This window comes from Aedes aegypti, chromosome 3 (genome assembly GCF_002204515.2).
Source record: "Aedes aegypti strain LVP_AGWG chromosome 3, AaegL5.0 Primary Assembly, whole genome shotgun sequence".
Classification (NCBI taxonomy): domain Eukaryota; kingdom Metazoa; phylum Arthropoda; class Insecta; order Diptera; family Culicidae; genus Aedes; species Aedes aegypti.
In genome coordinates, this window is record NC_035109.1 from 134,448,180 (window position 1) to 134,592,358 (window position 144,179).

General features: G+C 38.0%; 1 protein-coding gene across 1 annotated transcript; it reads left to right on the plus strand.

The window, feature by feature from the left end:
* Positions 1–18,133: 18,133 nt before the first annotated feature.
* LOC5569636 (helix-loop-helix protein delilah) lies at positions 18,134–118,315 on the plus strand. The gene is made up of 2 exons (XM_001658613.2): positions 18,134–18,204; positions 116,630–118,315. Exon 2 carries the CDS (start codon positions 116,703–116,705, stop codon positions 117,768–117,770), a length of 1,068 nt encoding a protein of 355 aa, XP_001658663.1. The 5' UTR covers positions 18,134–18,204; positions 116,630–116,702; the 3' UTR covers positions 117,771–118,315.
* The last annotated feature ends 25,864 nt before the right edge of the window (positions 118,316–144,179 follow it).

Sequence of the window (144,179 nt, forward strand, 5' to 3'; positions counted from 1 at the left end):
AAAAACTACAAAATCGATTTGTTTCACCTGTAAAACTTTACAAAATTGGCTCAATTTTGGACAGATAACTTTGTTTTGATAGTGCGGCCCAGATAGTCGTAGCGGTAAACGCGCAGTTATTCAGCATGAGGGTCGTGGGTTCGAATCCCGCTGGTCGAGGATCTTTTCGTTAAGGAAATTTTCTCGATTCCCAGGGCATAAAGTATCTTCGTACCTGCCCACGATATACACATGCTAAAATGGTCAATCGGCAAAGAAAGCTCTCAGTTAATAACTGTGGAAGTGCTCATAAGAACACTAATCTGAGAAGCAGGCTTTGTCCCAGTTGGGACGTAACGCCAGAAAGAAGAAGAACTTGTTTTGATAAATTAGTTCGGAATTTGATGTGGCAAGGGTACCTTAGAAAAAGTGAACAGGTCTAATGTAATGTTTAACTTTATAACAAATCAATATTCTGTTATTTCGAATGCTTGGAGTACGTTTCCCCAGAATCATCAATAAAACACGTGGTCCTGCCTATCCGAACACCAAGCATATACGACCCCGTAGATCTGGACGAGATTGAAGCAAAAATGATTATAATTCCTCCATCTCAGACCACCAACATACTAGAAAAACGCCACAGCATTATCGAAATAATTGGTGATCATCGCTTTGCCACTGGCTCCGCATCGCGCCCAAATAATCCGATTCGCGTGTTCATAAACCGAGGCGACAATTAGCGGGACCATCCGCTGCCATCATAGAACATGGGTAACACTGGGCGGCTCTGTCTAATTTGCTTGGGTCACGCTCTCTCTTCGGTCTGGAGTAGGGGGATAGGGGGGTGATTTGGCCAAAGGGGGCCGCTCTTGATTTGAGCGATCGGCGTGTTTCGGATCGCATGTAAAATAAACCAGCGGTATTTATTTATACTTTTATGTCTTTTTCTTAGGAAATTCGAAAAAATATGTTAAATTTGTCCTTTAAAAGCTAATTGACGAAACTAAACTTCAAGTAGCTCGTGGGGCAAAACGACTAATCGCCTGCAAATTGGAACCTTACAATTGCGCATTTTTCGTATCGGTATGTATACTAATATTGAACAATATGCAAGCATGAATATGTACTCAAAAGGAGCTTTTTCAAATTAGTTTGCATGTTTTCAAAATTAATTTACTGACTCCAGAAAAAATTAAATGGATGTCTGCTTCTACTATTTGATGGAAAACGTGATTATCTGTCAGATTAAAGTTAAAAAAGGGCATATACTAATGTTTTTCAAATCAAAAATCGTGTTTTTCCTTAATATTGGTAAACTACCCCAGGTTCCTCAGTACAGCAGTACAGCAGCCATCGCATCACCCTCAGTAGGACCACGTGTGCGTCGAAGTCGTTCAACCATGACGGAGGAAACCCATTTGCCATGGGTGATAATGGTTATTGGTTTATTAGAGTCGACACCGATCGCCATCAGCAACTGTTGGCGTGGAACGAAAGCGATCCGAAAAGAATCCATCTAATTTCGGTAGAAGCTGTACTGTTTCGAATGGATCGGTATAATACTGTGGTCTAGGGTGATTCAAAATGATCCAACTACAAAAAATCTATCATTTGGGCCCCCTGAAGCTAATGTGAAAGTTTGAGCAGAATTGGTCAACGATCTTGAAAATTGTATGATTTATATGTTCGTTTTTTATTTCTCATATAAATATGGGCCACCTTAATGTGGCCTGGCCTATTAAGCCTCCAGCCTATCGCTCATCGATGATCGCTGATGGACGAATAATCGGATGGCTGCAGGAGATTGTCCATCGCCGCTTAGAGAGTGAGTGATTTTTTAATTTTTTTTTTTTTGCGGTGGACAAAAACTGAAACTATTTAGTCATATTTTTTTCATTATGGTCAACGTGTTTGAAAACTGCGGATCGCCTGGAGGTGAGATGCTTAATTCATTGATGATTAGTGTTTTTATGTATATGCCAGGAGGTTTGCTTCGACCACAAAGTGGCAATTTATGGCAAAATGAACGGGGGGTCCGAAGAAAGGTTGAAATGGAAGCGGAGGAAAAAAAATCAAATCTTTTTAATGGACACATAAAGTTGCTCCGCAGGCAAAAAAGTGGGATTGGGGGGCGATGAGGAGAGAAATCAAACATAGGCAAAAACTGAAGGCAAACTCGAAAATGATGGTTTTAGAGTCGACTCACAAATAGATAATCATTATTTTCCATTCGATTCGAGCCTGAACGGGGTGAGACCAGAAAAAAAGGAGTGGGATTTGTGGGATGTGTGTTATTATCTGTTGTGGCCGTTCAGCAAACACTAATTAAGAATGGATTATGATGATTGAGTCCGAAGAATTTAAATGCAGATTTGATGAGGAACCGGTGATGGGGATGGCGACGATGGCATGGAATAACATCGTTTTGTTTGCCGTTCCGAAGTCAGCTGCTTAAGTTAATGGATAAGGCTTTCAAATTGAGATGTTAGCGAGATAGTCAATGATGTTCGAATATTTCAAAGGAAGAATACAGTCAAATGGGAAGATGTTTAACCTTCAACGGTCACCTTAACTGAGTAACAGAAATCTTATTATTTCGTTTAGTGTGTTGTGGGTACCGTACATTATCGAAGATACCCCGTTTTACAGTACTTTTCAGCAAATATCCCTTTGAAGAACAAGTTTCCAGAGTTTATTAATCCTGAAGCTGTCGTCATATTGTGGCAGACCCTAAATTACCTCTTTCAATTAGCGATGGCATTGAGTTGTAGCATTGCTGTCGTTCATTCAGCATGAACATCTGGGGCATCTGGACACTGTCGTCCCGTCGCAAACCCAGAAAGCTCGAAGATTAATGGTTGCCATTTACCCTTGGAAGGTCATCTCCGTATGCATTGGCAATTTCCAGCAGTATCATGTAAACCTGATCACCCATCGATAGCATGCAACCGAACGGGGAAGTCGGCGGCAATGCATTATCCCTTTCGAAAAAAAAAGGCTCTTGTCCCATAAAAGTAACAGTTCCCTTCGATCGATCCCGTCCAACCGCAAAACAAGAAAACGGTCTCAAAATCAAAGCACCTGTTTTCGCGACTCACCCATCGACCGGCAGAAAGACAGACAGCCCGTTAGAGTAAGGTGGGGCAAAAGCTTCATTTCAAGATTTCTAGCTCAGTCAAAAATAAATGTCGAAGTGGTTCGAATGTTTTCCAAATAAGACACTTCCACGCCGAAAATGATAGAAACTGTATACCAAAAAATTGGATAATGTTTTTATACAAGTTTGTTCTGCAAAATTTGTTAAAGGTCCATTGTGTAATTTATTCCGTTTCGACTGTTTCAGTTTATCTGAAAATATATATCATTCCACTAAGGTCGAACTTTAGGGGGCCTCCTTAGCCGAGTGATTAGAGCCCACGGCTACAAAGCAAAGCCATGCTGAAGGTGTCTGGGTTCGATTCCCGGTCGCACCTCGAACTTTTCGTAATGGAAATTTCCTTGACTTCCCTGGGCAAAGAGTATCATCATACCTGCCACACGATATAGGAATGCGAAAATGGCATGTTTTGCAAAGAAAGCTTTCAGTTAATAACTGTGGAAGTGCTCAGAAGAACACTAAGCTGAGAAGCAGGCTTTCTCGTAGTGGGGACGTTATGCCAAGAAAAATAAGTTTATCTGAAAATATTGATTATTACACTAACGTCGAACTTTTGCCCCTAATTCCTATACAGCCCCTCGAAGGGACTCCACACCGCAAAAGTACATATTGGCATACGTGTGCGACATGTTAACAAGTTCAACAGACCAAACAGAAACACCGCCATGGCGCAGAGCCGATATCCATTGCCGGACCGCGGTAAGAGATCCATTAAAACGAGAAGAGGCGATCCTTGGGAGGCGGCAGAAGAACGCAGTTCCAAAAAGTGATCCAAAGTTGAGAAAAAGGCAAAAAAAGAAGTGGTCGCCATATAATATCGTTTGTCGGTGCGGCAGTAACGGGCCTGGCCACCTTCACTTGCATGATCGTCATAGATCAATTCGTATACGAATGAAGGGATGTCTCGAAAGGAAAGGCTCGCGGTTGCACTCTCGATGCACAGTGGTTCAAATCGGAAACTGTATTATTAGACTGGCCCAGCCCAGTATGGAAGAAAAATAAAGTTGTTTGATTCCACGGGGCACCCCCCAGGATTATTCCTTAGGGTTAGAGGAAGACTTATTGAAAAATTCAGCTTATTTGGACCTTCCATGAGCTGGCGCATTTGATTTGAAGTTAATATGGGATTTTCAGCTCAAACATATGTGAAATAGCACATCATCTACTGCTTGGTTCAGGAAAATTGTTGATCGCGTTCAATTGAACCCAGAATGTTACCTACCAGAACCCAGAATGAACCCAAAAACACTGCTTGATACCATAGCGAACAATATTGTAGAAGGTTGTATCATGATTAAAATTGAAAAAGTTGGTGTTTTAACTATCTGAAGTAGATTTGTTAAGCACATGCAATACTGCTTTGAATATCTTGATGGTAGCCACTAAGCGCATCATAGCCACCTATGACGCTGAGCGAGCTGCTGCACATGGCGCATGCATGTAAGTGACTGTACGGGAGTGCTGATCTATTCCTAACATTCAATAGCTGAAAGCGTAATGAAAATGAGCTTAAATCCTGATACAACCTTCTGCAATTATGTTTATTAGGGCATCAACTAGTGTATTTGTCATTCTGGGCTCAATTGAAAGCGATCAACTAGTATACGGAACGAAATAGTGACATAGGGTCAATTTTCAATATATTTGAAAAGAATATCGCATACAAACTTCAAACTGAATGCGCCAGCTGGTGGAGCAGCCAATTGAGTTGAAATTTTGAGAGAGCTTTTTTCTTACCCTAAGGTTCATATCTAGGGGGTGCCCCGTTGAGTTTTACAACTTTTTTGTTTAAGGGCCAGTCTACTGTATTATCTCATATGAGCTTCAAAACTACTGGATTTAGCACGCATGCTATAGGTACACGAATTCTTTCTGTAGACGGAAGCTTTTTTTAATAATCTAAAGCAATAAAACAGTACTTCTTAGTGCTACAAAAACAGTAGGAATATGTACTAATTCCCATCGTATGAAGTTTTGATCAGTAAGAACCTGCAACTTTCGCTATAATGTAGTGAATGATGCTGATTTAAATCGATGCCAAACAATTCTTTCCCAAGGCGGTTTCCCATTGTTCCATGAGATTTTGATAAATCTTGATCGGTTACACAGCGTAACAAAAATGACATGTTTGCGTGTCTCAAGAACCAAATTATGTGTCTCTAGTAGATTTGGGGCTGCTGAATCTGATGCCGTTCTTAGAAATGTTCCAGCACGTCACAATTTTTAGCTACAGGTCGCCAAACTTGTACAAAACACTGCTTTTATTAATGTTTACATGAAATTTAAAGTACAATTTATCATACTTTTTTGTAAACTAATCTACCAAACATGCAAAATAGAACTTGAACTTTCATTTCAGACATAATTTGATTGAAATTGCGCGATTAAATTTCGATTAAGCCGATTTTTTCAACATGCTTGCAGTCTCCATACAAAATTCTTCGTTTCTTCTATACGGCAAAATACAACAATTCTCTAAACCATCAAAAAATAACTTTTCCGTATCGAAAATAATACAAAGTTTAATGATAAGTATTGTTATACACATAAAGTTTGAATTCAGTGGCAAATTAAGCCAATATATTACCTTACAAGCTGGGAAACTTGCATGCAAGTTGGCTGAAATAGTCATTTTTTGCATTTTCAACAGTCAATATCTCAAAAACTGGACGTGCTATGATATTTCTGAAAACGGCAATGGATTCAGCAACCCTTAATTAAGTGAATATCGGTATTTTGGTGCTAGAGACAAAAACGTGTTCTGCAGTGTTATTGGAAATATTGCAATGAATTTATTATTTACCGTTGTCTATATTCGTCGTATCCGTTTTTATTTCGGTCGCAGTAAATTTTGATTTGTCTCACAACTAACGGTTCACTGTGATATAGTGAGTGGTTAAAATACAACAGTTCAACGTTGTAATAAAATATGTTACTAGACTATCTAGATCTACGAGCATCTCCCTCCTTTCCTTCAGCATGATGATATATATGTATCTACTTTGAAATACAATGGCGCCATCAAAGACCTGTCCGAGCGTATAAGCGCAATTCCTTTTGACCGAAAAATCATGACAGCTGCTCACAGTGTAGCGAAAACATCACAATCAAAGAAGCCATTTTCTACGCCGAACATCACGCACACATGGATGCGTATTTTTTCCCATTCTGGACTAATGAAAAACTTTGTTTGCGTTCTCAATGATATTCGATCGTTGAAGAAATTTCCTAAAATTTCGTTTTAGACGTTTTACGGCGTGGGATTCGAGTGAAATCCTTCAGTGAACATGTACGAAGGTTTTCCATAAGTGTCCGGTGAATTAAGTCACACAGAAGAGCGGGAAGAATCAGGCATCGTAATGTGGCGTGTCTCAGTCAATCGCTAATCAGATTTCACTCGGTTCGTCTTCGTCCATGATATTTTAGTGAAAATTTGCAAGTGTAAAGTGAATTGTTGAACTGAAGATGTTTATCGAAATAACGTGAAATCTCCACGAGTCAATGTTCTATGACTCGATATCAAATCATGATTACTATGATGGTCCCTTGAAACAGATTTCGAAAGGATTGCTGTTCCATGACTCGATATTTCCATTAGTCGATAATCCCTTCAATATCGACTCATGGAGGTTTCACTGTAGTTGAATAAACCGTATCATCTTTCACAAAACTACACTTGGAAAATGAATCTATATTGTAGGTAAATTCGAATATTCGCCGTAGTGGAACATTTTTTGTTTGCCACGACGAATATAGTGCTTGCGACGAAGTAAATTGAAAACCTACGCATGATGCTGCGAGTACACATTATTGCGATTCCGCATCTCTGATCAGATACTTCTGATATCACGTCTGCCGCAGTCAAGGTTAAGTTCAAATTTACTTACAAAATTGTAACTGGATTGTAGTTCGGTAGTGAGTCCTCTTTTTTTTAATTGGAATACTCGTTCTCCAAGAAAAGAGGATAAGATGTTTCATTTTTTAACGTTTGAAAAAATACATATGCTATTTTTACGGAAAACTAAAACATGTATCAAACGTTAAAAGAGATCCTTACTTTCCCATTTAAGGGAATGGATAAAACATGTGATTAAGTTTTGTGTAGTTTTAAGACGTATATTACATCGAACTTGTTTTTCATTGAAAACCAAAGCTTTTGAAACTTTGGGAGTTTTCGTTACAACACTGCCTGGTCAGTTGCCTTTTTGTGTTAGCATTTTAGTCTTTTTGAAGCATTGGACAAGAGTTCATCTGCTTCGAACTGACTCACAACAAGTCTGATTGTTTTGTCATTGGAGACTTTAATGCCGAACATCTTACCATTGGATTGTTTAGTGAAGAAAAAATCATAATTTTTGTAGCTTGATCGAAAGAGCACATTTGTCTAAGTATAACACGATTTTATTGCGTTTCAACATCTTAATGTGGATATTATAAATGATTGGAAAAGGTTTCAATCCGTCGACTTAATGAATTTACATAATGACAGCTCGTCCCGAAGTGGAATATACCAAGGGGTGATTCAAAAGAGATTCCCATACTAATTTCAAACGTGTTTAAAAATAGTTCCAGGTCACGGAAAATTGCGAAACTTTGGATTCTAGTTTAATTTTTAACGTAAGTTCAGAATATGTAAGAAGCTAGACACCCCTAAACAAGCCAATTCCAACAATAGGATTTTTTGATGAGCCCTCTTTAAGGTATTTCTCAATTCAAAATCCTTGGAGTCAATCTTTTTTTTCCTCTTCTATCAATTTAACACTCGATTTTGACAACTACTGAAAGCTAACCATTACATATATTTTGCAATTAGATTACATGGACAAATTGATGTGAACATTTGCGAAAAAGTTACACGTTTTCTCAGTGAGAATCGAACTCACGACTCCCTGATCTCTAGTTAGGGCGCGTTACCCCTACACCATGAGAGGACTCATGAACGCAGAAGTTAACCTGAATTGGATTTCAGCTCAACGGGAAGCCCACACAATAGAAACCTCAGCCAGCGCAGTTGCTGGCTAGTGTAGTGTGCTATTTCCATACCTAAAAAATAATGCGCTCTCGGGCTAGGCATTGGCATAGAACTTTTTCTTTTGTTCTGCAGATATTTCAAGATCCTGACCATTGAGAAGGATGGCATTTTCCCAAAGTTGTTCAGTAAGTTAAGGACTATCATTGTTCGAGCTAGTTGTCACCAGGCGGCGCTAGTGAGCATGAAACTTTTGTTTTGCTGATACTTCAGGATCCTGACCTTAATATCTTCGACAAAGAAGCTCAAGGACCATTATTATTTTAGCTAATCTCAAACTTCAAGGATTGAACAAAGAAAGGATTTGAGCTACTGAACAACTTGGTCGGAGATGCCATCTTTCTAAGTAGTCAGTATTCGCAAACTCAAGCGTGTTGTACAAAGTACAACGTGCGACTACTTGCGTTTTTGCGTCTTTTTACCCATCGTCAGGCCATTTCTGATTACATATTGATCGTTTTGTATCGTTTTTGGATGTTTATGACCATCGTTTGAACTGCCAGTTCTTGCCCATTGCCTTTTTTTACCGTTTTTTAGCATTTCGGACCATTTTTGATAAATTTTGATTGATTTTTATCCTCGTTTGATAATTTTCGGATTTTTGGCCATCATTTTATCGTTTTTTTATGGACAACTGTTGGCAGTTTTTGATCATTGTATTCGATCACATATTGGGAGTTTTCAATCGTTTTTGAACTCTTTCAATTGTTTCCAATTCTCTCTGATCGTTTTTGGCAGTTTTTGATCATCGTCAGGCCGATCATAATCATATATTGATCGATTAGGGTAGTTTTTGATCATTTTTTTATGTGTATGACCGTCGTTTGATAGTTTTTGAATATTTTCACCAACGTTTGATAGTTGTAGGATGTTTCATCATCGTTTGATCATTTTGGATTAGTTCTTCGTCTTTAGCAATGTTTTATCATATTCAGGCCGTTTTTCATCGCATTCCGAACGTTTGGGACAAGTTTTGATCATTTTTCTGTCGCCTTTGATTGCTTTCAATCATTTTCTTATCATTTTTGGTCATGTTTGACTGTCATCAATCGTGTTTTATCCTTTCTGATCAGGTTTTCTTCGTTTTTATTGTTTTTGATAATTTATTTTCGTTTCCGAACGTTTTTGAATGTTACTGATCGTTTCGATTGTTATTGATCGTTTTGGTTCTTGTCAGGCCATTCATGATCATATATCAATCGTTTGTGGATGTCTATAACCGTCAGTTGCAAGGTTTTTCTCAGTTTTTGACTATTCCCAAACCGTTTTTGATCTTTTGGTAGTTTTTGACCATTTTTAACTATTTTAGACCGTTTTTGATCTACTTTGATTGCCATCGTTTGATAGTTTTTTTTTATGTTCCGACCATCGTTTGACAGTTTTTGTAAGGTTGATCATCGTTTCATAGGTTTTCATCAATTATTGTTTGCAGTTTTGATTATCGTTAGCCCTTTTTTGATCACATTTTAACCGTTTTCAATTCGAGTTCTGTTTGATCTTTTGACCTTGACGCTTGCTTCTGCGGGAGCGAGTGACGAGGGCAGGATCAAACATGTCGCGCGTTGGTCGAGTGAAGTGAAAAAGTGCAGCGATCGGTTAGTTCTGTTTGATCTTTTGACCTTGACGCTTGCTCCTTGGCAGTGCGTCAAGAAAGCCCGAGCAGTCGTCAGTTGTTTTCCCTCTCGGGTCGTGCGCCTATTTTCTCTGAGTGCTTTTATATAGCCGAGTAAACGAGTTAATCTGAAAGTGGATTGTTGCTGCTAAGTCAAAGATGACGGATCAGTTGGTGAGCTCGTTTAATGCTTCTATTTCTAATCTATAAAATATGTATGACTGCACATTTAATCGATACAACGGTAGGACGTAAATATGATTTTTCAACAAACTAAGAATGGTTCGTCACTGTGAGTGTCGACATAAACTCTTATTCATGAATTATTTATGTTTAACATTTTTTGTTTTCAAAACACTTTCTTTTTATCTTTATTTTTGTAATCAAAAAACTTTGAATGGTTCAACACTACAAGTGTAGACTTGCGAAAGGTTCACTTTATTCAACAAACTTTGGATGGTTCGCCACTGTAAGTGTCGGCATAAGAATAGGAGTGTTCTATGAGGTTCCAGCCAATCGAGTTTTGTTGTTTCTTTTCAAATAAGTTAAATATAATACCACATCCTTTCGTCCTGACAGCTGTAGGAATGTTACATTTAGGTATTTGTTCAACAAACTTTGAATGGCTCGTCACCTCAAGTGTCGGCATAATTTTCCTCTACATAAAAATTGTTCATATCAAATGAAAATACTATATTTTCATAAAAGCATATTTATATTTGACAAATAACTATCTATCATAGTCTAATCACTTATCAAAGTGAATCCTTTGACCCAACGATCATCGCCCCATTAACAAACATCCCTCTCAGTAACCTTTGTGGAGATGCAGAGGCAAACACGGTCTCCAAACAGCAAAGGTTACACACCAACATTCCTTCCCTCAATCCCACCTGACTGCAAGGACGTGGCCGGCGCCGTTATTGATCTTGTATAAATAGAGGCACTGAATTATGCACACTGAAGAAGATTATGGCCAATCCCAGCCGAACTTCTAGTTGATTCATTGTGCATTTTCACTGACTTCGGTCAATCACGGAATAGCAACCATTGATAAGTGTAGTCAGTCTAAGCAAAACTAAGCTAAGTACATTTTAACCGTTTTCAATTCTTTCTGATAGTTGTTGGCAGTTTTTGACAATTATCAGGCCGATTATGATCTTATATTAGTTTAGTTTTGATCATCGTTTGATCGTTTTGACTAATTCACTTTTTGAGCACATTCCGATCGTTTTGGACAATTTTTGATCATTTAGCATCGTCCTTGATCGTTATTGATTGGTTTTTTATTTCTGATCGCGTTTGATTGTTTTGATCGTTTAAGAACAGTTATTCGTCGTTTTTTTATTTACTTTTGATCGTTTCTGATTCTTATGACCGGTTTTAATCGTTTTTGGATCTATTTGAGTATCGTCAGGCCGTTTATGATTATACATGAATTGTTTTGGTTATTTATGACCGTCGTAGGATTAGTATTTGATATTTTGACTTTCGTTTGATAGTTTTTTTTGTTTTTGACCACAAATTTTGAAAGCTTTTGGATGTTTTTGATTGTTGTTTGATAGTTTTTGATAATTTTTTTCGATGGTTTTGATAGTTTTCGACTATCTTTAGACCGTTTTTGATCTGTATGGACCGTATTTGATTGCGTTAGATCATTTTCACATAGTTTTAATTGTTTTTGATTATTTTTATTGTTCTTAGATGTTTTTGATCGTCGTTTGATAATTTCTTATCATATTTACATCGGCCGCTTTTGACCATCATCAAGCCATTTTTGATCACATTTCAATGATATTAGCACGTTTTTTATCATTATGGATTGTTTTCGATAGTTTTTTTTATCATTTTTCGATGTTTTTGACCATAGTTATATTTTTTTTTTTTTGCAGTTTTGGATCGTTGCCAGGCTGAGTTTGTTCGTATTTTGACTGTTTTGGGTAGTTTTGACCGTCGTTTGATAGTTATTGGTTGTTTTTATAATCGTTTTATCGTTTTTGATCACTTTTTATCGTCCTTGATCTTTATTGATCGGTTTTGATTGTTTTTGATCATTTTTGATCATTTTTTATTGTTTGAATGTTTCGGAGCGTTGCCAATTGTTTTTGATTGTCATTAACCGTTTTAATATTTTTGGATCTCTTTACCCTTTTCAAGCCTTTTATAAGCATTTATCGATTGTTTTGATTGTTTTGTGGACCAAATATTAATGGTTTTGACCGTTGTTTGATAGTTTTGATCAACGTTTCATAGTTTTTGAATGTTTTTAATGGTCATTTGATAGTTTTCGATAATATTTTCATGGGTTTTGGCAGTTCTCAATCATCGTCAGAACGTTTTTGATCCCATTTTGATCGTTTCGGACCGTGTTTGATAGTTTTCGATCATTTTTTATCGTTTTTAATCGTTTTTTGATTAATTGTTATTGTTTTATGATGTTATAGACCTTCTTGTGATCTTTTTTTTATCTTATTTGCATCGTTTTGGCACCTTTTAGCCATTGCAAGGCCGGTTTTGATCACATTTCATCGTCGAACAGCAAAAAATAATAAAAAAAAAGATCGTAAATAATCAATATAGATCAAAACGATTAAAAATCATTAATCGTTTTGATCTATATTGATTATTTACGATCTTTTTTTTTATTATTTTTTGCTGTTCGACGATCAAGTTTGATAGTTTTTGGGCAGTTTTCGATCATCGACAGGCCGTTTTTTGTCACATTTTGAAAGTTTTTATGTTTATGACTTTTATTGATTGTTTTCGATCGCGTTTTTTTTAATCAATGTTGTTTATTTTGTCAGTCGTTTGATCGTTTTTTGTCAGTTTTTAATAATCGAAAGGCCGTTTTTGGATAGTATTGATCATTTTTTATATTTATGATCTTTTTGTATCGTTTTTGACAGTCGTTTGACAGTTTTTGAATGTATTGACCAGCGTTGAATGGTTTGATCATTATTTTATCATTTTTGATTAATTTGTCTTCGTTTTTGGTAGGTTAAACGGCCTCATCATTTTTAACACATTTCTCAAAAATTAAATTAAAAAATCACATATCGGTCGTTTTTAATCCATTCTCAACTGTTTTGATCATTTTTTATTGCAACTTTTGTCCATATTTTCAGGTCAGGGTCAAAAGTTTGTCACGAAATCGATCGTTTTGAGTAGTTTTTGGATGTTAATGATCGTCGTTTGGTGGATCTTGGCAATATTTTTCAATTTCCTAGCCGTTGGTCTTTTGGGCAGTCTTATAAGAGCATCCTTTTGCTCCAAGATTCAAACAAGCATGCTTTGAATTCATCTCAATGAGCGGGATCGTTTTGAATCTTGATTTTTCAAATCTCAGCATGCGTGATTTGTGCACGGATTGAATCCCTGTCATTGAGCTCATGAGCAATCAATCGAATGATTATAAAATCCTCCCCGTCTTGAATGTGAAAGTTAGACAGTTCATATGGGATTAGATCAAATCGGGAGGCGGTGTAGAAGGAATGCAATGAAATTATATCGGTCATTAGAAACGTTTAAATAGAATCACATATCTGAAAATTAGTCCTACTGGTGGTCATCGCCAAAATCGGTAAAAATTGCTAAGTCCAGGGTTTGTTCGTTCCAACCATTTCTTTATTTCTGCTTGACATACTTTAGCAACCTAACCGACTAATAAAATCTTATGTATACTCTCTGTTTGGAAGCAAGGAGTTCCGTCTACATGACAGTTGCGTTGCATTTGTGCAGATCGGAAGGCAAATAGATATTAACGGTAGTCTGCAGGTCATATTCCAGATATAGGTTAAGTGGACCAGTTATGGCCATAGTGGTTCCCTATTTGGACATACGGGATAACTTGAATATCTTCACATTTTGAAAGGTTTTGTATGTTTTAGCAGTAAGATATAAGATAGGGTTTCAATGCTAGTAATGGACCCCTTAGTAGCTGAAATTCATTCTAGACGCTTTTCCGCAATGATATCTCAGACGCATAAACGTTTTGTGGAGTCTAACAACAAATTCAATGTCTTTACTTCATAGTACGTCTATGAAACATACAAAATCATTCGATTTTTCCAGCGAAATATGCATTTGAAAAACTGTTGTCCGATTGCCTATTATGGAACCTCCCGGGGTTCATAATGGGATTGTTTACAAATTTGACGTTGTGTATTATGGACCCTCCATTTGATTTCCATGTAATTCGGCTCGCTGCCGACGAGCCTATTATGGACCCACCTGGAAATGCGTATTATGGGCCCTCTTGTGTGGTTTCATTTACAAAACTGTTCAAATATCTGTATTTATGCGTCTCAAACCAAATATTTTGCCTGAAACTGCTGACTAACAATGTAATCGAAGTTCTCCCGGTGGATTTTCGTAGGAATAAAGTTGCTTTGAGTGTTAATTTTATGTTTTTCTGTAGGGGGTCCATAATACGCAAAGGGTCCATAACCGGCATCGACTCCCTATATCTTGATGTTGAAACATTCAAAAATATTAAACATGTAAAGGTTATCGAAATTTCACATATGACCAAATAGGAAACCACTATGGCCATAACTGGTACACTTTCCCTAGCTCACTAGAACCAACTGATCATGTTAATATCTTTCACATTCCAAGTGTTTTGTCAGGCAGAAATTCCCAATTGAAACTGACGGAAATATCAATGCCGACTAGATATTTTCGCCAGCAAACAATCGATCAAGGATTGAATCCTGGGATTCAATCCTCAAAAACACGTGGCATAATTCATTGCATGCCTGGATTTGATAAAAAATGCGCGCGGATTAAATCCTGCTCTGGTGATTTTGAATCTCAGCAGCTCGAGATTTTTTGAAGACTGCTTTTGGGTATTTTTTATTTTGTCCCATTCTTGACAAAGTTCGATTGATATTAACCATCGGTTGATAATTTTTGGATGTTTCTGATTGTTATTGTCAAACGAAAAATTCTTCACTGGTCCACTGGTCGTTCCGTGTGTCCGTTGTCTAATGTTAGTTATGATCAGTCTGTGCAGCCCATGGCTGAAGACGATGTAAATTGTCTTTTTTTTCAATCATTTATCCATCGTCTTTAATCGTTTGATAGTTTTTGACAGTCGTTTGATAATGTTTGTTCATATTTACATCGTTTTCGGCAGCTATTGACCAATGTCGGGCCGTTTTTGATCACATTTAAATAATAATGGACCATGTTTGATTGTTATTGATTGTTTTGATAATTTGATCGTTTTGGGTAGCTTTTGATATTTATGATCGTCGTTTGATGGTTTTTGTCAGCTTCTGATCACTGCCCGGCCGTTTTCGATCATATTTTGATCGTATTGGGTAGTCTCTGATCGGTTTGGATTGTTTTATGGTCCTTTGTATATTTGGATGTTTTGATTAACGTTTGGTGATTATTTTTTATTGTTTTTGGCAGTTTTTGATCTTATTTCGTTCGTTTGTGACACTTCTTGATAATTTTTCTACCGTCTTTGATCTTCACTGGTTGGTTTTGGTCGTTTTTGTTAACTTTTGATGAAGTCATTATCGTTTTCAATTGTGATTTCTCTAATATGTTTTTTTTTTAATTAGTTTTTTATTATTTATGATAGTTTTGATCATTTGTTTTATCGTTTTGAGCGGTTTTATGTATCTGATCGTTTTGCTTGTTATTGATAGGTTTTAATCGTTTTTGGATGTTTTTACCCATCATCATATATCGATCGTTTTGTGTCGTTCTTGGATGTTTATGACCGTTTTTGAATGTTTTTAATTATCATTTGATATATATTTTTTTAAATATTGTTATTATTTTCGGCAGTTTTCGACCATTCACCAGGCCCTTTTCGATCACATATTGATCGTTTTGAACCGTGTTGGATTGTTTTGCTAATTTTTAATCGTTTCGATTGCTTTTGAATGTTTTTGGATGACTTTGACCGTCGTTTGATCATTTTTGGTAATATTTTTATCGTTTTGGCTGCTTTAAAACATCGTTATGTCGTTTTCATTCATATCTCAATTATTTAAGATCGTATACGATCGTTTTTGACCATTTTAGAACGTTTTTTATTGTTTTAGATTATGTGTTTTTATTTTTTGACCGTTGTTTGATCGTTTTTGATGATAATGATGATTCTACTTTCATGGCTATTTTTGATCATAGCGTCATCATACTTTCATGGCTATTTTTGATCATATTTCTAACAAAAAATGTTATAATTTTGGCTAGTTAGTAGTTAAAATAACGAAAAATATAACACAATTTGCTCTACACTAAACAAAGTTTAATCAAAATATGTTATAATGTAAACAACAATGTTACTCATTATGTCACAAACTAAACAAATGTGTAACCCATTTTTCTATGTTTCATAACTTGTCGTTTGATGGTTTTTGATAATATTTTCATCATTTTTGACAGTTTTCGACCATTTGACAAGGCCGTTTTTGAACACATATTGATCATTTTAAACCGTGTTTGATGGTTTTCTATCATTTTTAAACTTAACAGGACTTCAATCACTGAACGTATCCTTAGGTAAATTCTTGAATGACAGTTCTAAAGGACATCCTGAGAAGTCAGTGGCGGCATTCCTAAAGAAACCACTGCTAAAGATCTTAAACATGCCCTTTACTGAAATTTTGGAACAGATTTTCGCGAAATTGATGAAAGAATTAAGAGACTTTGAGATATTTTTATCCTTAATCCTTAATCCTTATTGAAACTATGAACAAGATCATTTTACAGATTCCGGTGCATTTTGGGATTTGTTAAAATTGCACCGGAATCCGCATTGGTACCTGATAAATTTTCAAAAGAACTCTTAGAAATACCCCAAAAGCTGACTAACAGGATTCTCTCAAAAATCATCATAAATACTATGATTTCTGTTTCATGCATGGTTTTTTTTTGTTGTTTTTATGGTTCCAGCATGGTCTCTTTTTTATTCTTTGGTCATTTTTTTTTTCATTCATGAGGTATCTAGAGTAGGGGCCTTCCTAAGCCGAGTGGAGTCCACGGCTGCAAAACAAAGTCATACTAAAGGTGTCTGGGTTCGATTCCCGGTCGGTCCAGGATCTTTTCGTAATGGGAATGTCCTTGACTTCCCTGGGCATAAAGTAGCATCGTACTTGCCACACGATATACGAATGCTAAAATGGCAACTTTGGAAAAGCAAGCTCTTAGTTAATAACTGTGAAAGTGCTCATAAGAACACTTAGCTAAGAAGCAGGCTCTGTCCTAGTGAGGACGTAATGTCAAGAAGAAAAAGAAGAAGAAGTATCTTATGTTTTAATTTTTGAGACACTCAGTCGGAAGAAAACAACATTTTTTGTTTGGCAAAAACAATTACTCTAATCTCTTTTTCTCCGATAAGTATAGAACCAGAACCACTGTGTCGTTTCGGCCAGTCGTCTCGAGATAAATATTGACATAAAAGGGGCCAAAACAAGCTTTCCATCAAGTTTACACGTGATAAGACAATAAAATCATTTTGGCCTTCGTTTTTTCGGTGTGTGTTCTTCAACTGCGATCCACTTTATGACCCTGACAGACGCAAGGCGTTCCCTTCCACAAGGTCTCCCTACGCTCGCCCAACAAGCGGACAGATTCATTTCACACCCATTCTGACGTGTGGTTGAAAAAAGTTAAGAAAAAAAAACAACCCATAGGAAACAAATAATAAATTTTAAATTTAAATGTAACTCCTCGGCTGGTAACGCCTTCGTGCACGTAAGGTCCCTGTCAGGAAAACCAACCAACCGAAAGAAAAAATAAAATAAAGCATGGCTCAGTTTGGGGCTGCCAATTCAAACAAAAACGCAAAAATCGTCTGGGCAAATGAAGAGGCGTTCGGTAATCGCGCGGCTTGCTGATCACTATTGACGAACAGATGGTCAAAATTCGAAATAATAGTTGTTCTGCTTCTGCTGCGAAAAAAATAGCTGTTTGCTGCGAAAACAATGATATTGAAAACAAATCATCAAATTTGTATCACAAAACTCATAAATGCTACATAAATCGTAGACATTATTTTAGGCTGCCATCTTATATGGTATCTGCCCATAGTGCGATACGGTGGATCCAGCTTAAATTATGCGCTGCAGTCGTTTTTCGATGATTTAGGACCCTGACTTGTGGCTGCTTGCGTAAGACGTCTGCAAAGGACGATGTGACGTGGAGATGGGCCCTTCCTTTCTTTATGGGCCGTTAATGAGAGTGGCCTTCTCAAAATAAAATGGAAATCCATTACTGGCGGTTTCTCTCCCTTTTTTTTTTCTTCTGAATTTATTTTGCAGTTTGAATGTGTCGTCTTTCGATTGAAAATGTCTGATTTGTGTTGTTTCTCATTTTTGTTTCTTCACAGGTCCCTACTTTCAACCGGGCCTACGTAGTATCAGAGTGTCAGCTGATAGCAGCCAGTGCAGCCGAGTCATTATGGTGAGTGCTGAGTAGCTATCGATGAGTGGGATTAGTGAATGGTTATGTGGGTAGTAAAATGCAGACTAGCTAGCCATCCTATGCTATGCTTCCACGATAAAGAACAACCGCATGGATTTTGTCATGATCACTGGATACTCATCCTTGATGATAAGACCTAAGCTGCCGTTATACGCATAATTGTCCCATGTTACTTTTTGTGCATTTTGACTTTTTGTCATCAAACAGTTTATTTTTACCTATAGTTTTAGAAAACACTTACCAAAAATTAACTTTGTTCGGAAACTCAATGAAAAGCAAGCCAAGTCAATTTGTCCCATTGATGAATTTCCACGCATAACTGTCCCACTACTGTATTTCTACGCATAACTGTCACACTATACAATTCGCTGCGCTAATCTTGAACAAAATATTCAGTTGTCAGTTTTGAATTTTGGGAAAATCGTTTTGAACATCTTCTTACGTTGGCTTTACATTCCATGTGGAACACAACCTGTTTAATGTGTTTGTATTATCGGGATGCATTTATCATTCATGCGAGTCTGACGTCAAATTTAATTTAAATTTTCAATATTAAAATATTACTTTCCATCCGATTTTCAATGCATTTCAGTTGAATTTTCAGGGTCAATCACAAAAATTTTCATTTTGTTTTTGTACCGCCGTCATCGATTAGAAATTCGCCGTAATTTTGGATTCATCACGAGGAGTACTGAAATAATCCCACTTGAAGAATCAGTAACTACTTTAATTTCGAGTCCATGGCTTGCTACAAATAAACTTCATGATTTAGCAAACCAAGTCCAAATAAAAATAGTTCGACCGTTATTGGATGACTTGGCCACATGCTGAGTTGGTCCGAATACTGGTTCACTAGTGGAAGTGGCCATTATACTGGCAAATCTGAAACCTGGCTTGCGACATATCAATTTTCATGAATTTGCAAATCAAGTCTACAGGTGGTTCAAATGTATTTGAATGACTTGACCACATGTCGGATTGTTCTGAATTCCCGGTTCCCTGAGGGAAATGGACTCTTAACTGTCGGTTCCGAAATCTAGCTGGCAACATTAAACTTCATAAATTTCCAAATCAAGGCTAAAGAAGGGTAATTCAAAGGTTCTTGGATGACTGATAACATGCCAGGTTGTTTTGGATACCCTGCTTCCCAGGAAGTGGTTATTGTATTGGCGGTCTTGAGAACTATCTTGCGAAATATCAAACTTGATGAAGTCAAGAAGAAGTCAAAGTCAAGTCAAAAGAAGAATAGGATGACCTGGCCACATACTGGGTTATTCCGCATAGTTGGCTCTTCGGTGCAAGTGGCAAATATGTTGGTGGTTCTAAAACTTATTTTGCGATGTATCAAACATCATGATATTGCAAACAAAGTCCAAAAAAATGTCAAATGGTGTGAAGATTTGTGTCATGAATTTTGAGTTAAATATTTACTCCGCAGAATAACCTTGCATTGCAGGTGAGTTTCTGTCAAACCTGCAGCTGGATGAGTCGATTTAGGAATTTATAACATCTTATAAACACTCTATCTTACTCATCCACTATTTCTTTCACTAACTCATATATTTTTTCATTATCACACGTACAGAAAATTTGCTTTCCATCCCAAACTTTAAAATCATGTTTCTTCACTTCCCCACACGTGGCTCCGTTTGGCACATGTCACGTGAGCCTTCATTAGGTGTCTTACCATAGTCTTGAGGATATACGTCCTCTACATTCGATACAATCTATACTTAAGAACGGTCATCTACAGCAATATGCTTAGCACAAAATTGGTCTCTACTCTCAGTGGGACTGTTATGCGTAGAAATTCACCAAAAACCCCGTATTTCTAGGCATAACAGTCCCACTTTGAATTTCGTAGCTAAATTTACTTTATTCCCATAGTACAAACTCTTGACTCTAATAAACACGCTATTCTTTATACTATTGTGAATATTTTAAGTTAATTTACCACACACCTGGTCAATACGAGACCTAAATGTGTTAAAATCTTTAAACGCGTTTTTCTCGATTGCATATTTTGGAACATGGGACAATTATGCCTATAACGGCAGTAAGATTCACGTTGCAAAACATTCTGGATGATCAGTAGAATACTCTTATTTCACTTGCTTGAAATCAAACTTCCGAATGATGTCCAGTGAAGGTTAATGGATTCACTTTGGCTACCGTTTCACGGGTCAAACCCTCAGTTAAAAACTCAATTTATGTCCGAATGAATAGCAACGTCACCTACCACCCTGCACCTTCATCGAAAAATCGAAAATAAGCCTACATCCGTTTCGTGCCAAAAACAGTTGTAAATCTAGTCACGTCCAATTCCGAGCAAATTTATTCAGCAGCATTCCGAGATCGTGCGAAATTGATAACGTCCAGGTACGATGCGCAGCTTCACTTGTCGCCGCCACACCTTTTACCCCGTTTCGAACATGCCCATCCCTCTCCCAACTGCTTCTGTGCCCTTGGTCCTCCTGGTTGTATTATTTTATCAGTTTCCACAAGTGCTGTCCACTTTGGGCTTGACAGGTCGTTTTCTCTCGGTTTTCGTTGCTTGCCTTTACACAATTGCTCATAAAATGTTAACACATTTCTCGAGTTGGTACTCTGACAGCCCCACGGAGCTTCAGCAGCAGAGGTTGGGGATGCTGTTTTTTTTCTGTTCGTCTGTTTAAAACGCTTAATTACCATAATTTCAGAGTCATAAATCGAATGACAATTGCAGGAATGTCAGGTCCTTGACGTGCGTCTCCGTCTGAAGCAGCGCAAATTAACGCTTTTAACCGAAGAGACGCGTTCTTATCAGGGACGGCGCATCTCCTAACTGTCTCGGGCCTGGAGTATTTCGTCGCACTATCAACATGTGGGCAGAATGTAGTAAAATTCCAGCGGGGAATGGGCTGTTGAGGGTATGCGACATTTCGAAAGATGCATAGAAATGGAATTCCATGAAATCCATTGAGGTGACATTTCAATTTTGTTTCATTTCGTAGAATTGAAACTATTTTGGCATGACTTTTTAGCAATTCACGAAACAAAACGTGATTCGCGAAACTTCAATGATAATACCAAAGCATAAATTCAAAACACTTATTCTACTCTTCTTATTCAAACTTAATATTTAAATATTTTTTCGGCAAGTTCCATATAATAATGTGCATGAATCTGAAGTCCTTGAAAGTATGAAGAAGATTTGAAGCAAAGTGACAAGATTTCAAAGTAAGTAAATGTTGTTCCAAAAACTAGCAACTGGGGATTTTTTTTTTTATTTCCGTACAAAGTGGGCCGAAGGGCCTCAGATTTTCATGAAACTTTTTCAATGAATCAATAAATGAACAAAAAAAAATTGAGAACAATTCAGGGTCGCCTTTTTTCCCGGAAAACTCAGTTGGATTTTTTTTTGTTTTCTCCTGACACTACTTACTTTGAAAAATCATAACTCAAGAACGAAGCATCGTAGAAGCAAAGTTTTTTTTTAATGAAAATGAAAGCAAATTTTCTCTGGAATAAAAACAAAATATTAACTGGAAAAAGTTTTCCACAAAATTTTCCACCGTTGAGAAAATTCGTGAAGAAAAGCCGGGAAAACTATGTTCCAATAATTGGAAAACTTTCAAAAATATATTTTTGAGAAGGTAATTTCATAAGCTTTAATCGCTGAAATTTTTGAAATGTACTTTTTTTCGTTTTTGAGTTATGGCCAATTTTGAAAACCCACATTTCAATCGAAGCATCGGAAAAAAAACTCTCTACTGCAAAGTTGTTTATTGAGGCATTTTTGACATTTCTTCCCAAGACACTTGCACTCTATCACTGACGTAGATGCCGATGTATGACAATTTAATATAAAACAGTCAAAAATCGATTTTGACCATTTTTTCGTACAAAAAAGTTGTTAAAAAATATTTTGTCTTCAAGTCTTAGAAGTTTAACTATAACAGAGTAAATTTACATCATTTACTAGATAAATTTTCAGATATAATTATGTTTTTAGAAAAAATAGTGTTATACAAAATCCTGGATAACCCATGAAGCGGTAGATGGCGGCAGCTAATTTTTTGTATACGACTTGTCAAGAACATTAGTTTCATTGTTTCGAAGAAAGAAAAGTGGAGTCACGTGGGGCTTTTTTGTTGTGACGGTTTGAAAATTTGATGAAAATATGTTAAAAAATGCTTATTTTTGATAAATTTTACATGAATTTATATTTTTCAAATTTATATCATAAACATATTGCATGTTGACAAAGTGTTACGAAGAAGTCTTCTCTAAAATGGTGTTCTATTAAACATCTAAACGGAATTTAATATAATTTGTACCATAAGTATGTGTATCTACCTATCTATCTATCCTTCGATTTTTATAAGAGTAAAAGTATTGTGTTTAATAAAAGCCATATTGTACGATGCAAATAAATGAAATACGTCTGAATCTTCAGAAGTTAATTTAGTTTTTTTTTCTTCTAAATGTGATTATTCTCTAGATATGAAAGCAGAATAAATGACATAAATCCCCTTTTAAATCACAAACTGATAACTGTTTTTTTTTCGATCCCAAAATTATTCCACCAAAAAAGCCCCACTCGATCTCACTTTGTCTTTTTTTTTCACGGCAACTTATGTTCTTGACTAGTCTTGACAAAAAATTGCTCATGAGTTATCCAGCATTTTGTAAAACACTAGTTTAGGACTGATTTTAATAAAAGTATCATAAAATCTGATAATTTTGGTAGTAAACGTTGTTATATTACTTTTTTATTGTTAAGCTTTGCAAACTCGATGACAAAACATTTTTTTCCATTTTTTATATGAAAAAATTGTCAAAAACAATTTCTTGACTATTTTTACTAAAGTGCAGTGCCGTGGATCGCAAGGCAGTTCCATCTGTATTTTTGTCAAAATTGAGTTGAGTTCAGTTTTCAACATATCTTTCAATGCCCTTTCAGCTACACCTATGATCAGGTATGGGAAAAGTCATTCATTCACGTTCTTCTTTATGAATCCGTTCAGTGTGTTGTCAGGCTCCAACTGTTCATTCGCAGTCGCATAATTCCTCTCCCAATGGAACACTCCGACTCTAAATATAGATGAACTACCGAAAGAATGAGAACAGCGAATGACTAACGCAAAAAGAAATGAATCAAAGCGATCGTAGTTCGCTTGTTTGTTTTGGATCTCAGGATTGTCGCTCAAACATTCACAAGTGATTCAATTCTTGGTTCGCAACTGAATGCGAAATTGCATTCATTCTTTCGATCCATAGCATTGTTGTTTGATTCCGCAAGTTGTGCAGCTGATGATGTTTTACATACATAGGTAGTAGAGATGGACGGGTTCGGGTTTAAAATTTTATTTTGTTCACTTTTGGGAGCGGGTCGGATTTGAAAGGCTAAAAAATAAATATCGGGTAATGGTCGAATTCGGGCTTGAAAAATATAGGATTGGTTTCGGGTTTGGTAAGCATTAAAAACCGATCTGCAATCGGAATGCGTCCTTATTCATCAGAAATCGATTTCTATAAGGCTGCTTCTTCCAAAAACAAATTGGGTCATGACTGATTGTAGAGCATCTTCTTCTTCTTTCTGGCGTTACGTCCCAACTGGGACAAAGCCTGCTTCTCAGCTTAGTGTTCTTATGAGCACTTCCACAGTTATTAACTGAGAGCTTTCTATACCAATTGACCATTTTTGCATGTGTATATCGTGTGGCAGGTACGAAGATACTCTATGCCCTGGGAAGTCGAGAAAATTTCCAACCCGAAAAGATCCTCGACCGGTGGGATTCGAACCCACGACCCTCAGCTTGGTCTTGCTGAATAGCTGCGCGTTTACCGCTACGGCTATCTGGGCCCCATAATTGATTGTAGAGCATATGTTGGTTGTTAAAAGAACCAAGGACACAACATTTATCTTGCAAATAAAACCAAAACGTGAGTGGCCGCCCCTAGAATCCAAAGTAGCCCCGTCTGGGGGTATTATTCAGATTTTTAAGATTCATTATTTACAAAAATTTATGTAATATTTGGAAAGAATGTTGATGTGTAAAAATATGATCGATGACGGTTACACACTTTCATATCGCGACTGCATTTTAAATCCGGAATCAATTCTTCTGAGTTTAACTCAACGCCTGGCATAGAGTGCTAGACTGCGAAGCTGGGTGTGCTACAAAGCGCACCCTATTCGATCTAGCTTCGATGCATGGATTTCGAGAAAATCCGTTTTTCGCGAGCGAAAAACTCAAAATTTAAAAGTATCGCAGTTGGCCAATTTGCTTATTTTGTTTTTCTTTTTGTTATTTTCAAACCCCTATCCCCCCTGCTTGATAATTTCATAACGCTCACTAAAGGATACCCTACTTCGTTTTGCAAATTTATTTTAAAAGGATGCGTGCAAGGTGCATGTTTTTTCTTAGATTCAAACAATATAACTTCCTCTCGTCTGCCAAGCCAACTTTTTATCGTTGTAGAAGTTTATATTACCAGTTGTGTAAATTGCTTACGAAACGCTGACCCTTCTTGTAACAGAAGTAACGAAAAAATTACCCCCTTTATACGTTACGTAATTTGTGTACAATGCCTTGTTAATTGTCCACCCCCATCCAGTAACTAGAAACTGGACATATTCAATACGAAGAGTTGTTTTAATTTATTTTGTTTGCTTCGGTCAGATGCCGGCACAAAGCACGACCAACAAACGTTCGCGGCAAACAATCCTACAAACGTTCCCGAAAGAATCACGGAGAATGAAAGATTGCATTCACTTGTGATTGTTTTGAGATACATGCACAGCGTGACTCATATTGATGCGAATGAATCAACAAATGAACACACACATCAGAGAGTGTTGGTTAATTTTTCTTGTCTGCATTTTATCTCTCTCTTCGGGATGAACGCGCGACACTTTCTATGTAGTGTTGCTGTGATCGGGCTTCACAGGTAAAACACGTTGGCTCAGGAGTGCAAAATGAATGTAACGTGAACTGATTTTCCCATGCCTGCTTATAATATAATATAATTTGTTCGAAAAAGTTAAAAAAAAACAGCTAGTCAAATTGTCCCATAATGAAAAGTAACCGCATATCAGTCACACTACTGAACTTTCCACCGAGTAACACAAAAATAAACTGTGTTCCTATTTTCCTTATATTTTGCTCGGATAGATATCATAGTGAAACTCAAATTGTGAAAGTTTCATTAAGATTGGAACATGTTTAAATTTTCAAGATTTTTTGAATATTCGTATGGGAAACGAATTTGTGAACTTCAAAGTGCATTGTGCAAACGTGCATATCAATATCAGTAACTAACGCTTACACATACTTAGAACAATAAAATACAAGAAAAAAATGAGTGATTTTACTTTAATATTGTGCCCCACTATATAAATAGCAGTTAAAGGCTTCGGCTGTTTTCAGTTCCGGACGAACAGTGATTGTGATTAATTTTGTTAATAAGAAAGTGTGTACAAACGAAAAAATATAGAAGAAAAATGAATACACATTACAAAAAGTATATAAAGTCTACAGAAAGAGGAATGAAGTAAAATAACCTTGGATTACGGTAATGCAGTCGAAATCACAAAGAAAAACAAACTCAGGTAACTAAAATCAAGCTAAGAAAAATGATTGGCGCTCTTTTTTATTTTACAGGTTCAAAAACTAAGAGATAGAGGTTAAAAGTGTAAGATTTTTCGGGTTTTGATTAAAAAAAATCTTATAAATGTGCTAATAATATAGGTGTCCGGATTTTGATTCCAGCATGTCCGGTTACACAGCGTAACAAAAATGACATGTTTGCGTGTCTCAAGGATCAAATTATGTGTCTTTAGTAGATTCGGGGTTGCTGAATCTGGTGCCATTCTCAGAAATGTTCCAGCACGTCACAATTTTTAGCTACAGGTCGCATGAAAGTTGTATAAAACACTGATTTTATACATGTTTACATGAAATTTAAAGTACAATTTATCATACTTTTTTGTAATCTAATCCACCAAACATGCAAAATAGAACATGAACTTTCATTTCAGACATAATTTGATTGAAACTGCGCGAATAAATTTCGATTAAACCGATTTTTTCAACATGCTTGCAGTCTCCATACAAAATTCTTCGTTTCTTCTATATGGCAAAATACAACAATTCTCTAAACCATCAAAAAATAACTTTTCCGTATCGAAAGTAATACAAACTTTGATGATAAGTATTGTTATACACATAAAGTATGAATTCTGTGGCAAATTAAGCGAATTACCTTACAAGCTGGCAAACTTGCATGCAAGTTGGCTGAAATAGTCATGTTTTGCATTTTCAACAGTCAATATCTCAAAAACTAGACGTGCTATGATATTTCTGAAAACGGCAATGGATTCAGCAACCCTTAATTAATGAATAGCGGTATTTTGGTGTTGGAGACAAAAACGTGTTCCGCAGTGTTATTGAACCCATGGTGGAAAATCTGTTTGAATTTAAGAACACGACGAGCAATATAAATCCAACGGTTTAGGTGAATAAAACGAAATTAATACTTCAAAACATGTTATATTCATCAAAATTATATATGAATTTGTTGGTTTCAAAGTAACACTTTTGAGGAACTAAACTAGATCATGTTGCAAATAGTGTTTCAATATATGGCTCACCTTAAGCGTCCGGATATTGATGCATCACGGTACATTTTTATTGTGCCCACGATGAACCTTTCCTTCCATTCTGACGTTTCTATAGGAGTGAGACGTCGAAGTTGTGCCATGCCTAATAGATCGTTTGATGTCCGATCCGATGGTGCATTCTCGGAGTTCTTTCAACAGACTTTTCATTGTCAGCCATCATAACAGGGTTGGAAGACAAGATCTATGACAATGTTCATTCAGTACCACACAGTATCATTGTCTGACAATTCTAGAAGATTCAGTCTATGAATTGTATAACAGTTACCTTTCAACCCATTATTGTATACAACAATACACTTCTGGAAAATTCTATTCAAGTTAATAGGGAAGAGCGGAATATACATTTGACCCCATTAGCCGTAGAAATCAGTCTGAAATAAAACTTGTACTAGAACGTATCGCTCTGTTGGTATTTAATTACCCTACCGGATCGTATCCGCGGGAACGCCATATATTATTTTAAATTTTGGCGGAATATGTCTGATCGTGTGAAATTGGTCTAATTGAACTACTTATAGCTATGTTACAATTATCTCAACAGAACAATCAAAAAAGCATACTTTTTTCACCACGTATACAATTTAAACATTAAAAAAAAAACAGAAAAGACACTTATTTCAAACTACACGTAATATAATAACCAGGTAATATAGGCATGTTAAAATATAAATATCATTCAACTAGAAAATTGCATTCTTTAACGAGGCTTCCATGTATCGTTCATGCGGTGTTTGAATTCACGGTATTTTATTTCTTTTGGCCAAGTAGATGCCTGCAATGCCAAAAGCTTCATGTCCGATTTCAAAACATCTTTGAAAGAAACGTATTCCATTTGGTTGACGTTTTTCCATTTCGGCACAAGCTTGACTACATCATTACAAGCTTGACTACATCATTACAACTTAGTTAATTTAATGTATGTACGTACTTGTTTTATCCAATCTGTGCCTTCATATTGACTAAGTAGCCAATCTTCTAATAGGCTTATGGCCTCTTTAACAGGAATGCTAGGGAATAAAGATTTGACATCGAAAGAAACCAAAACTTCATCATCGGCTATTTTTAAATTTTCAATTACTTCTGTAAAATGTTTGGAATTTTTAACTGTTTTACTATGAAACTGTTTTGGAAAACGGTTACACAAGACAAACAATACAACAACTCATCGACAAAAGAACACGAGAACAATACAAACGTTCACTTACTACTCTGACACAAGAACAACCAACACTCAAACATATAGCCGTCAATTACAACGATGAAACAAAAAAACTACGCCCAATCCTACGAAAGTTTGGTTTCGAGTTAGTTTTTACCAGTAGAAACAACCAACTCCGAACTCTCCTAGGTTCAACAAAAGACCCAATTGACAGTTTATATAAATCAGGCGTTTACCAAATTACATGCGACCACTGCAATAAAATTTACATAGGACAAACAAAACGGACTCTCAATACACGTTTTAAAGAACGCGTAGCAGAAGTTACTAAAGCACACAAAGACACAGAAAAAGGACATGTACACCATTTCAAATCAAAAGTTGCAGAACATATTTACAATGAACAACATTTCCTTAACACAAAAAATATCAAACTCTTACGACATATTTCAAATCCTTGGAAGCTTGACGTAGCGGAAAGCATAGAAATTTTCAAACAAAACCACAATAAATTACTAAACAAAGATCAAGGAAATGGGTACTCTTGGCTGTTTAGACTTATACCTAACCTTCACACACACAATACATAAACACATTGATTGACCACCTGCCAAAACAAGCAGGAATTTTTAATTTTGACAATCCTTTCATTTGATTAGGTACACAATTAAAAAATGACCTCCTGTATACGATTACAGGTAGAATCTAGTTCTAACATACCCACACACTTTTTCTAGTATAAATAATAGATCCATGCGATGTTCTCTTCAAGTCGAGCACTCGACACTGAAGAAGTCTGTAAGTCGCAGACGAAATAGGCCTATCTGTCAAGATAAGCAACACATATTAGAGTTTAAAGGTATTTGCTCTCCTTAGTGATTTTAGTATTTTATTTTGCAAAAAGTGAAGTGTTAAAGTTCATTTGTAGTTTTAAACATACTCTAATAATCCCTCCCAAAGTTTAATATAAAAAAGTGTAGTTGTTTGTATTATTATGCAGACGTAAGTTAATGGCTGGTTTAAAATATTTCTGTCATAAAAATATCCAAATTTTGTGTTTCTGCCAGATTTGAACTCTTGCCCCACCGGTGGGGTATAAGTTCATTCCAGACCATCAATTTTATAACTCTAATAACTAAAAATATTTTCAAATTTCATTTCGTTTCGTTACAATAGATCATGAGCAATACTAGAAATTCCGCGTATGGTTTCATATCGACCTGAAGAAAATGCACATGATATACCCCTAAGGACTGCGACGACGATCGTGCTATGCTGTTGTACAAGGTTTGCTGAATAGGGACATAAATTCTAAGCAAATGTCAACCGCTTATCTGGGAGCAGTAATTTGCTGGAATCATTACATTGTCGATTACATGTCCAGTAGTCGGGTCGCTTCAATCGGGGAATCAGCCGGAAGATGAAGACATTCAACGTCATCGATCGGCAGTTCCACATCAGGCCAGGAATGAATGACACATGCCATCCGTCGTCTCGTTGACAGTTGATTGGGGTTTCGAGAAAACGGGTAGCGTCGCAACTCTGCGTGACTCTTGTTGATTGGAAGCCAATTGGTCATGGCCCAGGGGATTAGGAACTTACTTAGCGGATCGTTCATCTCGCTTTGAGCACGTGCGCTGTGGTGCAAGCTCCCTCCCGGTACCAGACACGTGTGAGAGGCATTTTTCCTCGAAATTGAGCTAATAGCCGCGGTGTTATGACTGGTGATTGACTTGTTCGGATTGGGACCAATAGATCAGGCCGCGCAGGTTGTCGGCTTGTACCGACAGAGTGTGAAATCAATTTTATCGAGTGAGACCGATTATTACGGATTTGGGTGATAATGAAGTCGACCTAGCTTTGGGCCGGCAAGTCGTTACGCCTCGCGTACATGCGTGTAATATATCGTTGAGTTAATTGTAGCTCGGTGTTTATGGGCAGGAGGTGAGGTTACGCAGGTCGCCATTTAAGATTCCAGTTCAAGCGGTTTGCTCATTAAATCATGAGCAGTTGAGAGGGCAATCAAATGATTATGTCGGTGGGCAAATAGCGAGGCGGTGCTTGTTCATCAAATCGGTGGACAAGGTGCAGACAGTTTTTTTTTGCAATGAACGTTAAAAATGTTTTTCTTGAAATAGCACTTTTATAGCCCAGCATAAACTGCTTGCTTTGAGAGATTTCCTCCTAATTGGCAGTCCGTTTTCTAGTTTAAGATCCTTTCTCTGAAATTCATTTTTTCAGGAAGCAAGTTATTTGGGCAAATAATATTATGTTTTAAAAGTATTTTGGGTAACTGCATTCGAGGAAACAGTATTCTATTAGTAAAATGTGGCACAGTTTGGATCGAGGTTTCGAATAAGTTTCAGTAATAATTGCTATATGTATGTTTTAAGCTGTTAAACAGCTCGTCCTCTTTACCATTCAAAGAATGAGCATTCTTGTTTAAAATATGTAAAATATTATTTTGATTCATTAGAGAAAAGTAATCCAATAACACCGTTAGCTTTCACTAACGAGTCTATCGAAAAATCGAAGACACGGGTCCAAACAAGGACCGAAAAAGTATCAAAAGTAGAGTAAATAAAATAGAGCTGAAAAGTACTGTTTTTTTAAGGTTAAAAAAAACTTCCAAGAGCAGAGAGAATTTGTGTACGCACAGCACGAAGGTACCATGCGCACTTGCTCGAGCAACAATAATAATTTACAGCTCACTTTGCCCGTGTCGGTATGAAACGGATACGCATCACTTCACTTTACAGCAATCAACAGCTAATTAATTATACATCTATAAAACAAAACAGCGCTTTCCCCTCTCATCAGAGAAGATAATCTACCCCACATCTGACAGATTCTTTTCTCGCGCCTGTGTCCGTCCGTTCATCTCACATTCCTCATCATTATGATAGTCGTAAAAACACGCTACGAACGGAATGAAAGGAGCAGAAGGCGTTTTCAAAGGTTAAAATAATATCTTTAATCACTCCTCCGCAGATCCTTCACCGCACCACCGCTTTCGTTCAATCATTCCACCATAGAGTGCACTTGTCTTCTGTTATTGCTTATGGCCTCCTTACTAGCGATCAACACGCAAAGTGATGAGTGTGTGCTGCAAGTTAAACACTTAAATCAGGACATCGAAGCTGGGGTCTTGCCATGGGCGTTGCTAGAAGGTTGAAATCTATCAAGGATTTTATTTTTTGAGAATTTCACATTTTTCCTCAGGAATTCGCATGGGATTCCATTTTCTTCTTCTTCTTGGCATTACGTCCTCCTCACTGGGACAGAGCCTGCTTCTAAGCTTACTGTTCTTATGAGCACTTCCACAGTTATTAACTGAGAGCAAAAAGCTGGGAAGTTTTCAATTAATTATGGGTATAGTTTTTCTGCATATGTTGTATATAGTTATAAAGCATTCCCTTTTGAATACAATAGGGGTTTTAATGGAATGCAACGGAAGATACTGTTTGGATACAGATGAAACCTATGAAACTTGCAACTGATAATAATATAGTATGACCCAGAGAGGTTTTATATTCATTCATTTGCAGCTGATGTCACTGATCGCCAGTTTTCGATTAAACTTAAGGGTGGTCCTTTCTGTTTTCTCAAATTAGTGGACCCCTCATACGCCAGCTAGCTGAACTGTTTGCGAGAAAGCCCATTTTTTGAGAAATCTTCGGTATTTCTTCACGTGATATGTCTCATATTTCGCTTGGAACACATAGCAATCTTAAAGGCATCGTATAGAGAAAGGATATAGCATTCATTTGAACTTGAAAAAAATTTGGCGGCCATTTTGAATTTTGTTAGAAAAATCGTTTTTTGATCATAAGCGCACCGCTCGTTTTGAATTCTGAGGTCACCATCGGAAAGCTGAGGAAAAATTGCGTAAGATAGGCTACAAAAACTAGGTGAGCAAAAGTATTAACCCTATGATATGAACGATTTTCTAGATCATGTTATACGATTTTGACGTATATGGCAAGTGCAATCAATGCATCATTTTTTGAACAACAAAGAAACAAGTTTTCAATCGTGAGTGTATTATTTGAGATAGATGAAGAATAGGATTATTATTTTGAGTGAAAAAATCTGGCGGCCATCTTGGATTTTGACGCCATCTTGGTTTTAAGTAGTAGAATGAGTTTTCACCTTGTTAGCAATCAACATGTTGAATTTTAATGCTATCGTTACACTTATTCTTCTTTTTGTTCTTCTTTTTCCTGACGTTACGTCCGTACTGGAACAGAGCCAGCCCCATCGGCTTAACTAGCTTTGAAAACAAATTATCAAATATGATTTTTTAACGCTTATTCGCTACCTGAATGATTCTTCTGCATATCTTCGAGTTGAAAAATAGCATTATTTCTTTCAATTATTTGGTCTACAACCATTGATAGAAATGAACAATCAGTTGAACAGCTGAGATAAGATAAGAAAGATAGAATCTGATTGATTTTTTTTTTCAACGGAGGCCTCATAATTCAACATGATGAGCACTGAGATGGTAAAAAATGTTTTTTTGCTTAAAAATTTAAGATTTCTATTCCAAATTAATGTACTTTTGTTAATGTTTAACGTTTAAACTACAAATATTATCAAAAGACTTACTACACACTTAAAATAAATTACGGATTACGGTGAAATTTCATCAGCTGAAAGTCAGCTGAAACAGCTGAACGTCGCCGAACAATCTGTAAAATCGTTGAACAAAATCATAAAGAAAAACAAGAAAATGGTTCGGCCTAGAATCGAACTCCCGACCTACCGATCAGGAAGCAGGCTTGCTACCGCTAAGCCAGCTTTCACTGCTTGTAAGTGGTGTGCAAAAACTGAAACAAAAGGAAGCTCATGCCTGCCAGAGCGGTTGTCGCACGATTTCACAGAAGTTTGGTGAAAATAATGCTTTTACCGAACTATTCGTTAGCATTTCACAGGGTTACAGTAAAATGGTTTCTTTCACGGATAATTTCCGGTAAAATAGTAGATTTCACCGATTTTATTTCACAGGATACTGCGATTTATTTTAAGTATGTAATGACCCGACGCGCAATCTATAAACTTTATTCAATGAACAGCAATGCATATGGTAAAACATGTTTGTTAAATACAATCAATGCATTTGGACGGTTTTCATTTATTGAATTTATTTATTCATTATAACTGAATTCAAAGATATGTCGAAGAATTATTCTGATGTCAGAAATCGCATTATAAAAAAAAATCCTGTTTAATAACCTGGATTTATAACTAGTAAAGCTGAGTATCAGGCTCGGTTCCAGTAGGGACGTTACGTCAGGAAAATGAATAATAATAATAAGACGAGTATACTTAACCTTTTTTTATTGGTAGCCTCTTAATTCGACATGCTGAGTGCTATCAAGGTGAAAAATTCATTCTTCTACTTAAAATCAAGATGGCGTCAAAATCCAAGATGGCCGCCAGATTTTTTCACTCAAAATAATATTTTTATTCTTTACTCGACTCGAATAAAACACCAAAGGTTGAAAACTTGTTTCTTTGTTGTATGTTGGTAGCCACCATCCTTGCTTGAGTCTTGCTCTGCTTGCGGTTCCACTCAACAGTGAGGTCAAATTTCATTACCAACCTGATTTCAACATACTGCTGTATGAAGGGCCAAAAGGGGGGTGGCGGACCCGTAAGCAGAGACACTTACGCGAAACCCGCGGGAAGTAGAGAATCTCCTTCCAACAGTATGATCCAACAGATTGAGTATTGGAATTTGCAGTACTTGTCGAGCTTTCCACGAGATGGTTTGTTAGAAGAAGGGCGCGTCAAATCGATTACAACTGTTGGAGAGAAAAGTATTACTCGCGAGCGACTAACATTTTTCCTCCTGACTCCGATTGGCACTCCACTTCATTGTCCAGTTGCAACTTCAATGATGCCCTGATGCTCCCTCCCTTCCCAGTATATTACCAATGTTATATAGTATAATATGCAATATAATATATAGTATCAAATGTAATATAATAAAATGAAACATAATATAATATAATGTAATATAATGTAGTATTTGCAATCTCCCGACTTAGTGTCCTGAAAATGGCTAAAGTCATAATTCTACGATATACAGGGCATATTCCACTAATTCCATGTAACAATCCTTTAAAAACAAAGTTCGCGTAACGTTCAGTAACTCCACTTAATTGTCCAGCTGTAACTTCAATGTTGCTCTGATGCTCCGTCCCCTTTGCAGTATATTGTCAATATGGCACACATGTCATATAGTATATAGTATTATTATATGAAAGAATCCAATACAATTGAATGCAATATGATATAGAAAACATTATATATTTTAATAAAATATAATGTAATATTCTGCAAAACGCCAACCCCAGTATCCTGAAAATGACTGTAGCTAGAAAAGTACGCTGAATAACAATACCAATCCTGTAAAAACGAAGTTCGCGTCTCGTTCAGGAACTAGAATTCATTGTAAAGTTGCGACTTTAATCCTCCTCTGATACTTCTTCTTTCCCCACTATATTGTAATATAGTACATATGAAATATAGTACCTATATAGCATAATATGAAATAGTATGCAACAATACAATATAATATAATATAATATAATATGATACAATATAATATAATATAAAACAACATGATATATTTCAATATAATATAATAAAATATAATAAATACAAAACAATACAACAAGATATGATGTAATGAAATATGATATAACATTATATTTTGTAATACGCCGACCATAGTACACTGAAAAAACCTGAAGTAGGAAGTGTACGCTGTACAGGGCATATAGTAAGAATTCCAAATAACAATGATGTAACCACGACGCTTGTATCAAGCTGTGTTGGGACATGAAGCCGGTATGAATACCAGAATGGCGAATACATGTATATCATTGCAAATTAAATGGTATAAATATCATGTTCTTCCGTTGGATTAAAATATATAATAATTAATATAATAACTACGATAGAAAATGTAAGAAATTTTTGATTATCCTCCTTTTTGGTTAATTTTAACCCTAAACACTGAACAAATAATGATTACAAATTATGATCGAGGTGCACAAAAAACTACAAAAATTACATTTTGCGCACAACGGTACCTCCAGATTCATCTTGGTGCCCCAGGAGAAACGGTAGTGATCATCTAAGTACGGAGGTGCATAAAATACATTCCTGAATTTATTTATAATATCTTCTTAATCATTAAATGAAGAATAAATTAGGATGAGGTCAATAATTGGAGTCCTGAAATTAAGCGTGTTTTATTAATATACACATACCAATGGGAGTATTGTAACGAGTTGGTTTGCGAACAATTCATCATATTAAAAACCTAATCTCATTGTTGCCTTCGTCCAGACCTCCGACCTGTTTATGTGACAGAATGATTCATGAAATCCACTGCTAAAGCTGTAAAATATCAAAAGAAACTAAGCATGGACCAAATGGCCACAAACATATCGTTAGACCCCAATTATGGCAGCGACGACGTTTGACGATGAAGGCAATAGAATTTTTGTCGGGGCTGCTAGCTAATATAATATGTTATAAAATAATATAATATGAAATAATAAAATATAAAAATCGTTTAAAATCTTGTTGATAAAGATAAATAAATTATAACATACAGTCGACTCTCCACAACTCGATATTCAAGAGACCATCGACTTTAAGAATTACAGGTCGGACTCGATCCTCCGGAACATCGATTTTTTTCCATCCAGATAATCAAATCATAAAAACAACATTATGAAATCTGCAATAAAAGAACTCAAATATTATTATTTTTCGTTGTTATACACTAAATTATCTCAAATCCATGCATCAAACTAGAAAACAAAAATATATATGAAAAAAAATGCTCCGGATAATTGAGTCTAAAATTTCGGATAATCGAATCCCGGATAATCAAGTCGCCGGATAATCGAGTAAGAACTGTATCGAGTTATAGAATATACCGACATAAAAAATCCCAAAATCGAAGGAACCAAATCATGTATTTCCAATACATATATGAACACTTATGTAGGAAAGCAATTTTGTTTTGCTGGTAATATTTTTTAAACTATGATTTCAAAACTTTTTTTGAAATGCTCGAAAAATCACGTTATTTTCACTGACAATATAATTTTAAATTAATTTTCATGCTCTTTTTTTTTATTCACCTGCAAACAAGTATTAGTCCAAATTTTCCCTTAAAGGAAGGATTTTAAAACCAATATTGAGTTATGAACAAAATTTTACCTCTCACGTGAGATCGACTAGTGGAGATATCGAGTTAAAGAAATATCGACTTATGGAGAGCAGGATTTATGGAAACATATTTCGAATCGAAAAAATCCATCAGGTTGTAGAGTATATCGAGTTATAGAATATCAAGCTATGGAGAGTTGACTGTATTGCAATATAATGAAACGTGTAATATAATACAATATAATATAATATAATATAATTTAATATAATATAATATAATAGAGTATAATATAATGTAACATAATAAAATTTAATATATTTTAATATAATACAACATAATAATATATAATATAATATAACATAATATAATATAATATAGTATAATAAAATATGATAAAACACTATGGAACAAAATCAAATAAAACATAATATAAAAGAATATAATAAAATATAATACAACATTTTATTTGATTGAAACGACAAACACACAGAGAAAAACACGTATTCTTTTTAGATATACACCCTTACAGTCCAGATCCTTTTTTTTTTCTTGTCCTGGATCAAATCCTGTAATATGTATTGCCTGGGATGGCCGAACATTGTCTAAAACCAATGATTTACACAACACAAACCTGTGAATCTACAAAAAAAAAATATATATATATAGCCTGAAAACAAGACTTCACGCATACAGCATAAAAGAGTATCATGATTTTGATGATCACATTCAATCATCCATTGCAGCCAGTCGTCTGTCTACATACCGGAATCCATTGAAAAGCTATTTGATAAAAATATTATACTTTGCCATGATTTATTCCTCCGTTTGAAGGGCCAAAACTGGAACTACGGATCCGCAAGCAAAGATTGTTTGCTCTCACAAAACCTACTGGTAAAGGAGAAGAAAGTTTTTTTTTTCAAAGATCGTCAAATCATATAACATAACATAATCCAGAGAGACTGAATTGAATAGCAAACCTTCTATTTAAACATTTCGGAGGAGATACAGTCAAGCGATACTAAAAATAAGGTTGTGCGTGGTTAAAAAAATGGAATCTAGTGTAATTAGATATATAATATATGGTAAGATCTCACCCAATTCAGTAAAATGTTTGATGACCTCGGATAGATATTGATCTACAAAGACATTCCATTGATACTGTTTCTGATGCACGTTGTGTAGTCACTGTTGGTTCCTTAAAACTTGTTCCAATAAAAAAAAAAAAAAAAAAAAAAAAAAAAAAAAAAAAAAAAAAAAAAAAAAAAAAAAAAAAAAAAAAAAAAAAAAAAAAAAAAAAAAACGGTTGATTCTTCACTGCCCATCGAATGATTACACACACCTCCAAAAGGCGCGCATGAACACACACACGAAATACATTACTTAGTTTACACTGCAACACATTCATACGCCGGCTGAACTCCTCTTCAATGAGACAAAATCACTTTACGCAAACGCGATTTTACTCCACCTACCAAAGACTTAACTAGTCGAACAGTTGGAACGCATCTCAAAACACTTGAAACATCAAGTGCTTATCACAATCTTCCCGCAGCATGATCCAATCTAGTCACCAACGCTCCACATATAGGCAACAATCTGACAAACCGAAACATTTTTCTTTTTCCTCCCTGACGCCGGTTGTTGAAAGTCGGACGCGACTTCACTGCACACATACACTCTTCCCACACTTTTTTTCGGATCTTTTTTAAGTCCTCGTATCTTTGCACTAACACATTCGAAACAAATGGTATTTTTCACTGAATCAATCGAATTTACGCAACATTTTAAATCAATTAATCTTCTTATTAGCAGGTTAATTCGAAACATCTCAAAATGCTTTGCACTCCAACGGCGTTCACTAAACACTCCAATCACCACCGAAAAATGCCACCGAACGCGAATCAAGAAATATTTGCGAAAAAACAGAGCGTTTGCGAGAAAGCGTCTAATGACGACAACGTGTCACACCGAACTGGGTTGAAAACTTGTTTCTTTGTTGTACAAAAAAGATTGTTGTATTGATTGCACTCGCCATATACGTCAAAATCGTATAACATGATCTTCTGTTCATTTTGCTCACCTAGTTTCTGTAGCCCATCTTACGCAATTTTTCCTCAGCTTGGTGCTCTCAGAATTTAAAACGAGCGGTGCGCTTATGGTGAGAAAACAATTTTTCTAAGAAAATTCAAGATGACGGCCAAATTCAAAATGGTCGCCAAATTTTTTTCAAGTTCAAATAAAAGTTATATCCTTTCTTTATATGATGCCACTATCTTTGCTATGTGTTCCAAGCGAAATATGAGACATATCACGTAAAGAAATACCCTAGATTTATCAAAAAATGGGCTTTTTCGCAAACTGTTCAGCTAGCTGGCGTAAGAAATTTAAGAATTTAAGAAAAACGAAAGGACCACCCTTAAGTTTTATTGAAAACTAGCGATCAGTGACATAAAATTGGAATTCTAAAGATGGGTGCCGATGGCGGCCTGGTTTCAGTGAGAATTACTCATTTTGACTATTTACATAATTTCGTAGAGCATTGTAATCATCGAAACAAAAATCAAATCATCAACTCGTCAAAAATCAACAATAATTGTAATCAACGAAAATAAATCGAAAATTAGGAGGTCCTTTTAAATATATCATTGTATTTCGATAGGGTAACCAGAATGTTTGGTATAAGAGTTGGTGTTTTCAGCAAACATGTTGCAATTTGATTGATTTACAAATTTGACAAAGAATTTGAACATCGTCAAATGAATGAGTTAAAATTCGCAGTGCCACCAGTGGCAAGATTCTGAAATAAATGTTCTGGTCACCCGATGTGCCTTTTTTTGTTGAAAAGTTTCATCCAAAGACACCATATCGGTGAAAACTCGTTTTGTCACGCTGCAAAAAATAAGCTCACGATTTTGAGCTTTTAAGATTTTTCAGGGTTTACATTTTCAAGTTGTAAAGTCATTTATCCGTAAATACCTGTAAGAATACTAAAAAAATCGACGGAAATCGTTAAGTTAATTTATGAAAATTTAAGTTCTTGAATTTCACAAATTACTGCAAGAAATATCCACAGAATAAATCAAAGAGTCCTAGATAAATTATTGGTTCAGTTACTGATAATATGTCTGAAACAATTTGAGAAGAAATTCCTTAGGAATCTCCCTTAAGAATTGTAAAATCATTTTTGGAAAAATTTAGGTGGAAATCTTGGGATGAATTTTTAGAGAAATTCTTTGAATTATGTCTATGGGAATTCCAAGAAGAGAAAATGAGTAAATTTTAAATTTGTTGCCACTTCGAGTTCCTTAGTAATTTTTGCAGAAATTTGAATTTGAAGCCTTGTTGGGATTTCTGTGTTCTCGCAGAAGTTTTGGAAGGCTGGATTCATACTGTTATTATAGGGTCCAAACTGGAATCCAAGGATCAACACTGGAAACTCAAAATTGGACTCTCAATATCCACACAAAAATACTCGAATCCACATCGAAAATTCAGGACCCATAGTGATATACTAGGATCTGCACTGGAATTCAAGGATTAAACTCAAAATCCCCACACCCAATTCAAGGTTAAAACTCAAAATCCCCACTGATATCCTATTTGAAATCCTAGGATCCATACCAGAATTCCTAGGTTCCGCATTGGAATCCCAGGATTAACCTTGGAAACCAAGTACCCATCTTCAAATTTCCGGATCACACTGAAATAACGAGATTCATATTGAAATTCCAAGATTCACACTGGGATCTCAAGATAATCACTGTGATCTCTGGTTTCACACTAAAATTCTATGAATTTTACACTGAACAAGTTAACCGAAGACTCCATCTTTCTTATTGGTCAGGATCCTGAGATATCCGCACAACGAAAGTTTCATACTCACTAGCGCCACCTTGTGGCAACATTTTCAATCTCATGGCTTTTATAATGATAGCGCTTGACCAATTGGACAACTTTGCCTAAGACGCCATCTTTCTAAGTGGTCAGAATCCTGAGATATTTGCAAAAAAAAATCATGCTCACTAGCGCCGCCTGGTGGCAAAATATTAAATCTCATAACTTTTATAATGATACACTGAAAACATTCTACAAGCTGGATCAATGTGTTTCACACGTGAATTTCACTAATTGTAAAACTCATCAAACGATGGTGTAAAACCAGTCGCTATCGGCTCCAAATTCATTATTAGTATCATTCCAAACATTACATTCATTTCTTATACCTAGGTGTTCTGTGTTATTAGACAACACTATCATCCTTATTTGGTAAAACAAATTTAAGATTTTATTAACATTTTGTTAACAACATATTACATTTTATTTGCCGTAGCAGTTCAGATTTTTTTACAGGTGAGTTGATTTTACCTGCTTATAAGAGAAAAAAAAACGCTTTGAATATACTTAACCTAACTTAACCTAAACATATAACGCATTCATCGTGACAATAGAAGATTGTAATGATTTTAATTATTTTATTTGACATTTGTTCCAATGTTTCAACATTGGATTTTCTATGTAACTCATTGGTACTATACCAGGGAGGAAGCTTCAGAACCATTTTCAAAATTTTATTGCTTGATTTTCTGATTCCAGGCACCCATTACGAGCACCCAGTTTCTCCAAAAATAACATGTCCTTTCACGCGTGAACTAGTTCTACTAGTGATGGAATTTGCCATTGTAAAAAACGTTCAAATCATGTGTAAAAGACTTTGCTATCGAACCAAAGTCAATCCTTCACAGAATCACAAGTTTTACACGTCATTTCACCTTGCAATTCGACACAACAGATCCACGTTAAAAATAATAAGGATCAAACGTGTGGATTATTTTCAGTATATCGCTTGAGCTACTGAACAACTTTGCCGAAGGCACCATCATTCTAAATGGTCAGGATCCTAAGCTATTCGCAAAATAAAAGTTCTATGCTCACTAGCGCCGCCTGGTGGCAAAATTTCGAATCTCAACTTTTATAATCATAACGCATGAGCTACTGAGCAACTCTGCCGAAGGCGCTATCTTTCTAAGTGGCCAGGATCCTAAGATATCCGCAAAACTAATGTTTCATGCTCACAAGTGCCGCCTGGTGGCAAAATTTTGAATCTCTTGGCTAGGATAATGATAGTCCTTGAGCAACTGAACAACTTTGCCGAAGACACCATCTTTCTAAGTGGTCAGGATCCTGAGATATCTGCAAAAGAAAAGTTTTATGCTCACTAACGCCGGCTGGTGGCAAAATTTTGAACCTCAAAGCGTTTATAATGATAACCCTTGAGCTTCTGAACAACTTTGCCGAAGGCGCCATCTTTCTTAATGGCCAGGATCCTGAGATATCCGCAAAACAAATGTTTTAAGCTCACTAGCGCCGGCTGGTGGCAAAATTTTGAACCTCATAGCGTTTATAATGATAGTTTTGAAGCTACTGAACAACTTTGCCGAAGACGCCATCTTTCTAAATGGCCAGGATCCTGAGATATCCGCAAAACAAAAAATCATGCTCACTAGCGCCGCCTGGGGGCAAAATTTTGAACCTCACAGCTTTTATAGTGATAGTCCTTGAGCTACTGAACAAATTTGCCGAAGACGCCATCTTTCTAAGTGGCTAGCATCCTGAGCTATCCTGAAAACAAAAATTAATGTGGGCTTCGTAGCCGTGTTGTTAGTGTCACCAGGGATTTAGCCGCATCGTGCCGCAACCCACACTCCCTAGGGTTCGATTCCCGCCTCAGGCCAGTAAACTTTTCGTGAGAAAAGTTTTCCGACTGTGCCACTGGGCGTTGCATGCTAGTCCGTTGTCTAGTGTGGTGCTTCCTTCAAAGGACATAAATGCCCACTGGAAGCATTAACGTGTCAGTGTCTTTTTTTATATGCTCACTTGCGCCGCCTGGTGGCAAAATTTTGAACCTCATAGCATTTAAAATTGTAGTCCTTGAGCTACTGAACAAATTTGCAGAAGGCGCCATCTTTCTAAATGGCCAGGATCCTGAGATATCCGCAAAACAAAAAAATCATGCTCACTAGTGCCGCCTGGTGGCAAAATTTTGAACCTCATAGCGTTTATAATGATAGTTCTTGAGCTACTGAACAACTTTGCCGAAGACGCCATATTTCTAAGTGGTCAGGATCCTGAGCTATCCGGAAAACAAAAATTATATGCTCACTAGCGCCGCCTGGTGGCAAAATTTTGAACCTCATAGCGTTTAAAATGGTAGTCCTTGAGCAACTGAACAACTTTGCCGAAGGCGCCATCTTTCTAAATGGCCAGGATCCTGAGATATCCGCAAAACAAAAAAATCATGCTCACTAGCACCGCCTGGTGGCAAAATTTTGAACATCATAGCGTTTATAATGATAGTCCTTGAGCTACTGAACAACTTTGCCGAAGGCGCCATCTTTCTAAATGGCCAGGATCCTGAGATATCCGCAAAACAAAAAATCATGCTCACTAGCGCCGCCTGGGGGCAAAATTTTGAACCTCACAGCTTTTATAGTGATAGTCCTTGAGCTACTGAACAAATTTGCCGAAGACGCCATCTTTCTAAGTGGCTAGCATCCTGAGCTATCCTGAAAACAAAAATTAATGTGGGCTTCGTAGCCGTGTTGTTAGTGTCACCAGGGATTTAGCCGCATCGTGCCGCAACCCACACTCCCTAGGGTTCGATTCCCGCCTCAGGCCAGTAAACTTTTCGTGAGAAAAGTTTTCCGACTGTGCCACTGGGCGTTGCATGCTAGTCCGTTGTCTAGTGTGGTGCTTCCTTCAAAGGGCATAAATGCCCACTGGAAGCATTAACGTGTCAGTGTCTTTTTTTATATGCTCACTTGCGCCGCCTGGTGGCAAAATTTTGAACCTCATAGCATTTAAAATTGTAGTCCTTGAGCTACTGAACAAATTTGCAGAAGGCGCCATCTTTCTAAATGGCCAGGATCCTGAGATATCCGCAAAACAAAAAAATCATGCTCACTAGTGCCGCCTGGTGGCAAAATTTTGAACCTCATAGCGTTTATAATGATAGTTCTTGAGCTACTGAACAACTTTGCCGAAGACGCCATATTTCTAAGTGGTCAGGATCCTGAGCTATCCGGAAAACAAAAATTATATGCTCACTAGCGCCGCCTGGTGGCAAAATTTTGAACCTCATAGCGTTTAAAATGGTAGTCCTTGAGCAACTGAACAACTTTGCCGAAGGCGCCATCTTTCTAAATGGCCAGGATCCTGAGATATCCGCAAAACAAAAAAATCATGCTCACTAGCACCGCCTGGTGGCAAAATTTTGAACATCATAGCGTTTATAATGATAGTCCTTGAGCTACTGAACAACTTTGCCGAAGGCGCCATCCTCATAAATGGCCAGGATCCTGAGATATCCGCAAAACAATAGTTGCATGCACACTTGTACTGCCTGGTGGCGCAATTTCACTTAAGCAGTGTTGCCAGCTACGAAAAAAAATTTGAACCCTTCATGAAAAACTGGATTACAGTTGAAGAGTATTGCTATGTTGCTAAGCATTATATTTTTCTGTTCCGCTCAAGTTTGATGGTTATGATCTTTATTTATTCTTCTTAAACAGTGTTGCCAGCCACATGAACATTTGTGATTCGGGCGATTGTATGGCACGCAACACTTCCTTCGACTTTGGTGAACATTCGGTATCGTTATCTTTAATTTTTTTGGTATTTGCAAATCACACCCCCATAAAATTGGCTCTTTTGATAACAATCGAGCAGTGTTGCCATCTTTTACCAATACATGAAAACTTGAACGGCCATTTTGGAAAGTTCTCAACCCATGCTTCAACTTTGCCGAAGATCTCGAATCAGTATTTCCGCATCTAGACGTTGCATTTTTCAACAACATAATTATAACCCTGATTTTTTTTACGACCGATTTTTTTTACGACCCCCCGATAACGGTCGTAAAAAGAGGTTGGGGTGTACCAGAATTCAACCAGAAACACAAGATCCACACTGGAGTTGCAGGATGGAAATGTGATGGTCTGGGGGTGTTTTTCATGGGGTGGAGTAGGAATCCTCGTGAAAATCGACGGAATAATGACGGCAGATTCCTACATCAACATCTTGCGGGAAAATCTGGGAGGTTTCGCTGATCCAGACGGGCCTTGAAGAGAAATTCATATTTCTCTAGAACAACGACCCGAAGCATACTGCCAAGAAGACCAAGTCTTTCTTCCGGTCTTGTCGGATTAAACCATTAGAACTCCACAAAGCCCAGACCTCAACCCCATCGAGAATTTGTGAGCGATTCTCGATGCCAGGGTTGACTAAACTGGTGTTACCAACAAAAATAATTATTTTGAAGCCTTGGAGCGCGCCTGGAAAGAACTAGATCCACAACACCTACAAAACCTGGTGAAAAGCATGCCGAAGCGCCTCCAGCAAGTCCTTAAGGCCAAAAGAGGACACATTAACTATTAAATTGCTTTTTATTTTTCATAAATCATCCTTTCTGGGCCAAGAAGGAAGTGGGCACTTTATTTTGTCACTATATTTTTTTTTTCAATACAAATTGATTTTCCTTTTCTTTGAGTAAAATTCTTTTTTTATCAAAATTTCGTAAGTGCAACTTTGAAAGAACACCAAAAATAAAATATCAAAAAAGATTTAAGTGTGTTCACTTTAATTTGAACCAAATCAATGAGAGAAATTCGAAAACTGGTAAGGTGGGCACTTTATTTTGCCTCTCAGTGTATAACATCCTCACTGGAAACTCAAAATCCACACTAGAATTCCAGAAAACATTGGCTTTCATCCATATTGGAAATCTAAGATCCACATTGGAGTCCGAGTACCCATACTAGATTGCCTGGATCCACACTGGAATCTCAGAATCAATTGAAATCTCCCATCTAATGTGCTGATGTAGTCATCACTATCTGTTTTATTCAGTTGTTCATCGAAGTGTTTCTTCCAGCTTTTGATCATCTCTCATCTGTTCCATCCTTACCATTGCACAGCCTTTGATTTCTCTCTGCTTTGCAAATATTTGCCAAAAATGTTGTATTATTGAAGCTTTGCATTTGATAGAGTTATTGTGGAAATTCTGGGAATATTCCTTAAAAAGTGGAAAGTACCCGTTAGTGTAACTGAAAACATGCTGGATAAATCAGTACAGGGATCCAGAGACAAATTTCTGGATGAATTTTAGTCAGAATGCTCAACACAGTTCTTCAAAGAAGAAAAAGAAGAGATTTGGGAGATATGTCTGGATGAAGTGCTGATAGAATCTATCTTGGAAACTTAGTTGAAGTAACTGTATGAAAAATTGGTGTAGAATCATCGTTTAATGATTGATGCTTTGAAGCCCAACCCCTGATGAAAATCCTAGTTACATCCACTGCTCTCGCCGCTCCTCCCGGGCTCATTGATCGATCATATGCTCCGTCGTCTCCTACTTCAGGACGTTAAGATGGAAAGATGGCGCTACTCAAGCATACTTAATCACGTTGCTTTCCCCTCTCTGCCGTGAAGACGATACGGCGCAGAGGATTGCAATATTTTGTGGAAGGTCCGGCAATAATCATAAAACGTAACCGTATGATGAGGCTTTTGTTTCGCAGCGATATTAAAACTGCTTATTATTGGCTTCCAGCAACATTCTTGCCAAGGCATTTCGTTGGATGGACGTGGATGCTTCGGGCAAACAGGCGGCCGCGTCAAATTTCACGCCTTGCACTTACGGGTCCAAGCGTCTTCTCGGTTGACCTCGCGTCGAATCCGTCGGAATTCCATCAGCCGTTGAAGTGAGGAACGAATCGCCTGCAAAAAGAGGGTTCGTCTTCCCGGAGACTACGTAATTAATTTCGTTCAAATTGCCCACCATCAACGGTCAATCTGTACACTTCTGTGCACTGTTATCAAGTCACATTTCACCTTGCCCGTAAATGGCAATAAATTACCGGTGGTCAATTGGGGTCTCTCCAGTGACATCCGTTAAATCGTCTCTGCCCTGAGACGGCCATCGAACCGCGAGTGCCACTTTCGCGGTCCGAGTAAATCATCCGTCATAACGTTAATGAGCGCCGACATACGGAGACCGAATCGAACGAGAGCCGCACACTGCATGTTGATCCCGGTGCTGTCCTGAAGCCGAAGACCGAACTCATCCGTGAGATTATCTCCGTCCTGTTCTAGCAAGTGCCTTCGGATGCCGTTGGCAGGTTTGACCGTAAATTTTTTCGTCGCCGTAATCTCGCTCATCAAATCACAGGCCGCTTCACGCATTTATCGTCTCTTCGCCCTTCGATCTTTGCCGGGGCTCAACGGAGGTTAACAGTGGGATTCCGACCGCGGGGAATGGTCAAAAGACAAATTCTTTCTGCTCTCGGAAGTAACCTTAAGCAATAAAGTAGTACTTTTCAGTATTTTTCAGAAATCGAAAACAATAGTGAACTACAGTTAGCATATATTTGTAATGTATTTCGAAGCTGAATTTCACAGTTGAACAGTTTATTCTTGATGAAGGGTAAATAAATCACCATTGATATACAGCTCTTTAGTGTTAGTTCAAGGAACAGTCAATGCTGAAAGAATTACTTAATGTAAGCAATTATTCACTTCTCTGCTAGCAGTAATAGCTGCCAGCATAGGTTTTTGCACTGCGTTTGTAGTCAGCTTTCAACAGTTACTGAAACGGTTTACAACTTATTCGTCTTTCTGTAGCATCGATTTGCTTCAATCCTTCTGATAGTACTTAGTAATCTAAAGTAAACCCCAAGCTTAGCTTCTTTTTCTCACAACGGAGCAACAGGTAGCTGTTTTAACGTAAGTGTTCAGCGAGTTGTTCGGTTCAACTTTTTAATAAGACTCTATAAACGTATCATAAGTCTTAGTTCTATTAACTTTGAAAAATATTGAAACATGAAAGAACAGCCTATGATCAAAAGAAGGAAAAATCTCTTATAAAAAAATTAAGTTAGTGTAATGCAAACAATTATTATATCAGTATAACTATAAAGAACTGCCGGTAATTTAAAGAAGATAAAATTCCCATTTAAAATATAAGCCAAATTACTGCCAATAGTAATGAAACTAGTACAAGTTGAAAGAATAGCCTATGTTTAAATGAAGGAAAAATTCTTACGAAATTATCAAAAACTATGGGTTTGCAGTACACCGTTGGTAGCCCAGAGACAAACCAACCGTAAACTGAGAGTCTGGACGCGATTTCACAAATTCGTCCTGAATGAACGGATAATTTTGTGCATTCTCTTAGAGCACATATACAGAGACCCACCACATCATATAGATCGATAAGTTAACTGGTAGATCAGGGCCACACTTATAAATCCTACACATCAGCGTTGAAAAAATTAAATTATTTGTTTTTTGTTCATGATTCGGCAAAACGGCATTCGGCCAAATAGCATTCAGCCAAATGGCGTTCGGCCAAACGGTATTCGGCTAAACGGCATTCGGTCAAATGGCCGGACACCTTTTGCACGAACATCGACGTCAGCATGTCAAATGTCGAGTCGTTCTACCTGTGACTCCATCTAAAAATCAATAAGGAATTCCTCCAGGGATAGAACCAGAAATTCGTTCAAAGAGTCTATTAGGATTTTCACCAGAAATTCCTCCATGTAAAGCTGCAGGAATTTCTTTAGGAATTTTATCAATATTCCTTCATGAATTTCATCGGTGATTACTTCATGATTCTCCCAGGTGTTCCTCAAGAAATTTAACCAAGATTTTGTCCAGTGATCTAACATGGAATTCCTGTTAGAGCTCCTTTAGAAATTCCTTCCGAAAATTACCCTGAAATTCCTTATGGGATTCAACCAGGAGTTTCTCTAGGGAATGAGGATTCCACCAGGAATTCCTTCAGAAATTCCATTAGGGACACCATCAAAATTGCCTTCAGGGATTTCATTGGGAGTTTCTACAGGTATTCCATCAGTTCCTCTATGGATCAGGAGTTACTTTAGGGAATTAAACACTAGTTCGTCCAGTAATTCCATCAAAATATCATATCATGAATTCCACGAAGGATTCCATCAGGAGTTCCTTCGGGGTTTCCATCAGCAGTAGGGTGTGGCTTATTTTTCTAATGTTCTTAAACCCAAAATTCGTGTGCTCTACTGCATCCAAATCATATAGAAAGGGTAACCTCAAATTTTCAGCCTAAAATATTAGAATTTAGATGTGGCGCAAGCGACATGAAGGTGAATATTCAAGTTACCAAAAATAACCCTTAGTGAAAATAACTTTGTTATTTTTCAAACCAATTTTGACATTATTATCATCATTCTCTTTTCAATTAAATTTATGAAAACTTTGTTGACCACCAAATTTGCCTAAAATCAAAACTAGTTTTAGTTAAAAGTTGTTTAGTCCAATTTTCCCTCATTTTACTAAAAAATTTATCTCTGTTGGACCATAACCTTAAGAGTACTCAACCGATTCCAGACCTTTTTACATGTTATTGAAGCCAAATCAATTGTTTATAAACTGTTCAAGTTCTGATTTGACCAAGTTATTCAACAAAAACTGCACGAAAAATATGAAGCTTTAACGAAGACTGACAGTTTTTTTTTGAAAGTTAAACATTATTTCAAAGCTGAAACTGGTTTTTCTCGGTTGTTAAACCTTTGAAAAGGACTTTGCAATAATTTTTAAATAATTTAAAACAAAAAATATTTTGCTCATGTTCAAAAATATATGCACTATTCAACTCGCAATTGAAACAAAATGCTTTAGAAACTTAACTTTTATAGAAAAAAAAAACAATCTCCGGCAAAAAAAAAACTCGGAAATCAAAATGATTTTATTTTTTGCCTAAACCTTGACTTTAAAAACACGCATTTAAGAAATGTTTTTTATTACTTTTTAAACTTTTTTGTATTTTTGATAATTGTTTGAAAACTTGTATTCTCATATAACCTACAAATGCCTAGAGTTCATTTTACATGTAATATACAAAATTGTACCTTTTATATTTTTATACTATCAACCTATCACAGAAAAAGAGCTTGGTGATATTGAAATAATTTAAAACCATTAATTAAACGGAAAATAAAAATATTTCCAGAAAAATATGAAAAATTTAATATTCTTAAAAGCACCTTAAGAACTTGAACTTTTATTATTGCCAAAAATCAGTAACTAGAAGGGGCTTCAAAAAAAAATTAAAAAGGACAGAGATGTTAAAAAATAAAAATAATAATCATCAAAAAACAAAATTCATAGATTTGCAAATAAAAATAAATTTTTGCCCAAAACGCGTGAAGAACGGTTTAAGATAACTTGAAATAATATTTTTATATCGAAAATAAGAATTTGGGTAAAAGAGGGTTTAAAAATCATATTTTTAGATAGTTTTTGTTGAATAACTAAATCAAAAACATTTTTAGAAAAAAGGTGTTGTATGAAGTATTTTTTAGAGAAAGGTGTTGTATAAATTTGCTTCAAAAACATTTGCAATATTTGGAATCGATTGAATATTTAAAAAGTTATGGTCGAACAAAGATGAAATTTTGAGGAAAATGAACAAAAATTTAGAGAAAACTAAGAACTATTCTACTAAGACCATTTTCAGCTTTGGACAAATTTTATGTTCTACAAGGTTTTTGAATTTTTTTTTGAGGATATCATATTCACAAGAGCATGCGAATTTAAGTTCTTAAACTTTTGAAAAATTAGCCGTACTCTAATCAGCGTCCCTCCAGGGATTTCATCAAGAGTTCTTCTGGGGATTTCATCAGGTATTCCTTCAGGGATTCTATCTGGAATTTCCTCATAGATTCCATTAGGAGTTCCTTTAGGGAACTCATCAGGAGTTCGTCTAGCAATCCCATCAGAAGTTTCTTTAAGGATTCCATCAGGAGTTCTTTCAGAGATTCAACCAGGAGCTCCTCCAGATTTTCCTTTAGGAGTTAAATCAGAAGTTCCTCTCAGGATTTCATCAGGAGTTCTTTCAAGTATATCTCCAGGGGTACCATTCCACCAGGGCTTTCATCTGAGTTCTTCTGAGGATTTCATCAGGAGTTTCTCCAAGAATTCCATCAAAAATCCTTTCAGAGATTCTACCTTAAATTCCTCCAAGGATTCTATCAGGAGTTCCTCCAGAGATCAGTAGTTTTTTCAGGGATTGCACCTGGAACTCCTCAAAATTTTCCACCAGGAGCACCTCTAGCAATTCCAGTGGAAGTTTATCAAGGGATTCCATCAGGAGTTTCTCTAGGAGTTAAATCAGGAGTTCCTTCAAGTATATATTTAAAAATTCCTAAAAGGATTTCATCTGGAGTTACTCCAGATATTATATCAGGAGTTTCTCCAGAGTTTGCACCTGGAACTCCTCAAGAAACTTTGTCAGGAGCACCTCTAGCAATTCCATCAGAAGTTTCTCCCAGGATTCCATCAGGAATTCCTATAGGGGTTCTATCAGGAGTAACTATTGGGCTCTTATCAGAGTTCTTCTAGGGATTTCATCCGGAGTTCCTTCAAGAATTCTATCAGGAGGTCCTCCAGAGATCAGGAGTTTCTTCAGGGATTCAACCTGGAACTCCTTAAGGAACTCCATCAAAAGCACCTCTAGCAATTCCAACAGAATTTTCTCCTGGGATTCCATCAGGAGCTCCTGTAGGGATTCAATCAGGGGTGCCTTTTGGGTTTTTATCAGAGTTCTTCTGGGGATTTCATCCGGAGTTCCTTCAAGAATTCTATCAGGAGTTCCTCCAGTGATCAGGAGTTTCTTCAGGAATTCAACCTGGAACTCCTCAAGGGACTCCATCAAAAGAAGGTCCAGCAATGCCATCGGAAGTTTCTCCAGGGATTTCATCAGGAGTTCCTCTAAGGGTTTAATCAGGAGTTACTCTCAAAATTTCATCCGGATTTCCTCCAATGATTCCATCAGGAGTTCTTTCAAGAATATCTTTAGAAATTCCTCCAAGGATTCCATCAGCAGTTCCTATAGGGATACTATCAGGCGTACAACTGGAACTCCGGGAATTCCTTCAATGATTTCATTTGGGGTTCTTTCAATAATATCTTTAGGAATTCCCACAAGGATCCCATCAGGAATTTCTCTAGGGATTCTATCAAGAGTACCTTTAGAGATTCCATCTGAGTTATTCTGTGGATTTCATTTGGAGCTCCTACAGAGATTCCATCAAGAGTTCTTTAAGAGATTCCACCTGGAATTCCTCCAAAGGTTCTACCAGGAGTTCCTCCAGAGATTATATAAGGAATTTCATCAATATTGTCCCTAGAAATAAGGAGTTCGTCAAGGGATTCTATCAGGAGTTCCGTCAGGAATTTCTCCAGGGATTTCATCAGGAGCACCGAATCATCAATTTAGCAGAAAAAAGTGTTTTCTCTGTTCTCGACGATTTTAGACGTTCGATATTTTCAGAGAGGTTATTCGTTACTGAGTTTTGCATTTTCTAAGACAAAAGTTGAATAGGGTGGCCCTTGTTTAAGTTTAAATTTTGGCTCAAACTCTTTTGTTTGATGAAATTTGTGGCTTCGCTCTTCTGTCAACTTTTAGAAAATGTTATTTTGAACAACTTTGTCGAAGACACTTTTGATTTAACTCTTCATTTGAGCTAAGTAAATTGATTTGGAAAGTTTTAACTTAGGGTGAACCGGAAAAATTAGTTATTTTGGTCTAACTTTTTTATTTTAAGTTTCACGTAAATGTGGTCTTCAGAAGACAGTGGAAGTAATGATAAACATTTTTGCTGAACATTGCAAGTTTGTAATTCTTGTAGTTTTCAAGCTATAAGCAAATTTTAGTGAAAAATTATGAAATTTTGAGGTGCCCATAACTCGTGGAGTTGGTTCGATAAAATTATTCTTCAAGCGGCCTTCGAAAGACCATACAATAGGCATCTTTTGCTGCAAAAACTTTGAGAGCTTTTTTTTTGTAAATTGATAAAATTTACTTAAAAATACACTTCAAAAACTCTTCTGAAGACCACATTCACGTAAAACTAAAAATAAACAAGTTAGACCTAAATCACTAATTTTTCGGGTCCACCCTAAGTAAAACTTGAAAATCAATTAACTTTGCTCAAATGAAGAGGTAGATCAAAAGTGTCTTCGACATAGTTGTTCAAAAAATTTTTTTCTTAAAGTTTGCACAAGAGTGAAGCCATAAATTTCATCAAACAAAAAAGTTTGAGTCAAAATTTAAACTTAAATACGAGAGAGATTCTATCAGGAGTTTTATCAGGAACCTTATCAGAAATTCCTCCAGGCATTTCATCAAGAGTTCCTTTAAGGATTCCATCAGAAGTTTCTTCAGAGATTCCACCTGCAATTCTACCAGAGATACACAGGAGTTCCTCAAAAAATACATCAGGATTTGTTTTAGCGATTGCGTAAAGAGTTTCTCCAGATATGCCATCAGGAAATCCATCAGGAAACTTTCTATAAAGATTCCATCACATCCACAATGATTCACTTATAGAAGAAAGGAATGTTTAAGAACAAAGGTAAATATGTTACTACACTTAAAATTCAATTTAAGCATAAGCATAAGCATAGATGACCGTACAATTCGTAGTTGCTACTCCGTGATTGACCAGAACAATCGAAGTTGAACAGGGAATTAATGAATGGGGCTTGGGATTAGCTTACCATTCTTCAATGTGCACAAATCGAGAGCTCAAATTTAAAAGTCAATAACGGCGCCGGCCACGTCCTTACGGTCATCGGGGAAGGGAAGGAATGTTAGTGTGACTACCGTTGTTACTAGAGACCGAGATCACCTCTGCATCTCCACGGTTGTCATGGAAAGGATATTGGGTTAGTGGGATAGGGTAGAGATCTGGGAGTCACCAATGTTTGGTGATGCGATCCATGATATAATCACGCCTAACCGGATTCGCGAAATAATCCGATAATCGTATTGTACGCCGAACAAGTGCTCGTCACTCGCCCACGCAGGAGCAAGCGACGCGATCAATAGATCAAACACTACTAGCGATCCGCGGCGCTTTTTCATTTCTCTAAACGAACGACGCGCGACAAATTTAATCCTACCCTCATCGCTCGCCCCCGCTGGAGCAAGCGTCAAGGTCGAAGGATCAAACACTACTCTACTACACTTAAAATTCAATTTGGATGAAAAACTAGAAAAAAAAATCTATTTCCTAGACTAGTCTCCCTGTAAATCAAAATCGAAGCTTATAATATGTAGTTTTTCGGCATGAACTTGCTTGCAGAAGTCAAGAGAATATGTTTGGGTAGAGATATAAATTGCAATTCAAAAGAAACAAAACTCTGGCTTCGTTATGTATACTACAGTATTGTCAGTTAAAACAATGTTGAAAGAAGACAAAAAATTATTTTTCTTCTTCTCTACAATTTTCACTTGAATGAAGTGACTTGACTTCTACGAGTAAACTTATGCTTAATTTAAAGCTTGATTTAGATTAACCAAATTATGATGATAGTATTTGTATCAAAAAGAATATTGCTAGCCCTTCCACTCTTCGGTGACCACTTTGCATCCCACAGTGCATCGCCGACCCGGACGGTGTGATCTCTGCTTGGACCTGACCGAAATGCTTCAGTAGCGAGGTGAACCGAGACCTCTTTTGACGACGACGACAAGAACGACGTTGGTTTGGAGTGCGCACACACGCTTTTTGACTGCCGTTACGCGGATAATTAAATTAACGACGCCGCACCATCTCGGGGTACCATCCTCAACACAAGACGGCGAAGCTGTGACGATAGGGTGATTCAAAATATTGATAAGTATGGGCCTTCCTTAGTCAAGTGGTTAGAGTCCGCGGCTACAAAGCAAATCCATGCTGAAGCTGTCTGGGTTTGATTCCAGGTCGGTTCAGGATCTTTTTGTAATGGAAACTTCCTTGACTTCCCCTGGGCATAGAGCATCATCGTACCTGCCACACGATATACGAATGCGAAAATGGCAACTTTGGCAAAACAAAAGTTCTCAGTTGATAACTGTGGAAGGTCTCATGAGACCACTGAGAAGCAGGCTATGTCACAGTTGGGACGTAATGAAAAGAATAATGAGATAAGAATAAAAGTTCTATATCTCACATCTTTCTTACAATTCTTACTATAGAAATAGATTTCTGCCAATTTTGAAGTCATTTTGGCGACTATTTAAGGATGGACCAAAAATGCTCAAGGTTTATAGGAAATTTATATCAAGAAACTACAATAACATCGCATTTCAATATTTTTTCTTATCGCTATTGCTTCAGTTTAGCGTTGCTGAATCGCTTTTTTGTTTGTTATTCAGTGGAATTGCAAGTCAAATTAACAATTGACATCTCTGATTAGTTTCAAGAGATATTATTATTTCTGAGTTGAATAAAATTGTGCTGCTTGGGAAGTACTAACGTGTTTGAAACAATTTTTAAAATGTCTACAAAATAATTTAAATAATACCTTGTCTTAGGGACTTCTTTAAGTTACCACCAAAAATGTTATTTTTTTTTCACGAATTTCCATTTCTATCATAGATATTGTAAAGAAGAAATGAGTGACAACAATCTTGTAATTTGAACCGCCCTACTGTGACAACCCGGTCGGTAGGATGCAGGTCGTGATTTTTTGTTTTGTTTGACTTTGCACTGGTGGGTTGACCGGTGAAAACTGGTCAAAAAGCACGCATAATAGGCTGCAAATCGGTTTTACCTTATATTTTTGCGTAATCTTGGCGACGCTTTTTCAACCGGGTTGTGACCTCCTGGAAGGGGGGGGGGGCGGTGAAGCTTTTCGGTCACGGCTCCTTCGACTCAGAGATGTGGGCAACAACAAGTTGACGCTGAAGATGATGGCTGTTCGCTGATTGTTGTGCGGTCATTTATATTATTTGCTTATGCATGGTGCAGCGTAGTCATCGTTGTTGCAGTACAGAAGAACTGCGCGAACTGTGGTAGGTGAATTTTCATAGCTTTTTACTGCAAATATGCATCAAGCGAAGTCCGATGGCAAATTGAATGCATTGGAATGCAAGATTGTTGTCCGGCTGTTTGACTATTTTCACCGTCGGTACTAATATCATTGACGCTGATGAAATCTCACACGTGTGCGAGCAAGTAAACTGGAAGCTTTTAAGACTGCTTGTCTCAAATTCCGAATATGTTTCATATTACGAACACAAGACTTTTCTTAGCATTTTTTCAGAAACCCACTCAAATTTCGTCACAGGATGATCAATCTTTCTATGATTCTAATCCTCTACATTTAAAAATTGTGAAAATATCAATTCTTACCTTTGAAATTGTCACTGTTAGGAATATGACTCATGTTTGGAGTTTGACAGAAAACGATAATAGAACACAGGTTCCGAAGCATGATGTTTTTTCGAAGATTCCCATCGGAATTTCGAGCGATTGTGCAGTTTAAGTTTTCATCGTGGATAGCTCAAACTTTGGAAGTACACTCAAAAAATTTTACCGAAAATTATGGGCATCTAAAGATTTAATAGTTTTTCACTAAAATTTGCATATAACTTCCATATCACATGAATTACAAACTTGCGATGTTCAGCAAAAATGTGTATCATCATTTTCTCTGCAAATTTTCTGAAGACCACTTTCACGTAAAATCTTCTGAAGACCACTTTCACGTGAAAATAAAAAAGTTAGACCAAAATAACTGATTTTTCGGGTCCACCCTAAGTTAAAACTTTCAAAATAAATTTACTTATCTAAAATGAAAAGTTTGATCAAAACAAATTTCATCAAACAAAAAAGGTTTGAGTCAAAATTTAAACTTAAGTAACGGTCTTTTTTCTTAGAAGATGCAAAACTCAGTTCGTTATAAGTTAATCTCCAGTTTATGGCGACACATGTTGGAAATTGGATGATATTTACATAAGAATTGTAATAAAAAAATGTGCAATAAGAAAACACCAAAAAGTCGCATTTATGTCCTCAATAAATCTTGAATAACTTTTAAACGCGTAAAATTAGAGGCATGATAAAAACAATGCACAATGGTACGAATCGACAATTTAGCAGGAAAAATGTTTTCTCTATTCTCGTCGATTTAAGACGTTCAATGTCTTCAAATAAGTAAGTAAGTCACCATAAACCGGAGAATTACTTATTTGAAGACATTGAACGTCTTAAATCGACGAGAATAGAGAAAACATTTAAAATGTCTTGGTTGACCTTTAATAATGTTATAAGATTTTTGGTTTACAGCGTTACAACACTATTGAAAAAATCGAGCATGTAGCAGAAGAGTGCAAAGAGGAAGAGAAAAAGATCAAAATAGTTCAAAACCGTCTACCAAATAATAAAACAAGCCTGCACAACAGTTATATGTGAAATATGGTGCGCCAATAGGTTTCCTTCGGTTTATGGAAGCAAAAGTTCGATATTGGATCACATTTGTACCAATATCCAACATTTGTACCAAAAAAAATTGCACTTCTATCCGCAGTAAATCTGAAATAACTCCAAAACTCATAAAATTAAGGGTATGATGTCTGCGGTAAAGTTTGTTCTTATAAAATTTCCCTTCTTACAATAACTAAAGAATAGAATAAGTAAATAAGTAACAATAAAAACTTAGTTTGATACTCACTTTTTACTATATAAAACAAAAATGTACTGAAATAACCATAGTTTTCGAACATTAAAAAATGAGCAATATTTTTAAACAAAACATACAGGCTAATCGTTTTCTTGGATAGCTTAGACCTTTAAAGATCTGCAAAAAAATTTATAAAAATAGTTATGGGTTTTACAAAAATTTAGCTGAACTAAAAACATTTATTTGACATTACTCACGAACATCGGACTTTTTTCAAAAATCTCAACGGGGCAACCTCTTAACGTCATTTCTCAGAGTACCCTACATACAAAAGTTTGATTGTAACATTCTTAGCTACCATTTAGAGGTTGAGTCCTCAAGTTTTCTGACAAAGTGAAATTTTGGGACACCCTACTGTACATGTTAATGATTGCTGCTCTGTGATTGATCGGAACTGATGAGAATTGCACTTCGATTCAAATAAATAAGGGATACTCTCAAACTTGATGTAGTTTAATGCTTTAAATAAATCGTAGTATCCTGTGAAATAAATCACCGAATTCGAACTGTAAACAATAAAATACAGATATTCCTGTGAAATCTTTTATTTTACCGACAAAATCCGTGAATTAATAGCTGATTTTACCGGAGAAAATCCGTGAAATAAACCATTTTACTACAACCCTGTGAAATACCAACGAACAGTTCGGTAAAAGCATTATTTTCACCGAACTTCTGTGATATCGTGTGACAGCCGCTCTGACAGGCATGAGCTGGCTTAGTGGTAGCAAGCCTGCTTCCTGATCCGTAGTTCAAGAGTTCGATTCCCAGTCAAACCATTGTTTGTTTTTCTTCATGGTTTTTTTCAACGATTTTACAGATTGTTCGGTGATTTTTCACTGAATCTTCAGCTGTTGAGATTACGGTGAAATTTCACCGTAATTCGTAATTATGTTCAAGTGTGAACACATCTCATATTATAGATCAATAACGGCACCTGCCATGTCCTTACAAACAGTTGGGATAGGAAAAGAATGTTAGTGTGTTACTTCTCAAGACCAAGGAGAATACGTTTGCTGTGGAGATGCACCACGAAAAGAGTGTTTATTGGTGAAGTAGGAAAAGTTCTGGGAGTCACCTTTGGTCGGTGATGCAATTCATGCATAAGGATGAAAAATAAAACTGTTACTTAAAACTACATTAGCATTTTTGTTTCAGGATGAAAAGTTTTTGGGACAACATAAAAAAAAAAAATCGAACTATTGTAAAGATGTTTTCAATTATGCAGAGGCGTCGCGTGGCTAATTATCCACCTGTGCACTGCTTACTTAACTTTATCTCCTTTTTTGCGATATGTATGCTCCACGGACATGCTAAGTTTTTTGTATAAAGAGCGTAATCACCATTCTCGAATATTTGTTTTTCTCAGCCTTTCAATTGAATTAAATATTTTATATTTAATTTACTAATCAAGCTGTTTAGTTAAATTTATCATTTAATTCTAAATCTTCGTTAAAAATTGAACTAGAATCCTGTGTCAACATTTTCCGTGCCCTGGAACTACTTGAAACTAGTATGAAAGTCATGTGTTAATCCCCCTTAGCAAATTTTACTATAGGACGAGCTGTTGGGATGAGATGGCATTGAGCTTGAAATCTATTTTAATCATTCAGAATATCAAAATTAAGATGTCGAACGTAATAATATCGTTCAAAACAAAAAAAAGTGCGCTTTCGGTCAATTGATCATTAAAATAACCAAAACGGCCGCTATGAAAAGCACAGATAGCGCCTCCGTAGTCTTGCGTGTTTGACATAACAACGATGCTGTCACAATATTAAATCCCATATTCGGTAGCTTCGCTGTTTTGATGCGGTGAGTACCGAAAGAGTTACGTCAACATTCCACCGCAAAATCGCTAGTGTTTGGAGGTGATGTTTTCTTCCAAAATACGAAATCATCCCCTCCATCTTAGTTCTAACGCCAACCGTTATATGAATAATTTAAACAGTCAATAAAACCGGTAAATAACTCAATTTGATCAACACGTACTGGATGTGATTTCCATAATCAGTCATCATTCAATGATGAATTCTGAATAAGTAGTGACAATTTCAACAGCACTGGTTTCTAACTAATTTTGCAATTTAAAACTGTGACTATCTATGATCACCATGGTCATGTATATCTTTACATAGAATTGAGCAAAAACAGTTCGCATAGTGTAAAATACTCGCTTATGTTACATTTAGAACGAGCGTGGTGGCGACGATGGCGCTGGGAGTGGGTGCGTCCATTCTGCGATTAATCATTGCAAAAACTGCTGCGCAGGATGCGAAAAGCGAGGATTGCTTACTGAAAGTCAGCTCAAAAATAATCCACCTTCCGCTGCCTGAGACACACCCGCGCTTCACACCACAAGCGTGGTGATGCTGATTGCTGACGGCGCGAATTCCAAAAGAGAGCAAGCAAAATTAATTTCTCTCGTGGATTGATTTTTATCTTATCATTCGCATCTGTACTCTCACACTGGTCGACTTGGTTGCTGTAACAAGATGTGCACTGGCCGGAGTTGACGCTTTGGCTACTCACACACTGGCATTTGTAGTTCAAAAAGCTCTCTACAACATTGGCAGCAATGCGTGTACGATACCGGGCAGCCCGTTTACCGATGAAAGTGCACACGTTGGGTTTCATCGTTACTTAGCAAATTCTTGATAATAGTGATACTTGTAATGGGCTATATTTTGTTAGGTTATTGAATTATTAAATTGTCATTGATAAGTATTACATATTGCTGGCGGTCAGGATGAACGAGATGCCACCTGTGCAGTGCACATGTTGCACATGCGGACGCGACGCCTCTGCAATTATGACATGGTTATGATAGTTTGTTTAAAAATAACATAAAAGTAACGCTGTGTTACTATAAGCATGAAACGAGCTCACCAAATGGTAATCCATCCTCGATTGAGCACGAACATTTTTTCGCATTTGTAGAACGCGAATTGGACACGATTGATCTTACTTCCGCCGCTTGCCCGACAGGGGCATGAACAAAAAAAAACGAATCAAATAAATCCTACAAAATGTGCGAAAACGGAAGAAAAACATCTTCTCGGCGTCCCAAAAACGAACCTCCTCTCTTCTCAACTCACGCGTTGCAAAAGACAAACACAATTCTCTGCCCTCAATGTGATTTTTAAAAGTTAAATTCTTATCTAGCATGAGCCCTAGATACTTAACTTCATCTGACCAATTTATTGGAACCCCTCTCATCGTGACAACATGTCTACTTGTAGGTTCCAAATAAAGAGCTTTTGGTTTATGTGGAAATATTATTAGTTGAGTTTTGGAAGCATTAGGAGAAATCTTCCATTTCTGCAAGTATGAAGAAAAAATATCCAAACTTTTTTGCAATCGACTACAGATGACACGCAGGCTTCGTCCTTTGGCGGAGAGGCCTGTGTCATCCGCAAACAGGGATTATTGACATCCCTGAGGTAACTCAGGTAAGTCAGATGTGAAAATATTGTATGATATTGGTCCCAAAATGCTGCCTTGGGGAACACCAGCTCTTACAGGAAGTCTTCCAGACCTGGACCAGTTGAATAGCCTTCAGATTTGTTGGAACGGATCAAATTTGTTACACGTAAAAGTTGATGAGTAGTCGAATGTCCATGGCGGAATCCGAACTGTTCATTGGCAAAAATTGAATTTTCATTGATGTGGACCATCATTCTGTTCAAAATGACCTTTTCAAAAAGTTTACTGATGGAGGAAAGCAAATTGATTGGACGATTGCAAGAAGCTTCTGCAGGAATTTTGTCTGGTTTTAAAATTGGAACAACCTTAGCATTTTTCCATTTGTCAGGAAAATATGCTAATTGAAAACATTTGTTGAATATATCAACTAAAAATGATAAGCTACTTTTTGGAAGTTTCTTGATGAGGATGTAGAAAATTCCATCATCGCCAGGAGCTTTCATATTTATGAATTTTTTAATAATAGTTCTCGATTCTATGACACTACCCCGAACGCCACTACCCCGCATGCCACTACCCCGAACGCCATTACCCCGACCGCCATTACCCCGAATGGATAACATTTTGAGACATATTCTAGTTAGAGAGTGGGGAGATAGTTGTACGATTCCTTTTGAGTATTTCACGAGTTTGGCTCAAAAATGTATTTTTCAAAAATTAGAAGATAAAAAAGCAGCTTGTTGTTCAGCAAATAATTTTTAAACACTAAGTTTTGTCCTCTAATTTTGGGAAGATTCACACAGCCACATTGCAATGCTCCGAAGAACAGCCCGAATTTCACAAAAAAGGGTGAATTTATTATGAGAAGGATAGCTATAATATGAACACAATTAGGATGTAGTAAAGTCTCTTATTGGACGTCGGTAGCCACTTCCTTTACTCATTTTTATAGGTGTCGGGCATTGAGATTAAGATCTTCTTAAAGATTTTGTTTCGTAAACGATGGTAATGGAAGTTCACCCTGAGATAGTCGCTGCAAGTGTTGTTTTTATGGAACCCGCCTAAAAACCAACCTAATAGACGACCGTTCCGCTATCGCACTTGTACACTTGTACATGTTAGAAAAATCGGCGGCACCTGATTGACGCTACAGTTAGATAACCACAAAAAACATATTTTTTTGATTCAAGATAATGAAGAAATGATGATGGCAGGAAAGTGGTGAGTAAATCCATAAGAGACCTGTCTGTTTTAATACAAGAAAATATAAGAAAGGGAAAATTTCCGATTAGAATTATAGCAGGAATCACTTTAGTGAATGCCTTCAAGATATATTCCTTTATAAAAAGCTGTTATATATGGTAATATTAGTGACTAGCTTATCCAACAAAATCGTGAAAGAACAGCCTATTTAAAAAAAGAAGGGCAAATTTCTGGTGAAATGTTTGCAGCTATGACGTGAATGATCACTGTAACAACGTGATGCTATGACACAACCTATATTCATAAGAAAGAAAAATATTTGTCCAAAAACAAAATTGAAATATGAACACCACCAACAAGTCCAAATACCGATGATTACGCATCTGTTAAGCAACACCATATTGAGGGTTATGGATTCGAATTCCTTTCAGTCAATAAAAGGCTTATTTTATTAAAGCCCATTCACAAATTTCATAACGCTGAAGGGAGCAAAAAAGTTTGTGGGTGGTTGTCCTGAAAATGTTACAGCCCATTCACAATATGTAGAATTTCCATACAAAAAAAAAGTACGAGGGAGTGGGTAGGTGTTAAAAATGGCAATCTTTGGCGAAATGAAATTTGTGAATGAACCCTTGAATTGCGAAGGTGCCCACTGAGCTGATAAACAGGCACTTTCTCAGAAAGAATGAGAAGAATATAGTTGCCATCAAGATATTTCGAAAGAATAGCTGGCATATAAAAGAAGGGAAAATATATGATGAACATTTTACCGACAAATTTTACGTGCCATTAATTACCAGCCTTCATTAGAGACGCATTTTTGCACGCACAACTGTACTGTATCTCATACTATTCGGGGTAATGGCTCATTCGGGGTAGTGACGTTCGGGGTAATGACCCATTCGGGGTAATGGCTTTCGGGGTAGTGACCCATTCGGGCTAGTAGCGTTCGGGGTAATGGCGTTCGGGGTAATGGGATGGAGCCATGGTTCTCACTTCTTCCAAATCAGTCTCCCAGGCATTTTCGAAAACGTTCTCTTGATTGAGAATATTTTCGAAGTCCTGAGTAACTTGACTTTCAATTGGACTAGTAAGTCCTAAATTAAAATTGTGCGCACTTTCAAACTGCATAGCAAGTTTTTGAGCTTTTTCGCAATTAGTTAGTAATAATTTGTTTTCCTCTTTCAATGCCGGTATTGGCTTCTGAGGGTTTTTCAAGATTTTATCGTGTTTTAGAACCATCATTATAGCTGGGTCTTTGATTTTGTTAGGCACAGATTTTGTGTCCTATTGCTAACTATCTTTTAATAATTTCAAAATTTAATTAAAGAAAATTGAGTGTTATATTCAGTTTTCTTCGCTTCTAATATCTGATAACTAATTAAATTCCACGTCTCACGAAATAACCTATAAATATCTAATGTGATTATTTTTTTTCGTTGCAGGTACGTCATTGATACATAGTGAAGAGAGTGTAGAGTTTCGTCGAGGACGTCTCATTACAAACATTGGAGAGTAGGAAAACAAGTATGTCCAATAATACTCACAATGTCGCTATTTCAAAATGAATATAATCCTCTTGCATTAAAAAAAGATTGGGTATTCTGTATTAAATTTTAATACTATTCACACTGAAGGTCTGCATTGAACAGTAATTTTCAAAGAAGTAATCTAAGAATTCTAAGTATTCTTACTGAAACTACTGAAAAAAGCATATAGAAATACTTTGGAAAGGTATTATTTGACAAGCCTAACCTAATGTTCACCAAAGCTGTACTACATAAACTTTGGTTACCACTGCAACTTGACATTCTTTCGAACCAAGTTAGTCTCAAATAACATGTTCAGGTGTCAATGTCGAAAAATTAACATCGTATGTCTGTACAGAAATATGAATGTAAAATGAGCCTTCCTTAGCCGAGTGGTTAAAGTCCGCGGCTATAAAGCAAAGTCATGCTGAAGGTGTCTGGGTTCGATTTTCGGTCAGTCCAGGATTTTTTTGCGATGGAAATTTTCTTTGACTTCCCTGGGTATAGAGTATCATCGTACCTGCCACACGATATATGAATGCTTAGATGGCAACTTTGGCAAAGAAAGCTCTCAGATAATATCTTTGGAAGTGCTTACAACAGTAAGCTGAGAAGCAGGCTATATGTCCCAGTGAGGACGTAATGCTAGAAAGAAGAAAAACAACAAAAAGATGGATGTTAAAATGGAGTGAAATCGACACTCCTGATGGAAATAAGAATTTATCATATATATTACCCAATTAGTACTTAGATTAGATTACTGGAGCCAGTATTTTTTTTTTTTACTGGGAACAGATTGAGTGTGTAGAAATTAAGCATTGGTTTGTAGCTATTTAACCTACTTTTTGCTCAAAATAGTTAACACAGAACTCCTAATGACAACATTTTTACGACCAATTGCTATAATTGAAACAAGCGTTAATGGTCGAACACGAACCCATAGTGCTCAAAAACCATCAATTCGTTACAACCCCTGCAGTTCCCATCCATTCGAGATGAGGCACGAAAAATGACACAATGCACGCCTTAAATGGTGTGAAACATTTCCCCAACAAACCCACGGGATCCCGTCCAATGCCTAACCCCATCAATCGAACATTTCCGAGTATCCAAGTTGGCCATCTGCGCTGATCCAACGCACAAAGTCTTCGGGCTACCGCGTGCGAAGCTGCTAAAAAGCGTGAGCATTATGTGACTGCGGGTCGTGACATGCCCTCCTTCCGTTGATGACCTCTGTCTCTTGGGGCACGTCCCTGCGCCATGTCCCGTAACGCACGCAGATCCAGCGGTGGCACTTTGACGCGCGGGAAAACTGGAGCAGCGTCCACGATGCTGGGCCCACTTTTCAGTTGGTAGCAGCCAGCCATACGGGTTGACGTGCCTTGATTTGATTTGCTTGGACGGCTCCTACTTGGCGGAAGGCACGTTTATGATTTAAAGTGGGTCTCGTGGTCGCGACCAAAGCAAGAAAGGCCATCACACCCTCGCATGTGACATGAAGCAAACAAAGCCGATCGTGGAGCACTGGGCAAAGGTTACCAAACTTTTTTGGGATCGTGACGCCTTTGCCAATTCTCTGGGAATGGGTTACCTAGCTCAGTATCATAGATTCGAAGTTATCTTCAAAATCACAAAACAAATTTTATTGTCGATTTTCTAAGAGAATTGGGATATCCTGCCAACATGAGTTTTCCAAAAAATATCTTAAAATCCAAAAATAGAAATCAGTTATTACATTTTCAATTGTCAAATAGTTGATTTTTCATTTTTCTCATATTTTTTTCGAATTTTGAAGCAATAAGTTTCAATTTTCATATGAAATTTTTGGAGTTTTCAATGATAATTATTAATTATACTATATTTTGTGCAAATCCTATTTTTTTCTAGAGCCAATTTTCAATTGTTTTAACCAATTTTCCAATGATTATTGATTAGTTTTCTATTTCCAAATATTTGTTGCTTATTTGTATCTAGTTTCCGGTAAAAAATATATTTTTAGTGCTTGTTTCAAACTATTTTTTATGTCCAATTATGTTATTGGCTAACAACCAACAGATTGTTCTCCTTCCTTAAATACATGTAAATTAGGCTGCCTTCATTGAAAACCAGACTTTTCGTGATCAATTAACTAATGACGATCTTCAAAACTCTGAGCTGTTTTCCGAGCTAGTTGTAGATTAATTTGTGACGCACAGTTTGAGAACTACTGAGCGCTGAAAATTGCGACTGGATGGCTTCTAGGTGGGTGTAGGAGAATACCCACCTCTTGAAAGGGGGGGTCTTGAAGAAGAAAACGTGAAATTTGAGGAGCGGTTTATGCTTGACACACGTGGTATTTATCCACTGTGAGAAAATCGGCTTCTTTTCTGACGGACGGCGGCTGACGACGACGCACCCACACATCATGGCTTTGGGTCGCATTGAGGGAACGTGATTGCGAGCCGATATGAGCAATTTTTAATGCCAGTCGTTTCGTTGTTTTGCTCCAGTGGGCATTCGTTGAACTTTGAAGAATCGGGCATTGAGAACGCGTGCATGCGTGCAAGCATGACTCGATGATCCAATTTGTAGCGTTCGAGGAATTTCATTCATGGATGCACGGTTCGGTGTCTCAGAAAATATGTGATGGCTCATTGGCAATTCATTGTAACTATAATCAAGTTCGAAAGTAGCTTCTATACTTCTGAATAGGATATTTAAACTCTTTGAACCTCAATGTGATTTTTGAAAGTTAAATTCTTATCTGGCATGAAACCTTAACTACATCCGACCAACCCCTCTCATCGTGACAACATGTCTACTTAAAGGTTTCAAATAAAGAGCTTTTGATATATGTGAGAATATTATTAGTTGAGTTTTGGAAGAATTAGGAGAAATCTTCCATTTTTGCAAGTATGAAGAAAAAACATCCAAGCTTTTTTGCAATCGACTACAGATGACACGCAGGTTTCGTCCTTAGGCGGAGTGGCCTGTGTCATCCGCAAACAAGGATTTTTGACATCTTCTCTTCTTCTTTCTGGCGTTACGTCCCAACTGGGACAAAGCCTGCTTCTCAGCGTAGTGTTATTATGGGCACTTCCACAGTTATGAACTGAGAGCTTACTGTGCTAATGACCATTTTTGCATGTGTATATCGTGTGGCAGGTACGAAGATACTCTATGCCCTAGGAAGTCGAGAAAATTTCCAACCCGAAAAGATCCTCGACCGGTGGGATTCGAACCCACGACCCTCAGCTTGGTCTTGCTGAATAGCTGCGCGTTTACTGCTACGGCTATCTGGGCCCTTTTTTGACATCCCTGAGGTGAATATTGTATAATATTGGTCCCAAAATGCTGCTTTGGGGAATACCAGCTCTTACAGGAAGTCTTTCAGACCTGGAGTTCTAATAATTAACTCAAGTGTACGATTTGACAGATAACTTTGAATTATTCTAACAATGTATGTAGGCCCCTAATACTTAAAGGTAAGGGCCTAAATAAAGATAGGTTTGAGGGTTTTATACCTATAGGAGAAGAGATTTTTTTTTCACTCCTACAGGCTTTCCCTCATTCCAAAAAAAAACAATGTATGTTGGAAAATTGATTTTTTAATTTTACAATACGGTGATTCGAAATGAAATTACCGTCCCCAATGCATCTTCAGCATATTACAGTTCAAGGTAGGTTGTTCGTCATTCGTCTTCCTACTCCCAAAGCGGGCAAAAACAATTCCAAGAATCCGAGACCACAAATCACACCATCGATCGTCAGCATCAGGAGCCTATACAACATCTCCGCCAGCATCAGCGCAACCGAACAAAGATTTTCCCATGAAAACTTGCCCCGGACTAAAATGGAGATAGTTCGAAACAAACTGGTTCCATCGTTGGGCTGCGTCGAGTCCGCAAGAGCTACCGTTTTGATCGGATTCCAAAACGCAAAAGAGAAACAGGTCCAACCGCGATCCACGGAGGAACGCAAGGCTTCGGAGTCTTAAGGCAGCGATGACAGCACAACCTGCTACCTGCCATACGCACCATCGAGACATCGATCCAAATTGGGAACCACCAGAAGTTGGAGTTGCGCATGTGATTCTGGCCAAATACGCGGACCGAGATCTGGGAATCGCAAACGGACCACTTCGGTATTCATCGCACTGATAAAGGCATCCATCGATCGACCGGACAAACCACCTTGCATCGATAGGCCGATAATAAAAAAAAAGTGATTCTTTGGTAGGCCCTAAAAGGATGATCGATCCATATCAGAGACCGCACCGCTTTGCCCTGTCGTCGGTCGTATAACAACGATTTGCTCGATTTGGGCTGATACAACGAATGTGAAATACACACCGGGTGTAATCAGCGAGGAACGAAAAAATGCAACCATTGGCCATAATGGAATCCATCCGGGAATTCCAGATCATCACTCGCAGCACCGTTTTGAATTCAGTTTAACGATATCCAAATTTAAGAAGCTCTTTGCTGATATGCATTTTTGCACACACTGCCCGCCATTGGCGTAGCTTCTGAAAAACTTCTAGCCACAAATTGTTCGAAAGTTTCACTACAAGAAGAATTCGTCAAAGAGAGTCCTTTTAAAACTCTTCCCAAGGTTCATTAATGAATTCCCCCGAGCATGTATATCAATATAACATTTAGACCTACATTTGAAAACACCGTACGTCGTAAATGTGCACAAAACACAATTTTGTCAGTAAGTGATGCAATACGTTAAAACTATTCGTTGCACTCATGTGGATTGGTATACGACAAAAAGACATTAAATTTCATTTAGTGGAATTACTCTTTGTTTGAATTTACATGGAAACTCGAACTTAAGCATCGAAGTTCTTCGTTTGTGACTATACCCCCTATACTATACCTACTTTCAAATAATGATCTAGAGTTCAGAAATTTTTCTTTGGAATCCTGAAGACCATTTTTCAAAAATTCAGAAGAAATTATTTGCTTTCGGATGCTAACCCAGGAATATCTCCCAGTCTGATTTCTGGGCTTTCTTCAGGAAGTTTGCAGACTTCCTCATGAAATTGAAATATTTGAGAATTTCCTTTGGATACTTTTCCAAACATTACTTCTTGAGTAACACTAGGAATTCCTCCAGGCAATCATTAAAAAATATCTTGCAGCGATTACTGCAAGAATGCCTCTAGAGTCTAGGGAGTTGTTTGGTATTTATCTATAACCAACAATTATGGAAAATTTTACCTAAACCATAATACATAGGCTCCTCCCAGAATCAATTGTGGGATTTCTCTAAATATTCCATCAGGAATTCTTCCAAGAATACTTACTTAAGAAATAATTTCAGAGTTTTATTTCAGGACTATCAATCTAGGCTTAGCTTTCATTTATGGATAAACAGGGAGCCAAATCCTATTCTTGGCACTTTTGATTCACTACGACCGGGATTTTTAGAGCTATTGAGTTGCCACAACATTCTTCGTATTAAAGTACTTCTTATTGCAAAATTTCACAAAATTTGGCCGAACCTTCGTGACAAATTGAACCAAGGAAGTACCCAAGAAGTTCTCTACCCTACCGTTAAGCGAGGCAACTTCGATAGTGTGGAACCCACAATCTACTTAACAAAATTACAAAATATCTGTTAATCGGGTAAGCAAACACAAAAGACATGAGTAATAGTATGGCTCTTCATGTCAGCGCAATTTTCGTCGAAATCAAGAGCCTTTCAAATATTGAAAATTGATGAGTTTTAAGCATTTCTTATACGTTTATAAGCAATTTGTTCTATGTCCACTGTTTAATGAAAATTCAAAGAGATCGTCACTTATCTTTGATAACCTAGTTGTCAGGGTTGTTAACGTTAATCAACGATAAACGCCGTTAACGTTGATTGTGCTCTGGATCAACGTCAACGTCGTTGCGTTAATTTTCATGGTTGTTAGCGTCAACGTTAACGTGTTTGCGTTGAATCAACGTCAACGATCACCGCTAACCCAAGTGTTGATTTTATGTTCCGAAAAGGTTCTCCGAGAATGTTTCGAAACATCAATAAACTACACGTTTCTATGCTGATACCCCGTATCCATGGAAAATTGATTGAAAAAAATCTAAGTTCACTGTGCAGACACCCAACAATCAGCCTGTTAGAACGTCAGTTTGTGATTGCTTGAGAGAACTTTTACAAATGGCAAAGATTTTCCTAGCAATATTGTATCCATCGTAGTACCTCTCGCCGTTCCAGCAACCCACAGCAATGGGCTGAAACCGTTACCAGACAGCGGCTTCCTTTGCCTCCAGCCAGCACACGGCATCCTTTTTTTACCCATCCAACTATCAAATGTTTCTGAGTGACCGCCCCAGGATGACCCGACTTCTCATTTCCTTATACAAGTTGCCATAATACCCTAACATACCATAGCAGACAAAAGTTTTCATTGCAATCGAAAGTGGCAATGGTCGTAGAGCAGATTTTCCCACTTCCGATATTGTGGAGCTCTAATATAAACAGCATTTTCCACCAAATCCGACTAAGAGAAAGTCAGTTCACATTCCATAAAACCTGCAATGAGATCAAGCTTTTTTTTCTTCTACATAATCGTTCCTGAACATGCCATGTATCAGTGTCTGAGTTGAACAATCGAATATGACAACCAGTATTTTTTTTAGATATTAGAATCTTCAAATCGTTAACGTTAGAAAAAACGAAGTCGTTGACGTTGAATCAACGCTATACGTTAACGTTATCGTTAAATTGTTTTTCAACGCAATCAACGCAAGCTTCGTTAACCGTTACAGTTTAACGTCAACGGATTAACGAAACGGCGTTAATCGTTGATTAACGTTAACAACCCTGCTAGTTGTAATAGAATTTTAAAAAGTATTTTAACTAAAAGCATTTTTTCCAAAATGAGACTTTTTGTATTATAAAAGTCAATAAATTTCCAGCAGAGTTCTTTTTGATCTTCCGACGTTGACGCTTGCTCCTGGGGAGTGCGCCAAGAAAGCCCCAGCAGTCGTCAGTTGTTTTCCCTCACGGGTTGCGCGCCTATTTTCTCTGAGTGCTTTTATATAGCTGAGCAAACGAGTGAAGCTGAAAGAGGATTGTTGCTGCTCAAGGACGACGGATCAATTGGTGAGCTCGTTTCATGCTATTGTTTCTAATCTATAAAATATGTATGACTGCACCTTTAATCGTTAAAACGGTGACACGTAAATATGATTTTTCAAAAAAATATGAATGGTTCGTCACTGTGAGTGTCGACATAAACTCTGATTCACAAATTATTTCTGCCTATTTTTTTTTATTAAAAACACCTTCTTTTTACCTTTTTTTAATTAAAAATAAACTTTGAATGGTTCGACACTTCAAGTGTAGACTTCCAAAAGGTTCACTTTATTCAACAAACTTTGAAAGGTTCGTCACCTCAAGTGTCGGCATATTTTTTCTCTACATAGATATTGTTCATATCAAATGAAAATATTATATTTACATATAAACATGTTTATATCTCACAAATAATTATTTATCATGGTCTAATCGCTTATCAAAGTGAATCCTGTGACCCAACGATCCTCCCCATTAACAAACATCCCTCCCAGTAACCTTTGTGGAGATGCAGAGGCAAACACGGTCTCCAAATAGCAAAGGTTACACACTAACATTCCTTCCCCCAATCCCACCTGACTGCAAGGACGTGGCCGGCGCCGTTATTGACCCTGTATAAATAGAGGCACTGAATTATGCACACTGAAGAAGATTATGGCCAATCCCAGCCGAACTTCTAGTTGATTCTTTGTGCATTTTCACTGACTTCGGTCAATCACGGAATAGCAACCATTGATATGTGCAGTCAGTCTAAGCTAAGCTAAGCTAAGCTATAAAAGTCAATAAATTTCCAGCATCGTGGGTTCGAATTCCACCTGTCGAGAATTTCTTCGGGTTGGGAATTTTAACGACTTCCATATGCTTTAGTTTATATTGTACCTGCTACACAATACACATTTGCATAAATGTTCATTTGGTTAAAGAAGCACTCAATTAATACTGTAGCATAGGGCGTCCCTCATTTTTCAAAAATGCCAAATGTTATAAGTTCGTCAGTGAGCAATTCTCGCTGAAACCAGGCCGCCAGGTGACAGTGTACAATTGTACAACTCAACGTACAACTGAAACATGATACATTTTGAACCGGTAAAATATTTGTTTTTATTCAAAAAAAATAACCCGTGAAGTCTACTGTTATCATTTCTGCTATTTATTCGTACAGATGTGATGCGTATTTTAATTTTGTACCGGTTCACTTAACCGATTCACTTTTGTACCGGTATCACCATTTACTGTTATTTCAGATGGTAACCAGGAAAGTTGGCAGTTATGTCGTACCACTGAATTGAGTTACTTTTTGAACCGGTTAATTTTACCGATTCTATTTTGATCCGGTAATCATTCATTTTTACGAGGTAAAGTTTGCTGTTATTTATTAGCAGCAGATTAATCAACGAACTGAAATATATAACATTTTTAACCGGTTCATTCTACCGATTTGCTTTTGAATCAGTTAAACTATTTATTTCTTATTTCAGAAGATAACCGGTACAGTTTGCTGTTATATTTTGAAGCAGAATTATCGTAGAACTGAAATGTGTTACTTCTTGAATCGGTTAATATAAGTGATTCACTTTTGAAGCGTTGAAATAGTTTATTTCTATAAATTGACGCTTATATTGAGCTGTTTGGTAATCCAATCCGCATGGTTATGAAATTAATTAACTCATTACGCGTGGTAAAGATGGACAAATTATGGGTGAAATTATGAAAAAAATCCATGTACTCGGCTGGGATTTGAACCCAGGACTCTTGTATGCTAGACGAGCGCTTTACCAACTAAGCTACCGAGCCACTTGGTGACCCAATAACTGAGTTGGTTACAAATTTAGAATTCAAATCCCTACAGACCACGCGGACCCCTTTCATAACCCATATCCATCCATCTCATGCGAGAAGAGCGAGTGCGATTTATTTAGTGTTGAAACTGTTTGCCTATCGTACCTACATCGCTTCCACAACAACTGTATTGTGGAAGAGTAAAGATGTGAGAAGACTATCAACGTGTCGTTCTCACTCAAGTAACGACATGACTACTACAGAGAGGCAGTAACACTCTAATATAAATTGACGCTTATATTGAGCTGTTCGGTAATCCAATCCGCATGGTTATTAAATTGATTAACTCATTACGCGTGGTAAAGATGGACAAATTAAGATAAATTTGTCCATCTTTACCACGCGTAATGAGTTAGGTAGCTTAGTTGGTAAAGCGGTCGTCTAGCATATAAGAGTCCTGGGTTCAAATCCCAGCCGAGCACGTGGATTTTTTTCATAATTTCACCCATAATTTGTCCATCTTTACCACGCGTAATGAGTTAATTAATTTAGTTTATTTCTATTTCAGAAGATAGGCGGTAAAGTTTGCTGTTACAATTCGATGGAAGATAAGTCGTACAACTGTCATCTACCACTTTTTGAATCGGTTCATTTTACCCATTCACTTTTGATCCAATAAAATCATTTATTTTTGGTACATAAAATAACCGGTGAAGTTTGCTGTTATAATTTGGAAATGTAAACGTACAATTGTAAGGTGTTACTTTTCGTAGCGGTTTATTTCACCAATACACTTTTATTATTTCCGGTAAAGTTTGTTGTTATAATTTGAAGGCAAATTATTCGTAAAATTTAAATGTGCAAATTTTTGAGTCGATTAATTTAACCGATTCGCTTTTGAACAGGTAAGACTATTTATTCTTTATTTCAGAAGATAATCGGTAATGTTTGCTGTTATAATTTGAAAGCAGTTTAGTCGTGCAAGTTTTTGAACCGGTTCATTTCATCAATAACCTTTGTATAATGGAACTTGTGCAGCTAGTGGTTCTTCTTTGAATGAACGTATTTGTATAATAATGAGAATTTACAGTCAGAGACATAAGTTAGTAACCAAATGCTGTTTTCCATACAAAATACACAAGTTTGAGGTGCTGTATCTCAGCTTCTGGTAGTCCAAATTGGCTGAAATTGGGATGACAAACTACAAATAACTTGAAATTTTGCCTGTGATGAAATTATAACATTGCAGTCATTTTACATAGAGTATCAGAGGGTTGTTCAAAGACAAAAGTTAGTAACCGAGAGACATTTCAATTTAATTTGAAAATGGTAAGTTGTGGACAGTTCTGCAAATTTGTGTGACTTCTGAAATTGGACAACTTTGTGGAACAGACCAACTTTCCACGACTTACTGTTTTAGAGTTATAATGTATCTCGGTTGCTTACTTTTGTCTTTGAAAAACCCTCTGAAACTCTTTGTAAAATTACTGCAATGTAATAATTCTCTTACAGGCAAAATTTCAAGTTATTTGTAGTTCGTCATCCAAATTTCAGCCAATTCGGAGTACCAGAAGCTGAGAAACAGCACCCCAAACTTGGGCATTTTGTATGGAAAAACAGCATTTGGTTACTAAATTATGTCACTGACTGTATGATCTAAACCATATGTAGATATATCTGGATAAGTTTTGATGGAAATTTAGGGAATTCCTGGAAAATCTACCTAGGAAGCTGTTAGAGCTGTTTTAGAGGAGTATATGAAGCAATGACTTCAGAGATTTTTTTAGGACTCCATCCAATGCTGCCTCCAGATTTATCAATCATTTATCCATTAATTCTTCCACGAATACTCAAAAGCGGAGTCGAGAAGAATTTCACATATTACAGGATTCAAAAAAATAATACACCAAATATTTTTATGACCATATTTTCAACACATCCTTGGTGGAGTTTCTGAAATGTTTCAGAAACAAATTGTGAAAAAAATCTTTATGAAATTGCTCGATCAATTATGAACTAATGTAGAAATCTGTGGATGAATTTCATGACATTTTTTTTAATAAAGCTTAATAATGTTCCAAATAAAGCTTTTTTTGTCACTTAAGGAAGAGTTGATGACGAAATCCTTAGTGAAATTTTAATATGAATATAAACGGAAATTTCGGTAATCTAAGAAAAGTCTAGATTTTATTAGAAGTTTTTGGAGTAAATTCTAGAAACTACTGAAGGGTCGCCCATAAACCACGTGGCCAGGGAAGAGGGAGTCATCCAAATTACCGCCAAAATTCACGCTAGGGGAGGGATGGTTAGCAATATCAACCACGTGGTTTTATTGGATTACACAAAGTATTGTTTTGGCATATATAAGTGTTTTAGGTAGAGTATTCATGAGCTGTGAGCATCAACCTGTCCATATTATTCAAATATTCTTCAAAAAATCCTAACCATACATAATAAAAATGATCTTGAAATTTCCCACATTCCTCAACAATCTTAACTTTATCAGAAGTTCTTTGAATTCAGAAAAAAAAACTACTATTAATTTGAAACTTCCTTAATATGTCAACTATCCGATTTCGATTTTCATAAATTGTCAAAGTTCTTCAGAAAATAGATAATTTTGTACAGAATTGTGTGCAAATTTTCGATTAGTTTTTCGTAGGATTTCCTTAAAAAAAAACATAAGGAGATTAACAACTACCGAAAAGCCATGAGAGGCGTAGTGGTAACGCGCCCCAACTAGAGATCGGGGAGTCGTGAGTTCGATTCTCACTGAGAAGACGTGTAACTTTTTCGCAAATCTTCACATCAATTTGTCCATCTAATCCAATTGCAAATTATGTGTAATGTTTAGCTTTTCGGAAGTTGTTAAACTTCCACTCGGCTGTTTAGCCGTAAACCACGATTCATAATTAAAAACAAGTATTAGGAGATTATTAAATCATTCATAACTTATTCAGAAATAATTTCAATTTTTTATGGATCTCAAAATTTTTAGGTAATTTTTGTAGAAAGCATACCAATGAAAGAATCTTACATGTAGTTCACGGAACTTTTATGTATGAGTCCTAGAAAACACTACCAAGAGTAATGATTGAATGTACATTAGAGATAACACAAAAAAAGAATCAGATAGATGAAGTTTACAAAATCTTGGATACGATCTGATTGTTCAAAAACCATTGGTAAAATGTATTTCTGAAAAAAAATCTAGGATTCCATATGGTTATTCCCAAAGGAGTTTAGGAGAATATATGTGATGGAATTTTTGAGAACTTTCTAAATGTGACATTAGTGGAAGTCTTTAAACAATCCTGACAATTTGTTTTTGGAAACTCTTTGAAGTATGGTAACATTGATCGGAATGTCACTCCTAGTAAGAAATTTGAGTCAGAATTTATTTATGGAATATTTTTAATGCATAAATGGTACTTCTTCTTCTTATATCAATGAGCTAATAAAATATAAAGTTGTGGTAAAAGTGGAGTTTTGTTTTGTTTATGCTTAGATTTCCCAACTTTTCGAAACAATTATTTCCATGATTATGGATGACACTACCAAAGATTTATGTCTCACGTGATTTCTGCAAACCATATAATCAAGGAAATAGTGTTTTTTTTTCTTAAACATGGCATCGCTGAAAACGATTCCGTGTGTAAATTGTCGTAATTCTTTTCAATTTAGCAAAATTGACGAATGACAAGGAATATTGCAGATTTTTCTTAACAAATGGCATATTCCGCAGTTTTTATGATATTGAAATGACATTGAGGGTTTGTCACGATTCGAGAGAGAGTGCATCGAAATGCAAGGATTTTTTTAGGTACACTTTCTCTCTTGCTGATATGGTCACCTTTACTCACACCTAGAAAGAACTCTAGAGTGGCCCGCTCGATCAAGACAGACCTCGTGGAGTTGTGATGGATAGGCTTGAGATTTTTTGTTGAAATTTTCATCTGTTTTGTTTTGTGCCGAAACTTGTTTTTCTTTGCCGCTCTGCATAGTATTTTTCCGCTCCCTAACAAAGAGACAAAGACAGCACGCTGCTCAAGAGCATGTTACCAAACTCTGGTGATGCAGGAGGAGTATTATCAAGTCTGGATAGAATACGTTGAATAATATTTCCGAAAAAAAATCTTGAAGAATGCGAAGCACCTGGAACGATTACTGAAAACCTGTTGCAAGAATCCATAAAGGCATCTCAGACTAATTCCTGTGGAAATTCATGTCGGTTTTTTAAAGAAAATCTCCAAAAAATTTTTTGATGCATACTTGGAGAAACTCGGGAATGCTGATAAAATCTATCTTTAAGCTTCCTTAGCAAAGCTATATGAAATCCATATTTCATAAATGGTCCTGGCTACGTCCATAGTTCGCCGTTATCACGAGCATGTATCGGTAAAACGTTCAAACACGGCTTATCTGTGATCCATTCCATTGGACAGTCAGACTGTCGATCGGCTCCGAGAACAATCGGAATGTTTGACGCCGCCCACATGTATTCCATTCGTTCTTTCGGCTCATGTTCATGAATAACCTCGAAGAAAACTGCGTTTTAGTTTGCAAACGGTGCACCACCTGCAAGGTGGCAACCACGAAGTCCAAAGGCGAAAACTGGTCGATTTGGACACTGATTGTTTTGCACTTCGGCTTCTGCTAAAACCGCCAGGGTGGCGTTGCAATCGCTTAGACATTGGGCCTCAAGGCACTTGACTTGGATATTAACAAGTTGCAACGCACAGCCAGCACCATTGGATCTGGGCGTCGATCAACCAGAACTGATAGTGTCATTCACCGGTAGCGCAGGTATCAATCAAACTTTCAAGTTGATCAATATTTACATTTGTATTCACGCGCCGTAGCCGCTTTTGACGTGTGCATTTTTATGCAGGCGTTTTTTTTTTTCTTGTTGATGGTCGATGGCGGTAACGTTTGGTCCGCTAACCCGGTGTTGACGTACTCTGGAGAAAAAAAAACGCCGATTGGGACCCCGATGAGATATAGATAGCGAATAAATTTCTGTGCTACAGTTTAGACAATTCAGTTTATACAGTAGCTGGTAGAGGTCAATAGACAACATTCTATGATTTTTGAGATGGAATAGAGTCATTACATTGATTGACTCTTGCTTATAGACAAGCACAACAATATTTATAAAAGAATGTGTTTGAACTAGTCATTTTGACCAGTTAGGACAGAGACAATTGCTTGGGAAATGCCTTCTTATGGCGGCGAGAAAAAATAGTACACAGAAGCACTGTAAAACATTTTGTATAGTCATACAAAGACGGTAGACGTTAATAGGGATGAGTCAACAATTAATTACACTATTTGATTCTCTATAACTTTTAACAGAAATAAATTTGCAAAACAATAAGCATATTTCCAAGCTATAAATCATCATGTAACTCAACGCGGTAAATTGAAATTTCAAGTAAAACAGTGATACGAACTCGAAGCTCTCAAATGGAACTGCGTCACCATTCAAGAAGCATCCAGCATCTAAATACCATAACGTAAATACTGAACAACATCCCCAATCTGTCATCATCCGTCAGCTCATCCGGAATGTCAATTACTTGTCAATAAAATGACACATTATTCGGCACTAAATTGGCACGACGAATAAATTACACGGCACTCTTCACCCGGCACAGTCAGCGGACATATTGATGCCCTACAAGTCCATTTGAGTGCCGCAGCTCGAAACCACTCGATCCGAAATCCCCACTTCTCACAAGGATCCACTTTGTTTTTGCTCACCACCGAATCCGAAATGCTTGGCTACTTGAGCACTCAATCCGAATTCAATTTTTATGAACTCTCAATCAAGCAAACAGCCACTCTCTTCTCGTGGTGGAAGATCGATTCCTCGAACCTCCCGAATATGGCTCGTATTCGACTTTTGAGGACACAGTCTGATGAATGTGGCGCCCTGTCCGTTCGATGGATAGCGAGGTGACGCCTCATCAGCTGGCTTTGTCTTTCAATTATGAGGATTGTGTTAATTTTAAACCTCTCGATGTGGTCCCCGTCGCATCGCACATGTAGGTACCCTTCACCATCCGGAGACCCACCATCCATGTGGTCGGTCGGTGGTCATGGGAAACAAAATTGTCCCCGATGATGTTGCGCCACAGCGGTCGCCAGCTGTCAAAGAAGAACGCTATAAGGTGTTAAAATGATTGTCAATAAAATGATAATGAAAGGACGCTCGACCAACGGCAAATCGACAGCCGAAGGTTGTTCACAAGCTCGGAATTTACCTAGCACTACTTGCGGATGATGGAATGAGAGTGCATTTCTCGCGAAGAATAGTTTATCCGACGAGCTCCCACCATTCTCGTTCGGTTCGACACCTCTCGATTCATCTCCCGAGATCCATTAGCCATAAATCACGGGCGCAAAAGAGTTGGTGGTGCACGCCCTGGGTCACAATTAAACGTTCATGGCACAAAACACTGTAGATCATATTTCAACCTGCGGCGGCACCCGCACAATCTCCAGCTCTCCAACAATAGACTATACGAGGCGACGGGGGAATGATTATTTACGATGACATTCCGTATTTTGTTGGAAATTCCGTATTTTGTTGGAACGACGACGCGTCGCTTTCCGAAAGCCAAGAGCCTGCCGGTCAACCGTTAATAGGATTCCGTAGTTTCCATTTTTATTACAATCATCATCATCCCAGGTCCTCGGTTCCCCTTGTGCAGTCCAGTCCATTACCGAGAATCGTAAGAATTGGCAGTTTCTTTCAAATTGACCCGCCGGACGATTGTGCACTCCACAATCAATTATGATCGTAACATAACGCACCTCGACTTGAGGGCGGACGGCTGCAAAGTTGCAACGACAACGACAGACTCATGCCTACTGGGAAAGATGGTTAGCGAATTATCTCGGGAGATGCAACTGAAAGGTCGTTTTGAAGGAGAGTTCGCCGTCGAAGTTAGAGGCAACCAACCAAGTGCCGACAAGCCCAACAATCAGAGTCGATAAATTTTAGCATCGTTTTCTGCGAGGGACACCCGTGGGTTGCGATTATTTACGATGGGTTTCATTAGACTGGAACTTCGGATCGAATACCTAATCGCTTTTGAGCCACCTCGTTTAGTATAATTTAAAATTGATTTTTGTACTACATGGGATAAAAATAATTTCAGCCCAAGCATCCTGATCTTGATTAGGAAGAGGTATCTAAAAATAGAGTCATTGGATTCAACAATAGGATCAGTAACTATCAACGTGGAAATCCTTTTCACCTAAAATGAACATGTTTTGAGCTGTTTTGAGCATCATTTTCAGTGGCTAGGGAACATGTTCTGGTTCCAGGGATATAGAATCTAACTTGATACCTGAAGAGCGACAATGCACTGTGTTATATTTCGTCGATTTCATGCGCTTTTAGAATGTCGCCCAAACCGTTGATTATAGCGATATAGTTTGTTCGGAGAAGTTTCTTGGTATTTTAAAGTGCATCTTCTGATGAAAAAATTTTGTGATCAATCCACCTAGCAGTGAAATAGAAAAACTTTTTTTTTAAACATTCAGATAGACATATGGTGTCTTGGGCAAAGTTGTATCATTAGCAATTTGAAACAACTTTGTCGAAAACATGATTTTTATATCTCTTATACTTTTTGAGATATATGCCGTTGTATGTGAATCATATTTTTAATTATAACTTTTTTCTAAAAATTTTGACATTTATTTAGTTTTCTACAAAATTTTTTGTCCTAAAAAAACCCGTGTTTTTGCTGAACAGATCATCACGCTATCCTTTGAAGTAACAAAGTTATTTATGAATTACTCTTTTTCAAGGAGTAGTTTAGGCCCCTATAACTGCCTTTCGGCGCAAAATGGCGCAGACAACTCTTACAAATCAAGAAAGTACCTTATCTTCCCTTTCGGCAGATGATAAAAACATTTGTCTATAAGCGTCTTTTCATGGGTTCTAACTATTGAACAAGTAAGACTTATTAAAACGATTTCTATCGATAATTCCTTTACTTCAAGAGATAGAGAGGTGCAATGTTCAGAAAAAACACGCGTTTTAAGATATCTAACAACTTTGTAGAAGACATAAAAAATGTTGAAAATTTTAGTAAAAAATCATGAACAATAATGATATAAAACAATTTTTAAAATACAACTTTGTGTAAATTCTGTTTAAAAATTCGTAACTATATTACAAGACTTTTAACATTTAACATTTTTATGTCTTCTACAAAGATGTAAGATATCTTAAAACGCGTGTTTTTGCTCAACATTGCATCTCTCTATCTCTTGAAGTAAAGGAACTATCGATAGAAATCGTTTTTATTAGGGCTTAGTTTTTCTAACTTTGCCTCAGTTTTTCTAACTTTGCTCAGTTTTTCTAACTTTGCTCAGTTTTTCTAACTTTGCTCAGTTTTTCTAACTTTGCGAATTCTTTTTGATCTCTCGACGTTGACGCTTGCTCCTGGGCAGTGCGTCAAAAAGCCCGAGCAGTCGTCAGTTGTTTTCCTCTCGGCTCGGGTCGCGCGCCTATTTTCTCTGAGTGCTTTTATATAGCCGAGCAAACAAGTGAAACTGAAAGTGGATTGTTGCTGCTCAACGATGACGGATCAATTGGTGAGCTCGTTTCATGCTACTATTTCTAATCTATAAAATATGTATGACTGCACCTTTAATCGTTACAACGTTGAGACGTAAATATGATTTTTCAACAATTTTTGAAAGGTTCGTCACTGTGAGTGTCGACATAAACTCTGATTCATAAATTATTTATGTCTAAATTTGTTTTTCAAAACTCCTTTTTTACCTTTATTTTTGTAATTAAAAAAAAAAACTTTGAATGGTTCGACACTACGAGTGTAGACTTGCAGAAGGTTCACTTTATTCAACAAACTTTGAATGGTTCGTCACCTCAAGTGTCGGCATAATTTTTCTCTACATAGATATTGTTCATATCAAATGAAAATATTATATTTACATATAAGCATGTTTATATCTTACAAATAATTATTTATCATGGTCTAATCGCTTATCAAAGTGAATCCTGTGACCCAACGATCCTCCCTATTAACAAACATCCCTCCCAGTAACCTTTGTGGAGATGCAGAGGTAAACACGGTCTCCAAATAGCAAAGGTTACACACTAACATTCCTTCCCCCAATCCCACCTGACTGCAAGGACGTGGCCGGCGCCGTTATTGACTATGTATAAATAGAAGCACTGAATTATACACACTGAAGAAGATTATGGCCAATCCCAGCCGAACTTCTAGTTGATTCTTTGTGCATTTTCACTGACTTCGGTCAATCACGGAATAGCAACCATTGATATGTGTAGTCAGTCTAAGCTAAGCTAAGCTAAGCTAAGCTTTGATCAGTTTTTCTAACTTTGCCTCAATGCCTTAAGTTTCTCTTCAGATTTCATGAACAAATCTTTCAGGAAATCTCTCAGAACTTTTGCAAGGACTGCTTGAAAAGTTCGTAGCTAAAATGATCCAGGACTTCATGCAAAAAACATTGAATGATTCTTCCAGGTGTAACTCTTAGGATGCCTCCTTATATGTCACATAAGGCGCAAAGCTATCTGGGCACTTTGGCACGGGTGGTTTTTCTCGACCGAATTGTCTGAAAGTTTGCAATAAGAAACGTTTAAGTACGAAGTATATTGTGGTCAAATATGAGCTCTGTAGATTTCAAAAGATCCCATTGCCGAAGTGAATCAAAAGTGTCAAGAATTGGATCCGGATCCCAATTGCCTCCTAATATTTTTTTTATAAAATCCATATGGTATTTCTTCAGGTTCTTGAATTTTTTCTCCAGGAATAATTCAATATTTTGTTTGTGGATTTCTTTACTAATTACTCTACAAAACACTTCATATCCATATCCAATTTATATCAGATTTAATAAACACATACAAAAAAAAAAACTATTGTAAGAATACACATATATATATATATATATATATATATATATATATATATATATATATATATATATATATATATATATATATATATATATATATATATATATATATATATATATATATATTTCTTTTTCACATTTCTATCATTCATTCAGTCTATCATATTTTAACATATTTCTTTAGAAATATGATAGATATTTTCTGCATAAATTAAATGAGGAAAAAAAAAATAAATTCATTTCGGAAAATTCAAATTCTTGAACAATTTTTTGACAAAACTATTTGGGGATCATTCATAAATTTTGTCACGCTCCGAGGGGGGGTTCACAGCAAACGTGACAAGCCTTGCAAAATTTTCGAAGAGCTCATACAAAAAGTGTGAGGGGGTCGAAAAAGTTGAAATTTAGCGTGACATAATTTGTGTACCATCCCTTATGATATACTTGGCATTAATTTAGGGGTTTTTGTAAGATTTGCTACAAAAAAATCTTGTTATTTTTTCTTAGTCTTTTGTAATGGATAATTATTGGTGTTAAAAGTAAATGTTTACTGAAGGTATTTATGTATATAATCTTATTTGCACGAACTCTGAAATTGGATTATACTATGACGAACCGATTGACGTAGAAACATTTGTTTTCCTACTTGAAGAAACAAACAAACTTTTTTGGAGGACTGTTTTGAATAATTGTATAAGGAATTATGGAAAGTTAACGCAAAAATATTGATGGTATTTTTTCAAGAATATTGCCTGAGCTATCTTTTGATTAGTGCGGAGTTCCAGATGGGTTTCAGGAACCATACGTATAGGAACACTGCAGTTTTTCAAAAAAAAACATCTTCTTTAGATTTTTGAAAGTGTTTCCTTTCAGAGCATATTTTTTTTTGTATGAAGTTCCTAAAGAAAGTGTCGAAACAAGATAATTGATTATTCATAATCTTTTCTCTAACGGTGAATGAATTTAGAATAATTAGAACCTCTGGTGAATAAAAAAAACAAGAAGTTCCTTAAGAATATATTTTAAAATTTTTTTTCGGATTTCCCAGAACTCTGCCAGAAAGCCCCTAGGAAGTCCGTCCTGAAATTGCAAAGCATTGAAAATCGCAGATTATACATTCTGCCAATGATTGATGAAACCACATTTGAAGAAAAGTTTTAAGGAAGATCCTTACAAAATTCTTTATAAATATCTTATACATCCCTTCCCCCTTCCCAGTTATTTTTCTAAATGTTCCTCTACAGTTTTGTTAACCGCTAAGCTAATTTTGGGAGCAAACTTGTCACTGCCGGTTTTCAACAAATTTCCTCTAGAGATTCCACAAAAATTCTAGACGCAATACTATGGAAATATTTTAGAAGACTTTGGATGAACTTCCCCGAAGAATTTGATATTAGTTTTTTTTGGAAAACTATTTAGTTACAGAGGTATTTCTGGAAGAAGTTTCATCGAAATATCTCAGTATAAGATTTGACAGAATCAATGATTTTCTGGAGGAGATGCTAGGGTAAACTTTGAAGGTTTAAGCATATTTCAGCTTAATCCGGGAACATAATTTGGAATCTATTTGTGGATAAATATTAGACATAGAAGGAATGGTTGTCCTCCAGGAGGAATTCACTTTGAAAGTATAAACAAATCTTACAATATTATTCAACTCATTTCCAAGAGATATGTAGAAACAGTTCTAAAGCCATCTTTTGATATTCCTTTAACGCTCAACGCTCCTTCATTGTAATCATCGTCATCATCGAAACTTCAAAAGCAGTTTTTCTGTCGAAATCTAAAAATTATTCGATAAAAATGTGTTCATTGTGTTTCGGTTGGAGAATAGAATACAGTGAACACATTTTCATGTAAATTCAGGATTCTGAACAAAAAAACTGCTTTTGAAAATTCCGAAATTAATGACGGATCCTGTCCCCTTAAGGCTAAGTAGCCCGTCATTCGTTTTGGCAACAATGATGACTTTTCAGCTTGCATTTCAAAGTGATAAAACTCAGTCTTGATAGTTTATATTGACTTAAAAAAGTATCAGTGTACGCGCTAACAAGCATAAAGTAAGCTGATACTTTTTCATCTGTGTCAGTGCAAAACCAACTGATTTTCTTTGAGTCGAAATCGTGAGAGGAATTAGCAACAATCATCAACGATCCGTACAAATTTCAATGACGGCCTACTTTGCCTTAAGAACTTCATACAGTCGACTCCACTTCTCGATGTTGTATATCTCGATATCTCTCCCTATGTCGATGATTGCTTCAGTCCCTTTATTCTGTATACATTTTCTCTCTCCATATCTCGATATCCTTCTTATCACGATATCTCCATATCTCGATGTGCTCCTGTTGACTTTTGTTCCATATTCTCTCTCCATATGTCGATATCTGAGAGGAAGGAAACAGCTCACTGACAGTTTTCATGTTTTCTAGGTATTCAACTTTGTAAAATGTGAAATCTTCGAAAAAGAACCTAGAAACTTTAATTACGTTTACTTGAATTTTGACTTTTTCTTACGCTTCGCCCTTCGAATGCGCGGTTTTTCAGCGACAGTTGATGACAGGTTCCCTTGACTTTTGGGAGCTTGCAATCTAAGCCAGCTGTCTTCTCTCTCTCAGGTCGATATAGGGCTCTGCACAAAAATCATTATATATCTTTCCCTCTTTCATGAAATTAGTAAACAACAAGGCCAGTAAAAGTCAAAATCCCATACAAAATCAAAACAGTGCAGAGCCCCATGAGCATTATCGATGGTTACTAGACCACTAGACCAGCCACCTTTGTTGAACAACAAAAATTGTTACTGCTGAAGAGATTTTGTAAATAACAAGAGTAATGTAATTTGATTCTTAAGGTTTTGCTCCACATTAAAATAATGTACTATTTTTGTTTTAATTTTTTTATATATTATAATTTAGAATTCTAGGAGGGGATCTGGTCCCCTTGCCTCCTGTTCCTACGTCAATGTTGTTCCAAACGCTTAAGGTTCCCAGATCTTCCTCCACTGCATGCAGCCTCCAGATCACTCTTGCAGGAATATGTTTAGGATCCCTCTAGGATTTTTTTTCCAGGAGTTCTTTCAAAAAATGCTAAAGGAATTTCGAGGAACTGTATCCGTGATTCCTACAAAGCTATCTCTTATTTGATTTTAGGTACCTCAGAAACCAGTTACGGTTGGTTGGTTTCGATATCTTTTAGCCGACTAACGATGTCCGGTCGCGTGTTGACCGCAAGGTATAGCAAAATGCCTTTTAAGCTGCGGTACGATTCATTGGTGGGCAGTTCTTCCTCCTTCTTTTGCTTTACGTAAGCGGGATCAACTGGAATTTTTTCATGGTTTAGCGTTTTCGTGGCCAAAGTGCTTCAGGATCTTGTCAATGTACCCGCCTTGATTCATGGTGTAGTGGCCGTCTTGTTTCTCGATTCGGATTCCAAGAAACGTTCAAATTTCTCACAGACTTGAAAACTTTAATAAGGCTATCCATGAGGACTTTTCGTGATATGACTGACAGCTAAAAGTGTGAATGCGACCGAAATGAAAGAGTAAACAAATCATTATCGGAGCTTTACATTTTCCTTTGTAATCGAAACGTCACTCCGATCGCGAAACGTCAAAAACACATGGTAAACAAAAAAACCAGCTGGATCGCAGCTGTCTCATGGATTGCCTTATTGTTCCGCCAGCGCTTTCGCTATTGCTTCGAACTCACGTTTCAAGTGGCAGCGTACGACTATATCGTCGACATATATTAAAATGTAACTTCGCTTTCTTTTTCATTTTCTTCACTCACGTACAGGCAGGGATCAGACGACGAAGAATGGAAGCCCATTTTCTTGGAGGTGCCGTCTATCTTCCGGTTCCACCTACGTGCTGACTGCTTCGACCTGTAGATGCAGCGTTTCAACCGGCATGTCGCATGTAGACTAGACCTATTCATATTTTCAAAATTGTCTGTAAATTTGTCAGTCAACCAATATTTGGATTTTTCATGTTGAAATGAACTTCTGGTCAAAATTTCAGTTAATTCGGAGAAAATTTAGGTGTGCTTCAAGTCAATTATGTGTATTTGGGCTATTTTCAAGCTTTGAAAATTTATAACTACTGAACGGAACATTAAAACTTGTCGGAAATACCTCTACATAGTAGTTTATTCAATTGTACGAACTTTTGTCGAACACGAATTTATGATTGGAGCAAGTTTTAACATAGTTTGGTTGAAATTTGTGCTTCGAGGTTCTTGAAAATCACTATTTTTGGGAAGTTTTCTGTCTAAAAAACATACCTGTATGAAAATTCTGGATTTCAAATTTCTAGAACATGATGTCTATGCATATCAAAAACCCAATCACTATTAAAGTTACCTTTTATCTTACGAAAATAAATTGTAAAAAATAAGTAATTAGGAAGCACATTTGTAAATCCGCTGTGGGTGAGCCAAGAACACCACCATGTGCTTCAAAGAATGTAAAAAATGAACACGTTAGCACTGCTTTTTCCTAGTCGATGATAATGATTGTTTTCAAATCGTTCTGAATAGTCAGTGAAATGCGATCATAACAATCATCACTCGGAAAGAAAAAGCAATGCTAACTTGTTCAATTCGTTCATTCGTCGGTACATGTGTCATACATGATTTAACTATCATCAGGTTGGGATGGGTTGTTCGATCTTTGGGCGTTTTTTGTAATTTATTGCCTAAAGCAACATGTAATCTGTTAATGGTTAATAAATTCATAGATCTAATTTGTTTGATGCCCGTTGATTAGGGCCTGAAAAAATAATGTCAATGAGTGTTTTATACACCATACATATTTGGAAAACCGTGATTTATGGGTACTGTGGAGAACAAATCTCGATCAAACAATATTTAAACTTCATGTAATTATATTGGGGTGTTCGACAAACTTTAACAGAATAGAATTAGCTTTCAATTGGTGGTAAAAGCAAGTGGTTTTGATTTATGAGTTTTGAGTTATGATTTTTCAAACCTTAAAATAAGCCTAAAAACACATTTTTAACTTGAAGCATACTGATATCATTTTCAAATGAGCTGAAAATTTGACCAGACATTGTTTTTAGCATGAGAATTCAGAATATTGCTTGACCGGAAGATTTCCCGACATGTTTTCAAATATGAACAGCTCTAATGTAGACTTCTTCTTTTAGATCGGCGTATAGGTAAGCGGCCTTGAGTGTTGCACTAGCATGTAGTCTCGGCTTTTGATTGTCAGAATCGTGGTTTGCCGCTCACCAGGTGCAAACACCTCGTCGTTGTCCGTACCATATTGTTGGGTGAAACCTTGTGCGACCAACCTGGCCTTGCATCGCACTGTGTTTCCGCTTTCGTACAGCTTCTTCTTGTACATTCACTTACATCCAGCGGTGGCAAGGGTACCAACTTCCCCGTTTGGTGTTCCTTCAATGACTGGATTCCTTCCTTCCTTCATCGCTTTCTGTCATTCCTTCTTTTCCGGACACTGGATTGCTTCGAAGCAGCACCAGAGTTCGCTTGTGAAATTACTGGTTAAACCAGTTACTTACCTTTGGTAGGACTACTTTTGTAGTCCCAATGAACCGTTCCGAAAAGATCCTCGACTGGTGTGATTCGAACCAACGACCCTCAGCTTGGTCTTGCTGAATAGCTGCGCGTTTACCGCTACGGCTATCTGGGCCCCCCTTCAGTTTGGTTGTGATTGATAATCTCGATACTATTTTCTTCTTCTGAATGTTTTCGGTGGGCTTTGTTGGTTCACTCCCTACCAACCTTGCATCTCGACTAATGTAGACCTTCCGCGTTGTATTATGCGGGAACCTGTACCTGACAAAGATCATCTTCTCCGCCGTTGGATTGAGCTTCTTCCTCTTCCGATGGTATTGGGATCACGATGCCCAAACTTCCTATGCTATTCGTGCATGCAGCTCTTCGGATGATTCCCGTCCGCCATGAGGATGACTTCGGTTGGTTGCTTCAAGTAGTACTTGGGTGTGTACACCGCTTTGGAGAGCTTCATATCGGTTTGCTTACCCTTGTCGTCGTAGCACTTGATCACGCCGAGGCCTTCTCCTTCATTCCAATCACTTCCTTCCCGTCGGCCAACGTAACCTGCTTCACATCGCTCTCTTGTGGTTCCATGAAAAATTCTCGACTCGCGACGGTGTAGCTTGTCGCGCCCGATTCAGCGATTCAAGGCTTGGAGCTAAGTTTCAGTTTCGCTTCCGCAGGCCAGGAACTCAGTAATGAGGGTGTCGAACGTGCTTGGCAGGCTTCTCAGGACCATCGTGACCAAGAAATTTTCCTCCAGCTGCTGTACGGCATTCGCCGTATGCGCTTCGCCATATCCTCTCCCTCCGAGTAACGCTTGTCGCAGATTTGCTTCAACGTCGAGACCTTCGGCCAGATCTGAATCCAACCAACCGCTGGCTCAAGGGTCCGGACGTCTTGTATAAGATGGAGATGGAGAGTGAATGGTCACAGCTAAGGGTTGAATACGTTGAAGATCCGGCAGAGCTACGGGCAGCCGCGTTACATGTGCACCGCGAAGCCATCATTGATTGCAGCCGAATTTGTAACGTCTTCTACGGTCAACTGCGTATGTTTTCCTGTTCATTCGTCAGTGTCGAAGCAGCGCACACACGAAGTACTGTGGAGGCAGGCATCTGGAAGGTTGGATCAAGAGAATTTCCATTGTGAAGAATCGCACAAAAGGATGCTTGTTCAAGCTTGATAAGTGCTTTTGAGCCGATAAGATCGGGATATGAAAGAAAGCGATCAGCGAAACAGTGCAATGGATGGCTCCACTGCCAAAGGAGCATGTTGCGATGTTTTTTAGATCATTTTCAAGTGTCAGACTATTTCGGTCCTTATTTCATTCAGATCGGCAGGAGTCTCGTCAAACGATGGGTCGTACTTTACACTTGCCTTGCAGTTAGAGCGGTGCATCTCGAGGCCACGGCATCTCTGTTAACGGAGTCATGAATGCTGGCACTCCGTCGGTTTATCGCTAGACGAGGAGCACCGGAGAAGATTTCCACCGACAAACGGCACGAATTTTGTTGGCGCACGGAAGCTGTCGAAGCAACCGAAGGACATGAACCTGAAGCTATCTGAAAGTTTTACAAACAGAAACACTAAATGGATTTTTATTCCTCCTGCTTCCCCGCACATGGGCGGTGCGTGGGAGAGGATGGTCAGGGCGATTAACCCCTGCTGAAGAAGTGTTCCTGACGGTTCTATGTGAAGCTGAGTACATGGTGAATTCACGACCATTAACCTACATGCCATTGGAAGATTCGGAGCAGGAAGCACTCACTCCTTATCACTTCATTCTTCTTAGGTCAAACAGAGTGAAACAAACTGAAAAGATACCACTGGTGATGAAGACATGTCTACGTAGTGACTGGGAACTTTGTAAGCACGTTCTAGATCAGTGCTGGTGCCGTGATTGTCTACCAGCCATTACGAGACGGGCCAAGTGGGTTTCAGAAGATAAAGCAATGGCAGTAGGCGATGTCTTCATTGTGGTCGGAAGTGTAAGGAACCGCTGAACTCGCGATGTAGTTACAGCTGTTGCCAGGGAAAAGATGGAGGTATTAGGCAAGCGACAGCCCGAACTTTTTCTGGAACATTACGTAAACCTGTCGCCAAGCTGGCGGGCATGGATGTTCTTCCAAAACATGAGAAACGACATTTTCCAATGTTATATTACTTTTTTGTCCACCAGAAGTAGGGTTAACTGGAAGGGTCACCGGAATTATAAGGATTAAATTTATAATCGCTATTTATATGGCTAATAGTTCATATATTTTAGCTTTGAAGCACACTTTGGACTTCTTAAAGATCAGTGAACCCGTATTCTTACTTCGACGCGACATATTCAATATATTGGTTTATCGAAGAATCGTGAAGTAGTACTGAAGGCTTTAAAAAATCATAATCAATTCAAAAGTATGCCAACTGATTTAAATAATATATTCAATATTATTTAGCGGGGCCTTCCTTAGCCGAGTGGTTAGCGTCCGCGATTACACAGCAAAGCCATGCTGAAAGTGTCTGGGTTTGATTCCCGTTCGGCCCAGGATCGTTTCGTAATGGAAATTTCCTTGACTTCCCTGGGCATAGAGTATCATCGTACCTGCCACACGATATACAAATGGCAATTTATCCAAAGAAAGCTCTCAGTTAATAACTGTGGAAGTGCCCATAAGAATACAACGCTGAGTAGCCGGCTCTGTCCCAGTGAAAACTTTAATGCAAAGAAGAAGTTTATTCCATAAAATAATTGGAAACAAATATTGAGTACAATTTTGGATGTTATATTACATAATAACGCAGTAACAGTTTCGTATATAACATCTTTTAATTGATGCCAGTGCCAGCTGAAAAATAGTTTATTTCTGAACCATTAGGTAATTTGAATTTCGATTATTAATTACTTATTAGCATTAAACAATCTTTGCCTTTGAAAAGCTATCAACAGGCAAAGATGCATGGGATTGAAATGAAACAATCTATTGACTTTCCAACGTCTGAGCTAGCAATGGTCAAATCACTTCTTACGTCACCAAAGGTTCACCCTCAAATCACAAACCTCACCTCAGCCATTAAACAAAAGACCTCGGGAAATTTCGCGTTCACAGTCCTCCTCACAATCACTTTTTTGCCTTCCCCAAAAATTCGCATAATTCGAATGACCTCCCATCCCGCAATCGCTCTCCCGGACAAAAGAACCGATAAGTTCAAGTACGCCTGCTGCCTGCTGCCAAAATCCCCACCGCTCGATAGATAATGGGTGGCGTGAGAGGTAGTTCCCCATGAAAGCGCGATTATGACCCAACGAGGTCCCAACTCCATTGTCAAAATTGAAAAGCAATTTACCAAAGTGCTCACTTTGCGCAGACATTGAGCAGTAAATTTACCGATATCGGGCCTTTAATTGACTACGACTTGGTGACGAACAGAGTGGGCAATCGGTAATGTTCGGTGGTGAACGTTTCCCATCCACTTACCTAAGGAGCTGCCAAACCGTCGAATGCCAACAAATCGCCAAATATTTATACAAAAGCGCTGCTGGCACACAGCTGTGGCGTGGCGTCTGTTCAAACAATCATTTATCACTCAAAAATTGAAGTCTATCAAACAATGGAGTAGCATTGCGCAAATGAAAGCGATAGTCATAGAGAGGTTCGCTTTCAACGGCAGTCGAAGAAAAGAAATAGAGGCTGTTTGAATAGTTATAATATACGCCCTCTTGAATGGAGTTTTTGCAGCCAGGTCCGCGATCGTGATTCAGAGAAGTTGCAGATTTCGATTTTGATCGGACTCGTGTGTGTAGCAACAAAAAAGGTTTCGTTTTCGGCTTATAATTAACTTCAGCTAAAGGACTTTAAACGAGCCAATGATTAATCGCCTCCATAATTACAAGATGCGTTTCTCCGCGCCACAACTCAACAAAGGCAGCAACAATGTGACCGGATCGATTGCCCTGGGGATTGTTACAAGGAATGCGGTGCCACACGATTGTCTGCGCGGTTTGGACTCTCATATTGACCGGGCTATGTTGAGTTGAAAAGGCACCAATTGTGCGGTGTGAAATGATTATGTTGATTTGGTGGGTACGGACAGGGTGACCACTTGGTCTGAGTGGGATTTGAGGATATGTTTAACTGAATGTACCTTTACCTTACCTTTACCTTACCTTTACCTTACCTTTACCTTACCTTTACCTTACCTTACCTTACCTTTACCTTACCTTTACCTTACCTTTACCTTACCTTTACCTTACCTTTACCTTACCTTTACCTTACCTTTACCTTACCTTTACCTTACCTTTACCTTACCTTTACCTTACCTTTACCTTACCTTTACCTTACCTTCACCTTACCTTTACCTTACCTTTACCTTACCTTTACCTTACCTTTACCTTACCTTTACCTTACCTTTACCTTACCTTTACCTTACCTTTACCTTACCTTTACCTTACCTTTACCTTACCTTTACCTTCTTAACCTTACCTTTACCTTACCTTTACCTTACCTTTACCTTACCTTTACCTTACCTTTACCTTACCTTTACCTTACCTTTACCTTACCTTTACCTTACCTTTACCTTACCTTTACCTTACCTTTACCTTACCTTTACCTTACCTTTACCTTACCTTTACCTTACCTTTACCTTACCTTACCTTTACCTTACCTTTACCTTACCTTTACCTTACCTTTACCTTACCTTTACCTTACCTTTACCTTACCTTTACCTTACCTTTACCTTACCTTTACCTTACCTTTACCTTACCTTTACCTTACCTTTACCTTACCTTTACCTTACCTTTACCTTACCTTTACCTTACCTTTACCTTACCTTTACCTTACCTTTACCTTACCTTTACCTTACCTTTACCTTACCTTTACCTTACCTTTACCTTACCTTTACCTTACCTTTACCTTACCTTTACCTTACCTTTACCTTACCTTTACCTTACCTTTACCTTACCTTTACCTTACCTTTACCTTACCTTTACCTTACCTTTACCTTACCTTTACCTTACCTTTACCTTACCTTTACCTTACCTTTACCTTACCTTTACCTTACCTTTACCTTACCTTTACCTTACCTTTACCTTACCTTTACCTTACCTTTACCTTACCTTTACCTTACCTTTACCTTACCTTTACCTTACCTTTACCTTACCTTTACCTTACCTTTACCTTACCTTTACCTTACCTTTACCTTACCTTTACCTTACCTTTACCTTACCTTTACCTTACCTTTACCTTACCTTTACCTTACCTTTACCTTACCTTTACCTTACCTTTACCTTACCTTTACCTTACCTTTACCTTACCTTTACCTTACCTTTACCTTACCTTTACCTTACCTTTACCTTACCTTTACCTTACCTTTACCTTACCTTTACCTTACCTTTACCTTACCTTTACCTTACCTTTACCTTACCTTTACCTTACCTTTACCTTACCTTTACCTTACCTTTACCTTACCTTTACCTTACCTTTACCTTACCTTTACCTTACCTTTACCTTACCTTTACCTTACCTTTACCTTACCTTTACCTTACCTTTACCTTACCTTTACCTTACCTTTACCTTACCTTTACCTACCTTACCTTACCTTACCTTACCTTTACCTTACCTTTACCTTACCTTTACCTTACCTTTACCTTACCTTTACCTTACCTTTACCTTACCTTTACCTTACCTTTACCTTACCTTTACCTTACCTTTACCTAATCCTAATTCTGGTACACTGGTCACAGCGCAGAACAACGTATAGGACACGGATTACGGATTGATTTTAGTGGAGGAAACGAAGATGCGACAACATATTCGTAAGGAATGGAAAGATCGCCTGTGATACAACGGACGATATCAGGCAGCAGTAGCAGACTATCCGATTACCAGTCGCAGCAGCTAAAAAAAACTCGTCGAGGTGGTAAAGTCAAAGTGGGATGGTCGGTCTGCCCGCTGAAACGGATCCCTCGGGAGACAAATTCGGTGGAGAGATGCTATAGATGCATGGATTTCAGCCATCGGGAAATAAATTGCAAAGGCCCGGACAGGTCCGAACACTGCAATAACTGTGGTAAGATAGGTCATGTTGGCAAGGACTGTCTGAAGACACCCGCTTGTGTAATGTGGAGGATAATAACGCCCATACAACGGGATGATTCAATTTCCACATATCAGAATGCGAAGGCAGGTCAGTAATCATGATGAAGATAACGCAGGTAAACCTCAATCATTGGACGCCGCACAACAACTGCTGTCGACTACGGAAACGCCTGTGCGCTGTTGCAATCATTGAAGAACCGTATCGGGTTCCGCCCGAGAGCCGTGTTCAAACGGAAGATAGCGACAAGTAAATCAAACTGCTACAAGAAATTGTGTTGGGAGGTTGACGCAAGTGTCTGGGCACCGTCTATCGAGTAGTGATGGCGAAGATCAAGGGCTCAGTATAACCAGCTGAAAAGTGCCTCGAGAAACTGAAGTTGATAAAGGGCGATCTCTTTCCTACGCATGCTCCCACCGCGTGGCCACCCACACCGTACGCTGACGTAGATGAAGAAAATGCTGGTATCCAAGTTTCTAACACCGAGCTGATAACGATTGCGAAAGGATTGAAGCTGAACAAAGCTCCCGGTCCAGGTGGTAGCCCTAACGTAGCGCTAAGGGCAGCGATATTGGCGTTCCCAGACATATTCAGGACAGCGTTGTAGAAGTGTCTGGCGGAAGTCTGCTTCCCAGACAGATGGAAGGTGTAGAAGCTGGTGTTGCTGACAAAATCGGGAAAACCGCCAGCAGATCCTGCTTCATATAGACCAATATGCTTGCTGGATACTCTTGAAAAACTTATGGAAAAGGCCATCCTCATCAGTCTGACGATCTATACGGAAGGCGAGAACGAATTGTAGAAAATTCAGCTTGAATTCCGGAAAAAAAAAATACTTCAACGGTGGATGTTATTCGAACAGCCATTGCGTGCACGGAGAAATTATCAAACCAAAAGATTGAGGAAATCGATACTGCGTAGTGGTAACGATAGATGTTAAGAACGCGTTTTTTTTTTTTTTTTATTTCTTTATTAGTATTATTCCAAACATTACATTCATTTCTTATATCTAGGTGTTCTGTGTTATTAGACAACACTATCATCCTTATTTGGTAAAACAAATTTAAGATTTAATTAACATTTTGTTAACAACATATTACATTTCATTTGCCGTAGCAGTTCAGATTTTTTACAGGTGAGTTGATTTCACCTGCTTATAAGAGAAAAAAAGTTTTTATTATACTTAACCTAACTTAACCTAAACATATAACGCATTAATCGTGGCAATAGAAGATTGTAACGATTTTTGCCTGAAATTATTAATTATTTTATTTGATATTTGTTCCAATGTTTCAACATTGGATATTCTATGTAACTCATTGGTACTATACCAGGGAGGAAGCTTCAGAATAATTTTCAAAATTTTATTTTGAATTCTCTGCAGAGCTTTCTTCCTGGTATTAAAACAGCTAGTCCATATTGGTACAGCATACAACATGGCTGGCCTGAAAATTTGTTTGAATATCAAAAGCTTGTTCTTAAGACAAAGTTTTGATTTTCTATTAATAAGGGGATAGAGACATTTTATATATTTATTACATTTGGCTTGAATGCCCTCAATGTGATTTTTGAAAGTTAAATTCTTATCTAGCATGAGCCCTAGATACTTAACTTCATCTGACCAATTTATTGGAACCCCTCTCATCGTGACAACATGTCTACTTGAAGGTTTCAAATAAAGAGCTTTTGGTTTATGAGGGAATATTATTAGTTGAGTTTTGGAAGCATTAGGAGAAATCTTCCATTTTTGCAAGTATGAAGAAAAAATGTCCAAACTTTTTTGCAATCGACTACAGATGACACGCAAGCTTCGTCCTTTGGCGGAGAGGCCTGTGTCATCCGCAAACAAAGATTTTTGACATCCCTGAGGTAACTCAGGTAACTGAGGTAACTCAGGTAAGTCAGATGTGAAAATATTGTATAATATTGGTCCCAAAATGCTGCCTTGGGGAACACCAGCTCTTACAGGAAGTCTTTCAGATCTGGAGTTCTGATAATTAACCTGAAGTGTACGATTTGACAGATAACTTTGAATTATTCTAACAATGTATGTTGGAAAATTAAAGTTTTTTAATTTTACAATCAAACCTTCATGCCAAACACTGTCGAATGCTTTTTCTATGTCTAGAAGAGCAAGACCAGTAGAATAGCCTTCAGATTTGTTGGAACGGATCAAATTTGTTACACGTAAAAGTTGATGAGTGGTCGAATGTCCATGGCGGAATCCGAACTGTTCATTGGCAAAAATTGAATTTTCGTTGATGTAGGCCATCATTCTGTTCAAAATAACCTTTTCAAAAAGTTTACTGATGGAGGAAAGCAAACTGATTGGACGATAGCTAGAAGCTTCGGCAGGATTTTTGTCTGGTTTTAAAATTGGAACAACCTTAGCATTTTTCCATTTGTCAGGAAAATATGCTAATTGAAAACATTTGTTAAATATATCAACTAAAAATGATAAGCTACTTTCTGGAAGTTTCTTGATGAGGATGTAGAAAATTCCATTATCGCCAGGAGCTTTCATATTTTTGATTTTTTTAATAATAGTTCTCACTTGTTGTTTTCCTCTTTCAATGCCGGTATTGGCTTCTGAGGTTTTTTCAAAATTTTAGATAATTGCCAAAAGGGCTTAGAGCCAGGGTCCAATTGAGAAATCTTATTTTAAAAATTTTTGTTTCTTAATTGAGCAAAACGTTTCTTGATTTCTTTCTGCAAATCCTGCCATATAATTTTCATAGCAGGATCACGAGTGCATTGAAATTGCCTTCTCCTCACGTTTTTAAGACGGATCAAGAGTTTAAGATCATCGTCTATAATCACGGATTCAAATTTTACTTCACATTTTGGAATTGCAATGTTCCTGGCTTCAACAATGGAATTTGTTAAAGTTTCAAGAGCATTGTCAATATCAAGTTTTGTTTGTAAGGGAATATTAACATCAAGATTAGGGTCAATAAATGTTTCATATATATTACAGTCGGCTCGAAAATAATTGAAAGTGGAGCTGATAGGATTGAGAATCGCTTCATGGGATATTTGAAATGTAACAGGGACATGATCAAAATCAAAATCAGCATGAGTAATCAGTTGGCTACAAAGATGACTAGAGTCAGTTAAGACCAAATCAATCGTAGATGGATTTCTAGAAGAGGAAAAACATGTGGGGCTATCAGGGTATTTAATTGAGAAATATCCTGAAGAGCACTCATCAAATAAAATTCTGCCGTTGGAATTACTTTGAGAATTATTCCATGACCGATGTTTGGCATTAAAGTCACCAATGACAAAAAATTTTGACTTATTGCGAGTCAATTTTCGCAAGTCAGTTTTGAGCAAATTAACTTGCTGACCAGAGCATTGAAAAGGCAAATAGGCAGCTATAAAAGTATATTTACCAAACTGTGTTTCAAGAGAAACACCTAAAGTTTCAAAAACTTTAGTTTCAAATGACGAAAACAGTTGATGTTTTATACGCCTATGAATGATGATTGCAACTCCCCCACATGCACCATCAAGTCGATAATTACGATAAACAAAAAAGTTAGGATCTCTTTTGAGTTTAGATCCAGGTTTTAAATACGTTTCGGTAATAACTGCTATATGCATGCACGTTATTAACCGTAAGAAAATTAAACAGCTCGTCCTCTTTACCATTCAGAGAACGAGCATTCCAATTTAAAATATTTAAATTATTATTTGGATCCATTAGAAAAACGTAATCCAATAACAATTTGATTTGTAAATTTCACACCTACTTGGACTGCTTCAGTCATAGTGGTGGCTTTGAACATTGCATCAATCATTAGATTCAATTGTTCAGTTAGAAAATTAAAATCTGAGGCAGACATATCACTTGAAGTGGGTCCATTTGATGATTTCCCATAAGAATTTACGGTAGACGAAGAAGCTGAGTAAGAGTTACCTGTGGCGGTAGGGTTTTTTTCCATTTGATTTGAAACAAGTAGAATGGAACGAACAGGGGAGGAGTTCAAATTTCCTGCTACGATATCGGCAAAGGATTTTCCGTGGGTAGATACATTCGAAATTGAAAGATTCGAACGGCTACCCGACGGATTAAAATTAGTTTGTGAATGAGCATGATTATGATCTTCCTGATGGGTATGATTCATGATCAAGCGATCGTTAACTGAAAAATGAGTATTGTTCGATATTCTACCAGGGAAATTCCGGAAACGACCGTTATCGTAACGGATATTATCTTTCATCTGCCTGGCACGAGCCTCAATGACTCTATTACGCGAAGGGCAAGACCAATAATTGGCCTCATGATTTCCCTTGCAATTGACGCAAAAGAATTTATCGGTATCTTCCTTCACTGGACAGACGTCCTTGGCGTGAGAAGAACCTCCGCAAATCATGCATTTAGCATCCATGCGACAATTTTTTGTAATTTCCTTCAGGTTTCTGGAAATGTTCCCACGTCACACGGACATCGAACATAAGTTTAGCTTTTTCTAAAGCTTTAATATTATTTAGTTCTTTTTTGTTAAAGTGAACTAAATAATATTCTTGAGAAAGCCCTTTCCGAACAATGCCAGATTGGGTTCTCTTTTTCATAATGATTACTTGAACAGGGGAAAATCCAAGTAAATCATTTATTCCATTTTTGATCTCTTCAGGTGATTTATAGTCACTTGAGAGACCTTTCAAGACAACTTTGAACAAACGTTCAGTTTTGTCGTCATAAGTAAAAAAATTGTGCTTCTTCTCTTCAAGATGTCTGAGAAGAAGTTCACGATCTTTAATAGTTTCCGGCAAAACGCGACAGTCTCCTTTCTTTGCGATTTGGAAGGAAACCTTGATTCCCCTAATGGAGTTCAAGATCTCCTGCCTAAATCCCCCAAATTCGGAACAACTGACCACGATAGGCGGCACTCTTTGCTTCCTCACTTGAATCAAAGAGCCTGGGCTAGAGGCTGCTTCGATTTGGTGTTCGGAAAATTTGTCTAGAGCATCGAACTGATTGCTCATTTCAATACAATTATTCATTTCACCCTTGGAAGAAAGTTCGCATTCCGGGGAAGCGTCCTTTCTTCCATTCTTGCCACGTGTAATGACAGTTTTAAAACCCACTTTTTTGGAAGGAAGTAGTGAATTCAGAGATTCATCCTTCCTTTTGTTTGTTGTTGATACCATGTTTAGTTAATAAACGAAAGAAGACGTGACCTTCGAGTGGTTTTTTCCCAAGAAGGATTACCACCGCTAGCTTTCGCCAACGGGTCCAACGAAAAATCGAAGGCACGGGTCCAAACAAGGATCGTAAAGGGATCAATAGTAGAAAAAATAGTACTGAAAAGTACTGTTTTAGTAGCACTGAAAAGTACCGTTTTGAATTTTAGCACTGAAAAGTACTGTTTTATTGCTGTAGGTAGTTTTTAAGAAAACTTCCAAAAGCAGAGAGAATTCGTGTACGCACAGCACGAAGGTACGATGCGCACTGAGTTAAGAACGCGTTCAACAGTGCCAGTTAGGAAGCTATCGCCGCAGCCCTATACAGAATGCGGATCCCCGAATATCTGTGTAAAGTTCGCAAATCTACTTTCAGAACCGGGTATTGGTTAACGACACAAACCAGGGACGGATGTCTACCAAAGTAACGGCGGGAGTTCCACGGGGATCCATACTTGGTTCAACACTGTGGGATATGATGTACGATTTCAACATTCCAACATTGACACTGTCGAATGAAGTCGAGATCGTCGGGTTCGCAAATGACGTCGTTCTTCCGATAACTTACGAGACTGCGGAGGAGGTGGAGATACTGACGGCGAAATCGCTAGACATCATTGAATCGTAGATGACTGGAGTCAAGCCTGAATTTTGCTCATCACAAAATGGATGTGGTGCTGATCAACGTCTGAGAACACGCAATCTCATCGATGTGCTCTCTGAAGCACCCAAGGGAAATGGTCGACAACAGATTGAACAACCACGTTGAATATGCCTGCGAAAAGGCAGTGACTCTGGCGTCCCACACCAGGCGGAACTTCTCCTTCCTCAGATTAAAAATAATATTCAGCGGTACATAGCACACCTTGCTGCAGTCGAACGTCACTAGCACCGACGGTGTTGCTTTATGTACGTACCCTTTCATCAAATAGTCGACGATCATCGCGCGGACTTTGGCGGAAAGATCTGGATCAGAAGATTCCCAGAGGTCAAGGTCGTTAGCATTCCCCGTTGTTCCATCCAGGGCGTATCGGGTACGACTACCAATTGGTGAGCTCGCTTGTAATAACACATTTGTATCATAACATGTATTTTTTATGAATTTGTTGAACAAACTATGAATAGTTCGTCACAGTCTTCTAAGAGCATCCTTCTACTCCCAGATTTAAACAAGCATGCTTTGAAAACATCTCAATGCGGGGGATCGTTTTGAATCCCGATTTTTCCAATCTCAGCTTGCGTGATTTATGCTAGGATTCAATCTCATGATTGATTCTCTATCATTATGCTCATAGGCAATCGAATGAAGGGAAAATGCTCTTCGTTAGGCATATTTGACGTTTCATAGAGGATTGGGACAAATAAAACCTGGATATCGAACGGGAGATGAAATAGTAAGCAGGGCAATTAAATTCAACAAGTAAAAATAGAGCATTTATAGTATCATACCACTGCAAATTTGCATTACTTGCGTTTATTACCACTCAAGGAGAAAATTGTTTGGAAAAAGATTTGAACGCCCGAGCTACGTTGAATCCAGACATGTGGAAATTCAATCTCAAACTCCTGATAACACCTGACTCATATTTTCTGTATAGGAGATGGAAGTCCCGTATAGGGTTTCGTTCTACTTCGTCGTAAGAGCTACTATTCGTCGTATCAAACTTGAAATGTTCCACTACGGCGGATATTGCAACTTACCTGCAACATAGATTCATTTTCCAAATGTAATTTTTAAAAGCTTTTATGATTTGTCCACCTGTACACCAAAAATGCAATGAAACTACTGTATTTCGATAAATAACTTCAGTTCAATTATCCACTTTATACTTTTTCACCGAAATCGCATGGGCGAACACGATTTGAGAGAAATCTCACGTAACATTACTAATGGACCTATCTAACATTGAGAGGCTCTCTTTGTTTACTTTCTCTTTCATTAATAACTGAGTCACATTAATCTCTTCTGTTGCTTTTTTGTATGAAACGCTAGTCAAGGAAATTGACTTTCGATCTATAGTGAAAAACTTCCCAAAATCTTTAGTATTCCACTGTTATAATCAAAAGAGAACGAGATAGGAGAGAACCTCTCATTTGTACATAGGTCCTTTAGTAGTGTTACGCGAGAAATGCTTAGCGATCGACATCAATCACACCACTTTCCAACACAAGTTTCTTCCCACCCTTCTGTGTGACTTACATCGCCAGGCACTTGTTTTCACTATGGAAAACCTTCGTACTTCTTCACTGAAGGATTTCATTCCAATCACACGCCGTAAAACTTCAATAAATCCCCAAATTTTACGAAATTTCCTCAACCGCCGCGAATAATTGAGAATGTAAACAAAATTCAATCCGTCGTACTGAGAAAAAAAAATTGTGCGCATCAATGTGTGCGCGACGCTCGACGTAAAAATACGATTCGTTTGATTGTGTTGTTTTCGCTGTACTGTGAGCAAATGCCAGAATTGTACGGTCATAAGTAATTGTGTTCATATGTTTGGGCTGAATTTTGATGAGAAACAATAAATTTTAAAGGAAATTAGTATATTCCATCATGCTGAAGGAATGGAGGGAGATGCCCGTAGATCTATATTTTCTAGTTAAACATTTTATTATAGCGTTGATGTATTGTGTTTTAGCCACTCAATACATCAAAGTGAGCCGTAAGTTGTGAGACGAATCTGGAAACTGATTGCGACGGAGTTGCAAACGATACGACGGATTGAGAATACGGTAAGATGCATTTTATTTGCATTATTTCCAAAAAGGGATCAAGATTTATCAAAATGTTATTGTACAATGCTAAAGCCGCTTTGAGAAAGAATTGTTTGGCATCGGTTTGTATCAGCATCATTCACTGCAATACTGAGAAAATTGCAGTTCTCACTGATCAATGCTTAATACGATGGATACTAGCACATCACCCTACATGAGACGTCATTACATTAGGGCAGAACGGTAACTAAAATTGTCGTTGGTTTCCAGATACCATTCACTGGAAGCAGCTGTGCATGATAAAATATTTCAGCCACATTCCAAGTGTGTCCTGTCAGACAAAAGTCAACCGATATGGAATGAAATATCAATGCTTACTCGATTCATTCACCCGGCTGACAATCGATCAAGAATTGAATCCTAGGATTCAATCCTCTCATACACGTGGCATGATTCATTGCATGCCTGGATTTGAACGAAATATGCGCGCGGAATAAATCTTGCTCTGGTGGTTTTTGATCTAAGCAGCTCTTGGAGTGGATTTTTTTGAAGACTGGTTCGTCACTTTAAGTGTTGACATAGGCGCTTATTTATGTTTTATAAAATTTCGAGGTCCAAACCTTTGAAAAGTTCGATGTTTAAGATGTCGACGCATTGATAGATATTTTTTTAAACAGGTTACATGAATCGCATCACTTACCAAGGTGAATCCTCATCATGTAGCTTTGAAGCCCTCCCACTAACAAAACTCCTTCCCGTGGCAACTATGAAGATGCAGAGGTATACTCGGTCTTTAGTAACAATGAATGTCACACTAACATTCCTTCCCTTCCCCGATGACCGTAAGGGCGTGGCCGGCGCCATTATTGACATTACTAATTTCAGAGTCCTCGAAAATGTACATTGAAGATGGTATGCTACTCCCAATCTACATCTGGTGGTTCCCTGTACAATTTCGATGATTCTTGTCAATCACGGAGTAGCAACTACGAATTGTACGATCATCAATGCTCATGCTCATGCTCATGCTCATTGGAGAAGAAATTGTTGGAAGAGCTGGTGGAGTAATGGGAAAAGTGGAAGATTTATGACTTTGAGGTCGAAAATTGGTTTCTCGATTTTATTTATTTTTGAACTCATGTACTTTGCAACAAATTCGCAATTTCGCTAAAACTAAAATGTGTTGCATATAGTCTTCCTTTTGAGCTTTTAAAGTTGCAATTCAGTGCTATTGTTAGTTACATTTCCAGCAATTGACACCTCTGATTAGTTTCAAGAGATATTTTTATTCTTGATTTGAAACAAACTGTGCTTTTTGGGTTATAAAATACCCGAAAAACATAAGCTGAGAAATAGACACAGCCTCTTTGGGATCGTAATTCCTATAAAAAGAGTTTAGGAAAAAACGGATTAGGTAGTTATGTACATGTTGCAAAAATATAAGAGCTAATTCAAAAATTGAATCCCAGAAACACGAGTAATCTGGTAACCTTACAAATCATCTCAACCGCGGTCGCCCCACAGTTTCGGTAATTACAATCATCCCCGAATGCAATTTCAGCCGACTGATCATCAGTTGGTGTGGTGTCATAAAAGCCATATCATTCGGCTGTGTTCAAGCGCAGTCTCTACACAACCGTGTATTTTCCACTCAACAAACCTCTCACTCCCGCGACCCAGCAAGTAATTTACAGTTGGCTAGTAAATCATTCCGTTCAACAAAGCGACGCGACAAAAGAAATGTTTATCACCCAGCACCGCACCGCGCCGCGCCGCTTCGGTTCCGTTCGGCTCGGCTCGGATGACCCCGGCTGGCATTCTGTGCACCACCGCACCGGGGCGTTATTGTTCGGGGCGGACCTTCAGAATTACATTGTTCCTCCGACGCACTGGCGACAGCGCACTGGTGAACCGACACAAGTATCGCTGACACCTGACTTCACAAAACCACAGCATCATCATCAGCATCCACGTTGAACCGACCGACGCGACGCATGTAGACGAGATTGATGATTATTGATGGCGCTGCAACTATTGATCACGGGAAATCGCCACCCCTTCGTAGGCAAAGACGACGCGACGCGACGAGGTCAGAGTGTGTTTCGGCACAAAGCGATCCTAAAAGGGCCAATGGGCGGCCACTTTTCGGCAATGACAAATGTGTAGAAATTCATGCCCTCAGCAAAGCATTCAATGCTGCATGCGCACTGCTAACAAAGCCATCACACAAAAGGGTTGTGGTTTTTTGACGCTTCGGTTGGCACTTGGTCGATCAATCACTGATGACGGACGGCAGCCAAGGGGGTTGCGTCGATTATCACTTGACGATCGGGACCTGTGCGCTGCGGAATCTTGGAAGATGCAGGGAACTTGGTTACTGATGGATACATGGCTGGACAGAATAAACTACGCTTTGGCCGTTTGTTTTCATACGAAACGCTCAAGTCTTAAGATTCCCGAATTCTAACCCACTCCTCAGAAAGTTGCTCTGTACGGAAACTGATGCCAGATTAACGTGTTTGCGTTATCTCAGCACTTCACTAGGGGACAGTATTGTCCAGCAGATAGAAATCATTGGCCCAGGGGACGGGAAGCATCAAATAGAACGAATCAGCACCATCCAGTTGTTCTTCATAATGCAGCTTCCTCCTTACGACCTCTTCGTGCTCGTAGCATGAAGCCATTTGCATTAAGGCTCCCCCAAACCAACGCGATTTTTTTCAGCTACAGCACCAAAAATTCGCCGCGATTCCGTCGTTGTGTCGCTGCAAGCACTCTTATATGATACTATCTAGTCTAGACCAACGCGACGAAAATCGCACCGAAATCGCGCATCCGTGGCTTGGGCACGCTTATAAAACAGTGGGACACGCTCGCCGTGATTTGTGGGAGACTTTATGCGTTGAGCTTCCGCGTTTCTTGAGACCGACAGATCTGCTTCATCTCCCCGTACTTTGCTTCCTCCAGACGACGTTTTTTCTTCCCAAAAAATCTGCTGTTACTGCTTATAACATTCCAAGCTTCAGCTTGTCGTCCGCACTTCTTCTCCTTGAAATTCGGCCAACTTTCCTCGTTAAACCAAACGTTCCGTCGACTCCGTACTCGAAGTTGCTCAGAGCTGCATCGTTGATGGATGCTCTCAATGTACTCTAGCAGTCCTCAAGAGAGGCTCCATCAAGCTCACCCTGTTCCAGTCCAGTCTAGGTCGTTGGCACCGAACATTGTGGCACCGAACAGAGCGTGGTTGATTTGCGATTTTGTCTGCTGTGGTGATTTCCAGGTTTATCGATACGGAAGGTTGTGCTGGGTGTAGATGCTATGTTTACGTTCGTCAGCCGGTGGGTACTGAACTTTTATTCAATCGTCTATCTGAACTCATCCTACTGGCCAACATAATTGAAAGCTTAGGTTTCCCGACAGAGAGTATTTCAAACTATTGATAACATTTCTGGTAGTATCCCAGGAAGAATTTCTGACGGAATCCCTAGTACAATCCATGGATTCCTAGAAAAACTTCAAATAAGAACAACTAGAGGACATCACTAATGATTCAGGATAGAATCTTTGAAGAAATTACCATAGCATCCAAAAAAATCTCAAGCAATATCTTCAGTAATTCAGCCTCCAAGAGTTCCCCCAGAGATTGCTATAACATTTTTTTTTTCAAAGATTATTTCAGGGATTCGTCTAATTCAGATATTTCTCAAGAAATTCATCACCAGAAATTCTCCCTAGGATATCACCAGAACTTTTTCTAGGGCTTACTACTTGGACTTGGAGATTTCACCAGGAGTCGCTTCATAAATTTCAAAAAGAATTTATTCAGCGATTTTTTCTTGTAATTTTCCTCCAAAGTCCTCCAGGGATTTATTCCAAACCTTCCTAAGGGATTTCTTCAGTAATTCATCCAATGCTTTCTTCAAGAATTCCACCAGAAAATCATTCTATCATTTATTAAGGAACTCCTCCAGAAATTTCTAAACAGATTTTATAAGGATTCATTTCCTGCGATTTCACCAGGAATTCCTCTAGAAATTCCTCAAGAGAATACTCAACGAATCCGTTCCATGAAATTATTACAATCATTTCATCAAAAATTCCTCTAATAATTGCTCCTATCAAAAATCTTCCAGTGATGCGATTCTTCTACTGATTTCCCTAGGAAAACCTTCAAAAATATTTCAGCGATTAATCTAAACATTCTTCCAGTGATTGCTTCAAGGATTCCTTCATGATTTTCGCTAGAAATTTCTTCTAAAATTCCTGCAGAAATACATGCGAAGTTTACTCCAGGAACTCCTACAGTGATTCTACCCAGAATTTCTCCAAAGATTCATCAAGGGATTCATCCAGGGGTTCATCCAGGTATTTCTCCAGGGATTCTACCAGGAAGCCTTCGGCGATACTTTAGGAAATACTGCGAACGAATTAAAAAAACTTCCTACTGTTTTTAGAGATTTCGATTGCAATTTTTTGAGAGGTTCTCTCTGGTTATTCTCAGGATTCTTCTTGTGTTTGCTTCAAAGATTCTTCCTTGTATACCTGAAGGGACCCTACGAGGCATTTGACCTGGGATTTTCGAAGGTATTACTCAAGAACCTACCAGAATTTTTTCTAAAGATTCCTAAAGGATTCTATCCATGATTTCCTTCCAGTATTCATTGAAGGATTTTTTCCAAGGAATCTATAGGAACTCTTTCAGGGATTGCTTTAAAAATTCTTCCAGAAAAATATTGAGGAATTTCTCCAGTGATTTCTTGGGTAATTCCTCCAAGGATTTCCCAATTATCTGTGCCATGAATTTTCCAGAAATTTTCCAAAAAAAAACCCTTTCAGGGATTTAACCTGAAGACTTTCACGGAAATGCTTTGTTCAATCCTTTGAGTAAATATTAGTGGAATCCCTGGAGGAATAATCTTGTGGAAATTTGTTGATGCTTTCTGATGGAATACCTAGAGTAGAGAAAAAAAGAATTTCTAGCTCAATCCTTCGCGGAATTCCTGGTCAAGTCTCTCGCGGAAGTATTAGGGGTTTCTCAGAAAAAAAAAAAACAATCTTGTGAACTTGTGGTATTTTTGGTTAATTCCCTGGAGAAATTTCTGATAACCCTGAAAAATTCTTAAACGGAAATCCTAGTAAAACTGTTGAAGTATTTTCTCCAAGAATTTCTGGAAGTCTGGTGATATGTCCAGTGTTAACCCTGGAAGAACTCCTGATGAAATTCCTTAAAAAGATTTCGGAAAATTACTGGTGAAATAATAAGAGAAAATTCTGGTTAAGTCTCTGACGGAATTACTGGTGTATTCTTTATAGGAAACTGTGGTCAAATCCCATAAGGGATTCGTTATGGGATTCTTGGAGATCATCACTTGGAGGATTTTTTCCAGAAGGTTTTGGAAAAACCTCTAGAAGATTTTTTTAAAATTCCCGATAAAATCGCCGGAAAACATTGGTGCCATTTCTGAAAGAATTTCTAGTTCTTGAAGGTTTTCCTGATGGGAATTATGGAGTTTTTTTCAGATGCAATCCATGGAGGAACCATGGTGGAATACTTGGAGGAATTCCTGATGGAATCCTTGGAAGAATTCCTAAAGATATTATTAAAGCAACTCCAGATGGAATTATGGAGAAACTCCTGATGAAGTCCCTTGAAGAGCTCCTGATGGAATGCCTATATAATTTCCTGATAAAATCACTGGATACATTCCTATCGTAACTCCTGATAGGATCCCTAGAGGAATTCCTTATGATATGTCTTAAAGAAATTTTGAAAAAATTCCTCTAGGAACTCCTGATATAATCTCTGGAGGAACTTCTAATGGAATCTCTGGAGGAAGTCCAGGTGGAATCTCTGAAAAACTTTTGATGGAATGAAATAATGAAATCCTCAGAAGAACTCTTAGAGGTGCTCTTGATACAATCCCTATAGGAATCTATAGGTAGAATACTTGGAGGAATTCCTAATGAAATTCCTAAAAATATTCTTGAAGGAACTCCTGATGGAATCATTGGAGGAGCTTTTGATGTTATCTCTATAGCAACTCGTTATGAAATCCCTGGAGGAATTCTTGATAAGATTCCTGATGGAAATCCTGATAGAATCCCTAGAAGAACTCTTAATAATAACCTTAGAAGAAATCCTGATGGAATTTCTTGAGGAACTCCTGATAGAATCTCTGGAAGAATTCCAGGTGAAATCTCAGAAGGAACTCTAGGTGGAACCCCTGATGCAATCCCCAGAAGGACTCTGATGGAAGCTACTCTTGATAGAATCCCTACAGGAACTCCTGATGAAACCCCAGAAGAAAATCCTTGAAGGAATTCCAAAAGATATTCTTGAAGGAGCTGCTGATGAAATTCCTAGAAGAACTCCTGATGGAATCCCTAGAGAATCCCTGAAGGAATTGCAGGTGGAATCTCCCTGAAGGAACTCTTGATAGAATCCCTAGAAGAACATCTGATGAAATCCTAATTAGAACTCATAATGGAAGCCCTAGAGAAACTTCCAATGGAATCCCTGGAGAAACTTTCAATGTAATCCATAGAGGAACTTCCGATGGATTCTCTAGAGAAACTTCTAATGAAAACCCTGATAGAAGTCCTGATGCAATCTTTCGTGAAATTTTTGATTGAATCTTTAGAAGTACTACTGATGGAATTCCTGGAGAAAATTTTAATGGAGTGTCTAGTGGAATCTCTGATTGTAATCCTCACAATAAATCTTGATTTATTTGTTGTAGGGATTCCTGGTACAATCCCTGGAGAAATTCCGTTTAGAACTTTGATTAAATCACCGGTAGAAATGCTGGTGTACTTGCCAGAGAAATAGGTTGAAGATTATGGGAAAATGCCAGTGGAATATATAGAACCAACTCAATAGTGCACATTTGATAGATCACCATGTCGTCGACGCTTTGTGGAACACTTGGAGGATTTTTTCCAGAAGGTTCTTGGAAGAACCTCTAGAGGATTTATTTTAATTCCCGGTAAAATCACCGGAAAAATATTGGTGCAGTTTCTGAAAGAATTTCTAGTTCTTGAAGGTTTTCCTGATGGTAATTGTGGAGTTTTTTTTTCAGATACAATCCATGGAGGAACCATGGTGAAATACTTGGAGGAACTCCTGATGGAATCCTTGGAAGAATTCCTAAAGATATTATTGAAGCAACTCCATATGGAATCATGGATAAACTCCTGATGAAGTCCTTTGAAGAGCTCCTGATGGAATCCCAATAGAATTTCCTGATGAAATCCCTGGATACATTCCTGATAATATTCCTGTCGTAACTCCTGATAGGATTCCTAGAGGAATTCCTTATGATATGTCTTGAAGAAATTTTGAAAGAATTCCTCTAGGAACTCCTGATATAATCTCTAGAGGAACTTCTAATGGAATCTCTGGAGAATGTCCAGGTGAAATCACTGAAAAAAATTTGATCGAGGAACCCCTGATGAAATCCTCAGAAGAACTTAGAGGTACTCTTGATACAATCCCTATAGGAACTCCTGATGGAATCGCTGGAGGAACTCGTGATGGAAACCTTGGAGGAATTCCTAAAGATATTCTTGAAGGAACTTCTGATGGAATCTCTATAGCAACTCCTTATGAAATCCCTGGAGGAATTCTTGATAAGATTCCTGATAGAAAACTGATAGCATCCGTAGAAGAAATCCTTATGATATCCCTAGAAGAAATCCTGATAGAATCTCTGGAAGAATTCCAGGTGAAGTCTCAGAAGGAACTCTTGGTGGAACCCCTGATGATGCTCCTGATAGAATCCCTACAGGAACTCCTGATCAGGGTTGGGAAAAAAATATCTAAAATTCACTCTACAGTTACTGCCGTTATACGCATAATTGTCCCATGTTCCAAAATATACAATCGAGAAAAACGCGTTTAAAGATTTTAACACATTTAGGCCTTGTATTGACCAGGTGTGTGGTAAATTAAATTAAAATCTTTACAATAGTATAAAGAATAGTGTGTTTATTAGAGTCAAGAGGTTGTATTATGGGAATAAATTAAATTTAGCTACGAAATTCAAAGTAGGACTGTTATGCCTAGAAATACGGGGTTTTTGATGAATTTCTACGCATAACAGTCCCACTGATGCATCATGATGGTAGTGACCAATTATGTGCTAAGCATACTGCAAAAGATGACCGATCTTACGTATATATTGTACCGAATGTAGAGGACGTATATCCTCAAGACTATGTTAAGGCACCTAATGAAGGCTCAAGTAACATGTGCCAAACGGAGCCACGTGTGGGAAAGTGAAGAAATACTATTTTAGGCGGCATCCACAAATTACGTAACGCTCTAGGGGGAGGGGGGGAGTAGGCTCAAGCGTAACGGCTCATACAAAAATTTAAAATTTTTCATACAAAAAAGCGTTACGGAGGGGGGAGGGGGTCAAAAATTTCCAATTTTAGCGTTACGTAATAAATGGACGGTGCCTTATAGTTTGCGATGGAAACAAAGTTTACTGTATGTGTGATAATGAGAAAATGTATAAGTTAGTGAAAAAAGAGTGGATGAGTAAGTTAGAGAGTTAATAAGATGTAATAAATTCCTATATCGACTCTTCCTGCTGAAGGCTTGACAGAAACTCGTCTGCGAATTCAAGGTTATTCTGCGGAGTAAATATTTAACTAAAAATTCACGACACAAATCTTTACACGATTTGACATTTCTTTGGACTTTGTTTGCAAAATCATGATATTTGATACATGGCAAATTAAGTTTTAGAACCACCAACATATTTGTCACTTGCACCGAAGAGCCAATTATGTGTGAATAATCAACTATGTGATCAGGTCATCCAAAACCTTTCAAACTATTCTTCTTTTGACTTGACTTTGACTTCTTCTTGACTTCATCAAGTTTGATATGTCGAAAGATAGGTCTTAGAACAGCCAATATAATGGCCACTTCAAGTCATCCATGAACCTTTGAATTACCCTTCTTTACCCTTGATTTGGGAATTTATAAAGTTTAATGCCGTCAGCTAGGTTTCAGAACCGACAGAGGCCATTTCCCCCAGGGAACCGGGAATTCAGAATAATCCGCCATGTGGTCAAGTCATTCAAATACATTTGAACCACTTTTAGACTTGATTTCCAAATTTATGAAAATTGATACCGTTTTGATTCATATTACGAACACTTAAGGCCTCAGTGAAGTATAACCCAGCTTGGACCATACAAAATAAATCATTCTGTATGATTTTTTAGCGTTATCGAGCGTCGGTAGCCCTTAACTTTCGGATGGTGGATAAAGAATACGCGTCCGCAACTTGAATAATTTTAAATAAATCAAAACGTGTGGCCCTTTCATGATTCTTATTCCGGACGCTCCCTCACTTTTGCCTCATATTCCGGACGCTTTGATTCGAATTACGGACAGCTCATGATAATCATTAATGGAACAGTTAAATCATCAATTGAAATCGTTCAACCACTTAAGAGACGTCTAAGGTAGTTGGGCATTATAAATTTGCAATGATCTTTATGGAAAAAACCTAATAAAACGAGCCTCGAAAATGAGAACTTTTGGACGGCGAAAATTGAAACATTTCGTGTGAAATGTTTCCCATACAAACGAGAGTGTCCGGAATTTGAAGCTGTCCGTAATATGAATCAAAACGGTATGTCGTAAGCCAGGTTTCAGATTCGCCAATATAATGGTCACTTCAACCAGTGAACGGGTAGTCGGAACAACCCAGCATGTGACCAAGTCATCCAAAAACGTTCGAACAATTTTTATTAGGACTTGGTTTGGAAGTTGATTTGTCACAAGCCATGGACTCGAAATTAAAGTGGTTACTGATTCTTCAAGTGGGATTATTTCAGTACTCCCCGTGATCAATCCAAAATTACGGTGAATTTCTAATCGTTGACCACGGTTCCAAAAACTAGAAGAATTTTGTGATTGACCTTGAAAATTCAACTAAAATTCATTGAAAAACGGATGTGAAATAATATTGTGATGTTGAAAATTTCAATCAATTTTGACGTCAGGCTCGCATGATTGATGAATGCATCCTGATTATACAAACACATAAAACAGGTTGTATTCCACAAGGGATTTAAAGCCAACGTAAAAAAATGTTCAAAACGATTTTCCCAAACACCAAAACTGACAACTGAATATTTTGTTCGAGATCAGCGCAGCGAATTGTATAGTGTGACAGTTATGCGTAGAAATACAGTAGGGGGACAGTTATGCGTGGAAATTCAACAATGGGACAAATTGACTTGGCTTGTTTTGCATTGAGTTTCCGAACAAAGTTAATTTTCGGTAAGTGTTTTCTAAAACTATACGTAAAAATAAACTGTTTGATGACAAAAAGTCAAAATGCACAAAAAGTAACATGGGACAATTATGCGTATAAGGGCAGAGTAGCAAAGCTAATCACAGTCAGCGAAGCCAGTGAAATTCACGCCCATCGCTGCTGTAGGCAAAAAGCCTTGAAAATTGCAAAACACCCGTTGCTAAGGGCAACCTAAAATTACTGTAGAAAAATGTTCTACCGTTTTGATTCGAATTCCGGACAGCTTCAAATTCCGGACACTCTACTTTGTATGGGAAAGATTTCACTTGAAATGTTTCAAAATGCGCCGTCAAAAAGTTCCCAATTTGAAAGAAGATTTTTATAAACATATTACATCCATGAAAATTTACAATGTTCAACTAGTTTTGATGTCTTTCATACGGCTTAGTGCGTTTGATTAATGATTGGACTCTTCTGATTCTGTTTTTCAAGTGCTGTCCGGAATTCAAATCAAAGTGTCCGGAATATGAAGCGAAAGTGTGACTGTGTCCGGAATAAAAATCATGAAGAGGCCGAACATTTTTATTGATTAAAGTGAATTAAAGATGAGGAATCGGAATCTTCACCCACCATTCGAAATTTAAGTGTTTGGAAGGCCTGATTACGCTAAAGTTTTATACAGAACGATTCAATTTATGTGTGTAGTGATCAGTTGTACTTCACTGAAGCCTTAAATGTCCGTAATATGAATCAGAACGGTATTCAATGACACTAACGATTTAGAAAATTCATGCACCCAACATAGGCTACTTGAAGAGATTCACGATTTTGAACTACTGTACTGGGAAAGCCACGTGATTTTTGCGAAATTCAAGCCTACTACTATTACCATTCCCAGCACTACTCCTGATGCTTCTTCTGCGACAAGCCTGGTCATTTGCATCGTGACTGTCATTCGTACCAGAGTCTACGAATGAAGAGTTGCGCGAAGAGTGAACTCATATCTATCTATCGAACTGTCAATCCGTCTACCTATCGAGCAGACCAGGAAAACAGATAGGGGTTATTTTCGAAGACGAAGAAAAACATTTATTCAAAGAAGTCACTTCGCGCATATAGACTTTGGTTAAGCAAAATGCGAAAAGTGCCGGTACATTGAGTGGTAGTTAGTAGAGCGAGTCGGCACATGACGCGCTATAGGAACTTTCTCAAATCGCTGAGAGAAGGAAAAGGTCCAAGCATAGTGTTGACGAACGGTAACGTAGTTACCGCCGTAGGTTGTGGAAAAGGTGTTTTGTAGGGTGTAAACGGAAACGGCACCAAAATTGAGGTGAAGCTTACCAACGTCATGCTAGTGGACTTGTAGCAGTGGACAGCTTGAAGGCAAAAGAGTTCTCACTAAATTCCAAGAAGAATGATTCCGAGCAGGAGCCCAGCATGGAAGGCAGAGAGGATGGGGACGCGTACGAGGACAATATTAACACTTCAGTCGTCGCGCTGTTGTATTTTGTACAACAGTGATGAAAAATCCTCGCTTATCGTGCACAACATCAGCGTGGTGATTCTGACGACGGTAAACCGCGCGATGACTGAAAGGTTAAAGAAGAGTGTTGGAGCAATGATTGTGCCTCGTTGGTTTGGTGGCAGCACTGATGTGTAGGGTATGGTGAACAGTGTTGCCACATTTATATCTGGACCGAAGGCACAACAATCTTTTTTAATCTGTACCAGAGAATATGTACCACACCCTACATAAATTGTTGAAAGAAAAAAAATCCTAAATAATCTTGAAATTTCAAATAATATTTTTTGAAATAATTTCAATTATTTAATAATAATTATTAAATTCCATGCAAAAAGAATCATTCAATGATAGTTTAGTGGAAAGTAGTTCAGAATTCAACCCAGTTTTTGGAATAATGCTATTGTGATTTATAGTAATTTGTACCGTACACAGTCTGTACTAAGAACTATAAGAAAATCTCTGCTTTTCCAGATAAATCTGTTCTTGTGGGATCACTGATACTCATTCACATATCTAGTCACTAAAACGGGCAAGAGGACCTCGGTTATGATTCTGTGGCTGGAGTTATTCTGGTGGACCACTTTAATACCCGGGAGAATTGGCTATACATTTGTTGGATACTAGACCGTTCCAAAAATAGATGTCAAACATAAAAGTTTACAAAAATGCGTTCCCATAAGCTTGGCACAGATGTTTTGATACAAATTGGCCATTTTTAAGGCGAAATAGGCTGTCATTGAGATTTGTACGTGTCGTTGATGATTGTTGCTAAACCATCTCACGATTTCGAATCAAAGAAAATCAGTTGGTTTTGCACTGACACAGCAGAAAAAAATATCAGCATACTTTATGCATATCAGTGCGTACAGTGATGCATTTTCAATCCAATATAAACTATCAAGACTGAGTTTTATCATTATGAAATTGCATGCAGCAAAGTGATCATTGCTGCTAAAATAAATGACGGGCTACTTAGCTTTAAGTGTCTGTGAGTGCCTCCGGGTTAAATTGAATATTGAAATGACACACTGTTGTGGGCGTTTGCTGCACCCACTCTCTGATGTTTTTATAGGATATTTTGAAGAAAATGATTTTTTTCACAGGCGAAATTAAATATGCTTCCACTGAATGTCAGAGAGTGAATGAGAATCAGTATAGAGAAAGGAATTGACAAACTGAATGCACTCCCTATCAGATTCGTGCATGTATTGTCCAAGAAACATACTCACAAAGAAGAAATCAACAATGACGGATCCTACTGAGGGTCGGCGTTGTTTACTGTATATTCAAATATGCGGACACACCAAAGACAAATTAAAGACCTTCATGTCCCTTGCAAATGTCCAACATTTTATGGCTCATAAGGTAATCTAGAATGCCGTGAAAAGTGTACTGCGATGTGTCAAACTTGGGTACCTTTTGCACTACCGAGGGACCAAATGCAGTACTAGAAGTGGTACCCAATCTGAGCCCGAGTGCGACGGACCTGGACACACCTTAGTGAAGAGTACCGGTGTAACCGAAAATTGTTATTTCTAGGATCAACCAAATGCAGGAAACACGGTTATCCAATTCAATCGCTCAAAGGGTTTCACACTGATGCGTCTTTCTTAAAATTCTTTGATAACGTGGCCACATTATAGCCGATTCTGAAAACTGTCTTTGACTTTAAATTTGCCTACTTAAAGCCTTTTTCACCCAGTGACCCACAGAAATAACTCCGACCATATAAACATCCCGAGTTGCTTTGACCAGACTTTCAGAAATTAGATATGTATGTGAACGAGTATACTGGCCAAAAATATTTGAAATCAGTTAAATATTTGCTGAGCGGAAAGAGTTTGAGTTTTTTTCTTCCACTCTGGCCTATACGGGTTAAAAAATTGCTAGTCGAATTAGTAGACTTCCGATTGTCACTGATTAGTGGGTGAGAGCATCCTCAGCTTCTTGTAGTAGGCTTCTCAAGGCGATGGGTGCCAAAATATCTTCCAGTAATTTATCGGCGTTCAAAGTGGTTCGACTAGGAAAAATAATCTGAATATTGAAGATTCAGTTTTGGAGGTGAAAGAAGTTGTTGGGAAACAGTAAAAATCGTAAAACCAGGTCCGTCGCACTCGGGCTCAGATTGGGTACCACTTCTAGTACTGCATTTGGTCCCTCGGTAGTGCAAAAGGTACCCAAGTTTGACACATCGCAGTACACTTTTCACGGCATTCTAGATTACCTTATGAGCCATAAAATGTTGGACATTTGCAAGGGACATGAAGGTCTTTAATTTGTCTTTGGTAAAACGGTTCAAGAGAATGCTTTACAGGCGGGAGAATTCACATTCTCCCGTCTGTAAAGCATTCTCTTGAACCGTTTTACGGTCACCCATGCGAGATCGAAATCCATACACCTAAGAAATGAATCTTAATCCGTACATTTCATACAAAACGTACAAATAGTAGGTTGTATGAAGTATACGAGCATGTACGGATTTCGGTCCCCCACTGTACTCGTCGTACTAGATACTAGATACTGGTAGATACTCATTTCAAAGAACTCTTCCTGTGGTTGCGGAGCGCAAGGATTGGTAGAAACTTCAGCTTAGATAATCAAGGAAATACAATAGTAGACGTCAATGAAGCATGGTTTGCCGATTTGATAGGAGGTTAAATAAATAAAACACCATCAATAATTGAGAATTATTCTTTTTATTTCGGAAGTTACGTCCCTACTAAGACAAAGTCCTGTCAAGTCGAGAAAATTTTCAATCCGAAAAGATCTTCAACTGCTGGGATTCAAAACACACGATCCTCTGCTTGGTTTTAATTAATAGCTACGCGTTTACCGCTGTGGTTATCTAGGCCATATGAAACTCTGATAATATCTATCTATCTATATAAATAAAAATGAAATGCTGTTTGTATGTCACGAAATGGCTCACGAACGAGGCAACGGATTTGTATGATTGTTTCTCCATTTTGTTCGTCAAGGATTCCGACGTGTTTGTGTGTATAAAAGTTCTAGGATGTTTACCGAAAACGTAGGAAAAACGAGACTGAACGGAACTGTCATTTTGGATGGGACGATTCATAGCCGTTTTCAACAGCCTACTTGATGGCAAGACGAAGTTTGCCGGGACCACTAGTCTTCTATATAAATAAAAATGGAGTAGTGTTTGTATGTCACGAAATGGCTTCAGAACGGTCCAACGGATTGCCGCAAGATTTTCACTGTTGCACTTCTCAAGGGATGCGACGTGTTCGTGCGAAGGAAAAATTCAGGAAAGTCGCCGGATTTATCGGAAAAAACGGGAGAAGACTAAGGTGTAATTTGTATGGGGGATTTCTTGACGTTTTCCAACAGCCTACTTGATGGCAAAACGAAGTTTGACGGGACCACTAGTATATCATAAATATTGAATCAAGGTCTCAAACCTGCTGAATTTAAAACGCCAATGTCTACTTTATTCTGTCCAGTGTATCATGTCAATAACAGGCACCCTTGAATTATTTCTTTTTATTTCACACCAATATGAAGTGTACTAACGTAAGATCACTTCTCTTTTCGTTTCAGAATATGAACTATTTGAACCACCTTCATCAGAAGTAATCGACCGCAACCAGATACTCAACTCTCCAAGCAGACAATGCACCACACCATATCGACGCTCAATTTCAATCAGACGCCGATCATGGGTTTCGCCGATCCCAATAACAACAGTTCCGTCGGAACCATTAGCGGAAGTGACGACGCTGCCAAGAAGGACGAAAAGTACTCGCTACGGCAGCGACAAACTCGCCGCGCAACTCCTGCCGCCAAGGCCGAAAAGAAAACGGTTCCTAAGGAGAAGCCCAAGCAAAAAGCTCCCCCTCTAAGCAAGTACCGCCGGAAAACGGCCAACGCCCGGGAGCGAACGCGAATGCGAGAGATCAACAGTGCGTTCGAAAATCTTCGGAAGGCGGTCCCCATAGCGGTGGCCGGCAGCAGCGGGGCCAGTTCCCCGGTAAGCTCTCCCGGAGGAGGCGGAGGCAACAGCTCCAGCGAAAAGCTGACCAAGATAACCACCCTTCGGATGGCCATGAAGTACATCCGGATACTGAGCGAAATCTTGAACAACCCCGATGGTCACCTGGCGATAGATAACAACAACGACCTAGATATGGTCAACCATAACGAAATCGAGCGGGAAGTGATGCTGAAGGGAATGCTTCTCAACGAAGCCATGTTCAAGCCTATGCTAAGTCCGCAACCGACGAAGCCCGCGGAGAAGAGTCCCAGCAGGAAAACAAACTCCGCTTCCAAGAAGAAACCCAAAAAGTCCAACTCCAAGTCCAGCCCAGCTAAGCGAACCACCACCACCCGTTCCAAGCAAACCACGAGCAAGGTTGAGGACAAGGCTCCCAGTTTATACCACAGGGACGAACTGGTAGACCTGGGCATGATGCTCGACTCGGACAACGATTCGCTGAACCTTTCGGAACCCTGCCTCAGCCCGCTGCAGTCGGGCAACGGGCTCAAGCAGACCTTCAACAGCTGCAACACCACCTCGGCGAATGATTTGGAGTTCGGTCTGTTCCTCGAGTCGGATGCCGATTCGCTGCAGCTTTCGGAGCCCTGCCTTAGCCCGTTGAGCCATCTGGATTCGCTGAACCCGTTCAACGACCTGCTGCATACGGGCTTCAACGAGCAAACGGCCCTGGAGCTGTACTTATAACATTCGGCCGGAGGGCGTAGCAGGTAGAGTGTGTACGTGCGGCAGCAATCAGTGATAGAGACGAAATGACAATTCCTCCTAGATTTTAGATAGGTTTCGTACTAGGTGTAAGTCGATCGGTAGTACTAGAGAATTCAATGATCCTGTTATTTATTCTCGATGTGTCATATTAGCTAAGGAAATCTGCAAACGATTGTACTTATAGTAACGTAGGATTGCGAAGGCATTAACGGCTAGGACGAAGGTGAACGATGAAATAGCCAGATAGCGAAATAGATTGCCAGTCGATAACAATCGCCATAGAAATAGTGTGTAGCATGCTGATATGGTAGCGCTTCGAATCAATGCCCGGATCGTGCTCTATGTTTGGTCAGCTAAAGTTTTTCTGTTTTGTGACTACCTAATATCAAGCGTTAAGCCTCTCCAATTGGAATTAGGTCATCTCAATTGAGCCCTGGTGGTTTGGCACAACACTATTGACGTAGATTGCAAGTTGTACATATTTGAGGGCATTTTTGATCAGCAGATGGCGGTAGTGTTGAACGTCAAACACGAAGAAAAACGATACGCGTGGATGTGAGGTTTGAAACATAGCAAATTTGAAATGATTGTTAAGTAAGTGGTCGATGAAAATTTCTTCAATGTAACGTCTGTTTGTCTGTGTTGTTATCATCACACTCGCAAAATTTGAGTTATCGAGTGTGCATGAGATGTTCAAGTTCACTTCTTCCTTGAAAGTTGCCCAAAAAGATTTGAATTCTCGAAATCATGATAGCAGATCAATATTCTTGCTTTCATGATTCAACATCCAACCAATCTACTAGGTACTAATCTCAAAATCAAGCAGCACTCCTAGCTTTTGCGTCTCCAGCATATCTGTTAAACGACAATCAGCACTATCGTGAGCAATTGTTACCTCAATACCTTCACCGCCGCGAATAATCGCTCTCAATTTCTCGGGCATTGTTTTCCGCGCGTCTCCCACATTCAACCGCGAAAACCCCGCCCACGTGAGCGCTCAACTGAAGCAAATTTGTTTCTCATTACGTACCGACCATCGCCACCGCATCCATTCCTATAAGTTCAGTAGCTAGGCGCTATAGGTAGTTGTCGGTTGCGGTCGTTTGGTTTCGGTAGAAGTATAAGCTAGCCCCATATATCCGAAGAAGGGGAATTAGGTGCGCACGCGCGCTCACGGTAGCTCTAAACATCCAACAGCGGAACAAAGCGGGGTGGGAGACTACGTTGCTGACCACCACCATTACCGCGCTCTAGCATCATGGTGGTCACCAGGTGCTGCTGCTGCTGCGGTGTAGGGGTGGCCTCCACTGTTCTTTAATATTTCGCCGCGCGCTGGTCGCTACTCACGAGCTACCGCTCGCTAAGGGTATGCGATATATTGTTTTCATGACGATACAAAACGAAACAATAATAGTAGTTTACGGAACAAGTTGCAGAATGATGATTTTTACAGCACGAGTCGTAAATTTATCCTACGAGGCTTGCCAAGTATGATAATTACGACGAATGCTGTGTAAATTCTTCTGCATTGAGAGGCAAAGTTGCATGAAAGTTGGCTGAAAAATATGATTATTTGCGTTCTCAACTGCCAATATCTCAAAAACCCTAAATTCAGTGAATAGCGGTATTTAAGAGCTTGAGACAAAAACGTGTTCCGCAGTGTAATTGAACGTTTGGAACTATAAATTACTAATTAGTTGATCATTTAGGATCGAATCAGATTAGGCGTGATTATATCATGGATCGCATTACCAAACATTGGTGACTTCCAGATCTCTACTCTATCCCACTAACCCAATATCTTTTCCATGACAAATGTGGAGATGCAAACGTATACTAGGTCTCCAGTAACAACGGTTGTCTAACTAACAATGCTTCCCTTCCCCGATGATCGTAAGGACGTGGCCGACGCAGTTATTGACTTTTAAAATTTGAACTCTTGAATTGTGCACATTGAGAATGGTAAGTAAATCCCAAGCCCCATTCAACTTTGCGACTTCGATTGTTCTAGTCAATCATGGAGTAACAACTACGAATTTTAAAGTCATCTATGCTCATGCTCGAAATGGATGGATGTGGATGGATGGTATCTTTGGCAAAGTTGTAAAAAAGATCAAGGACTGTCTAATGACAGGATTTTTAACTGACATTTTTTCCACTAAGTGACATAGTAAGCATAATATATATCAATTTTCGGAGTTGTTTGTCAATAGCTCTTATCGGCATCACTACGCTCGTCTTATGTTACAATGGGTGGTATGAATAAAAATCGTTGAACTTTACTACATGTAGCATCTACTCAAAAACAAAATTCCACGAAGTTAACCACACTTTTGGTATGAATAAAAAACCTTTCAAACATGTAGTACGTACTACTTTCGAACATGAGCAGTGACTGATGCTGCACGTTAAGAAAAGTCCATTCAGAGCAAAGCACGTCAAGAAAAATCCATTCAGAGTGCAGCGTAAAATCAATTAAATCATGCATAATTTGTCACTTATTCACACGACAAATCATGTGAAAATATAGATATAACTACATTCCCACTTTACATCGCGTAATCGATCATGAACAAAAATTCATGATGGTTATGTATTTTTACACGATTTGGATTGTATATTTGCGATACTATTCCCTTTATGTGCATGTGAACTTTATAATGATTTGACAACAAATATTTTTCTGAGAGTTATGGAATTTTAGCTAGAAATCTGTATCTTTTGAAGGAAACTTGATATTACAGGAATTATGAAAATATAAAGTTCCAAGCATTTCCAAGATTCCAGTACTGAGAATTTGATGAAATAGAGGTAAAATTTTTAGATTCCTCTGTGAGTTAAAAAAAACAGCATGTTTTCACAGCACTCCGATTATGGATATGGGATTCTTTGTATTTCTGTGGTATTCTCGTTATTTCGGTAGGTTTCCTGGTAGTATCCCTGGAATTCCTAGCAATAAAAATAAATTCTCACAACAGTGGTTGAATTAAGGTTTTTTTTTACATTTTTTCATTCAGACATTCAAAGGTTTAAACTATAATTGAAGATTTCCTCTGAAATCCCAACGGAACTAAGGATCTAAAGAATTCCAAAGATTCGGACCAGAATTTGCAAGAATCTCACTGAAATCTCAGAGATTCTTACAGAAATACTGTCTTAAAGATACCCGAATAGTTTCAAAAGATCAATAGCCAAATCAAACACCGGATGAAAAATATTATCAAAAGAATTCCAGGGTTGTTATAACAAATCTTGAATGCCTATCGGAAACCCATAATTACTATAGGGATTCCAATATTCCAAAGGAAATTAGCGAATCTGAGATGTCACAATTCTCACATGAAATTAAAAATTACTTTATAAATAGCTGAAATCCATTCGAAATCCGAGAATTCCTAAGAAACAACATAATTATTGTAATGCCAGATTGAACATAATTATCGTAATCAGTATCTTCGTACCTGCCACACGATATTCACATGCAAATGGTCAATTGACATTGAAAGCTCTCAGTTAGTAACTGTTATAGTACTCATATGTCATAAGAACACTAAACTGAGAATTTAGCTCTGTCCTAGTTTGGACGTAACGCCAGAAAGAATACCAGATCCTTCAAATAAATTCAAAATTCCTTACCGGAATCTCAAAATTCTTTTCGAAATATTAAAATTTCTACGGAAATCTAAATACCTTTCGAAGTATCCAAGCTGACATCGTTTGATATTGACTCAAATTTTAATCATTCCATTCATTTCAACAATCTCAAAGCATGAATAGTAACCTCTGAAGCTAACTACCAGTAGCTTCGTAGTAAATGCTACCTTTATTCATAGCTACGCGTTGTTTGTAGTATGTTCGAAAGGTGTAGAAAGGGAAATGACACAAGCATGTTCCACTCGTGTTCCAAATATAGCGTTTACAACAGATAACGTAGTAAACTCAACTTTACTACATTTGATAAATACCGCCCAATAAGCGTGTTTCCACATCAGAGATTCATAAAAAATTGTAAAATGGACCCTAGAAGCCACAGGGGGTTCTGAGAATGGATCCTGGAATTCCTTGATGGATAATGGGATCCCCCTGTGTCTCGTGGGATTCCTGTGTAGATCTTGATCTTGATCCTGGTATTCCTGTGTGGATTCTAGATTCCTAGTTTTCCAATGTAGATCCAGGGTGGATATTGGTATTGAAGTGTGAATCAAGTGTGAATCCTATGATTTTAGTATGGATCCTGGCAATTTGTTGTGGATTTTTGGACTCCAGTGTGGATGTTGGAATATTAGTATGGATACTGGGATTCCAGTTAGGATATTGGGGTTCCATCGTGGATCCTGGTATTACAGTATGAATCATGCTATTCCAATATGGAACTTATAAGATTGTAGTTTTAGTACCATCGATGGGGGTGACAATGGGTCTGGGGGGTGAGATTGGGTCAAAACGGAAAAATATGTTTTGTGAAATATTTCAGCTAATAACGCTGATATTACTAAAATTTATAATTCATATGTTAGGGAACATATTATTACACATAATTCATAACAATATACATTTTTAGAAATAGTAGTTTTTGTGTACTACATCAATAAACTTGCATGTTGAAACTAGATAAAATTTATAACATAAAATTTCTCCTGTACAAAGTATCACGCATGTACTCTAGCCTCTATCGTTGTATTAGTAGAATGTTGAAAGTCTTTTCATTACACATCACAGGTATTTTCCGGAATCTGTTTGATTTTCCAACGATAAAATCATTTTTTTCGGTACGATGTCTAAAACATTGAAAATGGGGGTGAGATTGGGTCAAGCAAGAACGATAGTGAATGAAATTCCAAGTCCACTTTTTTGACATTTTACGGTGCCGGGTGTTCTCTTTTTTCATTAAGATGTGTTTATTCTTTCTAAATACAGCATCTCTGAAACATCAAACAAGTCTACTTGAGTATTCCGTGCATTGAATAACAATACAACGTATTTTGACCACTTCTCAAACCAGCAACTGTGTTTCGTGCGCAGCAACATCGTAAATTTTTATCAAAAGAGTGTTTTTTTTCTAAATTTGATTATTTATCAGTGTTTTCATATTAAAGAAACATCTCACGGAAGAACAAATGAGTTGGATCGTTGAAATACTGGGATAATGACGTCAACTTCTGCCTGAAATTTTTTGATCGTGGAATGCCGCACCGAAATTTAACTATTTGCGAAGGTTTAAACTAATCACTGTTTCAGTACACCTTTTGGGGAAACTGAATGGGCTTTATAGCAATGGGTATGAGACTTTGAAGACAGTTTGAGGGAAAATTTATGTAAACTTGACGATAAATGTTGGGTTTACAGATTTTTTCTCATAGCTCTTCAATTTTCAGTATAATCTTTCTTTTAAGTGGGTTTATCATACTTGTGAAACATCTTAGATATCTTTTTGTCTTGTTTGCATCGTTTTTTGTCAATATTTTTCAGTTGTGAATAGTTTTGAAATCATATTCTCAAAAACAAGTTATTACAATTATAGTGACCCAATGTCACCCCCTCTATGGGGTGAGATTGGGTCATTATTCATTCACTTGTGGTGCCGCTGTGAATAAATATTTGTCTTTAATTTTTTTAACAGTTGTTAATGTACCATCAAAGTACATACACACCAAATTTGAAGTTTATTGGAGTTAAATTGCGATAGTTATTCAAAAAATAAATCGCAAATATCCCTTTTTGACCCATTGTCACCCCCAACGACGGTAGTAGAATTCCAGTGTAGCTCATCGGATTCAGTGTGAATCTTAGAATCTCTGAGTAGATCCTAGGAAACCAATGTGGATTTTAGGCTTCCAGTGTGGATTCTGGGTAATCGATGTGGATCCTGGTGTTCCAGTATGTAATTAAAGATTGTAGTGTAAATCATGCGACTCTAGTGTGGATCCTGGGTACCAAGTGTGGGTCCTGGAATTGCGTTGTGGATCCTGGTACTCCATAGTAGATGCTGGAATTTCAGGTTGAACACTGATATTTTAGTTTGGATCATGGGATTGCTCCATGTATGGGATTGCTCCATGTATCCTGGGATTGTTTTGTAGATTTCTGCATTTTATTGTGGATCCTGGGTTTCCAGTATGAACATTGAGATTCTAGTGTGGATCCTAGGATTCCAGTGTGGGTTCCGGTATCTCAGTGCGGATCCAGTGTGAATACTGGGATTCGAGTTTGGATCCTGGAATTGCAATTTGACTTGGTTGACTTGAAACAATTTGGTGTTTCAGTCTGGAATCTAGGATTTCAGTGTTCATCCTAGATTTTTTACATCAGTGTGGATCCTAGACTTCCACAACTTCCTAGTGCAGTTTGTTGTATATCGGTGAGGATCCTAGTACTGTAGTGTGGATTCTAGTGTGTTAGTGTGGATCTTGGGATTCCAGTGTGGAACCTGAGATAGTGATGATCTTGAGATTCCAATGTAAAATCTGATATTTCAGTGTGGATCTTGAGGTTTCTGTGTAAACCTTTGGAAATAAGTGTTGATCTTGCGACTTCAGGGTCGATCCTGCGATTGGAACATGGTACCTAGGTTTCCAAGGTGAATCTAGGAATCACAGTATGGTTCCTAGGATTTTAATGTAAATCCTAGGAATCCAATATGGATCCTGAGTATCTAGCATGGGTCCTGATATTGCAGTATATCTTGGGATTCTGGTGTGAATATTGGGGCTCCAGTATGGATGCTGGGATTCCAAGTTGGATCCTGGGATTCCAGTGTGGATCCTGAGATCCCTGCGTGGTTAGTGGGATTCCAGTTTGGATTTCGGTATTTTAGTGTGGACATTGGGATTCCAGTGTGGATGCTGGGATTCCAGTGCTATTCTTGTGATTCCAGTATGGATCTTGAGTTTCCAATTTCGATTCCGGTATTTCAGTGCAAATTCTGGGAATCCAGAATTCATTTTGGGATGACAGAGCATATGTTGGGAATCCAGTGTAAGTCCGGGGATTGCAATCTGGATCGTGGTGTTTCAATATGGATTAAAAGGTTTCAGTGTGGATTGGGTTACGTCATAGTGGATCATAGGCTTCTAATGTGTATCTTGGAATTCCAGTGTGAAGCCTGAAATTTCAGTGAGAATTGTTTTCATTGTGGATCTTGGGACTCCAGTGTGGCTCTTGGAATTCCAGAGTAGATATTGCGGTATCAGTGTGGATCCTGGGATTTGAACATGAGTGCTTAGTTCTCAGTGTGGATCCTGGAATTACAGTACAGATGCTAAATTTCTAGTGTGAATTTTGGAATTCCTGTGTAGGTCCTAGAATTTCAGTGAGGATTTTGATAATCCTGTTTGGCTGCTGGTATTTCTGGCATTCTAATGGGTATGGTTAAATGAATATCCTAGCATTTTTGTGAGAATCCTGGGCTTTCAGTGACATACTATGGGACAATACTGTGGGAATCCTTTGAGAGTTATGTTGAAATACTGTAAGAATATTGTGGAAATACTGCGGAAATATTGAGCAAATCGATTGAACATACATTGGGAATCTTACTAGAAACCTGGAATTCTTAAAATGACCCACTGCGTATTGTTACAGAAATAAGGCCGGAAGTTTGAAAATTGAATCAATTTGTTAGGCTAGGATAATTAGTTCGTTAGAGAAGGCTTTGGATAATGTACCGAATGCATTTTGAGTATTCCCAAGCGGAAGCCATAGGTTCCTAACCGTTGTCATTCATTTGCAAAACATTCACATGGTCTTCAAAAAAGTTTACAGGGGACAGCTAAAGTGAAGCCTAAAAAAGAAGACTTAAAACAAAACAAAAGTGCCAAGCAATTTAAGAGTTTTCAAAGGACTCTCAAAGCGAAACAAGTAAGGCATTTAAGCTTTCAAATTGGTTCCCAAAAGGCTCTCGGGGTTTCCCAAAAGATTACTTATCAGAAGGCTGGCTCCAGAGGCACGTTCCCCACCAGTTGGGAGATTTGTGCCATAGGTTCCCAGAGTACGACCAAGAGCTCCAGAAGTTTCCCAAGATTACCCAATAGGTGCTATGATGTTCTCAGAGATTCATGACGGCACCTTAGGCTCCCCTACAAAGTCTATGAAATTAAATTCGAAATGTGAACCTCAGATAACTACTTTTGAGGTCTAAAAAAAGTGTTTAAAAAAGGCTTCGAACCGCTGGCAACATCTAGGATATTCTTGAGAATATCTAAACACCCACAATTTGTAGATAACTTTTGGGCACTGTTATGAACGCTTTGGTAATTCTAAGAGTAACTTTTAATACGCTTTGAAAGTCTTTAAGTCACCCTTGAAGGCCCCTGAAGAACCCCTTGAAGGCCACTGGTAGCCTCTGCAATCCACTGACAAACTATCGGGGTCCATTGACAACGTTCTGGAAAGCCCCAAAGAACAATGAAACCTTCTTGAAAAAAGTGATATTTTGATAATAAATCTTCGAGCTGTTTAGTAGTATACCTATAAGTAGATGAAAAAGAAAACCGTATTTAGTATTATACCATTTAATTCCGCTAGAGTTTGTATCCTTTGACAGATACGCGTATTTCGACCTCAGCTGTAAGGCCGTTTTCAGTGTCGTGTACTAGACTCGACTTCGTCTAGAACACGACACTGAAGACAGCCTTACAGTTGAGGTCGAAATACGCGTATCTGTCAAAGGATACAAACTCTAGCGGAATTGAATGGTATAATACTAAATACGGTTTTTTTCATCTACTAATATTTGAATTCAGATGCCGAACTCTGTGTTCATTCTTTCTCATATTTGGAACACCTTAATTCAATTTCAAGAACAGTGCAAATAAATCGCATTCTAATAAATGATTTCGCAAATACATTTTTATTATTATTGTCTTTACAAACGAGATTTGCAGCCGGAGGCTGGCTCATCTTGGTCGCAAATAAAGTTATCTGGGCTTATTTAACTGGACGAAAACATTCGAAATAGCGCATACCCTTACCACTCGCTCACCTAAATTGCGCAATGCTATTGCCAAGTCGCCGAACAAATGGGTAAACAAGTGTTTGCGACGGCGCGCCGAAGCACAAAAATGGCAGTTTCCGATCGGGGTGCCATGATAGGCCGCAGTTCGGTGGCGCAAAATGTCACCCCCAAGCCCGAGTGACATTCCGCGGCAATTGTTGCCCGTATAGAAAAATATTTGGGATCGAGTGACATTTGGTCAACGCATTCGCTCGCTGCTTGGGCAATCAGTTTGTTAGGCAGGCAGGCAGGTGGAAAATCATGAGAACAATTTCAATTAAAATATTCGCCATTCTTTTAGGGCATATGTAGCAAAGCAAGTAACTATGTGGAGGGTAGGACAATTGGAGTCCGGAAGATTTATGACGTTCGTGTGCGGGTGGAATTGATTTGCTTCCAATATGGAAACGGTGAAGCGAACGAGAACTAGTTCTTACAAAGGGTTGCGAAGGTTTTCGACTTGATGTAGAACGCAGAGCTTAGAGGCTTATTTGTGGATCTAATTCATATACCAAAGAGAGCGTCCATCACAGAGCTTACCATGAAAAATTGTTTTGATTGATTGAAAATAACTTATTGTTTTATATTTCACCTATTACTATTCATTTTTTATTATTTTTTAATTTTTATTTTATTTAAATGAACTAAATTATATTCTTGAGAATGCCCTTTCCGAAGAATGCTAGATTGGGATTTCTTTTTCATATTGATTACTTGGACTGGGGAAAATCCAAGTAAATCATTTATTCCATTTTTGATCTCTTCAGGTGACTTATAGTAACGAAAGAGACCTTTCAAGACGACTTTGAACAATCGTTCAATTTTGTCGTCATAAGTAAACAAAACTGTACTTCTTCTCTTCAAGATATTTGAGAAGAAGTACGCGATCTTTAAGAGTTTCCGGCAACACGCGATTTGGAAGGAACCTTGATTCCCGTAATGCAGTTCAAGATCTCCTGCCTAAATCCTCCAAATTCGGAACAACTGACCACGATAGGCGGCACTCTTTGCTTCCTTACTTGAATTAAATAGTCTGGGCTAGAGACTGCTTTGTTTTCGTGCTCGGAATATTTGTCTAGAGCATCGAACTGATTGCTCATATCGATGCAATTATCAACATTATCTATTTCACCCTTGGAAGAATGCGCGCATTCCGGAGAAAAGTCCTTTTTTCCATTCTTGCCACGTTTAGTGATAGTTTTAAACTTCACTTTTTTTGAAAGGAAGTTGTGAATGCAGAGATTCACCCTTCCTTTTGTTCGTAGTTGCAACCATGTTGAGTGAATAAACGACAAAATAAGAGACATTCTAAGAGTTTTTTTTTCTCTAAACGGTGTCCAAGAAGGATTACCACCTCTAGCTTACACTAAAAGGTCCAACGAAAAATCGAAAGCACGGGTCCTAAAATGGATCATAAAGGGATCAACAGTAGAAAAATAGTACTGAAAAAGACTGATTTTGTAGCACTGAAGAGTACTGTTTTATTGCTTTAGGTAGTTTTAAAAACTTGTAGAGCAGAGAGAATATGTGTACGCACAGCACGAAGATACGATGCGCACTGATGAAATCTGAACTTGCGTCTTCCTTTTAAAACTCAAAGTTACGTGTGGAGAGTTTGGATTTGAGTAGACCTTTGTAGGATTTTGTAGCGAACTCTGTGCAGATTTTTGTGGAAACCTCTTTGGAGACCTCGGTGTAGGCTTCTGTGTAGCTAGCCGGGCCGATACCGAGGTCGGTCCTGCGATTGCGGTGGTGGGAAGCTTCTGGTTCACAGACGCCCCGGCGCTGTTTCTCAGCTGGACCCTGGCGGTGGAATCAGTCTACTCCGACTCGACGTTGGTCGGCCAAGTGCCAGGGTCGGTTCTGCAATTCCGGTTGCAGAATGACTTCCGGTTTGCAGGCGCCCCGACGACTATTAACCGATACTACGCTACACCCGTTCTACTCGGTCTAGTCCCTGACGGAGGATCTAGCTAACTCCGATCGCAACTCGGAGCTCTCTGGTCTTCACGCTATCTCCTTTGCAGCAACGACATAATCAGCGTTATCCCCCTATTCACCGCATTCAATGCTGGAACATGTTCTGCACGATGTTATCCGGATTTAGGACGCTTGCAGTATCTGACATCATCTCGCTTCGTATATCCCTGAATCGAGGGCAGTCGAACATAACATGCTCCGGGGTCTCCTCGATATTTGGACAGGCCAATATGGAGACTCTGCATGTCCGAATCTGTGCAGATGTTTCCGGAAGCATCCATGGCCTGACAAAAACTTGGTCAGGAAGAAGTTAACTTCTCCTTGCTGGTAGTCCAAACCGACACGTTAGAAATAAGCCTGTGGGTCTACCTTCCTTTCAACGAGTTATTCCACTCCTGCTGCCACCTCTCCATTGTATCCATTCTGATGGCATTCCTCACATTCAGTGTGTCCCTTTGCTGGTAGCATGCTATGTCCTCAGCCAGAGTGATGCATATGCCGGCGATAACGCACACTGCGGTAGGCACTTGCCACCCGTATAGCCATGAGCCAGAACGTACCTGCCAGCTTCTCTTAATTACGTTTGGTTCTCAACGCTGCTGCCCAAGCCGAGACTCCGTACCTCAGTATGGACGATGATACGGTCACAAGAAGACGCCTTGTATTGCTTCTTGGTTCTGCAATGTTGAACATGGTCCTAGCTACAGTGTTAGCTGCATGTGCTGCCTTTTCGCAGGCATAGTCTACGTGGCTGTTGAAGTTTAGCCTGTCATCGACCATTACTCCAGGGTGCTTCAGAGAGCGCTTAGATTAGATTGCGTGTTCTCCGCCGTTGATCTCGAGCTGTTGAACCGCCGTACAGTTGCTGACCAGCACCACCTCCGTTTTGTGATGAGCCAACTGCAGCTTGACTCTGAAAGCCGCATTCTGAGTAGGGCTTCGGCGATAAGTTCTAACTGACACTATTGAACGCGTTCTTGACGTCTATTGTTACCACTGCGTAGTATCGATTGCTTCTCCTCTTTTGCTTTGACGCTTTTTCCGTGCACGCGATGAGTGCCCAAAAAGCATCCACCGTCGAACTCTTTTTACGGAATCTGAACTGCCTTTTCAACAAACCGTTCTCGCATTTCATTTCATTTATTTAGTTAACATCTAGACAGATAACACTGAATCAATAATTTCACGCCACAATTCTCGGTTCGTGGCCGCATCTCTCCATCCTCGGTTCTGCCCCACGCTTGCCAAATCGATACGCACTTGATCCGCCAACCTAGCTCACTGCGCTCCACGCCTTCTTGTTCCAACCGGATCCGAAGCGAACAACATTTTTGCAGGGTTGCTGTCCGACATTCTTGCAACATGCCCTGCCCATCGTATCCTTCCAGCTTTGGCCACCTTCTGGACACTGGGTTCGCCGTAGAGTTGGGCGAGCTCGTGGTTCATCCTTCGCCGCCACACACCGTTTTCCTGCACAGCGCCAAAGACCGTCCCAAGCACCCGACGTTCGAAGACTCTTAGTGTTTGCAGGTCCTCCTCGAGCATCGTCTACGTTACATACCCGTAGAGGACTACAGGTCTTATGAGCGTTTTGTACATGGTACATTTAGTTCTGGCTTGAATCTTTTTTGGCCGCTGCTTCTTCTGGAGGCCATAGTAGGCCCGATTTCCACTGATCATGTGCCTCCGTATTTCACGGCTAACGTTATTGTCAGCCGTCAGCAAGGATCCAAGGTAGACGAACTCGTCGATCCCCTCGAACGTATCCTCGTCTATCGTGACATTGTTTCCTAGGCGAGCCCTGTCGCGGTCGGCCCCACCAGCTAGCATGTACTTTGTCTTGGCCGCCTCGAGGTGCTGCGCGTACGCATTTGCGACATCCGGTTGCTTAAGCCGCTCTAGGTCATACCAGGGCGGCCGTCGGTACCGTACGTTGTTAACGACGGAGAGTTTTGGGCACAGTTTGACCATCACCAGATAGTGGTCAGAGTCGATGTTAGCGCCACGATAGGTTCAGACGTCGATAATGTCGGAGAAGTGCCGACCACCATTCAGAACGTGGTCGATTTGTGATTATGTATGCTGTGGTGACCTCCAGGTGTATCGGTATGGAAGGCTGTGCTGGCAGTAGGTGCTACGAATGGCCATCTGTTCTCACCTTCCGTGTAGCTCGTCAGCCTGCTGAGGATGACCTTCTCCAAAAGTTTACCTAGAGTATCCAGTAAGCATATTGGTTTATATGAAACAGGATCTCCTGTCGGTTTTCCCGGTTTTGTCAGCAACACCAGCTTCTGCACCTTCCGTCTGTCTGGTAAGCAGCCTTCCGCTAAACACTTCTGCAACGCTGGGATACCATCTGGTCCGGGAGCTTTGTTCAGCTTCAATCCTTTCTCAACCGTTATCAGCTTGGTGTTAGAAACTTGAACACCGGCATTTTATTCATCTATGAAAGATACCGTTCAGTATCTGTAGAGACCTCTGTGTGTCTTCATTTGTGGAGACATATGTGAAGACTTGTGTAGATTGACCTCTTTAGAGTTTTCTATAGATAATTCTGTTACATTGCAGACCACACTTCTTATTCGAAAACGCTCTCATTGCCTATGCTTCAGCTTGGTTATTTGGAAAACTCCTTACAATAATATTCTCACCTTTTTAGACATTTCGTGTCATTCATTTCATAGAAATATTTGAAAAAAATCAGTTTTTGCAATACAAATTCAGTTGCATAGCAACCGATTGAACTTCTTCAAGTCCCTCTAAATCCATAAATGCGTTCGACTTGAACATAGAGCATGATCTCGTACGGCATCATCAACAGATTTATTCAATCACGGCCATAAAATCTAGAAATTTATACCTCACAGCCATAAAGCACCCAGTTGAGTACTACAGCTATAGGATTAAATACACCCGGCACCAACAAACCATAAAATTACAATCCAGTAGAAAAAAATAGAAAAAGCCAGTAGAGCTGGTAAATGCTTCTCCACAAGCCAACTCTAAAAATCCGATGATAAAATTATCGAATCGATCAGCCCCGTTTACGACCCAAGTGGAAGCATAAAAATAAAGTCAAACTCCAATGCAATATGGAGAGCAAACATTACACGAATCAATAGGAGAAAAAAAAGCAAACAGGCAAACAAGTAGATAGAAATGTAAGTATTATTACGATTATGATTGTCGCTATTTATTCTCGTGCGCGCGATCGTCCCCTCCCCCTCAGTTCCCCTTCGCCAACCGTCTCCAAACGACGTCAAACTAGATAGTTCAACAGTAATGACACCCCGAGCGAGAGCATTCCCTTCTGGTCTGTAAACCCGTGAGTTGCTGCCACAAGAGCCAATATTGAGTTGGTAAATACACACCGTGCGCAAGGCAAGGATTATGTTTTGAAAGCGATAAAAATTTGCATAAAACAATCGTTCCCCGTTCAGGTGATGTGAGGTGAGTTTCCCCGTGACACGCGAATGGGGATGTTCAAATGGGCACTCGAACCTGGTTTGATTGAGCATCACTTCTACACAAAACGCAAATATGTCTATTTACGTGTACACTGAAAACTCCATTTACTTTAAGTCTACTTAGGTAATTTAAATTTACGTATCATAACGTGACCAGTGATTATCGGGAGCATGATCATTACAAATCATGCTCAGACAGGATCAAACAACTATGATCGATTTTATTTCAAGCTTAACGACAATCCAAGGTTATCCAAGCACTTATTTTAAAACATGATCTTCATCTACACGCGTAACCAATGACCTCTCTGGCGTTAGTATGTTAGTTTTTTTTCCACCAAAACAAACTCAATAAAATGTGCCCTATCAAATTGCGAGTTCAAGAATTGTTTGTGAATCTCCAAAAAACTTCTTGAGTGAAGGCTTTCGAATCAACACAAATACAATCGAGAAATTTCATTTACGTACCCCCCAATCCATAAAAGTAAACGGAGGTTTCAGTGTACCTTCCAGCTGAGTGCTGTCAGTGGAAGTCTCCATTCCGATTGAGTTGGCGACACGATGGGGACGGCTTTGGGAAGTTGCGATCACCAACGATCGCAACAAATAGATTTAAGGAACCAGCAATGACGGACAGGCAAAGCTCCATCCAACACGCATTGAAACGCTTCACTGTATAAGTAAGTAGTCGTTGTACAAATATCGAAATTTCCATGCACAAAACATTCCTCCCCCGGTAAACAGTGCTGTAAAGATGTAAGTAGATATAATGTAAAAAGTCCAATTAAAAGTTATGTTAGAGTAAGGGATCTACGGTCCGGTGTACATTGACGGATGGAAAGGGCCTAGCGGAGTTTGCCATGTTGTTAGATTAATGTTGTTCGATACTTTTCAAGGAGCATGTAAATGTCTAGTTATTGGTTTTCATCGGAGAAACAGAACAAGTTGTTATTTTAGCTGAATTAGAATGGTTATTTAAATCACGGGGCACGACTATTTAGAGGTGGTCGATGCCAACTCAACATTCGGGATTGCCATTTTAATCAAGATGTTCATTACGATTAAGGATTCTAGGGCCATTTCACGTTAAGGAAATAAATATTTAACTTTTATACCCGACAATATTGCTTTTACTGTTTAGTAATATCACAATCCCTCATAAATTGTATCGAATTGCAAAACATCGAGGTGAGTATATTCTACTACATAATCGCTTAATTAATTGATAAACACAACTGTATGATCAAGGGGCCAGAAAAGCTGTTGAGGAAAACGCGCAGATTTTCACCAAGATCATGCGTGGGGTCAAATCTCGCTGTTGAGAAAAGTTTCGACTTCCAGTTTTTGTACTTGCCACACGATAGACAAATACAAAAAATGATCGATTGGAGATGTGCTCGTAAGAACACTAATCTAAGAAGCAATCTCTGCTCCAATTTTGACGTAACGCAAGAAAGAAGAAGGAGAAGATGAACTCAGAAATTGCACCCTACATGAATTTATTTTAAACTAGTGGTTGCGGCAAATTTTGTCTTGCCATAAAGTGACCAGACGTCCCGGATTATCCGGGACAGAGTTATTCTTAACTTGACTGTTCAGTGTTAATACTTTTTATTTTAATTAACTTAATATATACACTAAAACCACTTTTAACGACCGTTTTTTTTACCGACGGTTCTTTATCCGACCTCGCGTCTTTTTTACGACCGAAATTCAAATTAACAACCGTTTTTATAAATGATCATTATCTTAAAAAGTATTCAAAATAGAGGATCATGATGTTCAGCAAAATTGTTCAGCATTTCAAGGGCTAACATATGGTGGTCATTGAATTGCGGAATTCTGCCACTAGGTGGCGTTAGTAAGCATAGAAATTTTGTTTTGCGGATATCTCAGGATCCTGACCACTTAGAAAGATGGCGCCTTCGGCAAAGTTGTTGAGTAGCTCAAGCTATCATTATAAAAGCTATGAGATTCAAAATTCCACCACCAGACGGCACTAGTGAGCATGGAACTTTTGTTTTGCGGATAGCTCAAGATCCTGACCACTTAGAAAGATAGCGTCTTCGGCAGAGTTGTTCAGAAGCTCAAGGAGCTCATTATAAAAGCTATGAGATTCAAAATTCCGCCACCAGGCGGCACTAGTGAGCATATAATTTTTGATAATAAATCTTCGAGATGTTTAGTAGAATACCTATAAGTAGATGAAAATACCGAATTGAGTACTATACCATTTAATTCCACTAGAGTTTGTATCCTATGAAGAATACGCATATTTCGACCTCAACTGTAAGGCCGTCTTCAGTGTCGTGTACTAGACTCGACTCATGAACCGAGCTAGTTTGCATAACATTGTGGTGCAGGCCATGTCTTGAAGGAAGTAGCGCCATCAAAAGTAAGTAAGTAAGTAAGTAAGTAAAGTAAGTAAGGGGTAAAAACCTACATTGGTTGGCAAACATAATTTGCGATCTTGGGATATTGAATAGTTTTTGCAAATTATTTAACGTGAATAAGAATAATATTTTGATATTATTGAAATCCTATACAAAACATACAATATATCTAAAACAGTTCTGATTTTCTATAGAAGCGTCTCAGGGAGGATTGTATTCTGTAAAGTTGTTCAATTTTAGTTAGAAATTAGTCATCCTCTGAATCATTTCAGTCTGCCAGGGCAAGAAAAAATCGAGGTTGAGTGAGACCTTCCGTCATAGCTCATTTAGTACAGTAAGTAATAGTAGTAAAGTTGTACAAGAGTGTATTATTCTCGAAAGTTAAAGATACAATGATAGGGAATGTATTTGGTGTAAACATATTATTATTTTTATTAATATGTCCTTCATGTAACATTTGCCAATTTAGAGCCATTTCCAACTCGCATGGTAAAATGTGACAAGTTTCACGTCTGGCATTAGCTCGCAATAAAATAATTGTTATAAATCAAAACACCATCAGTGAGCCACAATTTTGTTTACGATAAACAAGTATTTTGTTTTCATTTCATATGAAAACTTCTATGGGCTATAATTTACCCCGAAATATTTGTACACCCGGGGTAAGTAGAACCTAGCAAAACAAGCACCAGAACTTCGTCGGAGAGTTTCAAACATTTTGCTAGTGAGTAGCACTAGAGTCGAGTTTTCGACGAGATTCGAGATGCAAACTAATTTAAGACATAAATAACATATAAAATACATCATAAGAACGAGTTTTCTATTTATATTCAACTTTATCTTTTATTATTACCAAATTTAATAGAAAGACTTCGGCACTATTCGACTATTATCGGCAACCAAATTTCAAACGCCAAAAACACAGTATTTTCCTATCAAAACACAGCAATGAAAACATTCAGATAATTCTTTGTTCTGCCCGCTTCCCGCTGTTGAGATTTCCTACACCGAACAAACAATATCGCCAGAGATGCCCTCAATTCAAATGAACACGCCTCAAAATGCGTCTGATTTGGAGCTGCCGAAGAGATTCACCAGCAGTTCTTATGGGAATGTTGCCGAAGAGAATGAGGCTGCCGACAATAGTCACACTGACAAGGGATGGTCGAAAATTACAAAAGAAGTGCGGCATCGGCTTAGACTGCCGAGAATACGTGAGTTCCCCTAGTTGCGGAAAAGCATTGCATCCCATTCAGTGTTTTTCTGCCATGTATAACAATAATCAGAACATATCCACAACTTCGTGAATTATTGAAACTCATTAATGTGAATTATTGAAACACACTTTGAACAAGTTTTATTATATATATAAGTGCGATGAGACTTTTAAACACATTTAAAGGTGCGTTTTCTTCCTGAAGCGTCACGTATTTAATGGAAGATCCCTTATGTTTGTAAATATATATAATTTATTAATCCTATTATTGCAGTTGTTGACTTACTGGTAAGGATTTGCGCAATAAACTGGATGGGTCCCACTAATTCCGTTTAAAGAGGTAACTGCGTCTAAAGGCTCATTTTAAGACTTTCCTCGAAGAATTTCGCAGTTCCGAAATTGTTCGATGAAATTCATGCACACACATGCAAATGTGTTGCCAAAAGATGACCGTGTTATTGGATTTGTAAAATATTGATATTTGAAAATTATATTGAACAATTTGTTATGACTATCGTTTTTGTAGGGGTATTTTATCTATGTCGTCATTTGACATTTTATGGAATAACGTAAAGTAACATTATCGCAGGTTATCTGTATTGAATGAAACAAATCATTACAGCAATCACAAAATTTCAACGCACACAATACATCCTACCAATCAAACTTTATAACCGGAAAGACGTAGCTCCACCTCGCACAGCTAAATCACTTTTACAATGATTAGAAGACAGCTGCGGAAACAATGCATAAAAACGACTAATTTAAAGCCATTGTTCAAAGGAAAAAACCCCATCCACGAATGATGTCGCAATTTCATCTTCTTCAGAAAATGCAAGTCTACGGGACGCAATCAACCGCATCCTCGCCACGGAGGGAGGCAATGAACGACAACTTGATTACCATCGATCACCGACTGTGTGCAACCGTCACTATCTACTGCTTCTGCAAAGACAGCAACTTCTGAGCTCAGAGCAACGTACGCATGGATGCAGTGTTAAGGTGGATCTTCTCAAAATCCAAAGATAGTCGTCACAATGGCCAACTTGCGCTCCAAAACACGTTTTTCAAAGGCACAAAATTGAATAAATAATAGGCCAACGTTTTTGATCTTCCTGTTTTAAACTTTCTGCTAGTGCACAAACTCAAATTAAAAAAGGAAGCTTTCTTCGAGAGATTAGTAACTTTAAAATTTTGTTGGAAGTTGCACTCCAAGCTGTTTCACCTTAACACCTCTAGAAGCTAAACAAGCCTCCGAACGACCGCAAGTCGCTACTGACAGTGCTGGCCGTTTCCAAACAGCGGATTCCCAACAGTGGAAGAATTTTGTTTCCTTTTCTCCACCGAGAGCCATCAGTCCATAAATTGTTGCCGCATTGTGTGTATGTAACAGCTATCCATGTGAATCCACATATCGCCAAAGTTGATTGATCTCGAACGGAACGCGCCCTTTTTCTGCGGCTTCTACCTCGCGCTCCACGACGAACGATGAGCCCTACGCGCGAATTTGTCCCCGTGTAGGGGAAGGTGGTTCAATATGCCAACTGGGCGAGTTTCCCCAGTACCAGACAACTGAGCTACAAAATCTTCACTCAGAAACTATTGGGCTATCTTGTTACTCTTTTTATGAATGTAATCGTTTTTTGTTGGGGCCTTCCTTAGCCAAGTGGTTAGAGTCCGCGGATACAAAGCAAAGCTATGCTGAAGCTGTCTGTGTTCGATTCCCGGTTGGTAATGGTAATTTCCTTGATTTCCTTGGGAATAGAGTATCATCGTACCTGCCACACGATATAAATAAATGGTAACTTAGGCGAGCTTTCTTTGCTTAAAGTTAATAACTATGGAAGTACTCATAAGAACACTAAGCTGAGGAGCACACTCTGTCTCATTGGGGACGTTAATGCCAAGAAGCAGAAGGATAGTTTTTGTTATGTACAAAAATGATATTAAAAACTTATATATAAATTTTTGGTTTGTATTTTGATGATACAGTCGACTCTCCACATCTCGATGTTCTACATCTCAATATCTCTCCCTATGTCGATGATTGCTTCGGTCCCTTCGTTCTGCATATATTTTTACTCTCCGAATCTCGATATCCTCCTTTTCTCGATATCTCCCTATCTCGATGTGATTTTCGTTCCCGATTTTATCTCCGTATGTCGATATGCCCATTATCAAAGATAACTAGACTGGACTTTAGGGATTCAAAACAATTTGCGAAGACAAAATGACGTCTGTTTGTTTTTGATTTCCCTGGTAACAAAGTGATTTTTAATCTAGTTTTCTATAAAACATTGTTCTATGTCTCGATCTCTCCTCGATATATATATTATATATATATATATATATATATATATATATATATATATATATATATATATATATATATATATATATATATATATACATATATATATATATATATATATATATATATATATATATATATATATATATATATATATATATATATATATATATATATATATATATATATATATATATTTATATATATATACTTCAATGCACGGGTTAACATTGTCAAGAAATTTATATATTTCAATTTTGTTAAAAGCTTCCACGTCAGAAATAGTCATTTGCAGGAATAGTCTTATTTAGCTTGCAAGATGTCCAATGAAAACAACAAAATTTAACCTTAGTAAGGACCTTGGGTCTTTTTCGACCCATTTCAAAATTCAAATCAATGCAACTTTTGATTGAAATAACCTAGCAATTTGAATTTTTATGACAACTATTTTTTGTGAGAATTTTGTTTTTATGCGGAAACAAAAGTTTTAAATGACCCCTAGGGGAGCTTCCATGAAAAAAGTTACAAATTGTAACTTAAAGTCGTTTTCGACCCGAACATTCAAACAGCTCGCAAAAATCAGTGTGTTGGCCGAATTTAGTTCTGTTGGGCTTAAATGAATGGCACACGTGTCTAGTTTCAGAAACCCTCCCGGAGATCCGAATTTGGTTAGTGTGGCCACCGGGAACCTGTTATTTCTAAAAAAAAAAGTCCTTTTAGAGACCCTTACTTTGACGACCAGTAGTTTCGTAACCAAACAAGTAATCTGAATCATTTTCATTTTGTTGGATAGGTATTCACAAGGACTTTTAATAGATATTCTCAAATCACTTAGTTATTCATACCCGGTTCCGGGAACCCGGAATATCCGAAAAGTAAGTTTCCATTGTAGTTTTGTATATGTAATTCACATCGGTACTATTCGGTTGATGAATATTTTGGAATATTTTTTTTTCTGTAATAAGGAACCAATTACCGGCGCATATTCCCTGCAAAATTCGGTACAGTATGGTCTATGCGAAACCGGTTCCTAGAGTCCCGGAAGGTGGCCAATCTGGACAATTCGATGAAATTACTCAGATTTATGCCCCAAAACCAAATGAATTGTGCCCAATTCTTTACGATTTTTTATGTTTGGATGAATTTTGACAAAAGAATGAATGGATGGTTATTCTGGTCCTCATGGAGCACCAAAATGGCCACTAGGAAACCCGTAATATGGGACCACAAAGTTTAGCTCCTAAACTAGATATGCGACGGCTCAATCTTCATGATTTTGAATCCCTGTGACACTGCTAGTTCAATTATAGATAAACGGTCACTTTGGTTTTTCTGGGCTACCGAAATAACCCAGGAATGACCACCGGAGATGCCAATATTGTGGGACATTTCAGTTTTTGTACCAAAACTAGGCATGCGACGGCTCATTCTTCATGGTTTAAGATTCTGTGACTCTTTTAGCTCAATTATTGATGAATGGCCACTTTGGAAAATGGAATTCCCATAGAAGGCATTACTTTATGAATAACCCGAACTTTGCCACCCGAGACGAGGCCAAAAAGTTTAATTCGTCGAAGTGGTTCGTCCAGCAGACCATGAAGCGAGCTGGGCTACGTGTTTTTAAGGTTAGGAAGGTGTCAAACCGGACTGACAAGCAAAACACGGTGACCAAATTGCGTGTGCGGAAGCTGTACCGTGAGTGGCTGGTCAAGCCAGGCTGTTTCGTAATGGACAACAAGACATACATCCAGGCGGACACCAAACAAATCCCCGGGTATCTCGAGTTTTTTGTCGGAGCGTTCCGCATGGAGGTTCCGGAAGAGAAAGATGCACAAGAAGTACCTGTAGAAAAAAAAACTGACTTATAACTAAGTTACTGGACTCGTCATACAGGTGGCCAATATCCTTCAATTAATTTCCCACGAACAAAGGAACATGTCTAAGTTAGCTTTTGCAAATTATGAAATTCAACACCCAAATTTCGACTCCCAAGAAGAAACATAAAATTAATTTATCTTCGGCTAGTTCTGAAGAGGTCTCATATATAACCAAAAAAATACTCAAGGCCAAATGTAATCCCATTGACTAATTTAGTTCTTACATGACGTCTATAGTCGAAACTATAAAAACAAGTTGAGTTTGAGACAAGATTTATACGAATAAGTTGGGTAAAAGTTAACTTAAAGGAAGTTGGGGCCATTTCTATCCAACTTGATCCAGTGATCCACCGGACTAATTTTGAGCCAGTGGACATTTACAACGATGATTGAATAAACTTGACACCTATAGGATTCCATTCGAATCAGATCGAAGGCAATTCTTAAAAAAATGTCAAAATGGCAGCAATTTGAATTTATTTTTTTCATTCGCTGGGCGAAAACGGACTAATGAACCTACATGTCATCGCTCTGTATTTCGATTTACAGGCAAACAGACTAAAATATTGAATGTTGATTCTTTTTTGTAGTGAAATAAACTTTGACTGTTCTCAACAAATTCTATTACTGCTAAATATTTTCGCTGTACTTTGAAAATGAATTTCATGTCAAAAACATGTCATTGCTTTGAATTTAGATTTTTGTTGATTGTATTTTCCAAAATTCAAGGAAGAATCTATTGCTGAATATCTTTGTGTATTTATTCCGAGACAATTAAAATAGATCTTAAATTATTCTCAGTTCCATTACTGAAAGAATTTTCGACATAGCTTCGAAAACAACAGTGATTGTGAAAGTTGGACTTCCGACTGTTTCAGAAATGTACAGGTGTATGGTACAATTGATCATACTGTAGCGCCACTTGGTGAGTGGATTCCGAAATCTAATGTCCAGTGCGTAGAAGATATCAGATCTATAAATAAGTTCCCCAATCATTATATCATTATAGGTTTGTTCCGATATCGTTGGCTCTGGGGGGCTAAGGTAGGACCTTGTGGGTAGGCCACTATGTAAATTTATTATTTTGTAGCACTATTTTACATACATCCAACGAGCCTTGCCGTATTATGATTTATAACGCAACTCAAAAGAGTAGCGAAATGAAAAGGCATTGCGTAATAAATAAATCGGCAGCTGAAAACAGTTGCGTAATGACTCTTACGATACTGCATGTTTCAGTACTGTGAAAAATGCCATTTCGTTGCAGATTGGCGTGACGAAAAACAGGACCATTATACCCAATGAGCGCATTTGAAACCACGTTGCCCTACTCCTCGAATGACTGTAGCGTGGAGAGAGTGACTCCCTGCCGGGTTCGTTCGATCGTTTGTTCGTTCGTTCCTGTCCATGCCGCGTCGGCGTCGTGTGAAGCAATTGGAGTGTGGAATGGACGACTTGGAATTGGGTGTGGATGCAGTGTGCATGGTCCGTGTCCAACCGAAGGCGCGCACAATGTTAGCAGGGAACTCTCCTATGGCGTCTCGTTTCTGTCGTCTTGGAGGGTACCAGAAGGGAGTTGCGTGCAGTTATTGAATTATTTATAGGATTATTGATGAGGTTTATGCAGAAAAACTAAATTATGCGATGGGAAAGAATGCAGCAAACAATATATGTGTACACAGGAAAACCGATTCCAGCTTGAGATGGAGTAAATTGGGAGGCGCAGTGGGTCTTTGATTGTGCACTTCCAAGCTCGATTCTGTATAATAGAAAAAACGTGTGAAATAGAGCGGGACGGAATTGACGGAGTTTTGCTTTCATAGCTGAATCGAAACAGTAGGGTAAATGTTCCCTTAGTTGTGGGTTATCCTATAGTTGCGGTAGGGTCGTTTTCACTGATTTAATCACATTTGTCACAGAACCGACACTGCCAATCGACGTATTGGCTTGTTGATGCATGAAATAGTTAAAAAGAGCGTTCAAATTGCTTTAAAACTAACGGAATATCACTAAAATTGCTAAAACTTTACTTGCTTGTACCAATAGTTGCGGTAAAGTGTTCCTATAGTGGAGGATCTCATAAGAAAACAACGGATACCGCAACTATAGGAACACAAATTAAAAATATACCGCAACTAAAGGAACAGCGTACCAAAAGTGGAGGTATTGTTTCTCACTGACATGACGTGGATTACTGCGATGAAATCATTTCTCTCATTAAGTCAATGGTCGTTACTTCCCGTTACAACATTAACATGTACACTTCTTGAATTTAGGCGGTTAAATGAAGTTCAATCGTGCTTAGTACCTCCACTATTGGTACATCTACCCTAATTGTTGACATTTTTATGAGTCCGTGGTTTTGCAAACGAAAGCTGAATGTAAAAACCAAACTTTTTTAAATGAATGCAAATCTTACTTTCGTGCTTGACGAAAGTTTTGAAACCACCAAAACAATAAAACAGTACTTTTCAGTCCTACTATTGAAAATTTATTCTTTTTCTTCTTGACATTGCGTCCCCACTGAGACAGAGCCTGAATCTCAGCTTAGTGAACATTTTCACAGTTATTAACATTCAGGTTTTTTTTTCTAAAGTTGCTATTTTCACATGCATATGTCGTGTGGTGCACATTGGTTTGAGTTTTGAAAAATCATGGTAGAAATTACGCATTCTCAATATTTCACTATTTTAAGCCATTACAAGTATTTTGGAACATGATTTAGGGTTGAAGACAAAGAGTTTGTCGGATGTTGTTACAAGTCGCGATCAACTTTTATCATGCCACATTCGCGCTATTTTTTTTCGCTTTAACAATGTCAGAACGATTTCGAAATCACAAATAGCATGTCCGGAGTTAAATCAATAAGTAAAAGTGAAAAAATCTTCATAACAATAGAACTTTGATTCGCGAACAATTAATCGCTAGCACACATGCAACACGATGCATCATTCGGGGAGCGTAGTTTGTTGTGATCACTTGACGACAAAAGGTTAATCGTTGTTGCTTTGATCGCAGGATAAAGAACAACCACGATGCATTATTTATTTTGTCATGATCATCAGATTTTCATCCTTGGTCAAATACCAAAAAAAGATAGTAAAAATTAAAAGTATTAACAAACCGAGTTAAAAGGCAAACCGTGATAAACTTGGATAAGGCAAATCACTTGTTGTTCGATTGGAGTCTAAACATGAACTACTCTAGTCGTTTATTGATATCACAGATAAAGAACAATATTTCTACCATGTGGTAGAACATCGCACGAAAGCAATCGATCTTCGTGCACACATTACTATCGTATAGGTAAACTACAATGAACAATTTAATTAATAGGAAATGAACTCGGTAAAGAATAACGCCATTGATGTTGACTTGAACGTTTCTATAAGCTGCATACATACCTGGTGATTTTTAAACTATCTTACTGTAGGTTCCAGAAGATTCCCTGAAGTCCTTTCGGAAGTTTTGTCGTTAGTAATTAGCAAAAACGTTAATATTCATCTACACCAGATTCGTCAGAATAATCAATTCTGCCGTCAACGGCATCGTATGGAGGATCACTCATAAAGATTCCACACTCCCGCGGTTCAGAGTGTTTTTTAGTTCTCGACATTTGCATTGTTTTTGAGATATCTGCGCCAATTTTGCTTGCTGGTTGTCATGGAGATTTGGCAATCACAGTATCTGAAATTGTTTTAGTATGTGTCGATAATTTGCGCTCCTCGTGTTAGTGTTATTGCAATTTTAGAGATAACTTTCCGTTCTACGGCGGAACAGAAAGCTACCGCAGCTGTCACATCACAGGTGGGGCCTAGCAAATACTTGTTTTACATAAGTGATGTCGATTTTCACAAATTTCGTAGTTGTAACAGATTTTTGTTGATTTTATTTATTTGTTATTTTGTCTCATTTCGCGGCACATCAGTGATATTTGTAAATTTCGATTTTCACTACGGAAAACATTCATTCTTTTTGTAATTCAGTCAAAAATTCTTCAAGAATTCTAGCGAAAAAAAAATATTCACAAAGATTCTTTGTGATTCTGCTACGAACTTTTCAGGTATAGGGCACCCAAGCAAGTATGGGCACGGCTTTACCGTACTGCCATTTTGAGGCTAATGCAGATAAAAATCCGATTTTCACACATTT

Excerpts from the sequence above, each read along its gene's own strand:
- LOC5569636 (XM_001658613.2), top strand. The coding sequence starts at position 116,703 with ATGCACCACACCATATCGACGCTCAATTTCAATCAGACGCCGATCATG.